The sequence below is a fragment of the Trichinella spiralis genome (assembly GCF_000181795.1).
Source record: "Trichinella spiralis strain ISS 195 chromosome Unknown Scfld5, whole genome shotgun sequence".
Classification (NCBI taxonomy): Eukaryota; Metazoa; Nematoda; class Enoplea; order Trichinellida; family Trichinellidae; genus Trichinella; species Trichinella spiralis.
Window position 1 is genome coordinate 4,968,873 of NW_003526944.1, and position 114,883 is coordinate 5,083,755.

The following is a 114,883-nucleotide window of genomic DNA, read 5'->3' on the forward strand; positions in this document are numbered from 1 at the left end:
TAATTTTCAACGGGCCCAACATGCCTAAAAGACCAGACACTGCGCACGTAGCGTTCTACACCGCACTACATAAGTTGGATATGCTACTCTAATATGAATTAGAACATAATGTCAGCAAAAAATAAACAATTAATGAGCACACTGGTTGCGCTCTATCCCACGCATAATTAACTGTATAAAAATTTTGATTTATCTAATGTCTTCATGGTGCAAAATTTAGAAAACAATATAAAGTGACAATAAAATTAAATTGAAAACGTTTTTTGTATGAAAACGGTATTTTTCTGTCTTGCATAATAGATATCACTGTACGCTTAATGATATTCGACCTGCTAAGTTGAGAATGAAATTGAATGCCATAAGCAAGTGTAAATTGAAAATTTTATCGTCTTCTCCAATTAAATCTAGACGATTACCTATAATAGCAAATTGAAATATGGATTTGTTCAAAACCTTCAGTGTTCAACTATATGTAATTGAGAATTCTGCTTTAAAAGTAGTATTTCAAGTTTTACGCATCTTCAAATTGAAAAGTGCTTAAATTCTTAAATATACATGCATTCATAGCAAAATATCAGGAAAATAAGTTTCAGTATTAAATGTTCACCTGAATGTGGCATCTTGTACTTGCACCTTGGTTACGCTGCGCCACCGTTTATAGAACAGCACAGTAATAAAATAATAACTATGCATGTGTATTACTTAGTAACCTTCTTATCGTTAATTTGGCAATTTAAATAATGTATCTTACTGTATCTTCAATTATTAATTATCTTTCCGTGATTTTATTTTTGAAGTGTAATTTAACTTCATATTATAAAAGATGTTTTTACTCTTTCTCTTTCCATCTTCTTTATTTCCCTTTTATGCTTTGTATTATGTGCTCATGTAAGATCGAACTGTCTGCTGGAAATACGACATTTATGTGAAATGAGACTTTCATTTACTTCTCTGACAACATTGAAGCCGTGGTGCATCCAAGCTGGCTATAATTAGTTGTATTAATACCTGCAGATTCACATATACTCTTAATTTATTGCTTTTTGACTCATGCCTGATTTTCAGATATACTGTAATGTCCTGTTGTGTGTTTTGTATTGTGTGCTTGTCTGTGCACAACGATACTTCCGATAATTTTCTGCAATGCTTCATATTCCCGCTTCATCCTAACAACAATGTGAACCTAATTTACGCAACACTTTTTCCAGTATCCGTCACAAATGCACTTTCCTTCCGCTGCTTTACTGTTTTGTACCTCTTTTCCCAAATTCTGACTACTTTATAATTAGCAAAATCAAATGTCCCTCGTCCGATCGATTGTCAGTGTGACGCAGTTTCATTTGCCGTCATCATTCACAAATTTTATTCTCCCGTGTTGCATTATCTGTACTAAGATGTGTTCCATTCGTGCAACTTGTCTGTACGATTCCAATATAAAACCTTTCCCACTCTTCAATGGCTTACGTCAACACCACACACCGTTTTTAATCTTCCTGTCGATGCTGCCAACGTGCTAGATTAATTTGGCATCAACAGGCAATTAAGCAGTCAAGAACATAAGAATATGTAAGTGAACAAATGCTTTAATGATTATTGTTATGATTCTCATGTGTGATTTGACAACTCTGAACGAGCAGTGAAACCAAACATAAAATGCACAGTGTGAAATAATGCGCTTCCAGATTGAAAAGCATTATAATATGAACACACATTTTTGGGGTTGCTTTAGAAAAAGTGTCATATATTGCAAAAAAATAACGAAACTTTACAAATTAAATTACAATGTTCACTGGCATAAATAAGTTAATGAATTTTATTTTTATACATGCTTTCTTGTTGTGGTTAGTTTCTCTGCTGCTGCCAAATACAATTACTTAGCCCGTTTCGCCACTGTAAGCCAGTAGCCACGCACTTGTTTTTTTCTTATTACTGCTCACTGTTAATATTGATTGTTTCAGCTTTATTATTATTATAAGAGAAACAAATCGTTGCAACTTGTCTGTCAGCAAAATAATAATAATGAAAATATTGTGACATTGATCAATTTGTGGCTGACAAATTATTGAAATGACAAATAATAAAGTGAAAATGAGAAATTAATAAAATGGGGAAAATTTTGAATGAAAATGAAACAAGATTGTAGTTGTGGAAAGTGAGTGAAAGAGTATAGAAAGTTGAATGCGAGTGAGTTTTTATTTATTATGTTAAACTGGCGCAATCTACTTAGTCAGCAGAGCCAAATAAATTTTAAATTTAACAGAGATATTTTTTAAAAGTGAAAACTGAAAGAAAGCAAACACATGTACGTGAGTGCATACGTTTGGTGAAAAACAATTGCTGCTTTCAGTTATTCCTATTATATCATTATTATTATTATTATTATTATTATCATTATTATTATTATTATTATTATTATTATTATTATTATTATTATTATTATTGTTATTATTATTATTATTGTTATTATTATTATAGAAGATTGATCCAAAGTTCTGATCTGAGAAAGGAAGGAAAGGAAATGAAATGAAAGGAAGACAAAATAGTAGAAGAATAAACAATGATCAAAATTTGTTAAAAAGAATATCGATTTATTTGAAAATTACTTTGAAAAAAGAACTAAAATATTCAAAAAAATTCCAAGAACTCACGTGAAATAATTTGAAATTTGGTAAAATGTTAATAAAACATACATGTGATCATGTAACATACAAACAACAAATATAGATGTAAATGAATAAATAAGTAAACAAATGTTTTAAAAGACTCGATCACCGATGTAAAGTATTTGAAAGGTAAATTTTTTAAATATTAAAAAATAGGTAAATTGATACTAAAAATGCGCATCTGAAGTAAATGCAAACAGTATTATGCAGGACGTTGATCATATCATAAGCATTATTATATTGCTTACTTTTTCTCCATGTGCAATTGAATGTGTTTGTAAGAAATGGTAGTTCGTTGAAGATTTCTGCGAATAGTTCCAGTGATACCTATATTAGTGTGATGCATAACTTTGATATCTGAAAACATGCAAATTTAACATGAAAACTAGCAATAGCAATGATTACAAGTTCTACTTCATTTTCATCTCCTGTATATGAAGTATTCAGTTTCACATTATGTGAATTGTGAAAGTGAAAATGGTGAACGCAAATATGTACTATACTTCTTTTGTTTGTTTTAAGCACCTTTAAAAATCAAAAGTAATGTACTACTAATAATATTTAAAAGTGAATAGTGATAGCAGAAAATCTAAAAAGTTTACATTTATTATGTTTGTCAAGTTATGCGAATAGCATATATCACAAAAGTATCAGCATACATTCTCAAACATCACTTACCTTTTAAAAATAGATGACTTTCAAAAGTGGAATTATATTTCCCACATGCCACTCTTTTGTTGCATTTGCTTCCAAATCATGACAATGCTGAAAGTGAATAATATTATTGTGGTCATCAAAACATGAAAACAAATATAGGTACACGTTTGTGTAAAGCATCTGATTTAATTATCTGAAAGGGAACAATAATAATGCTAATACAGATTCTGATTAGCGTTCTTTCACCATAATTGAAAGTCAACCAAATAGTATTCATAGAAAAGTAAAGGCAACATAATATAAAATATAATTCAAAGATGGTATTGAAGAGCGGAATTACAGTTGAACACGTACCTGTAGCCGTTGCACAGTATTAAATAACTGAATATAATAAAAATGCTCTAAAGTGGTGTTTGATAATAAGTAAATTATGCAAATAGAAAACTACTTTGCCTCCGGTAGAACAGCCTAATTTTACATCACTAATAGCGTAGTAGCGTGCATATGGTGAAGAATTTTATTAAATTATTAAATGACGAATGTCATTCACTTTTTATTTAAATGCATAATATAACGGAAAATTTCATTATGATGCGGATTTCTTTCACTGAAATAATATGAAAACCTGAAGCACTAAATATTTCTAACATAATCTGTAAACACTTCTAAATTAAATAAATTTAGCTGCGTGAAAGTGTGATGTGATGCAGTACATTGTATTAGATGTTTTCCTTACAATCAATGTGCGAAGTATAATGAGCAGTTTTTATCAAAAATCAACTAATAAAATATAATATCAGTTAAATGCATTTGTTGAATAAAACTAATAACATATTTCAGGAAAAGTTAACATAGAAATTATGTTCAGCTTCAAACCATTTATGGGTACGAAAATTACTAAAAATACCATAATAATAGATATAATTAGAAAAAATGACAAATAAACGATTGATACAAACAGCACAATTACAAAAAGAAATACGATTTGCTAAAATCATGAACAAGAAAGAATACAAGTAAATTTCAAATTCTATACATGCTAGTGATAAAGAAATGCAGCAGGTAAATGAAAGGTGAAATATCGCCTTTAACAAAACGAAATGTAACATACAGAAAAACCGCTAAATCGCTTCACTTTCATGTTATGATTACAGCATAACCATTTGAATACTTTTGAAAACATAAATAACATTATACATTTGTATTTGAAAAATGATTAATAGAGTTGTCAAAGAAAGACAGCTCAATTACTTCAAATATAATGGATTGAGCAATACGGAAAAAATATTGAAAGAATATGGAAATATTGAAAAATATGAATAATCATTTCCAAATCAAAATGTAAAATGCTTCATTTATTAAATTTCATTCACATTGGGTATGTATCAACAAAGTTACGGTTGCGTAAATACTCTATCAATCAAGATAGACAAACTGCCAACTTTGAAAGCAATTTATTCCACACTTATCGGATTGCGTTCAATCAGAATTTGCAGAAGTCTCTAATCTATCGATATAAAACCATGCCCAAAAAAAAGATTTCAAAATTGTGAAAAATCATTTTTCACTCAAAACGCGAAAACAGCAAAGTCTATAGCCCACAAAATTTCGAAATTTTCATAAAACCTATTTTTCTCCAAAAATAGTATTTAGAATGTAGGAAAAAATTAGAAAACAACAATGAGCTTGATCCCAGGTTCCCTGATTGCGTATTTCTCGAGAAATTGTAAACAAAATTGAAACTAAAATACAATTTTAATAGTGATGAAAGGAAAAGAAATAAAATATAAAAGTTGAAAACGTCATAGTAGAAAATGATTTTGTTAAAATTTATCAAGAAATTCACAATATTTTGAGCAAAAACAAGTTCTTGCTTAAATAACATTTGTTCCTGAATTTTGTTTTCATGTTACAGCATCCAAAAAGTTTCAAATTTTTGTAAAAGATCTTTCCTTGACTGAATACGCTACAGAAATAAGAATTAGTCGAAATAATCATATATATAAATACAAATTTAATCCAATGTGGGGTTTCTTTTATTTGTAAATATCATAATCGCTAACCAACTATTCCATAAAATTTCTGAAAAAATCATCGATTACATGTTATTGTAAATTTATATACCCATAGTTAACGCAGTATTGTGGTTTGTAATCAACCATGCAATAAATAAATCGTTCGAATTTCGTGGAACCATGCTTTTAGTATTTTCGAACTTATGAGTTAATATCTAGAAAATAGCATTGGAAATTATTTTTGACTATGAATTCCAATGGAATGCTGATGCAATATAAACAATAAAAATTCATGTGCAATGAACGGATAATCCGGCGTATGCATCGCATTATTGGAATAGAATAATTTCAAATGCTTTGAAAGAAGAATTGAGAAGCATTATTAAATTCACCCAATGAGGACAATTTAAAAGCGCTGTCTCGCTGAACGCCACAACAACAAAATGACCCAGACAAAACACGCCCTCGAATGTCTGAATTTCAGATTTGAAAATTCAAAAATGTCCCACATAAATGGAATTTTTATTGAAAAGCTTTTCACAAAAATCTAAAGACTCTGGCTTCTCCTTTTGACAAAGAAAATTTACCAGACCATAAAAATGTAATTTACATAATCTCCTTGTTGATGCAAAATTAAAAAAAATTTGATCAAGGTGATAAAATAGGAGTGAGGCATCTGCATGAAATGTGGCAGGAAATATCCCTCGATTTTCAAGCGAGAGACATTCAACTGCTTTCAAAAATTCGGAAGATATGCATCGATGGCAATTCATAAACATGCTCGCTGCAACGTTCAGTACACCTTGTAAGAGTGCACCAACCATCAAATCAACCACCAGTGGAATACGAGCAAGCGGACGTTTCCACTGCCAAGTGGAGTGAAATAATTTTCATATTCATAATTAAAGCAAAATTTTATTGCTCATGATATTTACTGTTGATAATTATTAGAAACATATGAGAGAAGAAATCACATATCAAAAAATTAATTTGATAATGAAAATTTAAATTTACTCGCAACATGAAAATAAAAATATTTCATTATTTATGTATATGATTTTCTTTTGCTTTTTTTTGGATGAATTCTATTTGAAAAGTTGTAAAAACGGGGAGTGATCGCATTTTGATCGAAAGACATTGTTACTGGATGATTGGGATCTTGGCATTGATTTCATATCATTAAAAGGTGTTGAATGAAGTAAATCATAACAGATTTATATTAAATGAATAAAGCGTGTATGTAAAAGTCAACAAGAAGTTACAACATTATCTTTTTTTTCCTTTGATATAAATGATGAGCATTGGAACAGAAGAGCAAACTTTATTAATAAAAAGCAGTTTTGGATAATGTTCTGCATGGGCTTTGCTTCGGCTGAAAAGGCTTTTCGCAGCTTTTCACAAAACAGAAAATCCCACAAAATTTCAATATTTTTAGAGAACATTTTTTCCTTACAAAAATCACTTGAATCTATCAGAAAGGATTATACAACTATTTCAAACATATCCGTACCGTGTTTTAGTGTTTAATGTTCGAGAAATTGCGGAAAAAGTAATGGAAACACCATTCCAATATCTTAGCACTCAAATTACCAAGTAAAATTTATCTAGAACCAACCCACTTAAATTGAATCACTTTAATTGCTTCTTAATTAAAAGATAATTATTTGTAAAATTAAAATGCAGCATTTTGAAAAAATGTAACAATTAGAAAAATGAGAATAGTTTTCAGCAATTAAAGCGGACTTTATTAGTTACTGAGGGCCGTAAATAAAGTCAGAGAATGCTTCATATGGCTACTACTTGCCACATAAATTAATAAAAAGAGAGTGCTCTTCCCATTATATTCTAATTCTGAGGTGCCAGCCAGTTTGTTCACTTTGTAAGAGTGCACAAACCACTATATCAACCATCAGTGGAATACGAACAAGCGGACGTTTCCACTGCCGAATATGATGAAATAATTTTCATATTTATAATTAGAACAAAATATTGTTATTCTTGCTTTTATAATTGATTTTTAATAAATTTGTTTGAATACAATATATTAAAAAAGAAATATCTATGAAAGAATTAATTTTTCTATGGATATTTAAGTTTATCTGCAGCATCAAAATAGATACATTCCATTTTATAATTAATATGTGATTTTTGCTTTTTAATATATGAATTCTGTTTGAAAAGTTGTAATGCGTAGGGAGGCCGCTTTTGAACACTACTTGCAGAAGTCAAGTAGTTGCATGAGTTATTTTGGTTTTGTTTTATCTACTTCGCTTGCGATGTAGCGGACGTCTCCACCGCCGATTCCAATAAATCAATTTTTATATTTATAATTAAGAGTAAAAATTATTATTTTCATTTAATTTTTCATTTTTCATCCATTTTTTACAATTTCACAATACTTTTATTTAAATATCTTACATATTTGAAGTGATTAATACCATAAAAGCACAGTTTCATTTCTGATAAACTTTTTTATAAAAAAGGTGTGAAATATAAAAACTACAATGTCAAATGTTTGAAAACAAGATTAGTATACGCGTTGCTGACTAATATATTGTTTTAAATTAAAAAAAATTATACGAGAAAAAATCTGCCTAACGTTAAAAGAGAAACACTGTTGTCTCCATATTTGGTCATATTTCGACTATATAATGAGATTTGTTTGATTTGCATTTGTTTAGCTCTTCTACAAAATTCTTCAAGGGCGTGTTAGCTAGTGCAAAGTTGATTTTCAAAAGACCATATTTTAATAATAGATAAGCAATGCGCAAAGGATTTATTTAATCAAACTGAATTGTACAAAAATTGGACATTCATTAAGTCACCTATCATCTCATGTTGAGAATTCTTCATAGAGAATATACTGAGAAATTATGCTCAATATTGATTCCCAACTGCACTGTTAAGTGATTACGACTTATAAATGCAAAAACTGCCTCTTATCACAAAGTGCGTCATCTTCTCATCGTTGATGTTCACTCTTTTTGGTTGCTGATTGAAAAATTATTTTTCAGAAATTATTCCAAAAAATAATAGTCCAAATAAAAGCAAATTTAGTATTTGGCATTTGATATTGCTTTACAGTGAATTTTCTAATCAAAACGCACTGCCCTGATACACGGACGGCCTCAAACTAAAATTATTTCCAATACGTCAATAAAACGAACGACCTCGCATGCAAATTTTTATTTTATTCATTTCTGATGAGAAATGAGACTAGTACCTATTTTTCATTCGTTTTATTTATTTAACTAATGCACTCTGTTTAGAATAAATTCAATTGCAGCCTTGCCAAACTAAAAGCAATTTCCATTGCGGAAAAATACCAATTTAAATTTTCAATTCATGTCCAAGCAAAATTTTGATGAAAAGTTTTTTCTCAAAAAAAGGAGTTGATTTATGTCATAAGAAATTGTTTGCAAACTACTACAAACTTATTCGCACCGTTCCTGACTGCGTATTTCATAAGATATACCAAAAAAAAGTGAAACTGAGAATAGAATTTTAACATTGTCGAAATAAATAGGAATGAAAATTAAAAGTTCAATAAATACGTATGCATATGAAATGGTTTCATTAAGTTTTACAACGGAACTATCCTTGTTTTCGGCAAAAAGGACTTAAGTTTAATAAGAATTGTACCTGATTTTCATTTATGCAACAAGAACTTTCAAAATTCAAAACTTTTCTTTGCTGAAGTTTTTGATTGATTACAATTCAGAGATAGAAACTATCCAAAATTATCAGATTGGAAAACTATTTTCATGCTATATGCGAGTTTTTCTCTTCAATAAATGTCAAATGCTTAAACTGACAACTCTATCAAATTTCTCAAAAAATCATCGATTTCGGGTTATTGAACATTCACATACCTTTATGTGGCACACAATTGCTTGCAATTGGCATCAAACTGTTTTAAAATACGCCGCAGTTTTTGACAAGCATGGAATAAGTTTCACTGTACTTACTGGTGGATACCTCTAAAAATTCGAACAAATACCATGCATCAGCCCAGTAATTTGACTTCAGTTGTAAATTTATTTATTTTCCTAGCATTTCTGCGATCAATTTTCACCCCAGGTTACTACATTATATACCTATTATGCAAATCGCAATTTTGTCATTGTTACTCAGCGAAAGTAAATTCAAATAGCCATGCATTTGGTATCAATGAGAAGCTTAATGAATGAAAAAAATGGTATTGCAAACTGCACTCTATGAAATGCTTGCTTTTTAAGAAATAAAACACTTGCAACGCATACGCTTTAATTCGCAGCAATTAATGATTATTGAACAGTAATAACTTCAGAAAAGCAATTCAATTGATCGTTAAGAAAATAAATTAGAAGAAACCTAATAGTTCGATATCAAAAATGTTTTATATGCAGAAACTGGCAGTCTCTGCTTCCGATGAAAGAGAGTTACTGATGGCGAACTTCCCTATGTAATTCCACTATGATATTCTAATATGTATTAAGATAAGCAATGCGCCAAATTTAGATGCTATTTATTCCACAACTGCTGAGCAGTTTCTAATGAATCTCTCCAAAACACCTTCATTTATCAGAGTGAAAGTCAAACAATTAAAAAAAGTCCAAATTTTGAATTCTATAGCGCACGAAATTTCGAAATTTTCGAACAAAAACGTTTTCTCTTGAAATGACTTGAGAATTGATGTTAACTGATCAGGAACGATCAGTGAAGTACTGCAAACTTATCCGCACCGTTGCTAATTGCGCATTTTCCTAGATATTCCGGAAAAAGTGAAAAACTTTCCTACGTATTAACCTTCCAAGTAGCAAGGGGGCAATTTTGATCGCTCTCTCACTTAAACTGAATCAATTTAATGTGTTCGATACGAAATCGCTTTTCCTTTTCAGTAGCTTCCCTTTGGACAATTTACTTTTATAAAAAAATATGCCAATTTTTTTCGTGTGACTCAGCAAGAAATATTTTAATCTAGGGTTAGCTGCACGCAGGCGATTTGTAAATTGCAGTACCTCACTCCTTGCTAATGCAGTCGTAATTTTTCCAGTTATATTGTACGTTACTCACAAAGCAAGTTTATCTCAATCTCCAAAGTCTGGATATATGTATTAAGTAATTGAATTTTGTTGGCTGAAGCTAATTATTAGACTCCTTCATCGCATTGGGAAGGCAGGTTATGTCACAGGGCGTGCTGTCTACGCAGCTGACAAAATTTTTCCATATTGGATGAGGCTATTGATCACAATTTGTTGCCATTTTTGACTATAATCAGTGCAATGGAGATTTGGACACGCTTGATAAAATGGTCAAAGAATACAGCACTGTGCGACGTTCCAGGCAGTGACCACTGGTTCTCTTAGTGAACGTCCCGGATACAGCTAACCTGAATGCGTTCATCGTGTATTCTACAAAAATTCCACCTTGCTGTGGCCAAGTCCCGCGTTGACGGAGGTTTTTCGTAGAACAATTAGAGCTAAACTTCGTTCTACCTCACATCCAATAGCGAGCAAACGTGAGTCTCAAGGCACTACTCAGAAACGTCAAAGGGCGATATGAGCGGTGATTCCAATCTGTGAAGCAAGCCCAGGATTTCATAAAGACAGCCGCAAAAGCGGGAGGTGCTGTACGTGCTCGTGAAAGCTGACAAGTGTAAAATATAATCTGTGCCATCAGGTTGTGTGTAACCAGCACTATTCTGTTCACACTAGACACATCTGTGACAGCTGCCGTGAAAGTGTGGGTTGAGAAACCGTCTCCACTGCTTGCGCTTTTTAGACGCAACTTAGACGTTTTCGTTCTCTTCTGTACATGATATAAACTTGCATTAAGTGACATAAATTTTTGCGGCATGCAGCAAACTTAGTTAAATTATTCGAAGTTATAATCGAGGCAGACACACAGGATGCACATTTACCCATACACATCATAAAATCTGCAATATGGAGGACAGAAAATCGAAATAAAACACATTTCTTGAAATCTGTACTCGACGGCTATGTTTCTAGATCATTTCTCACGAAAGTTATATCAAATTTAGACAAAAAAATCCGGGGCCAACCTAACCTCACATTTTCCAGAATTGATGCCAAAACATCTTGGTAATTGAAGGTTTAAATTGCCATTGAAACACTGCACTCACTACAAATAAGAATACATCAACATCAACCAATGACGCATCTATCTATTCATAACATGAAAAAGCACAACAACAAAATATACTTACACATATTTATCATATCATATCATATCATATCATATCATATCATATCATATCATATCATATCATATCATATCATATTGTGCAGTTATTTAATGAATATTTATATAATAATCAGAATCGTAAAGTATTATATTTATAAAAAAAATTGGCAAAAGCACGTAGAATATGTGTTTCACACGTTTTACCTTTCCAGCACAGTAACAAACACAGCAACATACAGTAATATTTCTGGCAATCTGGTATTAATGAATTCTTTCTTTGGACCAGCGGTGGCGGATCTTCTTCTGTCGTGCCTGATCTCTGGGTCATTCAGAGCGGCTCTTCAGGGCACAATATGATAAGCCTTGATGAGCTCAGCAGCGTAAGAGAGAAAACAACTGAACGCCACAAAGACGAATGGCAGAAAAAAGAATAAGAAGAGAAAGAAACCAAAAAAGGTTTCGCAGATTTGAAGACGGAGTTCAGAAATCAAAACTGGCCAATCAGATTGGCACATAAGGGCGGTGAGTTTGAATTAGCGATTAGCATTTGCCTAATCGCATTTTGCGTAGGAGAGAGATCTGCTGTCCGTAAGACCTTATCGCTGAACTGGATTTCACACTAATCATTCTGGATTAAAATTTATATAAATGATGAGCGGAAAATTTACATCGGCCGGCTTGCAATCACAACTGAAATCTAACCTCAGATATGAAATCAATTTCTTCTTCTCATTATTTATGTTCAAAATTTTCACAAAAATAAAATATTAAAACACTATTTATTAAACAATGAATTCAATTCCTTCGTATTTAACATGGCCAGGTATTTCAGTGTCATTCAGTATTATAACACCATTTGTATCAAATATGGTCAAAAAAGAAGTTACTTTGCCATCAATTTCTTCCGATTTAACAGCAACAATTAATTTATCCAATGTCTTTGGTATAAATTGAAAGGCAGAAAATCCCCGTGTTTCGCTTGGTTCGCCCAAATAAGTTGCACTGATGTGTTCAAAATTTTCCGAAGCTTGAAGCAGTACATTAGCAGCTAAATCGGAAAATAAATCAATTAAAAAATAAAAAAAAATTTGAAAAAATTATTTCACCCCGACGTTCGTCTTCTTTTTCCGAATAAGGAAGTGGAGAAGCTCTTCGAGGTAGGAAGAACCATCTCTTCCATTGCTGTGACCATTGAACTGATTCGTGAATCATGTAACCTGCAAAACTTGCTTAGTATAACCATACAGCTTGAAGTATCAATTTCTGACAAATAAATTCAAAACAACCTGGATATTCAATTCCAACAGCTGCACGCAATTTTATATATATATCCTTCCAAAAAATATGACGCACACGACTTTCACTGTCAATAATTTTAATCCACATAGGGTTGTCATTCATGTATTCACCACGTACTGATGTCCATTCTTTTCCTAAAAAAGCGAAATAATTGCTTTTTTAAAAAAAGCTTAATTCTGCCAATGCTCGACCAAAATTCTACCCACCAATCCCGCCTACATACAACATGCCATTTTTTACAGTCATCCATTCAGCTTTGAAACCTTTCGGCTGTTCACCATCACCATCTGCCAATAGCAACCACGGGATTGGCAAAGTGAAGTTGACAATTTTATACAAAATGCCAGTACGATCGTCGACAGTTATAAGCTGGCCTTGGAAACGAGCCAGATCAGATAATTCCATGGCGCGTCCCTCCTGAGCTATACCACCTTTCAGTTCCTTCCTGACAGGGTCCCATTCCACTTGCAGGCAATGACAATCACTGGCTAAAGAAAATCGTCCCAATTGTAAATAGCTTATCCAAACTTTATCTGATGCTTTGCTGTTGTGGTCCAAATCAGCTACAAGGACAATCGTATAATTTGTTATCGGTTCATCTGTTTTTGCATTTCCAACTTCGCAAACAGGCTTGTTGTCTCGGAAGAAAGAAAACACATCATTTAGCATACAGTACTGTAAAAAGTCTGTCAAAGGTACAGAAATAACCACTGCGAGAAAAACAACAAACGTATACCAACATGCAGAACGAAACCAGAAAAGAGTTGCTTTTAGAAAAGATACTTTACGTACCTTTTCTTTGTGTACTTTACGTATCGTACGATTTGACGATTCTGTTATCATTTTATTTAAAATTCTAGAAAGAAAATAATTTCATTATAGAACAATCTCAATGTGTACATATATCGTGAATATATATATATATATATGTATGCATATTCATGATGAATTAACTAACTGTTCAAGAAATCAAGCAACAAGCTAAATAAAGAATGCCATACAAGCATTGGCTAAATGTTATATTCATGAACGACAACCTTTTCAAATAATAATTTATGCAAATTCTGTAACCTTCATGAAATTTGTTTTAATTTTCACCTTCAATTTCTTTTACGTGTTTTCAAGTACATGTTAAACAAAATGAAAACCAAACGTGATCACTTTAATTTGAAAAACATTTTAACATTTTATAATGTTAAATTTAAAGGTATTGAAAAGTGGAAGAAAATTCCATGTAAAAGTCCATACTTACCAAAAATAAAATTCGCATCATGAAATACACTAAGTAGCAATACCGCCGACACTACTGGTCAGTGTTTAAAAACTAAAAAATACATTTTATACCATGTATGAATTTTGTTTGCTTGTTATACCTTATCATACGCAAAAAGTAAACAAACTGAAAACATTTTATAAATGCGATAAGCATCTTGTACCATGTTCTATATTTCTTACTTACGTATGTGCACAATGAAAATGTCCAATTGCTGTTTGGGAATTTACCCAAACAAACAATTCAAAAAGATTAATAATTAATGAATAATATTTATTCAAATATTATTTTCAGTTATTAGCACTGAAATCAATTAATTCCAATTTCAAAAAATCGTCATCTGTCAACATGCAAAACTAATAACACCAAAATGAAAAATAAACGAGAGGAAAAAAAAAATTAAAACTCTAAACTTGTTTATCTGAAAAAAAAGGTTTGCAAAGAATGCAGTAAGCTACGTGTCTTAAACATCAGGAAAATGTGACAGAAAAAACAATAAAACGTCAAAAGATAGAATTACGCTAATCTGTTTGGGAGAATTCAATCAAAAAACTAATAGACAATCGCAAACAGCTCTAATGTAATAAAAGCAACATCAAATTCAAAAGTTACATTTCTGCGTCATCAGCTTCGATAACTTTATAGCTTTGTTCTTCAACATCTAAAAATTGAACAAAATGCAAATCTGCTCCCTGTACAAAAAACCTGAAACTTCAAACAGCATCAACTTTAAATCAAAAATAGTGCACATACTGACTGACAATAAATGTGCATTTCCCAAATTGTAGCCCGAAAATAACTGAGTTCCAAAAAATTTTCCAGAAATTTCTACTGTATTCACTGACAAAAAGTACAATTAACAGTGGAACTGATAAAATGATGTTGACTAGCGAGAAACTAACTAATTAATTACTTTTTCGAGTCGATATGCTTATTTAATTAAACACTGGATAATTATCATCAATAAGTTAAAAACAGGAAGTGTACTCTTGTTAAACTCGCTATTGCTATTTATAAATTGAAGCAGTAATTGTCAACTACAACCACGTAATACGTTCAACCAAACAACCCTTGCAACAAATAGACTGCTTTTGTTTCAAAAGCAGCATCTTCACTCAAAATGTAAAGCATAAACTTGCGTAATTTATCGCAACTTGAAAAATATATCATTTTTCACAACAACCTGCTATTATCCGATACAGGAAAATAGAGCTTTCTCAACTGATTAATTAAATAATATACTTTTCCTTTTCTACAGCATTAAATAACAGCATAAGTTGAACTGAACTTCGTTTCAATTTGGCAAATAAATTTCGTTGTAAGTTGCAATAGCAAAAAAGGAAAAACAATCAATTCTTTAGCAAATAATTCACTGCACTTCATTTAGCCAATTTATAGAATTGGTTATTTTCAAAATCTGATTTAAAAATAAATAACACATAAACGAACACTTACTTTGCAAATTTAAGAGCGGCATATTCACAGCTAAAGCAATAAAGTATTATGATAATCAGGTATTATAAAATTACAGTAACACAATACAACAATTTTTAATTGCTTTTCAATTTTGATGACATTCAACATAATGAAACGCAATACACAAGTCAGACAATGTCTGACAATTCGTGTAAATTCAAAAACAACAATGCAAAATCAAAAAAGTTTCGTTCGGCTTTCACATATGTGAGAATTTTAGTGATGTTCAATAAAAAAAAGATCTGCAAAGCATGCAAAATTGATTAATGCATTAATATTAATGAAACATTAGAAAATTTTTAATTGTCTTTTTTAATGACCCGAGCGCCAGTTTTTGCTGGAAAATGCCTCTTCTTCAAAGCATCCATTTTGCTTTTGAGAACGTTAAATAATGCTAACTGGAATCTGTTAACGTCTTTCTGATTCACCTAAAATAAAATCACCTAAATGAATTATACAAAAATATTCGTGCTCAGCCAAATAGTCCGTTACAAATAATTACTAATGAAATAAAACTGAACAACTTATTGACAACTTTAAAAAATTTAAAAGGTAATTCCTGTTAGAACACACACACACACACAACTTTCTTGTCATAGTTTCAATAATAACATTTTTCAATAGTTTCAAAAATGGTGGAATTATTATTTCAAAGCTTTACGATAATGAAATAAATACAAACAGACAATTAAAAATGAACAATTTTTCGCATACCAGAGCATTTGAAAGCATCAAAATATGATCGTACTGATAACATTTAAAAAAAATAATCTTCACTAATGCACCCTACTAATTGAAAAACAATGTGCAAATTCATAATAGCCGAAAAGTTGCAAACATGAAACTGTGAACTGTAAAAATGCGCGCTGTATCATAGCTTTGGATACACCTTTAATCAGAGATTTTGCTACATTCAGAAGCAAGCATTTCATTGCTATTAATTACAACTTGAAAGAATTCAATGAAACAAGCGCTCATCAATGAATTAATCATGAAATTAAAACCATTACCGTTGTAGAAATTTTTTCATTTCGATATTTTGCACGAAAGAAACATTTGTAGTCAATATTTTCTTGACTTTTCGTAGCTGATGTACGTGGTTTCACTGCACCATCATCTCCAATTCAAAAATATCCTCATCAACACACTATACACGTTGGCTGGAAAAAATCTTGAATACTTACAGCGCTTCATCGTAATTACTACATTACCACCTGCTCTGCTTTTCACATATAGCTTAGCTAGCTCCGTCAGAAACTAAAAATCCAAAATAAAATAAATTTAAAATTGAAAACCGTCTCTATTTGAAACAGAATATAAAAATAGAATTATGCAAATGTTAAATGGTTGAAATTAAAATCAATATTGCATTTATAAAATATATTGTTAAAATTGCAGTATATTTGCTTACCGCGTCATTTTCCAGCAGCGTCATGATTAACAAAGGCTGCTGGTCACTACTTTCAAGTACAGTAAGTATTCTTTCACAAATTCAGGTTTGTTTTCTGCATAATATTAATAAAATTTTTTTGTTACAAAAAATTAATTTTTTGACAAATTTTATAATAAAAATTATAATAATTGCACAACTGCTCAACAGGTAATTTATTTTGGGGTGACAAATTAAAACAGTGGATTATCATCATTAATGACTTTCGTCGAATTTTTAGCTTTCGTTCCAATTTTATTTTATTAGTTTCTATAATTATACAAACTCTGATGATGCTCTGCAAATCACATTATTCACTGAGCTACTTTAATGGAAAACACGCAGCTCTGTTCATTGATGTTTCTCAAACATAAATAAATAAATAAATAAATGTTTTGTTTTGGACATCTGATCATATTTCAAATCAGTTTAAAAATAATAATTTATTCTTTCCGTCATGCACAAAGTTGAACACGCATCACAACCTACAATACACACGACGTTCAATTCATTTCAAATTTACGATTTTCAGCAACAAAGCAAGCAACCCACCACCTAACAAGCAGCAAATAATTTAAAAAAATAAACTGATTACATCACACGTCTGACATTAGCGTACGTAAACAAAAAATCTAAAAAATAAATAAATAAAAAGAAATTCTTTGCAAATGCCGTTCAGTATTTTATATATCATCAATATCAATATCGTCATTTTCATCGCCGGCATTGGAGTGCTGATTTAAATTTGCTTCAGTAGCTGCAGCAGCGGTTGATCTGTTCCTGTTATCATCGTAAACAACCTAAAAGAATAAAAACAGCTTGCAAATTTAATTTTTAATTCAAAATCCAATTTATTTGTTCATTACTTCCACATCTGAATCTTCAGCATCGGATTCTTCTTCCGCGTCACGTAGCCAACGCAAAAATGGTTCTGCTTTGGCTAAAATTTCTTTCTTTTCCTCTTTGCTCACATACTTTTTGCTCGACTAAAAAAATTGATTTTAAATATAAAAATTCCATTCTATTCATTCAAAAGAATGGTTGAAAAGTGAAAATCGCAACATATAATAATAATAATTAAACGTACTTTAGCACCCCATTCTAAAATAACTTCTTCTTCCAAAATATCTTCATCATAGAAAGCTTTGAGAATGTGTGGAATTTTAGGCATCAGTTGCTTTTGAGCAACAAATGTTTGCTCAATCCCTCCAAGCAGATACCGTTGGGCTTTTTTGTTTTGGTATACAAAACGTAACAGTAAATTTCGATTCGGTTTGATCTGAGACAGCATTTTTTCGTTGAACAAAACGCGACAAAGCAAAAGCACAGCTTTGTCTTTAACATCAAGTCGATCAGCTTCCGCCACCACTGCTTTGACATCGTCCAATTTGTTAGCTGTTTGTAAATGCTGCTCGGAAAAAAAAGATAAGTAAACGAAAAACAACAATATGCTAATTTTGAAAAGACAAATTCGCAATTACCAAAAGATAATTGTAAAACATGTCCAAGCGCTCTTCGATAGGCTTTTCTAAATCAGGATTAAAAGTCAGCAATGCCATTCCACCCTCGAGCTCTCTTTGTCGAGCTTCCATATCATCAGGATTGACTGCCCAGTCATCTTCGAAAGAGTCGTCTTCCTCGTTTTCATCCACAACGCCATTGGTTTCACCATTTTCAGCAGCAGTCCCATTCTCTGTCGAAGCACCGTCTTTTCCTTTTTTCAAGCGATTTCGCTTGCTACCTGGAACAACAGCACAAGAAAGAACAACGTCAGATTTCAGCATCATCATAACAATATAAACAACACTGGATACAAAAGCAGCTAATAGTAGCTGTTGATCAACGTTCACTGAGAGAAAACAAACAAATGAAAAAACGTTTGATGTAACACTTAAATAAATAAATAAATAGGCAACAATTAAAATTCACCTGCGGCGGCTGTAGTGCTCTGGCATCCGGAGCTTTCTGGCTCAGGTGGATTTTTCAATATGAACGCTGTCAATTTGTGACGTGGATCGACAAGTGTTACATGACCACAAGCGCTGCACTGTAAAGTAATCTTCGCTCCTTTGACAATCTTTAAAATTAAAATTTCAAATCAAAGAAAAACAAACAAAAAAGGTAAACAAACCAGTGTTGTTTCAGGGTTTTCGCATTGTTGACACAGAACGAATTTACGAATGAAGCCGTCCAGCAATTCTTGAAGTTTGTTCGCGTCGTGATCTCCGTTGACTATGTAACGTTCATTTTTCGTGTCAAATTGAGTCTGAGCTCCCAGTTCGCAACCAAAATATTTGGTCGTATCTGTTACAGTATGCAAAATAGAAGCGACTGCGTGTAACAAGTACAAAAACGGGCAAAAACATACACGTAGGCGGTCTGTGCAACGCTTTCGCAATTTCTGGCATGTTCGCAATCACTGTTTTGATACCGTTACCTTTTCCTTCGACCTGAAATAGCGGTATGCACAGTTGAAAACTGGAAAACGGATCGCTCGTTGGACAAAAAAGAGAAACCTTCGCCAACAGCCTTGGCATCTTGTAGCGATAAAACGCGTCATCGACGTTTCTGTTGACGTTGATGGACATTTTAAACTGCTGCGATAATTCAGTAAATTTCTGCTTTTCGATGAATTCAAGCTTTCAAAATACAATTCATCCAATATTGTAAAGATGTGTTTCAAACCACTGCTGGTGTTCGTAAAACGAAGAGAAAACCAATCCACATTCCCTATCAAACTACGTTCTAAAAATCGAGTGTGCCAGGTGCAGAGTGCTTTCCTGTTCTTTAACCGAGATTTTCCTGAAAAACAAAACCAATAAACTGCATTACAATTCTCAGAAGACAAATTTAAATCGTTTTTTACAAAACATACTCAGCTGCCTTTGACAACAAGTCATACAACAGGGTGGCCTGACAATTAAGGCTTGTATCATGCAATTATTCTCGACGACCGCCGACGGGCTAAGAGCAAGAAACGTTCGCCGAAAGCGGTTGAAAAACCAATATACAACGAGCTAAACTGAGCACAACTGATTTAAACAGAGTGTTCTAGCTCTACAACCAAGCACGACCTAGGACAACTCATGACATACAGTATTCTAGGTAAAATAATACCTGCGTTTATTAAAGTAATTTTTGTATTAAATAAAATTTTTTCCACAAATTTATAATAATCATAATAAACAAAAATTATTCATTATAACGTAATTTTAAAATTGTTTATGTATTTTTGAAAACAATATTAACTGATAATTAAGTTCAAAAACGAAAAGTAGACTAATTAATTGACTAGTACTGTAAAAGTAGAGAAAATGTTGAAACAGGTTTTCAAATACTTTTTTTCAATTGAAATTTTAAACTGACATTCATTTTATAAATTATAATTTATTTTTTTAATATACACATTTATATTTGTTGTTTTTATATGTTTAAAATTTTCACAAGCAGTGCGTGGAATATTAAAAAAACTGATCGCAACGTTGCAAATTATTCATTACCAGCAGCACTTGTTTATGAAAATTTAGAAGAAAGAAAATTAAAAAAGAAAAAACACGCAAATTCTGAACACCCATCGAATGTATTTTTATAGGTACGTCTTCACTTGATCTTCACTTGTTTGCTGTACAAAATGGACCTGCAAATCATTGCTAAATCAAAATAAATTCAGTGTTTATTTTTCTGACATGTTAAATGCAGGCAATGTTTTAGTGGTAAAATATTAACTCGGTAAATATTTTCTTTTCATTTGGTTTCCATAAATTATTTACAACACCACCAATCCGTTCGAAACTGTCGAATATTTCAATTCGCTTGTAGCTGTGGAAAAATTTTTCAAAAGAAAATACATCTCTTTTTACACCGAAACATCGAATCCATTTTCAACTAGATAACAAACGAAGGAATAAACAAATAAACAAACAAACAAACAAAAAGATAAGAAGACAGTTAATCAGGCAGAGTTAACTTGTGCAAAGCAATTGCGCTAAGGCGTGCAAAACGAAAATATGAAGAAGAGGTTCAGCATGGATTTCAAAAAAGGAAAGTTCTTTTTTTACACTAATGTTTTCAATCCTATTGTAGGTGTAGCACTGTTGCGCGACGACGGCGTACTTCCGTCGCCTGTTGAAGGAAAAAAATTCATCCCCTGCTGACGGTGCTGCACCGCATTGTTCACCGGTCGCAAGCTATTGACTTGTGTAGGTGGGGCGTAGTCCATCGGATGCCCCGGACCAGGTGGAAAAACGATTGTCCGTTCTGAAGGCAATTTTTTCGTCGAAAGTGGCCTGAAAACGTCTAATGCAGCTGAAGAAACTGATCAAACAATGCCAGCACATACTCTCCAGATCGATAGACATTGCGCACTCGTTTACGATCTCCAACTTTCACCAGCCAACAGCAGAAAAAAATTGCTCCAATAACAGCAATAATTAACAGTATTCCGAATATGATTGTCAAAATTTTCAACGTCGTTTCTAACTGCTTTGCTAAAAAAAAACGTCAATTTATAGTAAATAATATTTTCGCATTTGCAGTTGAATTTTTCAACTCTCTCACATCTGCACCACGGTTGCCATCCTTGATTCCATCGTCCATCTTTGCAAGTATACTCGCCGGTACCTTTCAACCAATGGGTCGGATAACACTCGAACTGCACTTGATCACCTTCCAAATACAACTTTCCCGTAGCTGGATTAATGATCAAATAATCCGGATATTCGACATTTATCGCACCACAGCTATTATCTTATAAAGTAAAATATGAAAATTTAAATGGAAAAGAAGGAACAATGGATTTTTCGTCAGCGTAACAAACTGTTTGTTAGTCAGTCGCTTACAGTATTGCATGCCTGCTTTACGAAGCTCAATTTGGTGAACGTATTCTTGTTTGGTCTGCAATCCGATGATCATCTGCTTCAACTCAAATGAATCGTAGTTGCACTGATACATCTGCAAGCAACCGGCTTTGATGTTTTGCATTGCTTCGAAAGAGGGACAGTCGGGTTTGAAAAAGTAAGCTGAATCGCAGGATTCAAATCTTTTGTTAAATTCCCACGTAAACTGAGGTGAATGAGCTTCACTGTCGTAATACTGCGAAGCTGGAAAGACAGGGCCAATAAGTTCAGCTTCTGGCCAATCTCTGTGGTCACTAGTGACCAACGTGAACAAGTCGGCAAATTGCTCATTATTCACTTTCCCTTAAAAAATTAAATAACTCTCATAACGCTAAATATGATTAATGAAATATTTTTTTTTGAAAAATGCACAGTAAAACGTACAAGAGTTCGCAAATTCATATGCTATTTCATCATCGCCAGGTGCTTGATATGTTCTTCTATCTGGACGCAAAAAGTCGTCCTTGTCTGTACCGGAGAACGTACCCGCCAAGCCGGCTACTGCATCGGCAAATTTCGCTTTATTATCCAGCGGATCTTGCATCTATTAATTCAATCCACAGCTCATCAATTTGATGCGACAATTGAATTTATTTTGGAAATAATTTCAAAAATATTTACCAGTCGAAATTCAGGTGGAATCGATAAGAAAACATCCAAAAGTCCCATGGATTCTTCAAAAGCCAGCTGTCGCGTGATTTCCATTGCATAACTTTCTCGAATGCGCACACCTATTCGAGAGTGTTCCAAAACAACGTACACTTCTGACTGGCCCTCTTTCCAATCGTTCACATAGACCGTAACTCCTGTTCATTCAAAGTATTAATGCGTTGCGTTGAATATGCATACATCAAATGTATATAATAATTCTTCCCCGCATCAAATGATGATCCACTTGATTACATGTTTTGCATGAAAAAGCTTGTCAATTGTTTACCTCTGAAACGTTGGGTTTTTATAGTGTCAAAGTAGCGTAATTCATCGTTGACGAGAATGTGAGTGCGATATTTATAGCGACGTGTATCTTTGCGCAACAGAATCAGTACACGATCCGATTCCATGGCACTTCCTTCTTGAAGAGCTACACCAGTAACTACAGCCACATCCAACGGTTTGACCAATCTTCCTTGATAAGTATCTCTGTGACCTGTGTGTTTTCAAAACTCGTCACCAAAATACGTTGCCAAAAATGGCGCTAATAAACATTTACCAAAGTCCACTGATCGATCTGGATAACGTTCCAAACGAATTTGAATTTGAACCTCCGGTGAAACTGCCCTATGATGATGGCCGCCGGCATGCTGTTTCGGTTTGTGCAAAAACATATAAATACCAGGCTGATTGAACGTGTAGTTGAATCGATCAAAAGTGACCACATGTCCAGCGCCCATGATGCTCGCTTAAAAATACATATATATAACTCGATGAATTATTGGTCAAATTCAGTTCAACACATTAAAAAAATCACATACCAATACCAGGAGGTTGATATTCTAGACAGCTGCTGCTCGGTCTACGCCAATAGAAGAATTGACAATGCTCCACTGACCATTTGCAACATGAAAAATATGGCAAAATATCGTGATAATAATGCGATAATGTCGGCAACTAAACAAACAAGCAATAAATTTAATGAAAAAAAACAAAATGAAAAAATAATAGCAACATCAGCAGCACTTACTTCAAATTGCTTTGTAAATGGATAAGTACCAAATTCATAGGCGCGTTGTGGAAATCCTGGATTATAGGGATAATCGGGAACTTGTACCACAGTTTGATAGCTTGTATGCATCAAATAGCCATCACGATCGTAACAGCAAACTTGACCATAGTGTGTTACATAGCTTCTGAAATAAACCATTTAGAAGATTTAGAAGCGTTTAAAGAAATTTCCAAAATTCTTCTCTACTCACCCTTCCACATTGTTCGTTGATAGGAAACATTCCTTGGCGCCGATGTAAACGTCGCAGTTCAAATTTCGAAAACGTTGAGAGCATCGTGGATGAGGCATAAATCGTCCAATATCAATCAAAGCCTGCTCATAACGACACGGACAAGAGGAATTGGTTTCCGTATCACGGATGAAGTTCCACTGTTGACCATCTTCGGCAAACCATTCCAAACAAAACTGAGAAGCGATACTTTCCAAATTTACTTCATCATCATAAAACCAAATTAGTGGAATTGGATGACTCCATACGCTAAAAAAATAATATACATAATACATGTATAAAAGTGCAAAAAAAATTTTTTTACAAAAGTTGAGTACTATAAACAATATCTTACGATGTTCCTTCAGAATAAGGTTGAGTATCATCACGAACGGAAAGTTTTAAAAACCCAAATCGATATGTCAACAATTCATAACGAATCGATTCCAACCATTTCATAGTTGACTTAGTTAAGGTATAACTAAATTAGAATTGAAAATTTAAATAAATAAATCACACACACACATATATATATAGACAAATAAGTATATGACCTTCCAATTTCTTCTCTCGGATCCAAATTATTGGAAACGGTGATAAATTCACTTAGTCGATTCAACGTTGGAATGAATTTCATTTCACGATCATCACGACGTTCCTTGTAACCCCAGACGGACAATTGCAAAGAAGCAATACGCTGCAACTGATTGTCGGTAAAATTGCTAGCATACCATCTGATGCGTCTTTGCAAAGGCGGATCTTTCATATACCAAAGATGAATTTGGCCGAGATCCAAAGCGTACGGATCCAATCCGCTCGGCACTAGAAAACCAAATAGAACATGTAATCAATGTATAATAAATATTTAAAAAATTCTTATTAAAATAATAATTTACCATAGTAGATGCTTCCAATGTAACTTTTAATATTTCGAACACTGAAATAAACATATTTCACACCCCACTGAAAGTAGCGGACCATTTTGCATTCAGCAATGGCAGCATTTTTCACCGTACAATGAGCCGGCTATAGAATATTGAATTTCAGTCACTATTTAATGGAAACAAATGATTCAGTCTAAAAGAATTACCTTATTCTCCGCCACGTACAGAATGGGAGAATCTGAGCTGGTCATGCATGGACCGTTGACAAGTACAGTTGAATCACCCATCGAATTCACAATATCCGGATAAATAGTGAGACGATCTGCAAAAAATATTGAAATTATTATCAACATTAGTTGATTAAAATTTTGTTATGCTGAAATAAAAAAAATGGTGTTCAATTGTAAAAAAAAAGAAATTCACATGTTCCAACAGTTAAATTTGAACAGCCCCCTTTGCGAACAATGTCATCCACTCGAAAAAGATAACGCCCTCTAGCTTGATGAGGCACTGATGACATCATGGCTAGTTGCATTGGCATTTTCGAGTAGACAGGATCGACCAAAACCGAGCCAGTCTTATTTCCACCATTGAATTCAGCCTAAAATGACAATTTCAGTCATTATTTTGGGAAAATTGTTCTCAGCCAACTGTTTAATCAGTTCAACACATGCCTTGCATCTTCCCCTTCTGGATGCGCCATTTATATCCGATCCGGCATAGCCGAGGGTGTGATAATTTAAAATTGCGTAACTCAATTGACCGGCTCGATCGGTCGCTAAAACGGCTTGATAAGTTGCTTTCTGAAATGAGAATATTGTAAAAAGCAAGAAACAAACAAAAAAAGCAAAACACTTGCCTTTCCTGCATCTTCGTCCTGAGAAGATGCTTGATAGAAGGTGACATTCTGCCACGTGACAACCAATGCCATGTCAGCGTGGAAACTGTTCGCTCCGACCATACCTTCTGAAGATAGAGGTAAAAATTATCATAATTCATTTCGTTAATTTGATTCGAAATTTCATGAACGAACTTTTCAAATCTTCCTGTATCATGTCCAAAAAGTCATCACCATCCCCGTCAACGTAGCGTGGCAAATTTCGGTTGTTCAAAAATGGATTCGAAACGTCCGCAAGCAGTGACATCATACTTTTGCGAAAAACCACTCGATAAAAGACGCCCGTAAAATTGCGCTGCAACTTCGACGACCGTTGTCTGCAAGTGTAGACGGCTATCAAAGCCGGATCGGCTTTTTCTGGCCAATTTTCAATGTCGGATCCGAACGAAAAGTCCATACCCTCTTCGACAAGATTGCCAAATGCAATGTAACCGTGAATAGAAAGCTGAAAATAATATGCAAATTGTACAACAATAACAAATTTCAATTATTGATGATGATGATGATGATGCTGTGATGAAATAGAACAACATTACCATTGTATAATTGTATCTGGCTCCGTAGTAGGGGAAAAAAGAGAACAGATCAATTTGACGACCAGTTTGTTCTTCTTTATCATAGAGACGTTCATCTTTTGTTCCAGTTCCATAAGGATAAAGATTTTCGAATCCTAAAGCAAACAAGCAATTAATTAATAAAAAATTGATGAATAAATGATTTTCTAGAAAAAAATAGTTCAAGTGTTGGCAGGTTAAACGTGAGTTAAAGAATAATAAGGATTTCTTTAAAAAAAACAAAACAAAGAAAGCTGAGAAAACATTTTAAAACTGAAGTTAATGATAATTTAAATTGTAAATTGTATTCAGTACTACCAACAAGCAGGCGAACGCTTACCTGAAGTGGTGAACGATTGTATTGTATGCTGTGAAAAGGGATTGGGAATGGGCAATTGGCAGTGGATGAAATTGAATAAGTAAAAAAACCAAAAGCAGATTAGCATAATTGACGGCAAATGTTGAGCGCACGTTTCTGTTGTCTTTGAAGCTGAAAAGCAGGCGAGCAAAGAAGACGCTGCTTCGGGTGACTGGTCAGCTTTGTTGTAAGTTTCCTTCTGCAACTTTCAATGGTAAACAAAGCCGACTGCCTGTAAATACAACTTTGACACGCGTTGTGCAATAAAAATGACGCCCATCTTGCTCACCACCTCTCCTCTTATCATTTTCTTGATCGACATACGCTTGCTTGGCTGGCAAACTGTGTTCAACAAAACGCTGATTCATTCACCTTCGACACCGACGACGCAATCCATATTCAACATCAAACTATGCATGATTCAAAGTCATTATAAAAAAATAAATAAATAAATAAACAAAAGGTTCATTCTACATATATCTGAACATGCATACCATCATCTGTGACAGCTTCTGAGAGGTACCAAAGGAAGAAAATTGTTTTTCTTTTTCCATTTTAAAATTTAACACCAATAACAAATTACAATAATATAATAATTCATTCATTATTTTCAAATATTTCCAATTCTAAAATGAAATAAAATTTTCCATTTTCAATTTAATAACAAACATTATTTATTGTTCAATTGAACTATTAAACTGAAATGCAATAAGTATTTTTTAAAAGAAATTTTCTGCCAACAAAACTCTGTTAGTCACTTTTGAAAAAAATAAAATACCCTCCCCCTTTCAAAAAAGGGAAAAAAATATTTCTCCGATTTATACTTATAATAATGAATAAATGGATAAGAATGCACAAACAATGCCAGTGGTTGTCTATTTGAATAATTTCCAAATGCAAAATTCGAATTCTTCAGATAAACTCGAACCGCTTACGCAATCTGCACATTCATGATGATGACCTTCTTCGAATGGAAAGTAAACAAGCAAGCTTATAAGACGTAACGCAACTTTGTTTGTATCGACAATTTTCCACCGAAAGAAAAAGCTGAAACGATCAATCTGATTTGAAAAATAAATTTTTTCAATTTCCTTCCTGAAATCATTTGTAGTCCTGTAAACAAAATTTTTTCTTCTAACAAAAATATTTCCTGACAAAAATACTGTTTATCAGATACTGGACAAATGCAAACAAAATTGAATGAAACATAAAATCAAGGTCAACTGAAATGATGAAAGTTTCAAAAAAGAAAAAGAAAAAATATCTTCTGCTTGAAGCGGCAAGCAACAGAAAATTCGTGGAAAAAAACGAATGTAATCCCTCGTAGCCGTAACAACAAAATGCACAATTTTCTCTTTTCCAAATGTTAAAAATAACAACTCACTTACTTTTTGAAGAAAAAACATTTTTCTTCTTTCTTTTTATTGTTTTTTTCACATGTATAATATTATATGCATTTGCATAGCATTTCAAGTATCAACAACTGAATAATATAACTTCGTTGCTGTAGAAATGAATACAAATTATATATATATATATATATATATATATATTTTAACTAAACTGCATTCATAAATTTCAAATTTAACCTTTGCAAATATAAACTTCAGAATTTAATGAATGACACTTAATTTTCATTTCACTACAGTATGCTTCGAATTTGTTCAACACATTCAGTTCATTCAAATCGATAAATATAATATAACAGAATATATCATAAATAAAGAAATAATTTATCAATTACCAGCTGGAGAAGTATTATTTATAAAATGCACGTACATATTAGCCAGAACTTTCACATCTTCGATCGGATGCATGCGCACATAGGCAAAAAATTGCCTTTTAACATCAGCTAAAAATTGCGCTGTAAAAAAGTGCTTCAGTTTTATCGCTTCGTCAACGCCTTCAACAGTGAACAACGCTTTTTCGTCTTGGTCACCTTCCCCAATTGGATTTTCGCTCAATCGTTCTTGTATAGCAGTATTAATGGCGCTTGTCAAAAGGTCAAGTTCGGACAGAAACTGGGCGCTGGCCAGTGGCTGCGCTTCGGTCGAACGGTTTGATGTCAACTTTTTGCCCTGCAAAATCAGTGGGCACACTTTATCTACGCACTCAGACACAAGCTCCTCCATCAAGCAGAAAGTGTATTGAATTTGATCCCATTTATTCCTGTCTTCTGGCAGCTCGTACCGATTGACCAGATCATGCACAGTGGTCAATTTGTACCTCATCTCCTGCGGTCGGATCATATTGAAGAACGATGAGCGCCAACCATTGTTGCCACAGCGGATCAAAAAATAGCTTACTTGAGCCGCTTTTGCTGCACAGTATAATTCGTAGCGGAAACTTTTTAAATAATTCAACGAATCTATGATGACAATCGTGTCAGCTTTCAAATTTTTCACAACTTCCGATTTCAAAAAACTCCTTAGCTGACCCTCTTCATAAGGCTTTTCGTAAATTGAACGATGGAAGCTTGGAAAATCGTCATCCGATATATGCAAAACTTGTTTATTGTTGCCTTCAGCCGCTGACAAAGCATTCTTCAACACCCTTGCTAACATTGTCTTGCCGCTGCAAGGATAGCCAGTAATCACTACCAAAGACATGCTGCTTTCTGTAAAACATGTTAATCTGAAAACAGATGCACAAAAGTAAATTTTCAAATGCAAATTTTCACAAAGAAAACGGTGGCTGACAATTTCCATCAACAGTGACAACAACATTAAAAATAAAATGTCGGGAAAGTTTATTTATTATGAAAATGTTTTTATTTATCTTGAACTAGAGCTAGCTGTAGTTTTCAGAATATCTTTGACAAAAGCTTCTTTGCTAATTTCATGACCGCGCGTGGTCATAAATAATTCCAACGCCTTTTGCGGATTCCAGCCTTTCCTTTCAATTAGATACTTACAGATGAAATAGCCAGTACGATTCACGCCGTGTGTGCAGTGAACGCAAATGACGGAATTTGGATCTCGATTGCGACGGGTAAAATTATCAACCGCTTCATAAAACTTTTCCATCACGTCGGCAGGTGGTAAACCTTCCTTGCCATTGTTACTGTTGTAAAAGTTAAATGGAATCCTGACCACGTCAATGCCGTTTTTCAGAAATTCACTAGGATCATAGTAGCGATCAGTGGCAGTCAAGCTGATGACCAAACGCAAACGCAAACCAAGACTTTGGATAGAGCATTTCAGATCGTTTGGTGTAAACCAATTAGCTGCACAATTTATCTTTTTACACAGAGTCTTTTTCAGAGGACATTTTGAGCATATAAATGGCGTTCCGAGCAGAGGCTCACCGTGTTTGCTATAAGCCAGCCATCCTTTGGGAATTTTCTCTTGAACATTTGACATATTGCAAAATTCCTAAAACAAATTAAACCGATAAAACCAACATCGTCAAGACTGTTCATAATAATATCAGGCCAAACAGCATACATTCAAAGTTTGTCATTTCTCTTATAGGACATGATAAAATACGGTTGGCATCTTTAAAAACCAAAATGTGCGTGTGCCAAACTACAAAAGCAGTGAGTAAATAATCTCATCATTACTGATGCATAAAGATGGGGAAAATCACAATAAACAAAAATAGAAGCATCAAACAAACATGCAACAACGAAAGTGCAAGAAATAAAAGCAGTGATTATTATTAACTTTGCAAAAAAGCAGCCATAAGAGCATTACAAAGACGAGTTTTCAAAAAGTATAATTCTTAGCAATTTATTAAAAATAAATACTGTATTCAAATGATCACTAAATGTTGTTTCCAAATGATCATCTGGTCAAGATTACAATTTTAATTTACTAAACATTGCAACAAACTAATATAAAGCATTTTATCAGGTAAAAAATATCAAAGAATGGATTATTGTTCTGTAAAAAATAACGTCTACAATATTTAATAATTACCGAACAAAATCTGGACACAAGTGATCAAAATAACTGAATGGAGAAATTTCTGAATGAAAGTAATTGATCAGTATCAAATTATAGACTGCCACTATTTTTAAAGAATAAATTCAATAGCAGAATTGTTTTCCAACAAAAATCTACTCAAAACATGACAATACAAAACACGTACGACAAAAATGTAAAAGTGCGCATGCTCATTGATAACAAACAAATACAGTATCCCATTGATACTCAGGTAATTTTAAGCTATCTTCATACAACCTTCAGCACAAATTTACAAACGATCATAAAAAATATTTAAAAAATCTTTCCATATATATTATTTGACTAGTCATTATAATTAATATTTTAAAAAAATGTGCGCAAATCACAGTTGTTTTCATTTTTCATAAAGAGTGTGACTGTAGTGTAGGAATATATTTTTATTTTTGTTGCAGTATTTACAGTAATAATTAATATGTAAGTAAAACAATAAAAATAAAATCCTATAATACTCCCCTCCTCAAAACAAACAGAAACAGAAACTTCATAACTGTTCATAACTTTAGTATGCAGGTTGCGCAAAAACTACTCTACAAGCATGGTTGGGTAGGAATATATCTTGTAAATTATTATCAAGAACAAACGCAGGTTTGGTGTGGTCAATGACTATCAATGTTCACCATGATGGTCTTCTTGGTTCGCCTAATTACGCTGTGGGGACCAAAGTATGCAGGTGAAAGGCCATGAAGTTCAGCGGCTAATCGAATAAAGACGTGACTGCAGTCACTGAAGGTCTTGCTCGTTAATGGCAAAGGAAAATTTGAACCGCAAACAACTGGTTTCAATCTTTGCAGAGCGGCTTGGAGACGGGTAGCATAGCCTGAGGTACTGAGATGGATGCCGTTCACCGTGATGTTGAAGAACTGGCAGGCAGACGCAATGAGGATCCATAAATAATCAGGCCCAAGTCAGCTTTAACTGCAGAACGCGGTCCAAGATGCACAAGAGGAAGCGCCTCTGCCCAGCGGATACCGTTTTGGTGCAGGTAAACTATTAGGGCTGATTTCAAATGGCGGTTCCTGTTCTACCAGGCCATTTGATTGAGGGTGGTAGGCAGATGTAGCGATTTGCTTACAACTAAAAAGTTTGGTGACTGTAAACCACAGATGGGAATTGAACTGCCTCCCTCGATCAGTCGCGATGTGTGATGAGACTTCAAATCTGGCTATCCAGTTCGACAGCAACGTCTGAGCCACTGAATTCCTCCACTCCACCGTGCTACTCGCTGTTTGGATCTGCTGAAGCAGAGCTGCCCGAAGACAGTAAAGGGTTCACGTTCCATTGGAGCGTTGAAGATGAGAGATTTCGTAGCTGTGAAAGGACCTCATCTGGGATGCCGCTCAAGGTGAGTTGGAGTTCGCTTGCTTTATCGGTAACATTTCGTTGTGCGAAGAACAAACAAAACGAGGCGTAACTGACAGATGATGTTGAGAAGAAAAAAACTCGGATCAGCGAATAAAAGGCTGCTCCTAGAGTCATCAACAAAGCTAGAGCAAATTGAAGTTAAGCAGATTACGTTGGGAAGCAAATCAAACCTGGGTTTATTGTTTGACCACAAATGTTATCAACCTCTAATTGTATACCGCAACTTGCCTTCAATTTTGAATTCTCCTGCTATCTTTTGCAAGCCCATATTGTATTGCATTGTGCTTAATCGAATAATTTATGCTATCAATAAAGAACGAACGTATAAAAATATTGTTCATAATTATTTTACAATTAAGCGTTATGATTATCATTTAAAAAGTGCAAAAAAGTTTTTAAATTTTGCTGAGTTGCAACAGATTCATTCATTGGAATAAGTACAGGCGTGATTGTCACGATGATGAATTTTCATTAATTTCAATTGTACATGTGCAAAACCCACTCAACATTAGAAGTGAGACTGTTGAAAATTCCGTCACTGCCGAAGAAAACTCCCGGAGCGTCAAACGCTTGGGCATACTGCGCACAGTTATACAGGTCGAGGACGCTGTCCAAGGTTAGATCTCGACGGTGGGTCAGGCGGCCAGCGCAACACAGCAAAGCCCGATCCTATTTTGAAAGTAATTCGTATTACTTGCACAAGATCCTCGTTTCTGTCCATCAAAACTGACACCAATGGAGCATAGCAGGCGTCGGGCATAGCACGAACAGGGCCCGTAGTACCGAAGCAGTCGTGTTTCAGACGATCGACAGGAGAACAATAGAAGCAGAGTTATGAGCAAGATCTACCAAGCGACTGACCACAGAAAGAATAACAACAGTTCAGTGAAACGCGCAAATTTATCGAACTGGTTGAATCTAGCGCAAAAACATACAGTCAGCTATGGAACTTGACTATCTGAATTAGAAGTACAGTAGTAGATGCCCACGCAGCTGCTGTTACAATTGTTCATGCATTTGTCGGAAAACTTGTCTAAAAGAAAAGAACTAAAAATTGAGCGTGTTCATGCTAAGGGTGTGGCTTTATTTTCTTCATCGAAAAGATGCCTCAAAAGGGCTGAAGTCAGTGAAGAACAAGTGCAGACAGCGTTTTGAATAATGAAATTTCCAGTTTTGAATTTTATTCGATGAAAAAAAGTTTTCCAAAGTGCTCGAAACGCAGTTCCAATGGTCATCAAGTTTGTCAGTCGGTGTAGGCCAACAGCAAGAACAATGTTCGAAACAATTGACGACAGTCGTGACGTGTGTGTGTGTGTGTGTGCTGTTTCCTCGGCATGAAACGAACCAATACAGGGAAACAGAAAACGTCGGCCAAGCCGGGCAGAATAAGAAACACGTTTACTTGCCGTTTCGCTAGTGGAGTGGGCGGTATTAAGCGACCAGTTGGGAACTTGTTTTCACAAAGACTGACGTCGTCGGCTGACCGTGTTGCTTGCTTGCGCAGATGCTGTTCTGATGCAGAGCAGCAGAAGCAGCAGCAGCAGCTTGTAGCTTAGAAGCTTGGAATGAAGGACCACTGGCCATCGCCAGTGTCCGAAGATTATCCAATACTGAAAGCGGACCAAAACGTACGCTGATATATATATATATATAGTCGACCAGTCGCAGTTGCAAATTATGCGCGGTAGCGTTCAGCGTTTGTTGGTTTTGGTCATTTTCACAATGTGCCCCTCTGTGGAGACCAATCCTACTGAGGAGAATGATTTTCTGATGAGCATGACTGAAAAAAGCATTTGTGCTTTTGCTCAATATTTCCAGTGCATTATTGCTAATAGCAGATTAAACAACGAAACTTCCACAATTGAAAAAAGTTGGACGTCAAACGACAACCACTGCTTTGAAATTATGAATGAAAAGCTCGAACAAAGCAATAACACCCAGTGCGGTCAACTTTTCAACCGTCTCGAAATGGCCAATCCACTATATGGTAAGCAATTATCTGTTTTTTGATTGTCTTTATTTTTGGTGGTTCTTATTCAAATTTCTACAATTATCATAAATTAAACGTGAAAATATTATTATGCGCAACGGAACAATTTTCCTTCCAGTCAAATCTAATTTCACTCACATGCACATCCTTGTCACGTTCCAATTAACTATTTATTCATTAGCAGACGTAAGTAAAACAACGTCCACGTGAATGACAAACTGCTTTTGCCTGCGACACATTTCAAAAGCATCTATACTGTGAAAAAAAAAACAACAACCAACCAATACATTTTTATCAATCAATGAATTGAAACAGGGTTAAGGTTGGAGAAATTCCATTACACTTTTATGAATTAAAAAAGGAAAGAAAGCGAAGCGGATGTAGAATAAGAACAAGTGGAGCGTGTGAATGAAAAATAACAGTGATAAATTAATGCCGTCAATTACAGACTGCAATTTGACAATTCAACAGTTATTAAAAGTGGAATAGTTTTCTCATTTCTTCTTCTGTTCATGAACTTGTTTCAACAAAAAAAGATGCAAATAAACGTTACAATTACATTAACAGCATTTCTTCATTGACACAAAACTTTTGAAGTTTCAGATAATTAAATGCAAATATTACTTTTTTGGAAAAAGAAATGCAAAAATTTGCAAAAGTTCAAACTTACTTAAAACGGAGAAGGAAAGTCAAAATCTTAAGGTTCCAAGTTCGACTGTATGTGACACCTGAAAATCAGAAATGCATTTGTTTTTGTGAAAGAAACTTTCAATTAACCATTTTTGAAAATTATTATTTGTTCGCTACTAACTGCTACTAAATAATTTGGTGAAAATTTAGACAACAAATTTTCAAACAATACAAATTTGATAATAACAATACAACTATAATTAATTGTTTTTGTTTGCACGTATGCATTGTAGATAATGTACAACTTTCGGTGAAGTTTTCTAATTCACGTACGCTGAAGATTTATTTCCCACGATACCGCAACAGTGTATTTTATATTCTTGAGATAAGAAATCTGAAATACGATGCACAGAGTTGGAAATACGCAGTAAGCTTTCTCTCTTTAGTGTCTTTTTCAACAACATACATGTTGACGCTTCACTGTTGTTCATATCGTTTTTTGGTAGGGCGTATTTCGATCTGATGCGATTGAATATCCACCGCCAGATTTGTGCAATTCTTATGAAATCCGTGCCTTCACCGTACTCGACAATGGCACGTTGATTTTTTCTGCTGGGCAACCCCACTACAACGTTCTGCCGCCTGAATTCTCGTTGAGCAGCTTCAATATGAAAAACTTGTACCTCGACAAAATGAAGAACGAAGTTATAGCTCATTATGCGTGGTCACACCCACGAGGTATAATTTTTTTGTGAAATTGCTCGAGTCATTTATCTGTGTGTGTGCTTCGTTCTTTCTTTCTTTCAATGTTCAACTTCAGGCTACAGAAAAGAAGACATCAAACAATACGAAGTGGACATTGTAACGGTCCAGTGTCCAATGATGCCATTGGCCAGCACGCCCCACTATCGTACAGTGTGTAAATCTTGCCACAAAATGCAATCAAATTGACAACAGAAGTACAATTTTCAGGAGATACACGACGAAGGTGCGGATTTATACATCACGCTCGCTCCGGAAACAGTGGCCCATCGCTGCTGGTACAAAGTTTCCATTCGAGGCGAAAGTATCTGCAGCCAAGTGTACACCAATACCATAGCCGTATATTTAAAATTGAAATGCTACGCAGTAGCCAACTATCGTTGCCCACCCCATGGTGAGTGAACTTTGAAAAATTTGTCATTTCCATTGCTGTTCGACAAACAACCACTGTTTTCCTGAATTTCAGAGCAAAAGCCACGTTGTCTGAATAGAATAGACTTTGAGCCGATTATTCACGATAACGATATGGATTATTCAATCAAACTCCACTGGAAGCAGCCCCAAAGGCGTCCCGTCTATTTACACTTGCGCTGGGGTCCGGTCAAATCGGTCAGAATGCTCTCTTCTGGCTTTTCACACAACTACCTTGGTCAGTTACCGCCCAAAAAGACATACTTTGACTCTGTATACAATTGGAAAATTGACAGTCAAAGAGAAGAGCATATCAAACTGGAACCGGTACACATGCTTAATTAATTAATTATTTATTTATTTACACCGTTATACTTATTTACTTGGGTTTTAATTCAACGAGATTATTAAATCGTTCATATTTGCACTGCTTGAGAAAATGTTCACACTGAACAGCAAGCAGAACACACACTTTTACATGTTCGGATAATATATAATGCTTGTTTTTTTTAGAATACAACATCCTTAGAGTTGTCACACATCCACTTCAACCAATCCTACGGTGTTCAGGTGAGCTGATTTTGAATTAGAAATTAAACAAATCATCAATGCATACCTGAAATAATGTGCCGTATTGTGATGAAATTGAACAGCTTTGCGCGGTTTACAATTTGGAATTCAAAAAACCAACGTGGCGCAAAGTGCCGCTGACCATTGTCCACTGCAACGAGTCGATGATCTGCGATGAGCCGAAAGCTGATTTCAATCAGACGGACGAAATAATCCAAGAAATAGCGAAAAGTGTCGTCCAAGCGACCCAACGTACCGGCCTCTTCAAATCGCCCAACCAACGGATAGACAAGTGGACACCAGAAGGCGACATGCAGCTTCGTGTTCGGTGGGAATTGAATGCCAATGTGCCGGCCGACATTGTACAAAGCTATCAAGTGAATCTGGTTGAAAAAACACCATGCCAAAGCATGAAAACCAAACATCCAGCCATACTGCAAGATAGCACCGCTTTCGAGGTGACCATGATCATTTACAAAGATATTTTGCAAGAACGATGCGAATTAAATGTGCAAGTATGGTGCTCTTTTATTTTCGTTATCACCATTCGGACAACAAATGGATCTTTTTCAACAGATCAAAGCTACAGTAAGTACAGGAATCGGAAGTGTGCAAGAATTCCCGTTGATGTTGACCACAACTGCGGACAATTTGAATAATAACAGAAGTATTTTTGGTAAATGTCCATTTCTAAAACTTCTTCCTGCGCATGTATGCAAATTTAATGTAAATTTTAATGAAAAAATGTCTCACTCACTCAATTCCAAAATTTAAACTTCGAATGAGTACAAAAAAAATGCAAACTGCTCCAATGCCCAGAGTGTTGAACTGTTTCAGATTTGCTGTGCTTCAACTGGACTGGAAGTTGCATAACGTCCGTGGAAAACAGTGTACAACGTGTCAACGTCCATTTGCCTGATCCGAGTGAAGAATTTGAACGCGAAGCGTTGAAGCGTCGGTCAATTCTCATCCGCTGGGGCGCGTTGGAACAACTACCACAACAAGGGCACGTTTTTGCCAAATTTCAGCCTCCAGTCCAAAGTCAGCTACTCAATTTGGTCAGTCATCATCACAGTTGGATTAGCTATTGAAATTTGAATTTGCATAAAATGCTAATTCTTCTGTTTGCAGAGTGCGACAGAGTTCACATTTGCATTGCCAATGAAACGAAACGAAACACGATCATTCGGCTATGAAATTGCACTCGTTTATACCGACACGCTCAGCAGCAGCAGTCGATCAAAAACGGAACCGTCCTGCTCAATCAGCTTACTCCATAAATGCACATCTCTTGATGCGGATCAACATTCCGCTTACACGAACTCTTACGCTTGCAGAGCGCATCTGTCATTCTTCTCTTCACTCATAATCACCACCCTGGCTGTATATATGATCTGCAAATGCTGCTGTTCGCCTTACTTTAACTGACAAATAAAAAAATCCCGTTCCAAATTGTTTACTTGGTTGTTCTTCTCTGCTTCATCAAAAAGAAAACAAAAACAACAAAAACAAATAAATAAACACTTCATTTTGCATCAACTATTTTCGGTAGCAGTAGTAGTGTGCCATTGTACCATCGACAAATCTGACGAACGCGCTGTTGCCAATCTTCTTGCCACATGTTGCGCAATAGCTGTCGTAGTTGACGACAACTTTGATACCTTGTACCGCTTGACGACGTTCCTCAATCTTGAACAGCAAACACCAGTTTCTTTTAATTTTTAATTTTCATAAAAGCAAAAACACATGCAACAAACAAACAAACAAACAAACCCTCGTGTGCTCGGCCGTGTTGAGTGCTTTGCTAATGCTCGCTTTGAATTTGTTGTCCAAAATGTTGACCAACACCGCTTGCAATGCTTCACCCAAATCTGCCATCGGTATGTCTGTCGGAAGCGCTTCCAAAGCCTAGACGTGAAAATTACAAATTCTACTTTGAACAGTGATTATTACTTTCCGTGGATCCATGAAACCACAATATTCAGTAAGAACGCGCAAAGCCAGAGGTACATTTGCTGGAGGTGCTGGCACTGATGCGTATCCAATTCCAAGTATACTGTTGTCCGGAGGGCAAGCGTAATATTGGAACAAAGTGAGAAAAAGCGTCGATCCCGGTTGATAATACTGATGACAGTATTGTTCAGCTTTTTCAAAATCTCCCAACATATTCGCGTAGATCGCCAAAACTTGCTCATGGCGACCAAGCTTTTCAAATATCAAAGCCCTTGCTTCATGCATTTCTGTGAGTATGGAAAATGTAGAAACAAAATACATAAAAAAGCAACGCATCTCATGCCATGATTTTGAACTTAAAAATATTAAAATTACCATTGAAAGGTAACTGAACAAGAAGCATTTCAGGATTATAAAAATTGGACCGCTTCAAGAAGGCAAGTAACGTGTTCTCATAATGAACAAGATTCGGTGGTCGGCAATCTCGAACTCTGCCTATTTTGTGAAAATTTGACACTGTGACAATAGCATCAACGTGGAATCAATTGACCAAAAATTGAAACAAACCTTCGGGAACTTCGCTGTTGTAAATTGCATACATCCCTTTCACCATTTTCACGTACAATTTGGCCAATGTACAGTGCAATTTTTCACTGTCATCATGCCAATTACCAATTACATGTTCCTGTAAAAATTTCAAATGCAACCAATTCGAAAACAAATTCGTCAAATGCCTTCTAATAATGCTTACCAAATAAGTAACAGCCTGCTCGGGACACTCTCGTTGAATAAATTCCAAAACTCTATGCCTATCCAATGATCTAACTGCTTCTGAATCTTCCGTAAAAATCTGCAACAATTACTTCAATGTACTCCATTAAGAAAGAAAAAAAAGACAAAAACAAAAAATATATTATTTCGTATGATCACTTTTATACATAAATCGGCATTTTTATCCGATATCCATTTGGCATATTCGAGAATCAAATCGAAATGCTGCATTCCCAAATCTTGAAGATAATTGACCGCACGATCAAGACAATCAGGCAGCGTGCCTTCGTCAGCTTGCTCTTTCAACAATTCCAGTGCTGCAATGAAAAAAACAAAAATTAAAAAAATCTTTCAATTTATAATATAATGTAAAACAACAAATCAGCCTACCCTGACGATGCATCGATTTTCTCTCATAAAGCAAAAACAGTTCGCTGTACTTGTGATGCTTTTTAAGCAAGTTTTCACTTTCAACAACATTACAACTATTGTCAGGCAAACGTAACAACGATGAGATGAGCATATCGTTATTCTGAAATTTACACGAAATTATAAATTAATCACATACATATTTTCAAATAATAAATTCATCAACCACTAAATAACATTGCAGTAATGTCGTATCGACAATTTCTAAAAGATTTTTCATCTGCTTAATTTCTTCATTAGTGGTCGGCTTGAACGCATCGTCGCCAACTTGCGTAGCCAATCCACGCTTTAATTTATTTTGCATATCCAAATTTCTTGCAATATTCGTTCGTATCTATAACAATTTATATATTGAAGAGAAAGCGATTTTTTCTGTTTCCATTCATTTTTCTCCACAAAATGTTTATACTTCAGACAAATAGGCAGTAAGCGCTGAAATACCAGCTTGCATGTCACTGTTCGGCAAATCGGTTGGCAAATTGCCCGGATAAGTTATTGTTTTGCGAATTTCTTCCGGCAACAGATCCGGAAACAATCCGATCACGTACAAAACTTCTTAAAAGTTTTACAATAAAATTTGATTATAACAAATTATGAAAAATTATAAAAACATATCAACTACCAGCTCGAGTTTCGCTGTAGATGTCGAACGCTTCTTGAAATCGACGCTGAGTGAATAAATGGAATGCGTACAGATTTTTCACATCACGAATTCGCTTTTCCCTTTCTATACCACGATCGTTTATCATCGATTCGGCCACTTGAACGGCAAGTTCATATTTTTTCTCCTTTATCAGATATTGCAAATTTATTTTCGCATTTTCACATCCATTAAGGCAGTATAAATCTGACTGATTTGAAGCAGGATTGGACAATACATACAAACAACCCCTGTTAAGAAATTACAATTTATTTCTCAACTTGAAATTTATTACTATTCCTATTCGTATTTGTAATTATATTTAAATTTTTGCATAAATACACTACTTAAATTACCTGAATGACCACGTGATCAATTTCAGTTTCGTCATATCAATTACTTGTATTAGCATGCTGGGCTTTACTGATCGTATTTCAATTGACTTTGATAACGAAGCTAACAAATAAACGCGATCGTATTCTGCAATACAAAGAAATATTTCTTTCACTAGTAAATAATTTAAAAAGAATAAAAAATAATTCCATTTACCAATAAAAGAAGGTATCTCTGACCAGTGAATATTTTCGTAACCGTCATTCAATGCCAATGAACCGTCATCATGTAAAAAGAACGTTTCATCCCCACGTTTGACGGCAAAAATACGCCTATTCCAAAGTACGCTAATCATTGGCTCACTGTTTTTGCTAGTGCTGCTAATTGTAAATAATGATCGCACTGTGCCAGAAGTTACACCCTGACAAACATTTAAAAAATTAATACATATGAAAATATTTTATTGCACTACATTGGATCATAATAATAAAACACACCGCTTTATCACCGTTTAAAGTTATGTGAAAATATTCATCTCTCACCACGGCGACCATATACGAATCTAACAATGCCACATGACGAATCGTATCAGCAAAAGCAACCTCAGGCTAAAACAAAATCACCTCTAATGGTACGTTTTGTTTTTCAAACTATCCTTTCAGTAGATCTTGCATATTTGTAAAATGTTAACATGATTATAATATTATTAACAGCAAAATAGATTCTTACCAAAACAGAAAATTCGACAAATTCGGTTCCTTTCAGCGTATACAGTTGACATCTCCGACGTACAACGACAACTAGCAGAACACTTCCCCCTTCATCAAAACAATGTTCAGTGCCGTTGCATTCCTGAAAATGAAAAAAAAACAATAACTTGAACAATTCAGCTTATCATTTTAAAATACAATTTACATACCGCTTGATAAAGGCAAGTCGTAAAAAAAGTGGCATTTTTACTTTTTGGCACAACACTTATAACCGGAAATGTAGCCTGAGTTAAATCATGCACTTGAACAAGATTATCTGAAAATTATGTAATTATTTTTAATTTCTGTTTAAAGAAATAAATATACCAGTAAGGGAAAGCAAAAGATTTTTCATAGGCAGACTTTTCAGTTGAACAACTGGTTTTTTCGAAAATGTTTTGCAAACTTGAAAATCATATTCTGCTAAATTAGCTGAATCTGAAATTTATGTGATTTCATGAAGACAGAAAATGCACAACATTATGAACACTTACCGTGGTGACTAGTAGTTAAGCTCTTGCGAGCTGAGTAACGAAGAAGGAAACCACTTTTGGTACCTGCTAATACGCAGTGTTCTGCAATTGTTAAAGGAAAGATTCGATTATTGAAAACTGTTGCAAAAATATAATTACTGTGACTAGTCAACGAATCCACAGTCAAAGGAAGTTTTTGGGCAACTGGAATTACAGAATAAGCTTCAAACATCTTTGATAAGTTTTAAACGTTTCAATAATGAAGAATGAAACCGAAAACCTCTCTTCATAAAGAAGAAGTTTCATAAAAATAAAAATCTACTAAAATTTGGAGTGAGTTTTTACATCGAATACTTTAAATGCATTTTGTATCGTGTGGTCAAACAACAGTACAGAACAGTGCAACTAGTTATCGGGAGCTGAAGAAAAAAATATTTACAGTAATCTCTTTATGCAGGTAAAAATACAAATGAACAATTGATTTATTCAATAACGAGAATAAAATGAGAACATTCAAATCACTCTCAAATAATTATATTGCAATTTTTATCATTTTATAGATTGCTACTTAGAAGTTGGTGATAAACTTTAACGTTAAGAAGTAAATATTTTAAAAATATATTTTGTGAATAAATTTGTTTGTAATATTTCTTTTCGTCAAAAAAACTTTTCGTACTGCAATGCAATTCTTATTTATACTATTCTTACAGTACACATACTCATTACTGTATAAACATTTTATACGTATAATGAACTTTTTTTCTCTAAAATCAAAATATGCTTTTAAGAGAATTCGCATTTCCGTCAATGTTACAGAAGTACGTTAGTGCAGTACAGTACGTAGGAAGAAAAATTTTAAATCACTTAAAATTATACATAATTATCGAATTTATAACAATTATATGTATGTATGACTGTATGATCAAAATAATAAATAGCAATAAAAGAATCAAAATCAGCATAACAATTTCAATCAAATATCAATGAAAACAAACAAAAAATAGCAATTTCCATAAATATACTGAACCGGGAACAAGTGAAAGAATAAATAATACTTTGTTTGCGCTATTCACATATCAGAAAATCTTCGACTTCACAGAAATATGCCATATATTAAATGTATAACAAAACCAAATGATGAATATGTCTCGTCCCATTTGAAAAGCAGCTAACAGTGGTCTTAGCTTGGAGCCTTCAATTTCTGTCCAGCAGACTGAAACTTCCTTTAAAGCAATATTAAGCTTTTCCGCTAAGAAAAGCAATTCAACATCGAATGCCCAACCTTCCATGTGCATCTGCGGAAACAGTGTCGCCGCTGCATCGCGTGTAAACAATTTGAAGCCACACTGTGTATCGCGTACAGTTCTAACGCAAAACAGCCAAACCCACAAGTGAAAACCATACATCAATAATGTACGTAAAACAGATCGTTTTACAACTGATTCTTCCTTAAGATGAGCTCGTGATCCAACGGCCAGAGCTTTCGACGTGCCCAAGCTTTGGCAAAGTTCTTCCATGGCCGTTTCGACTATAGTAAAATCGGAAAACCGTGTAGCGCCATCGGCGTCGGCGAACAAAATTTTCTCACCACGAGCACACAAAACTCCAAGCCTTACTGCGCCACCTTTTCCACGGTTGTGCCTCAATTTCAACAATCGAACAATCTGAACTGTATATTTTTGACTGTAGTTTAGTGTAACTTCCGCAGTGCGATCACTGCTTCCGTCATCGACAACAATAATTTCATACGTAAATTTGGGATCTTTCACGCTTCTTGTGTGCAAATAATCAATGCATTGATCCAACATTTTGGGTAGGCGCTTTTCTTCATCTTTGGCTGGAATAATAACTGACAAATATACAGACGGCTCATCATCTATGGATGGGCATTTCAATTTTTTCTTCACATCCGACGGGTCTATGAAGAAGTTTTCTTCTTCATATCGTACATACATCTTCGAACAACAACATACAGTTCAACAAAATTCACGACCACGTAGCTTTACTTGATTTTTTTTATCTTACAGTAATCAATGTAATTTGTTTGTTTTGCAAATGTAACAGATATGTTAAATTATCCGAAATAAGTGATCAGTGAGCGAATAAATTTCGAATAATAGAAATTCAATTATTTAAAATGTTTTTGAAACTAGAAATGAAAAATAAAAATCTGAAAAATTGGTACTTTTGATATTCAACCGATTTCTTTAAATAATATTTTTATAATGCCAAAAAGTTCTAAGCATTAAATAAATAAATGTGTATTTATATGTTGAAGTTGAAATTTTGAATCGCTTTATAAGCACCAAAATTTGTTTCTTCATGTTGACAATTATTAGCCAAAAGTTGTTTTTAGAACCACCCTCCACAACCGCAAGTTTTTCAATTAAATAATAGTATAAATTTTCATTTATTGTAAATTTAATTATCAGTTATTAATAAAACACGTAATGGTAAGTGAATTTAACAAAAAATTGTTCAAACGAATTAAAATTAATCTAAATTTGTAGAAGGAAATGTTAATAAAGTTAAATTATTTGGTACCGTCCAAAGAATTAAATAAATGTTTTTCGTTTTAATAGTGTGCATGTAAAGCATTGAAATTGAAAAACAGTTGACAAATGAAAAAAATTAACAATCGCTGAACAACTCGCGAGGCTGAAGTCGACCATGTAATAGTTGCTGATGTTTGATAGATATCCTTGCCCTAGGCGAGTCGACAGGTGGCCAGTGGGACATAACTTCCACTGTATATTTGGAAACTTTCTGATGCCAAGCCATTACAGCTGGGAATGATTCCAGTGAAATATCACATTCACTAATTGCCGTATAAACGTCAAAATCCGTTTTGGTCGGATTTTCACCGTGTATGAAACCAACCGCTGGCGTGTCGTCAGCAAAATAGAAAACTGAATCATCTTCATCTTCATCGCTATCGTCGCAAGTGAAATATTCTTCTTCTTCACTGTCCAAATTGAGCATTGATATGCTTTGAAAACGTTCACAAACAAAATTCACAAGCTGGGTTTCTTTCTCATCACGATATTCAATTGAGGCACTGGTTAAATCACTTTGAAAAGAAAAATCCTCCTCGACAGTCAATTTTCCGACAGTCGATGCCATCAGATAGTCGTTGAACAGTGTCAAACCTTTTTCCGACCTCAAATCACAGTATTCTTTCAAAAAATCCCAATATTCAACCCACTGAACGCCGACAGTATCGGCCAAATGGCGTCCAATGCGTTCCATACCCTTTTCGGAATCGATACAACGCAAGCGTACTTGCAAAAGAACTTCCAACGGACTTGAGAATCCCTTAGCCGAAGGTCTGTTCCTCCACTGCTGGTAAATATGCTCGGCCTCGGTATGCTTCATTGGACCGGCAGCGGCGGTGAGCTTCAACTCGGCTAATCCAACTGGATCCGTTTCGTCGACGATCCGCTGCAAAGGTACATTTGCCATCGGCGACTGAAGAATGGCAAGACCATGCTCCTGCCTGTACAAGGCAACGTAATAAAGCTTTTCCACAAGCATCTGACAAATTTCTTCACGTAGTTGCGGATTTTCATCCTTCAATCCGGTGCAAGCTATTTGCCAAGCAGTTTCACCATGCACAGTCAACGCGTCACGGTCGCATTGTTCATAGCTGATCAAAACACGCACCACTTCCAAATGGCCGTATTTTGAGGCAAAATGCAACGGCGTGGCATTCATCACTTTGTCAGGCATGTTCAAGAAAAGATCAAAAAGAAAACTACGTCGATTTTCTAGTGTCGATTCCAAATCGTCTGGAAAAAGACGCTTCAAATAATTAGCATCTTCAAACAGGGACAACACAAACCGACAAACACGGACACAGCCAACTCTGGCCGCAATGTGCATTGCGTTGTAACGACAACCGTGGTAAAGTATGGACGGCGTGTCGCCGCTGCAGTTGATCAAATAACGAGGATTGGACAAAACCTTTTTATGGAAAGCGTCGAACTCACCCTTCTCGATATGCCTCTTCAGGGCGTTCAGCTCTGTGGAAGAAATCCTAGAGAACGGTACTGAAGATTCCTCGCCAATTGGCATGCTGGAATTGGTTGGGGTAAGCAAGTTCGTGTCACCATCTTCGGCAAAACGACACGCTTCTTCGTAATGATTAAATCGTTTGAAGCGCGCTTTTTGAGCGCAGTGCGCTTTCACTGCTTTGGTAGCATCTTCCAAAGATACAAAAACACCACCTTGCCAGTCACCAGACAAATATAACACGTCTGAAAATGAATCAGACTGCACCGACTCGTCACGTCGATCAGTTGCAGGCACGTGAACAGCGTAGAAAACATTCATTTTTTCCTTTTTTCAATATATTAATTAAAAACAAATCACCAAATCAGCAGCGACCAAGTGAACAACCGATCAAAGAAACAGAATCAACGGCGAATCAAATAATACATGATCAAAAATACCGTAAAGGCGAATAATATCAAATAACATAAAAATCGATTACTTCCAGATCGGCTAATGATTCCAAGTCGGCGCATTGTAGATTCAAGTACATTCCGATTCGCTTCAAAATGATCATCAAGATTACTCAAATCTTTATTCTGACGACGCACTTCATCACCAATATCAATTGTCAACTAAAAATTAAACAACAGCAAAAAGTAATTCCCACCGATAACCACTGGTATTCAGAATATTTCAAAAAATTGAAAAAAAACAAACAATCCCTTCTGTAGGTATCAACTACAATAAACAAAAAGCGGCAAACATACTGTATCAATAACAAAAAAGTAGGTTAAATTTACAAAACATGTTACAGTGCAAAAATTTATTTCCAATATCATAATCATAATTAAATACATTTTTCTTAAATTATTAATTTCCCCATTAAAATTCTTGATTACCTTAACAACACAGAAATAAACACAATCTATAGACGCCTTGTATGAACACTAATGTGGATAACCTAACATACAGTGCTCACTTCTGCATTATGCCAATGACATAATGACATAATATACAATACGTAAACAAATGATATTACTGAGCTTCCAAAGCAATGTATTTGATGATTTTTTCATTGTTCCTGATTTGCTTTTAAATGAAAAAATATACTTATCCTATGATCGATGATTTCTAATTGAATAATAATGAACAACTACATACTATAATTTGTATTTAACTTACTATTTATAAAAATGAAATTTACGTTAATTTCGTGTCATAATCCAATATACAACATAACCGTTGCATTCAACTGCTCAAGTTACGTTAATATTTATAACTATAAAAATACTTCAATTATTCTGCAAGACAAAAACTGTTTAGCACTGAATAATCAATAATAAAATACTAAAAATCAAATTAAACAAATAATTCTCGCTCAATTAAAAGTACCTTCTTATCCTTTTCCCTAAGTTCTCAAACAAAAATCTTGTATGGAAATGCTATTCTACTATTTCACAGAAGATGTAAATATTATATGCAATACATAAAATTACATTAAGAATTAACATATATTTAAGACGTGTTCATACTTACAGTCTTCAACTTGGACACTTTGTTCTTTAATTGGTCTACCAGTTGATCATTATCGCTTTCTAAATAAGTTTTCGACATATTCACGTTAGTATGCTGGAAGCCTAAAAAAAGAATATTACGTCACTGCAAACAAAAATTATAATATTCACTTCTTCCACCTGGCCTTTGCATTTGAAAATTAGAACTGAAACAACCACTCAAATGATAATAATCAAAAATCTAAAAGAAAATTAATATTACCGGCAACCAGTATGATATGACGCAATTCAAACTGTTGTTTGCGAATACTGTATATAACTATATGCAAGACTTATTTTCTAAAAAGAATACAATTCTACATGAAGCAATAACAAAAGTTGCTTATTAAAGTCACAGATTAATTGATTGTGACAAAGCATTAAAGATATATTGTCTCAAAGTTCAAAAGCTGAAAATAAAGTTATTTATATTGGGTTGCGCGTCTGATTATGCATGTAACGACAAAAACTTAAAATACATTTTTGAAAAGATGTTTCATTACTCAGCGGAAATGTAGCAGCACTCGAATTTTTTATTCCACTGACATAAGACAACGCTTAAAATGGAAGATTTTAACGACAGCTTAAACAAGCAAACGTTTTAGCTTTTGCAGTGTTTCATGGATTTTACTCTGATTAATAAATAAATGGATTTTTTGCATGCTTCAACATTGAGTATTAAAGCTTACTACTAAATACTGAATACTTTCTTATATGTGATTGCGATGAAAAACGTTTGCAATTGTTTTGGCTTCAGCGAGAGTCGAACTCGCGACCTCCAGTTTACTAGACTGGCGCTCTAACCAACTGAGCTATGAAGCCTTGGTGCCATTTTTGGATTAAAAGTTTTTGAACGTGTAAATTTGATAATTGTACACTGCAATCATTTGCTAATAAACATATTATATAACATTTATTGAAAAAATTTTAGATAAATCTAAAAATAATTTTTATCCAATAAGAACGAGAGTTTAGCTCATCAAATTCGTCCATTAGCATTAGTATTATGCATAGGCTTTAATGCATTAAGCAACGTATACATATATGCTCGTTTTTCGTTTTTCAGAGCTATTACATAGTTTAAATTAAAAAATTTTCTTTCAGTTCACAAAATAACATTTTCCAAACAACGTAAATAGTTTCAAGCTTCATAATCTTCATCATCATCATCATCATCTGCTGTGTCGACAGGCTCATCTTCAGTTTCTTCTTCACCATGTCCTTCCACATTTACAGCCAAGACGCTTTTCTCAGACTTACGTCTTCCCTAAATTTCCAAATGAATAATGCATGCTTTGTTATATACATATATATATATATATATATATTCAATCTCACTCCTGGAAATCCAAACGTCACCCAGATCGCATCAGCAATAGGCAATTTTGGTTCATCCACTGATAATACAGGTGGAGGTGGAGGTGAAGGTGCAGGTGCTTCAGTCTAAACAAATCAAAAATTACTCAAATCCAATAAATAAAAGCTGTCATTTGTTTTTTATAAATCAATTTCTTCTTTTAAGTTCTACTCTTACAAATCGTCAACTTCTACATTGAATTGATATCTAATTCATTGCCATTAAATTATTTCTTGAAATAAAAAATAAATTCACCTTTTCTTCAGTTTTAATGTTCACCACAGTTTGATGCTTCAGTGCTTCAAACTCATATTTACAAGCTAATGCAGCGGATTTTAATTCAAACAAAAGTACTAGCTCTGCTCGAAGCTCATTAAATTCATCGCTGATGTTATCATCCAAAACTTGTGGAATACATTCTACAAAATTCAACACAATATTAACTTGATTTGATTGCATTATTTTAATAATAAATAAAAATTACCCATATTCAAAGCTGATAAACCTTGCTCAACGGCTTTGGTTTTCTTTGTTCCCAAAAGTGGAACAAGACGGGTGCGCTGACTTCTTAGGTATACACCATCCATTCGAATTTCTGGAAATTTTAACACTTGCATTGCTGGCTTCCGCTTCTAAAAGTTATTAAAAAATTAATAAATGGAAGAAATATAAAGTTTATAAAACAGTTGCTTTTTGTTTTCAATTCAATATTAACCTGCACTAATATTTTGTCAGCAAGTGAAGTTCGAGACGAAGCAGGAGCTTTAATTTTTGCAACTGGGAGAGCTGGAGGTGTTACGGCAGATTCGGGAGCTTTATTAATCGCAATCGCAGTACGTCGTCGAGGGACGGAGGGCCGTTCATCCGATAATTTGTGCAAATCTCTTGTTTTCTTTTCCCTGTCTCGTTTACGGCTTTTAATTTTTTCCAAAGCCATCAACAATTGCTTCTCTTCTTCAACCTGCTCTTTCGTACGGTTCCACAATTTCGTGGCTTGTTCGCGTCTTCTACGTTCGTGATCAGAATCAAACGGTGCCAACGTAGTACCTCTTGTCTTGAATGAAATTCCAACAATAATATAGTTCTACTTGCATAAAAACTAACCTTGCATTCATACCTCAGCTAAACGATTGATTACATAGTAATAACGCTCTCGAAGATCATCCAATGATTTGGCCATCGAACCTGAGTCAACTAGAAAATAAAACAGTTAAGTGTGACACTGCAAAATATCATCATATACTGTGAAATACTTAATGACTGGTCAAACATTGCTCTGCAGCACCACTGATCATGTATCACAGCCCATCTGAATATTTAAATTTGTCAATACAACAGAGATACACTACCCACAAATGTTTGTTACCTCAATGAAAACCTATCGCACATGTTCATCAACAGAATGGTTTCGTCTTCGGTCCAACCTTTTTCTCGTAAAAGCTCTCCGTATTCTTGAGAATTGAACCGAGGAATGGTCAACTTTGCATTAAATCGAGCAAAAGGATATACTGCTTTACAATCTTCCTTTGAACACCAATGCTTCAGTTTCAGATTGTCCTTTAGTTCAAACAAACTGATGCAAAAATGATATAAATACTCAACGTGAAAGTGGAATTACACTACGTGCAGGATTGGTAAACGATGTCCAAATCCATTTTTTAACTCCCTGTGTGCTAAATTTCGCTTTCGAAGTGGTCAGTCCCAAGTCCTTTTCGCGACTGATGGTCGGGATCAATGTAATAGACCTAAAAAAAATTTTTTATTTTTATCATACCCAAATTATTCAATTCAATAACTCTTCAGTTTGGAAAGTCGCTTTTAAAATCATTGACAATTCCCGCTTCATTCGCACTTTTTTTTCTCTACTGAAATGAAATTATTATTTCAAAAAAAGCTTAACATTAATAAATTAAATATTACTTAGAAGAACGAGATGAAGACTTTAAAGCTGGAAGTTGCTTTACAGTTTGATTGTTGTCTAAACTTGTCTTCTTTGGAATTTGCAAAATATCACGAATGTCAGACATCTTTTATTCACTTTACAGCTGAAACCGAAATTTTCATAAAATTATGCATAAATATTTTACATAAAAATTATTTATTCAACTTTACCTGCAATTCTGAAACACTTCTTATTTGAAAACACAACTCCTGTTAAATAGGGAATATGGCATTCAACTTTTTATTAAAGGCTGAACAATGAATGAATCACAAATAATATGAAAACCCGTGCATACATAAATTCCTAGTCTAAAGTAAATTGTAATTTCAACAGTAAACAAAAATTCTCGCTTACTGAAACAAGTCAAAACTATGAAGAAAAACAAAACAACGCTAAGCTAAATTTCAAAACAGAATCCAATATACAGTATAACAGTAATGAAGAGCAATTATAAATTTAATATGGTCGCAATTCTAATTGAATAATGCAATGTATATATATATATTGAAAATTATCAAATGTAGCATTAAATAAATGTTTAAAATGCTTATATGTTTAGTAATAGCAAAGCATGCGCTCAGTAATTTACTTCATTTCTAGTATACTGTATTTACAGTGGTATAATAAAGTGTCAAAGAGAAGTTGTGCTTTGTGAGATATTGTTATATAGCATTTATTTGTATTTCTTCAGATTACATATAATGCAAAAGAAATGAATAAAACGTCGGCCAGAAAAATAAGTCGAAGGAAGAAAAAATATTGGCGGAAAGGTGCAAATATATCAGATGTGGAGACCTTTTTGGATGATGTCCGTGAACAAGAAAGATTACATGGATGTCAGCTACACTTAAAAAAAGATGAAGATTTATTCGAAATTGATAAAACTCCCGGCTCGACGGCAGATTTTTCTATTAAAGCAAATGATTTTGATAGTCAAACAGCTTCACAGTCGGTTAAGTGAGTTATTTTTAACTTTTCAGGATTTGTGAATAATTTATTTATTGCTGTTTATTGGTTAAATAATTTCTCAACTGTATTCTGTTGGAAAATTTTTCTGTTAATAATTGTAAATTTCGTAAAACAATACTAGACACTGCATTTGTCATGTAGATCTTTTGAAGCTTAATTCGCCTTTGCACTTACTTTAAGCTTAAGTCATTTATGCAGATAATCATATAGTTCTCTTTTATCTTTTATTTGTAACTCTGTTACAAACTGAGGAAAATTGCATGAACTAATGTTTAAACTTGCGACATCTGAAAATTGCACTCACAAATGTATATGTATACATTATAGTTCGTACACATATAAATGGTTGATTTATATTAGGGCACGTAATCGTCTCAGTCGGAAACAGCTGAAGAAGCTGCAATCAGTTCCGGTGCGTAGAAAAAAATATCGCAGAAAGAAAAGTGAAATTTGTTTCTCAAAAAGAACTTTTTACGACATCTGGGCAACGCCCGTTTCAAGTAATGCTTTTGGTTTTTCAGAATATTTCGTTTTCATGTTAAATTTCATTGCAGAAAACGCTGAAACACCCGAATTGGACGATTCACTGGTGGAACACTATTTGCGCCAAACTAAGAAACTTCCAGTAAAAGTACCGAATACGAGAAATATCATCGTCTCTACATGTCCTCATGTAGAGTCACCTCACGAAGGAACTTCTTACAATCCAACAGAGGAAGCTCATCAGGTATATAAATATATATGCAGAATTTGTTTCAAATAATAAATGGTTATCAGATGAAATTATAATGCAGGATTTGTTAATAAAAGCATACGAAGAAGAAAAAACTAAGTTGGAAGCGAATGTTTGGGCACAGAATGCTATGAAAGTTCCAAAAAGTGAACCGATGGCTACAGAAGTAAATTGTTCAAAATGAAATTGAATTTAAAAAACTCAGATATGCTGATTTGAATTAAGGAGAGCCGATTGAAAGAGATGATGCAAGGATTAGTAGATGAGTCGGATGAAGATGGTGGCGGTGTATCATCGGATGATGAAGAAAGTGTTGAAGAAAAGGTGCAAAAACGCAAAGCAGTATGTGAAAAAAGAAAAACAGTAGCTCAACGTAAGCGAAAATTAAATCTTAAAAAAGCTGAACAAAGAAAATGCTTTGAAAAAAAGAAGCGAATGTATGAAAATGAGATTCACAGGTTAAGTTTCTGGTTTCTATTTTAAACTCATAAATTGAAACTTATAATGCGTGAACTGCAGAATAAAGTCTATCAATAAAGCAATAAATCAGATGGAATTGAATTGGAAACGTCGTGCTGAAATTAGAAAACAACGAATGGCAGAAAAGTTGAAAAAGCCGGCAAAGTTAAGTCGACATCCTTTTCTTGCCTCTGATCGTGAAGTTCTTCTGCCGGAAGAGTTACCTGACAGTTTGAGACTGCTTAAAGTATGCTTTGCAGTTCATTGCATATCACCAACTCAGTTAAGTGATTCATTTTGCACAGGTTGATTAATCTGTACATTTTTAGCCAGAAGGACATCTGTTGACGGATCGATTTAAAAGCTTGCAGCAGCGAAATATATTGGAACCAAGAGTGAGATGTAAAACAAAGAGAAAGTACAAAAGAAAGCGATTTAACAAAAAAGGTGTATCAGAAGTTGATGCATCTTATATTCCCAGATAAGATTCATCATTGTGACATTACATGTTAATGTTGATGGCAATTAGAATAACATTCGAAATAAAAACTCGTCGATAATTTAGTGACGTTTTGCGAATGGTCTGATCTTACATTTCACATAATACTCCCAAGTACAACCATCTAGAGTTATACATTGGTATGCGCCTACACCATTTCATTCTGATTTAAGCCAACCAATTGGAGAAACCTAATCACAGAACTGCCGAGTTGATGGACAGTCTGTGCATCACTTTCACAAATCCATTTTTCACCATAATAATCAATGCAACCATGGATCGCATTTAAATTCCTCTATTCCTAAAAGAATTTGTTCAAAATTTTTAATTTATATAAAAGTACAACTTTCATATTTCTTCTTACTTCTTCATTTATAAAATTTACTGACAAAGTTAAATTATCCTAAATGAGATAAATTTTACAAAAGAATTTTAAGTTTAAACAAGTATTCATCGCTGCTTTACAAAAATTATATTCTTAAATGCAAAATAATTGGTTCAGTGACAAATAATTACAATGGTTTCAATTTATCAGAAACGTTAAATTATTAATCACTGAAATACTGAAAAACAAAACAGATGAATAGTGATTCTCTTGTTACAGCAATAGCAATAGTATTTAAAATTTGTAATAAAAAAATTCTTAACTTATATTTATTTATGAAAGAAACCTTGTTAAATAAAATGTATGCAACATATTGTATGTACATAACAAACCTTTGTTACACTGGAAAATTACAGTAATGCAAAGCAGTTTTACTTTACTTAATAAAAATAAAATAATACATCAATAAACTTTACAATCGAATGGAAAATTAAACTCAAGATGTTTTCTTTAATCACTATTGTTCAAATTAAACAGTGAACAATATCTTACTTTAGTTTTAGATAAACGCTTTTAATCAATCTGCACCAACTTCAAAAAATAAGCAGCTCATTTTAACGTTAAAAAAATAATTTCACGAAAACATTTTTACATTTTCTTCAACGAAACAGAACAAACAAACTAGAAAGCAAACTAAAAATTCTTGATGTTAAACAAATCTTAGTCGGTGCTTTACAATAACAAGAAATAAAAAAGCAACATCAACGGCATACTGTGTTCAAATAAAAATAATCATACGTACATGATGTCAAATATTGTTGTCATTCATATTCAAAAAGTGACGTAATTTCAAACATAATCAAAATCAATAATGCAAATTCATCACAGGAGAAAAAAGTCACTACACATTTATGGAATAATTATGCATAAAAACAGAATCAAAACAGTTCTATCAAAATTTATTCCCAAAATTAAACTGAACTATAATATTAAAGATAACAAGTTCTTACGGTGTACTGTATTGCAGAAGTTAGGTATAATATGCCAAAGTAAAACAATACTAATTGTGAAATGCATTAATATAATATGAAAATTCAATATATTGAACTTTTTTTTTACTATTGTCAAAAAATAAAGTTTAAAATCAATGAAAAACATGGAGTCAAATGAAAATAATTTAATCTCACTTCTTGCAGTTCTTGAAAATAATTGAAATCTAACAATCAAACAACGACGACAATTATTTGTCAGTAAATATGTCAACAAAATTGTTATTACATGTAAAAAATTAAATAAGAACAACAAAATGGCAATATTTGATTTCCTGTCAAAAAGTAAACATTTTCAAATGTTTTTTAATTTTAATATTCATATATAAGGTTGGTTTTGAGCTTGTATTTCGTATCGAAAGCTGTTGCAAAACATGCATTGCCAATTCATTCTCTCTTTGCTCCTTTTCTCTTTGAACGTCGTATTCTTCGAAGCCGCGTAAGGGAACTTTTAAATATGAAAAATATATTTCATGAAATTATTATTATTGTTATTAATAATCATTGATATTATGTATAGATTGTAAAAATAATAACATGACATAAAATAATAATGTGAAGATAGTTATTATGACTTTGGTTAATTTTCAATATTTTTAGGAAATCACTGGATGCCGTAGACGTAATAGCCGGTTTCAAAAAATGTACTCTTTTGTTATAAAAAAAATTTTTTTTTCTCATAGGATGAATTAAAAAGATGTACTGAGAAGCAAACTGAAATTTGTGCTCAAACAGAATGCAAAGCAGAAGATGCAATTATGACAGATCTGCTTCTCGAGGGAGAAAGCGACATTACTGACCATCCTGACTTCCTTTTATACGCAACTTGCATGCAACGTTGCTGTGCAAGACTGAACGGCGTAATATATTTTTATTATTTGTTATTTATTTGTCTATTATTAAAAATATTTAAATGAATAATTTTCCAGGCTCAAGTAGCTCCATTGAAAGAAGAAGAAAAACGAAGAGGACCTTCAAAATTACCTGTAAATACACAAAATAATTATAATTTCTAAATAGAATAATAATATTATTAATTATAGTTCCAAAGCATTTTTGAAGTTGCTGATCAAAAAACAGTTGAAAGATGTGATGAAACAATGTGCAAGAGTTATAGAAAGAAATATGAAAATTTGGTAGCATTGACTTCAAGCTACAAAAAGCTACGATCAAGCCAAGAATTGAAAGACTACAAACAATGCATCGAAAGATGTGACGCAAAATTGAATGGATTACAGGTACAGTAATTGCTTGAAACGTTAATGTAAGATTGAAATGAATTTAAATAATTTTTTCGTAATTTCAAAAGCATTCATTTAATTAATTAACAATTTCAAACTGCTCTACATATTTCATAATATTATGCATTGAAGTGAAATATTTCGTTTGCATACTTCTATGCAGATTTTCATCTTTTTATTCTAATTCTGTTCTATTTTTAGTAAAGCCAGATATGAAGAATGAAGATATGCATTACAAAGAAAAATTTTAACTGAAATAATTTTTGTTATATAAAATCTATAAATATCATTTCTAACTGCATTAGAATTTTTTTGAAGAAAAATAAAATAAAAAAATTCTTAATATAATTGTTACATGCATGCGCATATTAGTGCAAAAGTTCCAGCTTATTTAATTTATGGTCACTCCTCAATCGTGAAATGGACAATTTAATAATTATTAATAATTAGTGAAATTAATCACATATTGATGTAGCGCTAACAAATCATACACCATTAAAATACTCTATAGTACCACTGCAACATTGCAGAATCACTAAATGCGTAAAAACACGAAAAACAAACATAAAATTACAATTATGCATTTGACGAATGAATATCTTAATCAAAGTAATGAAAAATGAAAACAAAACGTTAATTTTAAAATTGCATAAATTCTTTATCCAATATATGAATATTTACTCAAATGTGCAAATGCAAACAACTTTACCATTTGCTATCAAAAACGGTTCGACGATGAAGTTTTAATACACGGTTAAAAAGCACGAAACAGCAATGATGAACAACGATAAATGGAAAATAAATTGCAGGCATTTGATTGAAATATCCATCCATTAATAATGTTGTATTATTTTAATAGTTCCACTGGACAAAATATTTGTGTCGCATGTGGACAGTTATGCTAAAGTAAACAAAATTGAACACTTAATTTATGGATGCAAATTTAAAAACGTGCCCAAATAACAAAATGGAATTTGTCTTTCGAATGTGATTCGATGCTCAGGCAAGAGCACTAAGGTACTGTAAATTTACAAAGAATAAAATACTTATTTTGACCGTGAACATATTCTATTGCACACGCAATGTAAATATTAAATTTCTTCACGCGCTTTATGTATTACATGCAATTCGATATTAAAATTGTTACAAATGTATTGAATAAAATTTTTGAAGAAATTTGTCAAATTATTGTATCTCAAGTCAACGCGCAGAATAACTTTATTGAGTAACAAAAGGAATACAAAAGTAATTATCATAACACACACACACACACACACACACACACACACACACACACACACACACACACACACACACACACACACACACACACACGGAACTCTAACTAACTTCCCCCCTAATCTGTCATGTCTACTACATAATCCAGTCTAACTAGTTTTTTGTAACACGTTTTCTTACAAGATTTCCTTCAAGGTACATAACACAATTATTAATACAGTAAAATGCAAAAAATGCATTTTTTTAAAGTTTACATTTTAAAAATTATAAATCCTATTACAATGGCTAATAATAATTTTGGAAATGTTGGCTCTCAATTTAGTATTGCCATATATTCATCAATGTATTGCTTTGCAATAAATATATATACTAATTTTTTTTCTAAAAGCAATAAAATGTACGTAATTTAATATTTAGTTTGATGCAAATTTCAAATTTACATTATATTTACAAGTACTTTAACTTATATCGTTATAATATATAACAACGCTCTCCAAACCATGGCCAGCGGCTAGCATGCGATCTGCCTCTGTATCTGATTTCACACGTGAAAAAATAAAACAACAATTTGGATCCAATGCGTGTTAGATATTGTAATTTTTATTCTACCTAGCACCGATAACGTAGCATCAACGTAAGATCTGACTTTCAATCGGATCATTTTTATACATGCACAAATTAAAAAGATTTTTTAAATTACCTCCCAAAGAAAGATATTTGAAATTGAGGCACTTTGGATTCAAAATATGCTCAATGCTTGGAAGCACATAAGCACATGTCTTTGCAAAAGTACTTTTTAACTTTGAAATTCATTAAATCAAAATACGGGTGTTTATTGGCAGATAAATCTTTTTTAAATTTACAGCAGTTGTCAATTACAATCATCGACATTGATATATAGTTACTCTGGTAAATGAAATCTGAAGAAAAGTAATTTCCATTTTGAACTTATTACTAACAATAAAGGACAAAAAATTATGAATTTAAGATGAGGTAAATTTTTCATCATTTGCATTATATCAGTAATCATTTGTTCTCAATACGGTTACTATTAATTTGCGAATATTCGAAGAATTTGCATGCTTTTCTTGTCTGCGCTGTTGGGAAAAATATTTCCTTCCGTGTTGTATTACGTGCATTTTGTTGTTTTATAGTTATTACGCATCATACGAACAAGTTTATTTGCTTAAGTTCAAATTAATACATAAATCAAACATTCATTTCCTAAAATAAAGCCATAATAAATATTTTTCTATTGATACATATGCTTATATCAAAAATAAATTTTCCATAAAATAAAAATAAATTAAATTTTCTACTTGTAATTCTTGAAAATATTTGAAAACCGCATTGAAACAAAGTACAGTGAACAGTTTGTTCAGCATTATTATTTCAGCAAAAATATTATTTCCTCAATTAATAAGAACATCAAAAGCATAATATTTAATTTACAATCAAAAGTTTAAACACCTTTATGTGCTTGAAATTTTGATATGCATATATAAAACAGATCCTGAGATGGGATATCAGATCGAAATATGGTACAAAACATGCATTGCCAATTCATTCTCTCTTTAGTTTTCTTCTCTTTGAATACCGTATTCTTCACAGCCGGGTAATGATAAACATGAGACATTTTTTTAAATATTATTAAGATCATTTAAATTATGTATACATTTTTTAAATGTAAAGTAAAATGAAAATGTGAAGATAGTTATGATGACTGTTTGATTGATTTTTAATTTTTATAGGGATTCACTCGACGCCATAAACGTAATAACTGGTTTCAAAAGGTGTACTTTTTTTCTCATTAAAAATTTTTCTCACAGGATAAATTAAAAAGATGTACTGAGAAGCAAACTGAAATTTGTGCTCAAACAGAATGCAAAGCAGAAGATGCAGCTATGACGGACCTGCTTCTCGAGGGAGAAAGCGACATTTTTGATCATTCTGACTTTACATCATACGCAACTTGCATGCATCGTTGCTGTGCAAGACTGAATGGCGTACTGTGCATTTATTATATGTTGATAGGAATAATTTTTTAAATGCAAGTAATATTTTCCAGGCTGCAGTACCTCCACTGAAAGAAGGAGAAAAACGAAGAGGACCTTCAAAATTACCGGTAAATACAGAAAATAATTATAATTTCTAAATAGAATAATAATATTATTAATTATAGTTCCAAAGCATTTTTGAAGTTGCTGATCAAAAAACAGTTGAAAGATGTGATGAAACAATGTGCAAGAGTCATAGACAGAAATATGAAAATTTGGTAGCAAGGACTTCAAGTTATAAAAAGCTACGATCAAGCCAAGAATTGAAAGACTACAAAGAATGCATCGAAAGATGTGACGCAAAACTGAATGGATAACAGGTAAAACATTGTCAATCAGTGTCAGCATCAGATGGAGAGGTATTCATATAAATTTTTTTTACAAACTTGAAATACTTCATTTGATGAGTTAATCAGATTGCACAAAATTGCACTGAAGTAAAATAATCTTATGCTGAAGTTTCTCGTATTTTTTTTAGAAAATTTTATGCTAATTCTACTCTTTGTTTAGTCATTGCAGAAATGAAGAATGAAAAATAAATAATACGCAGAATCATCAGTATTTGAATGAAACACTTTTAATGAAAATTGTGAATATCATTCATTAACTGCATTAATTGAATTTCAGTAAAAAGTACAATTCTCCATGTATTCGTTTGTATAAAAGAAAGCGCACCATATATTTTATGAATTTGAATTTTGTTATATTTAAAGTACTTATGTATAAGAACAAGTTTATTTGCTCAAGCTCAAATGATTAACATAAAAAATGCCGCTTATTAGAAAAATTTCCATGCTATCCGAACTGTTTTTACTATTTCAAAATGATGTCTGATTCTTGTGCCTCTTTTATCAAGTGTCTTAAGAGAAGAGCTTTGTCGTTTTGTGAAAAGTTGAGAAATTCTTCATTAATACAAAGAGAACCCCAGGTATTTTTATCACAAGGTGTTGGCATGTCAGTACCTGATATATGGCAAATTTGTAAGCAAAGAATATAATTAGCATCATGTTCAGAACATTCGGCACATTCAGGTTTCTTTTCACAATCCTTTTCGCAATCGTCATTTCTTTTTATACACGCGTAGCAAGAGGCATACGGATCTGGAGGTGGTAATGTAGTGCTTTGGAAGCTGCAGCATTGCTTTGGAATGCAATTTTCAGGACATGCAATCAGCTTTAGATGGTAATTTTAGAATTAGTATAAACATGGATAATAAATCTTACTTTTTGATTACAAGAACAGTCTACTTGTTGTGGTGTGTTAGAATCTGCTGTCAGCTGCTTTCCACAGTTGGCTGTGCCAGGAGGATTGTTCTGTGAGCAATCTACACAGGATCTATGTGAATCAGTAGCAGGTGCAGGTGTAGTTACTATCTGCTGGACATTAGGAAAGCATTGACGCTTTGGACGATCTCTAGTCTCTTCAGGTGTACTGCACACGAAAACGACACTTAGCAGCACAATAAGCACTATCGCTTCGTGCATCTAAAAAGGATAATTTTTATTAAATAAATAACTGTGTGTGGTAATATTAAAATTAAGAAAAAATATATTCATGCATCCACATTCTTATCAAATAATACAATGTCTATTGTATTGGTAGAGTGAACTTTGTTGGTTTCATAAGGATTTCAAATATTTGCATTTATTTCGCTATGTTAATGATAATCAGCTTGAACTTTTATGCAGATTTGGTGATCCAAGAAATCAAATACATTTTTCCTCAGGTAATAATATGCAATATGTAATACAAACAAACATATTTACTTTTGTTTAGAAAAATATTTTGATTAAATACATTTGATCACAATGTAATGGCAGAATGGAAATTTGAAAAAAAAACTGATTAAAATAAAAATAAACATCGTTTGCAGCATGAAAAGAGCATTAATTGCAAGAAGATTTCAGCATACAGTTTCCATTGAAACTTGTTGAATGGTATGCTTTCTGTCGAGTGCAACATTTCGTTTTAGAACACTTTTCAAACAACAAAAAGCAAAATTTTTAGATCATGCAATAATAATATTCAGATAACAGTACGCTTCAGCTTTTTTCCTAATTTACATAATTGTAAATGTAAACGATGTGTTAAATCACTAAAGAGAAGCAATTTTATTAACAAAACTAAGTAATGCAAATACATAAGAATGAGCAAGTTTTAATTTAGACGATGCAAGAAAATCCAAATCACCAATAGCTATGCTTTGACTATTGACAATTTGAACTTTATACGGGAAATATGGGAAGAAAAAAAAAGATTTTCCAAATATGTTTACTTTAATGTTCGTGTTTTTAAATAATTATTATTGCAAAAGACAAGAACGACTTTTCGATGACCAGACAATTTCACTTGAAGAAGAATCAATGGGTCGGTCAATGGTAGGCACTTCAGCTTTAATTACTGACGTGTTGCTGTCTAATTCAGTGCGACTTAGCTGTACACCAACAATTTCGGCAGCCAATTTCAAAAAACACAGTGTTACTGAATCGCCCAATTTTGCTGATGTCTGGCAGCTTAACATGTGATAGCGTTTAACTAGCTCCTGCTGCTTTTCATATTTCACGTTGCGCTGATGTTCCAAATCAGTCTTGTTACCAACGACCATGAAGCGCACTTTGCGTTGCTCATCGTCCCCAACTGCACGTTGCACCAAACGATACCAATCCTTAATCTTATCAAAGCTGGCAGCATTCGTGACATCATAGACAAGCATGGCGCCGTCTGCGCCGAAAACATATTTATCCAACATTGCACTGTCCATTTGCTGACCACTCACGTCCCATATTTGCAGGGTGATCCGAAAACGATCACCAAGTGTTATATATTTTGTGTAAAAGTCTAACCCAAGAGTTTGATGATAAGCGCTGATAAACTGCTCCTGCACAAAACGAAAACATAATGACGTCTTACCAACGCGACAGTCGCCGACCACAACAATTTTTACACGTCTTTCGTTGACTGCATCTTCTTCAGAATCGCTCATCATTTTAAGTATTCTTCAAAAGAAAACAAACACTTCATCTCTCATTTCTCCCCAAATGTTTGCAGTAAACAGAAAAAAACTGGCGGTTAATTATGCGTGCGGTTTCCATGGCAACCAAACTTTGTTTACCTGAGCATTATTTTACGGTATACAGTTGGCTTACCAAATGTGTGATAAAAAAAATAAGGCCAACAGTCATTTAAATTTTCATTCGTTCTGAAAAACGATGAACCATGTCATTCAATTAGCCATCTCAGAAAAGTTGGCAGTATTACATCAACGTGACTAGTTAAATTACGAAAAAGTTAAACAGATATGAAAAATTTGTATTCACACATAATAGTTTGTTATTAACACGCGTTTGATGTTAATTGAATCTTGCTTGTAATATGCTACATTTATATTTATGAATAATTTAGAAATTTATAGACCTATTTTACATATTTAACATAAATGAATCTAAATGAAATGAAATTGAGATACGGAAACAAAAATGTAGTTGACTATTGGAAAGTTAACATTAAAAAAAATTTTTTTCAACTAAAAGAAATCACAAAAACAACATGTAATAAATATTTTTTACTTCTTGTGACAAATTTCACAGCTAACAATTTACAATGAAACAGAAAAAGGAACCATTAAAACAGCCTGAAACGCAGGTCGCGTAACAGATTTTAGTATGCTTTGTAAATTATGCTAGTAGAGATATCATCAAAAAAAGGTATCATCTGATAATCAAATCACAGTCACAATATTTGGATCGGTAATTGTCATAGAGTTCTTGCAATGCAGAAATGTACACTTTATGCAAATCATCGATCTGTTCTTGTGAAGGCTTGCAACATTGTTCTACGTGAATTGGTGATCCAACTGTGCAAAGTACAAGAAAAAACAAACAAGTAAAACACTGTAAAACAGTCAAGTAAAACAGAAAACTGCCTACCAACTGTATGTATTGGACGTCGATACGGAAGAAGACCAAACGTGTAGTTGAACAGACCTCGACCACAGATAAGCGGAGTAGACCAGCCTAGTATCTTTTTGGAAAACCTCTGAAATTTTTTAAATAATACATGACATGCTTCGTAGAATTTGAACATGAGTCTACCTGCCACTGTCTCACCCAAGAACCTTCTGGATTGGGCCATTGAAAGTAGAGATCATTTTCACCAAAAGAGAACACTGGCACCAATGATGCTCTAAACAATTTAGGTTCACATTATTCTTTTCATAATTAATCACGATTGCGATTCTAATAATCACCCTGATACAATAGCTTGGCGTATGAATCCTTTTCGATTTTTCAAAACTAATGTATTCGTTCCCGGATGAGCATTCAAGGCTTCAGTAGCGCCTCCAACCACAACAACAGCAGCGTATCCTTTTTCTTTCCGTCCTAAAAGCCATGCAAGCGACTGCTTGCTGACGTCAACAACGCCTAAAAATTCAAAAATTACAACAACTTTCAATAACAAAATTTAACAAACAAAAAACAATAAAATATCCTGCTTTTATTCTAAATATTAACAAAAATTATAATACAGCGTTGCTTTTTCGAATGCTTGACTGTGAAATCAGTAATATTGTCATACACAATGAATGGAAATTTTCAACAATTTTATAATGAAAATAAACAGAATGTTCATATTCTTCAACTTTTTTTCCATATCTTGCAAACTATTTTTAAATTAGATTTAAAATAGTAGAATAAATGATTTGAATTTGATTAAAACCACTAACTGCATACTGCTCGATATTCAACTGAATGATATAATAACATTCATAATAATAATAATATTTAAAATAATCAATAAATTGATTTAAATTTAAAAAAATAAATCAATAACTACATACAAATGATATTTCATCGGTAAAACAAAAATTAAATCATGCAAACAAGTAAGTAAGTGCATTGCGATGAAAGTAACAGTTCTGTAGATAATTTAAACAAGTATATTTGCGCAAATTCACAGATAATTTGAAAAATAACGAATAAAATAAAATAAAATTAAATTAAATTAATCGTTTACTTGCCTGAAAGCATAATATATTCACGACGTATGGGAAATAGGAATTGCCCAACTAAAGTGCAGAGGTGAGGCTTGATACCAGGGAATAGTTGGCTGAAATTGGTCGCCTCGGTGCAAAAGTTACAAAATGCTCCAAAACTCATGATGCCGTGCGGATGGTATCCGAATAAATAATTGCGATTCGGCGGCAAATCGGCCGTTTTGATCAATTCAATGGGAAAATAATCGCGCAAGTGGTCCCACATGCGCCAACGACGGAACCAATCCTTGGGTCTGGAGCCGCGTTTGGGCGCCTCTTGGTCAACATAAAGCCAAAGTGAATAGAGCAACACCAGCCACCAATACTGCGTGCAGACGAGTAGATAAATTCCCAAAGCGATAAGCGTGTAAGGTCCGAGAAAAATGACCACATAGTGAAGTACGGACAAAGTTTGAAGTCGACGTTCCCAAGGAAGACAGAGTGGAGCAAATTCAATGCCCAAAACGCGTGTCATCTTTCCCTTAAGCAACAAGTGAAAATGCCAAAATGATCAATGCATTAGCTTTCACAGAACACGTGCACAAGTTAGCCTGTAGCTGAATGTAAATAGCAACGTCACTACGGTAGTATTATTCATGCAATTGTATTTGGCGCTAAAGCAAACACACGAAGAGCTATATTCTGTACAGTAATTTGTCAACAAAAATGCAGCATATCATACGTGCGTTAGAATGATAATATCGTCAGCGGTTCATTGCATTGTTTCTCATTGGCAAATCTTACCTCGACTGCTTGCACAGCGTGTGAGCTTTAACCTCATTTCTTGCCCAGTCAAGCTATTCCGACCTTTGACCGTTACGTTATATGCTAATGCTGAGATTATTTTTTTTGACCTACTCTATTGCTTTCTTTCTTTTCTCCAGTTTTATCATTTCAATTTCACTTTCAAATAAGCCTTATTTATCATCATAAATGAATAAAATTTCCATTTTCAGTGCTTTTTCAATTTCAAATTTCCTGTCTCGTTTTACTTTTGTCAAGCTTTGTAGTAACTTCAACTATTATTTTGACAAAATTTATGTTTATCGGCTTTTTAACCTCATTCAATATTGTATTATATACCAAAAAAAATGTTGCACTTGAATTCGTCAAAAATTGTACTGTCATTTCAATTTCAATGCGAATTTCCATCCATTCATTTGATATTGTAAAATATTCCACATAATTAAACTAATTACCTTACAATATTTCAAAGTGAAACTTTATTTGAAGTGATTTGCAAGTTCAATTTTAATTTGTAAAATATGCAACGTTTGTCACGTACAGCATGCGATTTTTTGTTGCAAAATTGCTTTTATGCAAATGAATCACAGCATTTCAAATTGAGTGAAACTTGAAATTAAATTAAATTTTACGCATTTTCAATTGTTTCATTCCTTTTTTTGCTTGCATGCGCAAAAATGCAGAAACCCATTAATCTGAATTAGAATGATTTATCAAAGCAAATCGTTTAATATTTAAGAAAGATTAATTATGCAAATTAATATCAATTACAAAATAAAACACAAATAAATTGATTAATGTCAAAAGCAACGTGATTACTAATTATTAAGTTGCTGTAATTTTTATTCTGGTTTAACCACCAGAAAGTGGTGAAAGTTAATCAATCATACACAACTTTTGATGAGAATTGTTTACGACAACAAGTATGTTTGTAGAATAACATATTTAAAATAGGGTTTTCCAATTTTACCAACTGCAAATACTTTGGCACAAAATAACAGAACAACAAATCAGAAAGGCGTGACGAAATTTCAAAGATGAAAACATTTTGCATCACTTTATTAATTATTAAGACAACTGTAAAAGTTTATGCTTTTTCTTTGTAAGTATATACGATGCATTTGGAAATTTAAATGTACAAATTATAAATTGGATAATGAACATATTGCTCAGACTGAAAGGAGAGCAAGAAACTTATTATTTTCCAACCGAACCGTGGTATGTACCTGGTATTAACAGTCCTCCATTCTGGAGACTGTATGGCATGGTGAGTTAACAGAAATTATGATTCTTTATTCCAAGTAAGAAAAATACTTTAAGCCCCAACCAAATCAATGGCCCACTAGAGAGCACGAACGATTTCATAAGTATTACATTGATCGCGTTTTTCCACCGATGTTTTGGAATTATGCATGGATCAATTGGATGCCAAGGACCAAAGGCTGGTGGGTAAATAACAGGCGTTTACAATTACAGGCATTTCCTTGGATTGCAAATCGATGATGACATCTTTGTAAAGCACCAATGGACACCATCAATTGTATAACTTCACATTCCGGTATTTCTTGTGTTTCCAAGTGAAAATATTAAATTAACAAAACATTACACTCAAACTGTGGTAAACAAAAGAAATCTGGCCATTGAAAGTATGAAACATTCAATAATCAAATCGGCAGTTAAAATAAATAAATTATAATAGATTTTATTTGGTCATTTAAATTCATTCACATCTCAATTTATATTAAAATTAAAATCAAATGCAATATGCAAATTTTGAAACTGAAATTCTGTTATATCAGTTCCACTATCCGTTATTTGACTATTTTCAAAGCAATTCTGCTTGAATTTTCATTTCTTATTATACTAATTCGCATGATCAAAACAAATAATATTTCTAATGAATTATTTTATTTTAGTAACAAAATATGCATGCCTTTGCTTTAATGTTTAAACTTTCGCTTTGAAGTAGCAAAGCAATCATTAAAGATATGAAAAAAAAGTAATCAATATAATGAATGATAGATAAACAGATGTTAAAATAGAAAACAAAAATCAAACTCACTTAAATTTTGAAGCTTGCCAAAAAGCAGTATCCAATGATGAAAACTTCAACAGAAATGACACTGCAGATGCTCACACTTTCACAATATATGTTTTGCAATGATAATTTGAAGAATAATGTGATGCATGTCTAGATTCAGTTTAAAGCGAACGTTGGTTAATTGCAAGCAAAGTCAAGAAGTCTGAAAAACAATGGCGTCATATGCTTTGAATTTGACAAACAAAAACAAAGTAATATGGAAAAAGTAAAAGCAGCCAAAGCAGTGCATAACTTATTCAATCAAAGCTTAAGCACAAGTCTCTTAAATGACAATGAAGACAAATGTACGCTAATGTCGAATAGCATAGAAGCATTCTCAAATAGCTATATATTATTTTCGTTTTCATGTCAAATTTTTCAAAGCAAATAATGAAAAATATTAATAACATAAAATACAAATTACTTCTTTACAATTAATTCTAATTATGAACATTTAAAAAAATAATGAAGCATGAGAAATAATTTTGCATTTTTTGACTCTATAACGCATACAAGTATATTATAGTGACCAGCTGACGACGAAAATATTCTCTGACTTTGTACATATGTAAATTTGTTAAATTACTCAACGTGAAATTTAACAAAATCTTCATAAGAAATGCTCTCAAAATATACTTAAACAAGTAACACGAAAAGAATTTAAAATTATTTGCAACAAATAATAATTCATCTTTTCGTAAACTTCAAAATCTTTGTTCATAGTTTATTTCAATTCTGAAAATATTCAAATTATTTCAGTTCAGTTATCCATTTCAGTTGATTATTCGTACTCACCATTTCAAGTCAATTTATGAATGTCTTCTGACAAAAATAAACACATAAAGTGCATAAAGTCACGTAAAATAGCATATTCTAATTTTAAAATTTAAATTTTCAGTAACTTTCCATACATGACAAAGGTTTTTATAAATAAGATTTATACTTTAATAGCATTTCAGAGGCATTAAAATTTTACTAACTACAATGCATAATTACAAGCAACAGCTTCAGATAGCAGCTGAAAATCAAATGATCAAGTTCAAGTTCACTTCCAGCACCTAATAAAAAAGAATTAACTAAATGAACTGTCATCGTCAATAAGAAAAGACTAAACTTGGAAATTTTCTGTTCCTGCTTTAAGTAATTTTATGCATTACAGTACATTGCAAAGCAAGTTACACTTCAAGTCATTTACCCTAATTAAGGTTTAGAACCTGTTAAACTATTTGAAAGCGCAATAAAAGTAAAGTTGTACACAGCGTGCTATTATTGAATAATGATCAGTGATGTACAGCATAAAAAGTTGAAAATTTGAAATTTAATTTCACTGCAACTGCAACTTTTTCAAACTGGTTAATAATGAAAAAATCAATTAACTGCCGACTTTGTTTAAGTAGGAAAATTTTTTTGGAAAACACTTAAATATCAATTTAATTTTTTACAGTAAGTAAATACGGTAAAGATTAAATAAATATAGGATGTTGTTCACTTTGTTTCATCGAGAACAGTGCAGTGATTTCAAATTGTCACGTCAAGTTTATTAAACGTTTCACAGGCTGAATAATTTTCAAGCAACACAAAATAATGGTACGAAATGTTATTTAGTAGAAAGTAATATTACTTGCTTGTTTTGTGATGGAAATTTTAGGCTCCCATTATTGAAAGGAAAAAAATTGATTTGACACCGTTGAAAAATGCAAAATTGCCTATCATTTTCGTTGTTGGTAAAATTATATTTTTTTACTGCTATTTCTTTTTAAAACATGTGGAGAATAATTTCGATTTCAAATGGAAGCGATGCTTTCAGTAGTGAAAGTTGCAAAATAAATTTTGTTCACATTCACTGCATGATTTGCATAGAATTAAAGAACTTTAATCATTTTTTCAGGAGGACCAGGTTCAGGAAAAGGTACTCAGTGTGCGAAAATTGTCGACAAGTACAATTTGACTCATCTCAGTTCTGGTGATTTGTTACGGGCTGAGGTGAATTCTGGAAGTGAACGTGGTGGTCAATTGAAAGATATCATGGCTTCCGGCGAGCTTGTTGCTTTGGTTCGTCAATTCGACTAGAATCCATTGATTTGAATAATAAATAAATAAATAATCATGCGTGAAATTTCAATTCAGGAAATAGTGCTCGATTTAGTGAAAGAAGCGATGCTTGAAGCGATCAAGAAAGGCAGCAGAGGTTTCCTAATTGACGGCTACCCTCGAGATGTGCGTCAAGGAGAAATATTCGAAGCAGAAGTATGAATGATAAGAAAATAATTGCTGAAATGCCATTTTCTTCTATTCAGCTTGTATTCTCAGATAATGCCGTGCGAGTTGGTGATTTTTTTCGACGTATCCGATGAAACAATGATACAACGATTGTTGGGGCGTGGCCAGACGAGCGGTCGCGTTGACGATAATAGGGAAACAATTACCAAAAGATTGGACACTTTTCACAAACAAACACAACCAGTTATCGATTATTATAAAGCTAAAAATAAATTAGTGCAGGTGAAAAAAAAATTTTTTTCCTTATCATAAAATTATGTGCATTTTTTTAAAGTAGATGTTGTTATTTTGTAGATTCACGCAGAGGGAAAAGTTGATGATATTTTTGCAGAAGTGGACAAAGCTTTACAAAAACTCTTCGTCTGAAATAGCAAATATTTCTCTTTTCATAGTCATCTGTTTGTTGTAGCGAGTTGTAACTTTTGTAAGACGGAAAGAAAATTTTTCTTCATAATAATTACTAATTAGCATTATTATTATTCTTATTACTAAGTAGTGTTGAAACATTTTCCGCATTATGGCAATCATGAGAAAAGTTGTTTGAATAAAAACATTTATAACCTAATCTTTATATATCAGGTATGCTAAAACCAACACAAAACTGATCACCAGAACTAACCTGAGGATAAGCATGAAAAAAAGAAAAAGGAATATTCATCTCAGCTGACAAACTCCACAGTCCAGGGAATTAATTATGAATGGAATTGCAGTTTAGAAGCCATGGCAAACTCTGTCGAACTGTACATAACGAAATGACAACGGTAAAACGTTACTACAGTATAATAGTGCAATGTGTGTCGACACCGGTTATCGGTAAAAATTATAATAAAAAAGATGCTAATCTCTTTCCTAACTGTCAAGTAAATTTTTCGACTTTTCCAAATTCTCATCTTGCAAAGCTGGATAAAGTGGTACACTTGAATCACCAGTGTTAACAATTCTGCAATGAAATTGCACATTAAACAAAAGCAACAACATCAACAACAGACATTAATTATTTTTTGAAATACATACCCAGACAAGGCATGTTGCAGATCGGCCGCATATTGATGACATTGCGCATAAAATGCCAACTGTTCTTCGACAAAATCTCGCAGGCATTTCAAGTGATTCGTCTACGAAAAATTTTTATTTATTAATTGAAATAATGAAATATTATATTCATTACATGGGCAGCTTGCACTCCTTCGAGCAGAAGTTTCAAAATTTCACACTGTTTGTCAAATTCAGACTGAGCAACTCTCATGTCTGCTTCAGCCTGAAGAAGCAAAAAAAAAATTAATTTTTTTAAAAATTATTATTCAATATTTACAAACAAATGAACATTTGACAAAACGAATAAACAAAACAAAACAAAACAAACAACACTAACACTTACTTGTTCCACAAGCTCATAGCCTGCTCCCTTTTTCATCTGCACAAAAGATATTTAAATTTTCAAAAAAGACAATGTAAAACTTAATAATGTTTTCAAATAAAAAAAATTTCCTTCTCAAAATAATACTTTACCTAGCTTTTTACAGATCATGCAGAGAAAAAAAAGAATCGTTTTAAAATTTAAATATTTTCCATTTGAATAATTTACAACAATAAATATGAAACACGTACCGCTGTCTGACTTTGGACCGATTTTGCCTTCTTTAAACGAGACTTGCAAGCGTCAAGATCTAATCGTTTATTTGTCAATACTTTTCTTTCTTTCTAAGAAAATCAAAAATAAAATAATAAAATCTATAAAATGGAAAACAAAAACTCATTTGCATACACTAATAGTTTTCATGTCACCTTCGATGAAACGTTTCAAAGGTGTGAGAACGTTCACGGCAGCGGCGGAAATGAAATCCCGTTCCGCAACGCCAATATTTTTCTGCACCGTTCCAACTTTCAACAGCGCGCTTCCTGTTTTTTAGGCAAAACAAACAAACAAACAAACAAACAACAACAACAATAATAATAAACAAAACTCTACAGCACAGTACACTACATTGCAGTGCATATACCGTATGGAGTTCCAGGACCGAATTCGTTTCCTGCATTTGTCAACGCAACGCCGAGCAATTCTGCATTGTTCATTCGTTGTTCTTTTTTCAAATCTAATTTTTCATAAAAAAATTCTTCCATCCTAACAGCTAAACAAAAAAATATATACTGAATATTAATATTGAAGAAAAAATATGCATATTTCAACAAACTTGGATTTGGTTGCAAATAATTTTCAATACAATTGAGAATATTTTTCGTTTGATCTTCGGTGACATCGGCTCGTTGTAGAAGACTTTCGAAATAAGCGTCCAATTCAGTCTTTTCCGCTTTGCCCAACTTTTCTCCAGTAAACTATCAATTTAAAATATATATTTTTTTTGAAAGAAAATTCCTTATACATAAAACAATAATTCATTCAACTTTAAACATTCATCATCATCATCATTATTATATGCAATAATATTTGCAACATAGAACATTTTTTTGATAAACTATTTCAAAAATAAACCAACTTTTGTTTGCATTATAAAAAAATTCTTTTTACGATAACTCTGCGATAAATTTAACATGTCATTATCTGAAAGGAGTAAATTTTAATTAAAAAAATAGCTTCACTTTAACAATTCATTGTATTATGATTTGATTACAGAATGATGCTTTTCACATTGCCAATTGCAACGCTTTCGATAACAAATTCACTTTAAACTTTTATAAATTAAACTGCATGTACAATGTACAAAACCTGCATACATCACTTCATCTGCAAATAATGCACACCAAAAAAACCAACTAAAATCGACGGACATAAATATTCACAGCCAGTAATTTGCAATTATTGAAATTCTGTATTAAAAATATAAAACCAGTAATGCATAGAAATAAAAGGAAATTGTACTTTTACTGAAAATTCAATGAAAATAATTTATAATACTTAAAGCAGATTGCAAAACATAAAAGCACAATTTTCACTTGTTTAATATCAATGGTGTTGTCAACAAAATACAATAAAAACTTCATTTCAGGCTCTTTATTTGAACAAACATGAACATGTTTTATATTTAAAAAAATTCATCAAATACAATTATTGCAAAGTATTTATGCTGAAAAACAGAAATGAAATAAATCTATTTTAAAATTATACGGCTTAATAAATTTTTTATTCGTAGAATTGATGGCTTTATTTAGAAAAGCGGTCAAGTATAGCCGTCAGAACGTTCAATATCAATGACAAACATACATCATTTCATATTTAATCAATATTTGTAAAATTATTCAATTAAAAAAATTACTGAGAAAACAACCTCAAGTTGAAGAAAGAAAACCCATATTTATATCTGAAATCATCAAATCAATCAAAAATAATTAAAACGACAAATGACAAAATAGCTGCATTAAATGTAGCAAATGTTCGCAATGCGTTTGCAATTATTCAATACTGAAATTCACTTGCACTGCAAAATGATCAACAACAGAAAATCAATTCAACCTTACGGATTTAAGTAAATACACTCATATGAAACTTGTTTCCACAAGAAACGCAAATGCATAAAATATTTAAATTAGCATCTACTGTTTCAAAATTAATCAGTTCCACATGAAAGATAAGTGCATTACTTCTGCATCATTTATAATTTACATGCTGCGTAACACTCAATTTAATTAAAATAAAACATTAAGAGGCATTGGATGAAAAAATAACGCATTCAAAGATAGGAACCATTGCGCGTTTTGTAATAAAAACGGAAAAACTGCGCACTGAAAATTAGATTCACCTTTTGCCTTAAAGTACGTAAAATCATTCACCATGAACAGAAAAATTTAATAAACGAAAACTGCAAACAAATATTTATATTTATGTGAAACATTATATCAATTATATCATTAAATTACAAATGCAAATTGTAAACGATAAATCAGAACATAAAACAAGCGGTACCTGCACAGCACGAGAAAATGCAGCAGCAGCATCTGAGGTAAATTTGCGTATATTGAAATCCATATCAATTTAGCACAAATCAAATAACATAAGTTTAGGACAATATTACAACCTTCTGTATAACCACAGTGAGTGTTCTCTTTCGAGTATAGTATAGACTTGAACTTTATTTTCATTTAAATACAGTATAAAATAGATTGAATGTCTTAATATTTAAGAAAAAAGTACTACTAATAAAATATGATAAAAATTTTCATTTTGTCAGATCAACAATTATGTGATAAACAAACTATAACTATAAAAACTGATAAATTTAAAAAAAATTTAAATTTTTAATACACTGAAAGCTTTTTTTAATCATTTAATATAAATGAAAGTTTTCTTTTAAGAAAAAAAAATAGAATTTGAGGCTTTATTGTATAAATTTCAGTCAGTTATATAGCAATCGATGATCAGAAGATATGCTCGTGATAAAATATGAGCATGTCAAAGAGACAAGTTTGTAAATTTTTAGTTATTTTTTATTGAATGTTTTTGAATTCGATGTATTTTTTTGTACGAAATTTATCAGAAAAGCAAGCTGAATGCATGAACTGATGGATAAATTCAAAAGAAATCCAGTATGCATTCGAACACGCAGGCGAACGAATGATTTTGTTATATGTTGCTATTTTTTTCAAATTTACATGCAAAATTGCAATTGTGTAACAATACAAGTGAAGCATTCAGCAAATCAAATATATCAAATGACAAATTGTTTGGAGACGAAAGGTGAATTTCAAATTTGAGAAAATTGAAATGTCGCTTCAATGGAATGTTGTTGAGAGTATTGCCGTTGAAAGAAAGCAGTGCTGTGAGAAAAGATGAACAAATGAAAACTGAACAACAAACAGGAAGAAGAAGAAGAAGAAGAAGAAGCTTCAGCTGCGCATAGTGCAAAAAGAAAATGGTCACCACAGCTAGATAAGTTGCTACGCGTTGCTGTCGGCTTGCATGTTCGTCAGAGTTGTTTGCATTGTTAACAAACAAGAAATAAACGAATGCGTTTATGGGGTTTTGATAATACTCTTCTGATAACAACAGTTTTCGGTCGATCAATTCATCTTGACAACATATTCATCCAAAATGTATTCATATATTCCTCGTAAGATGAACTTTTATTTATCATTATTAGTCGATCAGCGGATGAAATGGAACGTGAAAAAAAGCTTCTTCGACACAAGTGTATATTTCATTTGCTTTTTGCAACATGTTTGATCGGTGATCAACTGGTGATAATTTTCCGTTCACCTATTTCACCACATTTTTCAGCAACTGATTTCGATCATATATATATATATATATATATTTCAATACAAAAATAACTTCAAAGTAATAAGAACAAGTTTTTCATGCTGAAGTAGATCTGGAAATTTTCGCATGCAACTAAATTATAAAATGGTTCTATTTTCAGACTAGTTTTTTCCCATTCTGCCGCATGTTGACATGCGTTTGGTGAATCGTAAATTGTTCTCCAACTGATGATGATGATGCCAAAAATGGCCAACCAAACCACACCCTGTTCTGAACATTGTCACCAGCTGAACAAGTGTACCACCGTGTGTAGTATTGTGTTGTGAATTAACTGCTCGTTCACAGTTGGCCTGTTTCTCTTTTCAACAGACCACATTTCAATGATCAATGACTAATGATTACAGTAACTTTTGATGGTCAGGTTCATTCGTAACGTACGTTGTGGTAAGTGACGTACGTCTGAACGGTTGAAAAAGTGGGAAAAGATTTTCTTTTCTACAGTTCGTGTTGTTCGGTTTAATTGTGCTGGGATCAGCACATATTTGCGAAAATTGAACATGCCGTTCAAAATAGTATGGAGAAAAATTTTTACAGACTCCACGCGCGTGACCTGTTTGTTTACTGATCAATTAATAAGCTTCAACTAGTCAACAACACTGGTTGGCAACTGGATTCACTCGGGCATCCGGTGCTTCCGTTCGGCGACCTTATTTGCTACTGTATATTACCGTTGTAGCGTGTTGAATTTTTGTCGTGATTAGTCATTATTGTTTACACTGTTACAAAATGTTGTGCGTATGTTTGTAGAAAAAGGCACAACAGAGACAGATATAGAAGTAAAATTGAAGTGATTCGGTGGTTCGAATTTGGCGAATCGAAAAGAAAACATGGCGCCAGAACCTTTTCAAAATCAGCGTTACAAAAAGTTGAAAAAGCAACTGGTGAAAGAGGGAAAATTGTTCACCGACCTCGAATTTCCGCCAACCAATTCTTCATTGTACTACGATCCGAAACGAAACGAAGGAATCGAATGGAAACGGCCCGGGGTAGAGTAGTTGTTTTGTTTATTTATTTGTTTGTTTGTTTATTTCATTTCAAATCTAAAAGCAATCATTTATGACAATTAGGACATTGTGAACAATCCGAAATTGTTCGTCGACGGCGTCAGCGTGAACGATGTGACGCAAGGCGTGCTGGGCAATTGTTGGTTCGTCGCTGCTTGTTCCGCGTTGACCAGACACAAACGTTTCTGGACAAAGGTGAATTCATATTTTAATTTCTTTATTTATTAATAATTGATTAATTGTTAATAAAAATAACATTAAAATGTTTTTTTATTCTTTCTATTCTCCTCCTTAAATTCAGGTAATTCCGGATGCGAATGAACAAGAATGGAGCTCAAGCAGAGCGGACAAATACTGCGGCATATTTCACTTTTGCTTTTGGCGTTTCGGACGTTGGGTTGACGTTGTTGTGGACGATTTGTTGCCAACCAGAGGTGGGAAGCTTGTTTATGCCCAGTCGAAAACTCGAAATGAATTTTGGTGCGCTTTGCTTGAAAAAGCATTTGCCAAGTAAGCAAAAAAACAAATTATGAATAATAATAATAATAATAAATTGAAGCTCTTCTATATTTATAAATATAATAGATTAAATGGTTGCTATGAATCGCTCAGCGGTGGTACGTTGGCAGAAGCTTTCGTCGCTATTACAGGAGGTGTGCCAATAACGATCAAATTGGACAGTGGAATTTATTACGATCACGCTACGGCCAGAATGGAATTGTTCAGCATGTTGAAAAAAGCGTTCAACGAAAAAGCCCTAATGGCGGTTTCGATTCGAGTAAGCTGAGGGCACTGTGTGTGTGTCTGTGTGTGTTTGTAGGAATTGTAAAAATTCCAATTTTCATATTCAATATACCAAAACCCATTAATTCATTAATCGAAGGCGAATACGTTGGAAGAAGTGGAAGAACCGTTGGAATGCGGTCTGCTCAAGGGTCATTCGTATGCAATAACTGAAGTGAAAAAGTTGAGCTTGGACAGTCGATATCAGAGCCTTTTTTCGTCGTTGTTCAACACACCGGAAAAGGTGATGATGGTTCGTTTACAAAATCCATGGGGTGAGAAAGAATGGAACGGTGCTTGGTCAGACGGGTAAGAACGAACTTGATTATCAATAATTTTCAAAAAAAATTACTGTCACCTTCAGCGCTTCCGAGTGGGATCAGATTAGCAAAGAACAACAACGTGAGCTCGGCTTGAAAATTGAAGAAAATGGAGAATTTTGGATGTGCTGGGAAGACATTTGCACCAATTTCACCACAATCGACCTGTGCTATCAGTTCGATACAAGCGTGTTTTCACTGTCGTCTCGCTATCACGAGACAATTTTGCACGGTGTCTGGCATTGTGCCAACGACAAAGGTGATGTGCTGTCGGATCGAGCTGGCGGTTGTGCAAATTTCAAAGATTCTTGCCTGCAAAATCCTCAGGTATGTGTATTTTCAGTTGCAAATTTTTTTGTCAATTCTCTTTCTTTCAGTATCGTCTGGATGTGCTCGAAGACGGTGGCGAATTTGTCGCTTCTCTAATGCAACGAGGTTCAGGAATAAGACGTCGACAAAGAACATCCTACCTGACCATCGGCATGATACTGATCAAAGTAGGCGCAATTGAAACGGCAATAGATTTTTGCCATTTGGAAATTAACCAATCACTTTTGCAGGTCGAAGAAAATCGCATATACAGATTGCACAAATTGACCGGTCAAATTGTCGCCAAATCGGACTATGCCGGATGTGAAAGTGTGTTGATGTTCGCGAAAAATTTACGCCGGGGACGTTATGTGATCATACCGAGCACTTTCGCACCGCACGAAGAAGGCGAATTCATGCTACGCCTCTACGCGACTTGGAACATGCAAGCCACGTAATTATTGTTGATGATACAACAAACAAGTGCAACAAATAATAGTCAATGAATAAAAAATTCCAGAGAACTGACATTGGATGGACCAGCGCCGAATCCTTGTTCATGTTTTTCAAAACCGTTCAAATGTGTCACCCAGCTGACCGTAGTCGGTGCCAACAATTTGCACGTCAGCAACAAAGGACCAAGTAATATATATATAAATATAAATGATGTCCGTTTCGGTTTTTGATGTTGAAAAATTATTCTTTCATCATAATAACAATTCACAACAACAGTAAATCCATACTGTGTGGTCAAGTGCGACGGTCGTGAGGTCCGTTCGATGATTTGCAAAGAGACGCGAGATCCTAACTGGGATTTGCAGTGCATTTTCGTCCGGAAAAGTGTCGACAAGCCAATACAAATCGACGTGCGTGTTCCACACATACAGATATAGATGTAGATATAGAGATATTATACGTATGCGGGAGATGTTTCAGGTGTGGAGTTCGAACATGGTTCGTCGAGATGCATGGCTTGGTCGGGTTTTGCTGAACTGTCCAATCAACAATCGATGCAGCAGTGGCGAACAGGCACTGGAAGAAAAAGCCAAGAAAGCAGCCGCCGCCGATGTTAATACTAGTACGGGGGCGCCAGCGTCTGCTGTGGACGACAAGCAGGGGAAAATTTTATATTCCGTCGCCACGTACGATGATCCAATTCGACTGTGATTTTTTCTTTTCTTGTGGTTTAAATATTCTCACCAAAATAATATATTTATAATATATATATGTGGCTCATAAATCGCACGATCAACAATAATAATAATAACAACAAAATATGAATGAATAAAAAAAGAAAAGAAAACCAAGCAATTGTTGTATATTCTTCAATTAGATGAACTGTTTTAATTTTTCCTTCTATTCTTATTAGGTATGATTCGCATCTTTTGTAAAACTTCTGTTACACATTGCGTTAATAGGCAAAAATACATTTCAAAAGCTACAGCAACGAGAGAAAGAATAAATAAATAAATAAATAAATAAACAACAATCAAAAGAAAAACAAACAAACAAACAAGCAAGGAAGGAAGAAAAAAAATTAAGAAATTCGAGAAGATGAAGAAACATTGTTGTTGCACAGCTTACTACTACGCGCTGTTTTGCTCGCCTGTCGGCCAATCGCTTGCAAAGCTCGATGGACAGCGTGCAAGTTCTTTTTCTCCATCAGTTCAAGAACAGAAAACAAGTGAACCTAGAAAAACAGTGGCCATTTCAGAAATTGCAAACAAGCAACGGAACACCCAACGAAAGAAAAAAGCAAAGGATTGAGAAAGGTAAAGTGAGAAAAAAAACAACAACAGCAACAACATCAACAACAATACCCATAATTATTATAATAATAATAATATTATTACAATAACTATTGTTCTGTTGTTGGTGAACAACTCGTACTCTGAACATCACCAGCTTCTCTCTACCACATACATACAACAATATCTAATGACGATATGTACAGTGTGAACAACAGCCCGAAAGTAGCAGTATTTTTTTGTTGTGCATTTTAGCTTATGAAATTACGAACCAGGGAAAATAATAATAATAACAGAAAAAAAATTAATCTAAAACGCGAAAAAAAATGTATTTTCTTCGAAGATAAACCCAAATAGAGGAGGAATAAATAATAAATAATGGCTATATGGAGGAGATGAGATAAAAAAATATGAACAATAAATTGGACTAGATATTTTGGGGCGGCTGCTGGTTCAGAGGAATATGTTGAACGCTCGCAAGGCGGTGGCGAGGATAATTGCGCAACAGCCAAGCAAGAACAAATGACGGCCAAACGATAGCGCATGCTCGGTGCGATTTAGTCGGCAAAGCTGAACCAGCGTGCCAAGAAGCTCATGTAGGGTCTTCAAATCTGGAGGATGACGAAGAACCAAGTCCTCATAACGCGGCATCCAATCCTACAAAGGAACGATTGTGACTAACACTCGTTCCGATCGGTTTCTTTTTTTATAATTTTATTTCATAACCTTCTGGCGGAACTACAATTTTTTTTCTGTATTGTATGAATTGCAATACTTTTTTCCACCTCCCCGCCCCTCTACCCCAAACTTGTATCAATTTCAATAAAAGATAAGCAAAATAATAAAAACAATGAAACATATATACACATCTATCTATCTATCTATCTATCTATCTAGATATATTATATCATATTGTTGGAAAGAAGCCATACGCACACACATACACACGCATACACATACCAACAACTACTACACTTCGATAAAGATACACACAACACATACACCATGCACGCACTCAAAAATAAATAAACATACATATATACATATATAAATGAAAAGCTCATGTTAAAGCAAATGAATAAATAAATAAATAAAACACATCAAGCGAAGGTAATATAATATCAAATAATAAATAGTATTCATACTTCTTGAACTCCTAAGCGTCGGCAGCCGGTTAGAAAATTTTCCACATTACGTCGAGCTTTAGCCAATGGAAGTTTAGCCTGAAAAAAGAAAACAACATTCCTTCCAATGTTCCAATTCACGTTATAAATATATTTTCTTTTGTGAAATAGTGTTCACAAAAGATCACATATTATAATAAATTTCTTATTACTCCATTATCAGCAGAAGTGTGGACTATGGCTACAGTGCGAGGTCGAATAGCGTTGATAAAATTGCAAAGTAGTACGCCGTCGCTGAGCACGTTCCCCAATGCTTCGGCTGAATGTGGCAAATCAACAACGTCCAACTTTTGTTCCACTATCTTCAACATGAACACATTTCAACCTTTACAGTAAACTAAATTTATTCTCACTAACCTTTCGTATAGATTCGACTACAGTAACCGGAGATTCGACTGGACTTGCAACCGTATTGTTATTATTACGATTATGGGTCGATCTGACTGCCGGATCTGAAAATTTAACAAAAAAAATAATGCAAAATCATGTTCAATATTTTTAAATGACAAGAAAATAAAATTACGATTTATCGTCGTTCTGTTAGATTGTTGATTTTTAGTATAACTAAGACGACGGACAACATTGCTGTTGGTGTTGTTCTGATTAACAGCAGTAGAAATTTCAGTCGCTTCAAGGCGTCCATTGCAAGAGATGCTATTTGTTGTTTGTTGTTTTTTCTTGAAATGAAATGAAACATTAATAATAATAATTATTATTACTATTATTGAAAAAAAAATATACCTGCTGAGGAGATGTAAGTTGATTTGAATTGTCGACTGCAGCAACAGTAGCAATCAGTGGCGGCGACAAACAATGTTGTTGTTGTTGTTCAATTGTGGCAAGAATTGTCGACTTTGACGGACTTTGTCCAAGTTGTGGAGATCCATCGTTGTACACGGATTGAATGAATTCAGTCTTTTTTGCCACGCCCGCTTTCAATGGTCCACCAGCGCCACCACCACCAGTAGCAGTTGTATACAAAGCCTGAATGATTTCACTTTTGACGTGCTTGGGCGGCGTCGCCCTGGACATCACCTCTTCTCCAACAGGAGAAGAGCGGCACGCTTCTTCCATTGCAGGCATTTTTTTGAAGCACTGCTGCTGCTGCTGCTGTACTGAAGAAACTGCATTTCTGCGCGGTGGCGGAGGGGGCGGTGGCGGTGGCCTCTTCTTCTCCGGCGTGGAGCGACCGTTGACCACCAGATCCGGGCTAGCGGCCTCGTCCACCACGGACGACGAACCCAAATTCATCCTCTCCAAACAGGCCGACATCACCTCTTCGACCAAGCCGCCGCGTTCACTCTTCTTCACACTCTGCAACAGCGTGCAACTGGTGAATGAAGCCGGCGCCGCAAGGGGTGGCGGCGGCGGCACGAAATTCGGTCTACATCCAGAATCCCGCTTGCCGGCACCGGCGCACAACGGCGCCGACTCCTGGCCGACGGGCGGGGACCTCTTCCTCGCCGCCAACGGCATTGTCGATTCGCCGGCACCAACTTTCGCTCCAAACGGAAGACACTAAAAACAGACATTTTTTGCATACAGAGCGAGTGGAATTTTTACTCGAACCTACTTCGACCAGCATTTTGGCGTGCTCTTCACTCAACGTTGAATAGCCCGAATCGGTCGCAATTGTCCGATTGCGACTTTGACGACGACCACTTTTGTCCCGTGACAAATATTTATAATCGCTGGGATTGCTGAAATAGAAGAACAAAAAATACCATTCAACATATGCACAACCAAAAATTAGAATCAAATGAACACTGCTTCTGTACGTCGGCAATAGAGATATTTGACGAGTGTCGACGTCGGCGCCGGCTTGTTTCGCCTTGCCACGTTTCACGGCTTCGAGTTCGAGCATTCTGAATACATGATCTCGACCCCGGTCACAAAACTGCCAAATGGAAAATGATAAATTATTTTTTCATCAAAAATGCAAATTACGACAACAAAACACTGATCGCAGCTTACCATAGCCATGGGAAAGACCAAAGGATTTCCGTCGAGCGACAAGTGAACAACGGAACGCATGAAACGCAAATCCACATCCAAATGACTCAACTTGTTGTAGGAGACGTCAAAAATTTTCAGCTCAAGATTGCAAAATTCTAAAAACAATTGTGATGGAAAATTTTCATCGATTTCAATCAAATTACCATAAGGCAGCCAAGTGAGCAAATTTTGACGCAAGTTCAACACCCGCAACTTTTTCAAGGCGCCAATTTCATTTGGCAAAACAGCAATCTGATTACAACTCAAATCCTAAATAAATAAAAGGGAAAAATGAAATTTGATCAATTAATTAATCAATTAATTACGACTAATTAATCCATTCATTGTACCAATTCGGCTAACGAGTTGGACAATTTTTCAATTTCCACAGGCAACGATTCGATACGATTGTTGTTCAGCAGAAGCACTTCGAGCGGAAGCAAGCACAATTCCACTGGAAACGTTTGAATCTGATTGACGCCCAAATCCAGGTAGGTCAGAAGGCCCAAATACCGTACACAATTTGGCACGGACCGAATACAATTTTGCTGCAGATGAAGCGTCTCCAAAAACCCGCATTCCGCCAATTCCACCGGGAATTCGGCAAGACGATTTTTTGACAAATCTCAAACAAACATTTAATAAATTGCAATTTTAATTATTTTTTTATTGTTAATAATTTGCATAATTGAATGAAGAAACAATACGCGCATTCGTAAAAAAATTTATTCGTTCGACTGCAATTTTATTCGACATTTGATCAATCAATTCACACAACATTGAATATTGTTCAAAAACAATAATGAAATCTTTTTTAAAGAAAAAAATAATTTCAAAAAATATATGTGATTGATGAAATCAAATTCCTTTTTTATTTTTTTCTGCATAATTATGGAAAAGCATTTTTGCGAAAAAATTTTCACTGAGCTATATAATTATTGAGTTGGCTTCGGGGGAGAAATCGATCGCTAAACACACAACAACAAAGCAAATGGCAGCAAGCAACTATTTTCACAATTTTCACTGGAATGTCCAAGCAAGAGAAGAGAAAAAATAAAAAGAAGAAAAAAATAATCTTGAAAATCAAATTTGATTTAAAATTAGCAATTAGCATCGTGAACAGATTTAAAAGAACAAAGCAAAAAAAATTTTAATTGAAAAAAACTGAAAATATTTTACTTATAAAAAACAACAGGAAAATCACATCTGCACACAATGAGCATTATTTCATTAATGATGGACAGAGGTGATAAATTTAAATTTCTGCTTCCTCTACCCTTCTCTTCTTTTAAATTAGTCAATTCAATTCAATGCTGACGATATTGTTGAAAAAAAATCAACACGATCAAATTATCTAGCAGGAGGCGGGTTGTGAAATGTGAAGTAAAAGCTCATTAGTGACGCCAAAAGCAAGCTATATATATATTTTTATTTAATATGATAAAATTTAATCTCTTCAGCAACAAATGACGAATCATTCATTCAGTAATTTCGATTCAAAAGCAAAAACAAACAAATGCTAAAAGAGAAGAAAACCGAATAGCGAAAAAAAATAAAAGCACTTTGACGTCAATTTTGAAAGCAAGAAGCAGCATTTCAAGTGATTTCAAATTTTATGAATTCAAATTTGTCAATTCTCAAAATTCACAACAACAACAACAACAATAAAGAGCAAAACAACTGGTGCTTTTAGTTGAAAAATAGCAAACGTTGAATTTGAAGAATTCGAGTGAAATTGAAATGAAATTTCTCATTTCTGCTTGTCAATCAAAATGAAAACAAGGAAAAGAGAATTTACTACCCTTTTAAAATTAACATATACATTTTATTTTAAAAAATTGTTATAAATCAAGTTTACACTTAACAACAGAGTTGTATTTAAAATATTTATTTATTTTACAAATGAACAAAAATTAATAATAAAGTGAAAAAATGCACAACGTTGCAAATATGCAATTTCTTTTTCACTTGAGCGTGACTTTTCCGGTTAGTAGTAGTGAACGAACATCAATGGCAGTTAACAAAAGCCGGCTAGGCTAGCAAAAGCTGCTCATGCAGAAATGAAATAAAAACTTGTTCATTTGAAATCCCAATGATTGATTGATGCTATTTTGTGAAATGAAAAATTCCACTCATTCACAAAAGGTAATTTTAAACTATTGTTTCGAATAAGGGCGTGGTTTGGAACAAAAAAATAATTGAATAAAAGAGAAAAAAAAAAGGTTTCCAACGGTAAACGCAACGGGTAGGAAAGGGAGGCTGGTGAAGAAAGAGCCCGTCCTCTCGTTGTAGACTCTCACGCCGCCCTTACGGGTCAGGGTCAGCGCGGTCAAAACACGCTCACAGACATTACAATGCATGTGAAATTGACCCAGTTTGATTGACTGCTTTTCCAGGCATGCAGCCGGCCATTTGCCATACCTTTAAAGTGCAATTTGACAAATGCAAAGACTGGCCAGTTAGTTATAAGTCGAAAATGCAAACAGAAATGCCACCTATTCGGACAACGTTCCTAAGCAAATGCTAATTGCATATAAAAATTTCCCACCTACACACACACTGTGTGTTGACATGAAACTGCGCTGACACGGCAAAATTTACTCAAACAATGCTTAAAGTAAATATAAATAAATAAACAAAATTTTCACTCCTATGTCAACTGAAGAACAATTAACAAGTGTCTATGCAAAAGCTTGTTACAATAAAAAAAAACAAACTCCATGAGCAAACAATCGACATGATGAATGAATGATTAAACAGCGGTCGCTTTGAAACGAGTCAATAGAACAACATTTACCTTTGCTCAATATAAGTATCTGTTGTTTGAAGTATTTAAAGCGCGAAAAAATTATTTCAAAAATTAAAAAAAAAATTTAAACAACATGAATATAATAACAATATGCAAGTATGAGTGTAAACTTACCGGCGTAAACGGTATCGCTGAGATCGTATCGTCCGGCTGAGCATGGAAAAGTTTTCAAATTTCGACCGCTGAGGGACAGCACACCGGCCAGTTGGGCGTCTTCGAACACTTTGTCCAAGCAACGGGACATTGCGCCAGTCGACGACCCTCCTCCGCAAGGGCCGAACGCAGCCATTGTATCCCAAACCGCATCCACAAACAAGCTGACCAAAGACGAATCAAAATGGCAAAAATAAATAAAAAAAATTCACGGCATACTGCGATCTTTTGCAGTTGGATTCGAAATGTCGCACAATGCCGCAGATCGATCCCCTCACGCACAACTGCCTTGCTCAAAACGACATACAGTATTCCAAGTATACAGTATGTAATACTGAAATGCAAGTTTAATGCTAGATTTGAAAACTACCGTTTACCGCGCGGCAAGTTGCCGTGGCAACGCACAGCAGTGGCGACACGAGTGAAGCTGAGCGGATGCGTTTCGAAATTGTCCGCAAAAAAGAATTTCACACGACAAATGGAATAAGCGCAATCGACTGGTCAGTGACAAAGTTCGCGGACGAACTTTACCACTGCAACGACGACTGCCAACTGCGCTTGTGGCGAGTGGTTGAAAATCAGTCGAGCACAATTGCAAACCTTTCCGAAAGCTGGCATCCAATCGCGTTGCGCTCTTGTCCGGCAACGAAGCATGCTAACAAATCGACAACTGTTTCAGAAGCTTTCCTGCTAGCAACGGCCGAAGGTAGTAGCGAAGAAGTGTTTTACTTTTTTTCCCCATTTTTCATAATTGTTATAAAATGCACAAATTATCATCTTATTTGAAAAAAAAATTTTCGTCATTTATAATTGGTAATCATGAGGGGTTTATCTTTTTCAAATTTAAATATCATTAAATTCATATTAAGAATGACATGAAAAAAAACGAGAACACTTTACCCAACGGATTGTTCAAAATTTGAAAAAAAATTTCATTTCATTTAGCAATTTCATTCACACTTTAAATATTCGAAACGGCCCGAAAGTTTTCAATTTAAACAAATCACTGCATGACTGATCATACATTTCAAATAAAGATTATTTCATGATTCATATAATCTTAGTCATTTACAAAAATAGATTATTGATTAATCTTTTAAGTTACTTTTCTCTGCTTTCTATGGAAAAGCTAACAACTTTTAAATTCATGACTGTTCACGTTTTTGATTCAATAATTTCTCGCTTTTACTCTACATCTTAAATTCATAATTTAAAGGCATAGGTTTTAAAAAAAGAGAAAAAAAGTTATCCTCGCTTACAAACAACCTTCACCTTCATAGTGCAAATTGTTGCATACGTAATTTTAGGTAAAATAGCCGTAATTTCCAAAAGTGGTCGCGTTGAAAAAATAGTAAATGCACACAACGGTGCAGTACTTTCGGCCGAATGGAGTTCAGATGGAATAAGCATTGTTACATGTAAAATCTGCTACTGCTGAATTTCTACTATCACGGTAAAAAGAAAGAAAATTTCAAATATTTAGGTGGAGAAGATGGAAATGTAAAACTGTGGTCTAGAAATGGTGTGCTGAGACTTCATCTGGCGAAAGTTGACCAAGCGGTACGTTGTGTCCGTTGGTCACCGGATAATAGCCGAGTTGTATTTTCTTTCGGTGACAAATTGCAAATCAATTGGGTAAAAGCAACTGACAAACTGCCGTTCAAATGGCATGCAAATCAAGGTCCAATTCTCGCTGTCGACTGGAGTCCTGCTAACAATTGGATCGTGTCCGGTGGAGAAAATGGAAAAATCAAAGCAACTAATCAATTAATATCTTTCAACCCATTCATTTTGTCACCTCGGCATCCCAATTGCAGGTGTGGAATGAATTCGGCAAAGCTTTATATGTCACTGTGGGTTTCGAGGCGCCAATCTGTTCCATTGTTTGGTCCCCCGACGGTCGCTGGATAGCGGCAGGTTCTAATGAAGTGATTCTTCTTTATCACCAATCTGGGGTAGATATTAGCAATCCTTTTTTATCATATATTGAACAGCAGATGATTTATCAACTTTTGCACTTTTCCAAATAGACATGCGTTTAGGATTTGAATCAATCATCTTCTACATTTACGCACGCACATATGGCATAATCAATTTCAGATGAGATAAATTTGATAAGTGGTTTTTTGCTTCGTTGCATCTACCAAAAGGGTTATAATAGGATAAATTTGTTTCATAATTTATTTTTATACAATCTGCTATTCGAAAACCGTCTTAATAACATGTATTATTAAAGTGAAAAAACACATTTACTTTAGTGGCTTGCAACATTGGAAATCATTCCTGATGCAGAAGTTTCTACACTTTGTTGGTCTTCAGATGGAACATTGCTAGCAGCAGGTTGCAGTGATGGACAAATCATTTGTGCTTCTTTACTTGGAACGTAAATAACATTATCATTACTGCAATCTTATAATTAAGACAAATCAACAGCGAATGGAGTTATATCAAATTATCAAATTTAACGTTTAGCATACGCACGTGGGAACATTTAGAAGCAAAACACTTGGACAAATGCACCATTGAAGTAAAAAATTTTCAAGATGGTTCCGTAGAACGTCTTGATATAACAGATTTTATTGGACATTTTGATCTTGGATGGGAACATCTCATTGTTGTAGATCCGAAAAAATGCTACATCTATCGGTAAAGATTCATTCTTGTTTTTCAAATCGGGTTTTAAATCAATCGATTCACCAAAACTTTTAGCTCTAAGAACTGGAACACTCCCATCATTACGGATCTGAAACACGGCGTATTGGCCATAGCAATGACTTACAAGTATATATTCTAAAATTATTACATTCAGTTTTGAAATTATCTGCATTTTTAGATTATTTTTATTGACTGATGGTCACGCTTTTTACATATATACCTACGAAGGCCGCCATCAAAATACAATTTATCCCGATATAAGTCAATCAATATTTTTCTGCCACAGTACCGATAGACTAGCTCTAAGTTGTGATACACTTGCAGTCTGTAATTCATTTAATCGTCGACGAATTTATTTATTTGACATCGAATCTGAAAAGCTAATGGAAAATGGACTAATTGAACACAACGTAAGCGAAACCAAAAATCAATAAACTGATGCAAATGAAACTTAACAATGAAAATATTTTCAGTCAGAAATAAGTGAAATAACACTTGACCAGGTAAATATTAAAAATGATCGAATACTGGCATTCCTTGACGTAAATGGAGATGCTTTTATTATAAAAGTAGACAGTTTACGAAACAAACAATGCGCGAAGAAGATTGGTATGAGAATATTGAAAAAAAAGAAGAAATAAAAATATTCATCATTAAAATTAAACTTTTAAGGTCAACTTTTGCAAAGTATCCAATTCAGTGACGCGTTTAATACACTTTTGGGTGTTCAAAATGAAAACTTACTCCTCTGGTGTCATCCAAGTGCGGCGTTCTTCGATACAAATCTGTGCGAAAAATGCATAATTCCAATAGAACGACGGTGTGGGACGTTTGTAAGGAATAAAATTAAAATTAATTAATTTTTTTTCTTTTTTATTCAGAGATATTGGTAAAAATGCAAAAATTATCAAATTTTTCAATTCTCACGCAATTCTACAAAGAACGGATGGATGTAAAATTTTCTGTGCACTTCCAATTTTCCCGTTCGCTCTCCTTAAATTTTGTCAAGCGTGTCAATGGGATAGAGCATTACGATTATGCAATCAACTGGAAGTAATTAAATATAGAAATCTAATTTAGAAGGGAAAAAATGAAAAATTGCATCTGCTAATAGACTGATAAATTATGGGCAACATTGGCAGTGGAATCAACGCTGAAGAAGAAATTGGACGTGGCCGTTATCGCTTATGCAAAGCTAAATGAAGTGACAAATCAATTTGATATTTCAAAAGGATAATTTATTCGTAATGTTTAAGGTAGAAAAGGTTTCATTTATAAACGAGATTTTATCAAACCCCTCTCGAGATTGGCTGAATGAAGCTCATACCACACTGCTGCTTGGAGATGTAACAAAAGCAGAGCAGATGTTATTACAAAAAAGAAGCTTTCTCAATGCAATAATGTTAAATGTGCATCTCAATCGTTGGCCCAGGTAAAGTGTTTCGAATAAAAAAACTTTAAATAAACCAAAATAATCCTTACATTTAGAGCGTTGGATATTGCTTTAAAAAATAAAGTTTACGTTGATGTAGTTGCCGGTCTGAGGCAAAAATATTTGGAAGAAGAGAATAAGCCTGAAACGATAAATTCTTTTCTGCAGTTAGAAGACACAGTACATCTGGAACACTGTAAAAACGATAATTCAAATGCTTAAAAATTGAAATTATTTTCAGGTACACGTCGACTTGGCCGATATACAAAAGAAGATCAGCATGGCAGAAATTTGAAAAAAAGGAACAACTGTCTAATGTTAATGCAAAATAAAATTATATTAACCGGATGTTAGCCAAAAGTGTCAAAAAATATTTCAATATTCGAATCACAATCTGCTGCACACGAAAATATAAAAAAATAAAAATGTTTTGATTTAAAGTTAAATATCAAAACGATATTATTAACATTTATATAGTAAAAGACTACTATATTAAATTAATGTTTTACTTACTATATCGAAATTGACGTTTCATTTACAGTATTAAACGTATGTACTTGATTAATGAAAATAAGTTACTCATTTTACAGTATACGGATAATTGTAATTAAAAATTCTTAACTGCGGCAGCTTGTGTTCGATTTTTTCGTTAAAAATGCCAGATTATTTGGGTGATGATATGCGAAAAGTGAAAAAGACTGATAATGAAGAGCCCATTAAAGGTATTTTTCATTTCGTATTGTTTATTTTGTTTCACCGAATCAAACTACCTTCAATTTTTCAATAGTAAACTTTAATAAAAGTATAGCTTCGTTTTATTTTACATGTACTGTTAAATTATGCAAAATACCACTATAAATATTTAAATTTTTATGTTTTTTAAAATATGATTATTTTCAAATGTGCTTTACATGTTACAGTGCATTTAAATTGCTTTAATTTTTCATTCTTTACTCACCTTCAGTTTATTTAATTATTTTGATGTTCTGCTTCAATATTAGTTTAACGATGTTTAATTGTCTTTCGTACATGCCGCTTATTTGTTGCTAATTGAACATCTTTTAGCACTGGATGAAGGCGATATAGCTATATTGAAAACTTATGTGAGTAAAAAGTAACTGTCCACTTTTCTATTTGCATTGTAAACACTTTAAGGGACAAGGTTACTATCATGAAGCTATAAAAAAGACAGAGGATGATATTCGTGATACTTTGAAGCGCGTGAATGAGCTCGCTGGTATGGAATAATGGAAAATATATTACTCTGTATATAATTATTGTTCATGTTATTATTTTTATAGGAATTAAGGAATCCGATACTGGGCTGGCACCGGCTGCTCTTTGGGATCTTGCAGCCGACAAATTGACACTCCAACAAGAGCAGCCTTTACAGGTTGCTCGTTGCACGAAAATTATTGCTGGTGAAACTGAAGATTCGAATCGTTACATTATTAATGTGAAACAGTTTGCAAAATTTGTTGTCGATTTGGCAGATCAAGTGGCGCCGACTGATATAGAAGAAGGCATGCGCGTAGGGTTAGTGAATGAGAAGGTGAATGTTATCGCACATTTTTAATATTATAAAATTTTTACAGTGTGGACAGAAATAAATATCAAATACATTTACCCCTTCCGCCGAAAATTGATCCTACTGTCACTGTGATGCAGGTAAAGTTGTTTTGAAGAAAACAATTTTCAATAATTTAGTGTTGTATGATAATATCTATAGGTTGAAGAAAAGCCTGACGTAACTTATAATGACGTGGGCGGATGCAAGGAACAAATTGAGAAACTCCGAGAAGTGGTGGAAACCCCACTTTTATATGTATTCAATAATTCGATATTTTTAGTCCTTTTTTTTAAATTTGATTTTTAAGCCGGACAAATTTGTCAACCTTGGCATTGAACCACCTAAAGGAGTATTGCTTTACGGTCCTCCTGGCACAGGAAAGACATTATGCGCGAGAGCTGTGGCGAACAGGACTGATGCCTGTTTTATTCGTGTAATTGGTTCAGAATTGGTTCAAAAATATGTTGGTGAAGTATGTTTTGTTATTTGTATTTTTTATGTCTCGGATTCAATACCAATTTTAATACATTTTTATTTTTATCATAGGGGGCTCGCATGGTGCGAGAATTATTTGAAATGGCTCGATCGAAAAAAGCTTGTCTTATTTTTTTTGATGAAATTGACGCTATTGGAGGTATCATAATTGCAATTGAAGTAAATATTAATATGTATGTGTATTATTCATAAAAGGTGCTCGATTTGACGATGGAATGGGCGGTGACAACGAAGTGCAGAGAACTATGTTGGAATTGATCAACCAACTGGATGGCTTTGATCCAAGAGGTAATATAAAAGTGTTAATGGCAACGAATCGACCCGATACCTTGGATCCTGCTTTGGTAAGACCAGGTCGGCTAGACAGGAAGGTGGAATTTGGTTTGCCCGACATGGAGGTGTGTATATGCAATTAGTCTTAATTCTGTATTCTGTAAAAAACTACAAATTTGGGAATAGAATTGTTGAAGTTGTAAATAATTTTTTTAGGGTCGTCAACATATATTTAAAATTCACGCAAGGCAAATGAGTGTTGAGCGGGACATTCGTTATGATTTGTTGGCTCGACTTTGTCCAAATTGCACAGGTTTTTGACGAACGTTGTATTTATTTATGCCCATTGCATCATTTATTTTCAGGAGCTGAAATACGCAGCGTTTGCACAGAAGCTGGGATGTTTGCTATAAGAGCTCGAAGGAAAGTCGCCAGCGAGAAAGACTTTCTTGAAGCAATTCAAAAAGTGATAAAAGGCTACGCAAAATTTAGTGCTACGCCACGCTACCTGACGCACAACTAAAACTGATTTTATTCATTTAATTTGTATGCATATTTTTGTTTAGTGGCAATAAAATTTTTTTGTGCGAATTGCTTGATATTAAAATTAATGATGCTACATAATTTACATTTACTGGAATTTCAGCACAAGAAGAACAAGCATTTTGATTCGACTTTTATTTCATCTCAAGTCGATATCAAAATATATTTAAAAGGAAGAATAGAACACACAGTTGTATGACAGTAATGATCAGGAAGAGATAACGCCGGATCACTTTTGACGCCCATTTTGGAGTAACCGAGTAGAACCAACGACATGCGACCGTCTCGAATTTATTCAGCTGAACCGACAACACTTTCTGGCAGCTGAAAATCGTCTGTTCAATCAGGTTATAATTTCTCCGCTGGCGACAACGGCGATTCCTCCGATACTTGACCATAACGTAACGACAAACGCAACGACAGAATTTAAACCGATAAAATGAGCTAAAATTGTTTACGCATCATTTGCCCCAACTTAAAATTCTTACCTGCACATCATTTGCTAATTTCAAGAATGAATATGAATTTATTCTATTTTAAAATAATTGGATGAAAATAATTTCATTATTGTTTTTACATAATTATTATTTCAATATTCTACTGTATTGTTACTGAGTAACCCAAAAAATTAACAAAAATCTATTCATGTATTATTTATTTCAACATTTTTCACATAATAAAATATTATTTTATATAATATTTTAATAAAAATGCCATTTGAAATAATTTTCGATTAAATTAAATTCATTACGAACTTGTAAAAATTGCTCTTTCCTTTTACTATGATACAGTATGCCACATTTATAGTTTCCGTCGTCAAGTTGATTAGTTTGCCAACTCTCGACAGGAAGTTTTTTCTTCAGCAACTATTTAAAACTTGTTTTTGAATTTATTTATTTTATTTTTACGTTTTACACTGATATTAAGTCATTTTTTTATTTTTCCGTCTTTCAGGTCATCGTTGAAGAAATATTCATCACATTATTTTTGAGCTGCCAAATTCGTTAGTCATAGGAAGTGAATTTGCGAAAAAGAAATGGATCTTGATTTTGGTTCTGATTCAGAATTGTATTCCTTGTTTCATCGAATTCCAAGAGACGAAACTGAACTGAGTGAATTTCAAAAAAGCCATGCTGAATATGACGGTCGCGGTATTGTTATTGCTGTTTTGGATACTGGAATTGATCCATCTGCTCCTGGACTTCAGGTAAATTTGAATTTAATTAATCTTCTGCTGAACAAGGTATTCGATGCGCGAGATTTATAATTGAACAAAATTTTATTTGTTAATTCCATTATTGATATACTAATTGTAAGTAAGCTGTAATTTGATTTTGCGCATAATTTGAATCGGATTGAAAGTTGAATGAACAATCTTAATGAAATATGTTCAGTTAAATAATTTCACATAAAAATAAACAAATACATTTTTCACTGATTTGAATTATTCATATTTTTGATTTAATTTGTACACTTTGTTTAGGTTACTTCACAAGGATCTCCAAAAATAATTGACATCGTTGATTTAACTGGCTCAGGTGATGTGGATACGTCGACTAAGAAACGTGCACAAGATTCGGTTTTGATTGGTTTGACTGGTAGAAAATTACTGGTGTGTAAATTTGTTTCGGTTTTTTTCACTGAATTATTAAGTTGTTCATTTTTTAGATACCTTCGTCATGGCACAATCCCAGCGGCGAATATCATCTGGGTTTGAAAAATATTTACGAATTATACCCGAAAAGTTTGAAAACGGAAATTAAAGCAAGCATTCTGATTTTTCTGTTTTGTTTTTGTTTGCTGGAAATCAAGTTAACGTTAGCTTTTTCTTTTTTTTCTCTTATTTTAGTCGGAAAAGAAGAAAAAAGAATGGACACCACTGCATCTTTTAGCAACGGCAGATATCGCTCGTTTGGTAGAAAATTTTGAAAATAAAAATGGCATGGATCAAACAAAATATTCATTGGTCTGTTATACTGTGCTTTGGATGCAACGTTCGTATGATTGTTGCTTTTTCATTACTTTTTTTTCTACAGAAAACTCGTTTGGATAAGCAAGATTTAGATTCAGCTGAAAGTTTGTTGAAAGCTGTGGATGAAATGGAAGAATATGGGCCTGTGGCCGATTGCATCGTTTTTCACAACGGAACGACTTGGGTGTATGTTTTAAGATTAATAATACTTATAATTATTGGATATAATTGGATTAATGAATGTTTTCAGAGCGTGTCTAGATACAACTTTTAAAGGTAATTTGTCCGAGTGTCGGTTGATGAGTAGTTACCGTGAAAAGCAAGAGTACGACACATTGACAAAACAAGGTTAATAAATAGAAAAAAAAGTTGAGACTTTCAAAGAAATTACATAAATGTATTTTTAAAAAAATTAGATTTAATGGCATACAGCTTTAATATTTACAACAATGGTGATCTGTTGGAAATTTGCTGCAGTTTTGGTGAGTGAACAATTGTATTGTATATTGTCGAATTGTATAATTTTTTCGTAATTATTTTTAGCTGATCATGGCACTCACGTGGCCGGAATAGCAGCCGCTTATCATCCGGATGAACCTCATCGAAATGGTGCTGCGCCGGGGGCACAGCTAATCTCATTGCAAATTGGGGATCATCGTTTGAAGGGTATCGAAACTGGCACGGCACTTTTAAGAGCTGTAAGCTGTTTGTTCGTTTGTGCTTTCACTTGTACAAATGGTCATTTTCATTTGCGTGCTTATGCATATTTTGTGTAATTGTAGATCAACTATTGTATCGAGCACAAAGTGCACATCATCAATTACAGTTTTGCCGAATCGACTCACTGGGAAGATAATGGGTAATTTTTTTTAATTTTTGTTTTGAAATTGTGTGAAATTTATTGAATTGACTTCTGTTAAAAAAACAACATATAATAATAAATAACATAAAATAAAACAGGAAAATTTTGGAAGCGATTCGTGATGCCGCATTTAATCATGATGTGATTTACGTAGCGGCCGCTGGTAATGAAGGACCGGCGTTGACCACTGTCGGATGTCCAGGAGGTTCTGTCGACGCATGCGTGGGTATGTTGGAACTTTTCAGCAAAAAATATATTCAAATTTGAAATTTGAAAAATTCCAGGTATCACCGCTTATGTTAGTCCTGCAATGCGAGCGAAACTTTATTCTCTACGTGACAGACTTTCACCGATGGTTTATTCGTGGTCATCAAGGGGACCTTGGTGAGTTTAATTTTTGTTGTATTTAATGTTAAAATGGTGTGTAATTTTATTCTTCAGTTCGGACGGCTTTTGTGGAGTGTCAGTTTGTGCTCCTGGTGCCGCGATAACGTGCGTGCCGAGATGGTCTCGCTCCAGCTATCAGTTGTTCAATGGAACATCGATGAGTTCACCAAACGCTGCTGGCTCTATAGGTGATTTTTAATTTTGAAAAAACTATTTTTTTTCTAAATCTGAATTATATTTATCATCTTGGCAATATTCAAAAAAAATTTTTTCAGCTTGTATTTTGTCTGGCTTGTCTGACAGAACGGCCGTTTCACCGACCATGGTCAAGCTTGCAATTGAAAACACTGCCAAACCGTTGGAAGACATCGACGACGGGTGTAAATTAGCTTCTGGTCGGGGTCTACTTCGCGTAAGTTATGGTTGTTGTTGATTTTCATTTTTTTTCTTATTAATAATTAATTGATCTGAAAATTTGCCTATGCTGAATGGAAAAAATGATGTTCAGGTAACAGAGGCGTTCAATTATTTGGAACGTTTTGCGTCGAAATTGGAACGCCATGTCCACTACACGGTCAAAGTTGGTGACAATGATCGTGGAATTTATTTTCGTGAATTAGCCGAAGTGGAGCAAGTCCATTTGATCACCGTCAACGTGAAGCCGGTATTTAGCGAAAAAGCTGGTAATTTTTTTTTAATTTCTATTTGATTTGCTGAACATATTTGTTTAAATTATTATTATTATTATTACTGGCGTTTTTTTTATTTTGCAGAAGCAACAGCGATGGCGTCGTTTAATAAAGTATTTTTGATTCGTTGCTCGAGCGGGGATTGGATCACTGCTCCCGCTTCGATTGATGTTGCTTACTCTGGGAAAAGTTTCAAAATTCGCGTTGATCCTCGTGGTTTACAAGCAGGCCATGTCCATAATACTGAAGTATGATTATGCATTTTTGAATTTCAATGAATCTGCATATTTATTTATTTTTATTTTAAGCTTCTGGGGTTTGATTTGAGCATGTACGAAGCAGGGCCGATGTTTTCGGTTCCAGTTACTGTAGCCGTACCTCTGCAATGCCAGGAGGCAACTTTGCCGACGATTAATTTTCAACGAATACTGCTCAGCCCAACTTTGTGTCGGAGGAGATTTTTGCACGTACCAAAGGATTGCAATTGGGCAGGTTAATAATTAATAACATTGAACATTTTCTTTTCTTTTATTCTATTCTTTTTATTCATGTATTTTTTAGTGTTGTCATTTCGAGTGGAAAAATGTGATCCACTTGCTCAAATGGTCTTTCACTCTGTGCAGAGGGTTCCACATCAAAGTTTTCATTTGAATGAAGATCACAAAGTATTCTAATTTCTTGCTTCTTTTTAAAAACATTATTATTCACATTGTAATTTAATTTTTTTCTTTTTTTTCTACAACTAAAGCAATTCAGTCTTTCGCCTGGAATTCAATATACACACGAATTTCCAGTAGTGCAGGATAGAACTGTAGAAATATGTTTGGCAAAATATTGGGCATCCAGTGGTGAAGTAGTGCTCGAAAATTGTAGCATCAGTTTTCATGGTATTGTGCCTATTCCAAGTGTTATTTCATGGGTAATAAATTAGTGTTGCTCTTTTTTTGTTCATTCTAACAAGTGATATATATATATATATATATATATATATATATATATATATATATATATATACATAATATTCTCATCAGCATCGCATACAATTATGTGTTATTTGTTTTTCAGGAAAAGTGTTCTCCAGTATACAAGTTAATGGTGAAATGTGGACCGCGTGCAGAAAAATTTCAGCCCATAATGAATTTGAAAAGCATCACCGTACCGTTGAAGTAGCTTTAATTGGCTTAGTTGATAGAAGCAACTTTTGGAAATTGTGATGCGATTGAAAATTATGTAAAATGCAATTTTTTTTTCAGACCCATAAAACAAGAACTTCGACCCATGGGTCCCCGGGATTTGTTTTACGATGGCAAGCAAACTTATCAATTGTTGATGACGTACAAATTTCAAATTGAAAAATCTTGCATTGTGACACCGAACGTGCCACTCCTATCAGAGCATTTGTACGAAAGCGATTATTGCGGTTACATGTGGAGTATATACGACATCAACAACGCGTACATGTTCTCCGGTGGTAGTTATCCGGATCGGGTGAGGCGAGATTTTAGTTGTTGTTGTCTCGAGTTCAGTATATTAAATTGATTTCAGTTTTCAACGAAATTAGAAGAAGGCGAGTACAGTATGATTTTGCAAGTTCGCCATTACTGCAAGGATGCTCTTGAACAAGCGAAAGGCACTCTAGCAAGTGTCAATTGTAAATTGGCTTCACCAATTGCGGTCGACAGCTATGAAAGCTGGCCGTCGTGCAAGAATGCGGAAAAGTTCACTTCTTGTTTGCTGCAACGTGGCCAGATGAAAGCAGTCTATTTTTCCTTTCCCACTATTGAAAAGTAACTACTACTATTACTACTGTTCGTGATGATTAATTAATTAATTATTTTCAGTTTGCCAATTCACGCCAGTGCTGGCAGTTTTCTGTGCGGTCATTTGGTGTTGTCGAGATGCGAATTGACCAAAACTACTTTGCCAGTGACGTTCGACGTGAAACTTTATACGCAAATGGATATGCCGAAGAAGAAGAAGAAAAGCTTGACTCTGGTTCCAGATGTGGAAAGGAAGATTAGCAGTTTTTCAGTCGACGGTACGATGTCGTCGTTGTTTGCTTTTTTTTGTCTCTTTATTATTTATTGTACTTCACTGTGGATTTTTCAAAATTTGTTTTCTACAGAACTCATGTATCGTTACAAAGTTTGGCTGATGGCTAGACGAGGATTGGCTGCGTCAAATTTGCTTTATGCAGAATTGGTAGAACAAGAAGGTGGTGATGTTGTCTACTGTACGTTGACGCGTCTGATATACTTAATGAAATATGTATGTTGTTGTTTCTTTTATCTTTTGACTTTATACAATTTTCTCTCATGTTATGATAAATATTGACGAGTAATTTTTGTCTCTCTATCAGCAAATGGCTGGTTATCAACAAGAAGTTTACAATCTGTCGGTAAAATTGTTGAATCTGATTGATCGAAATCAGCTTATTGTATTTTTCGGTGGTAACCGAGATTTAGACCCAGACTGGACGAAGAAAAAAAAGTGAGTATGCAAAAAATATATATATATGTTTCATATTGTATATTATTAACATGTTTCAGCAAAATGGAATATTTGAAAACCGCCACGTTGGTGGCATTGTTTGCAAAAGGTACTGTAATATTGTCGATGATAAGGAAAAATTTGGACCAGAAACTGGCCGACGTATTCGTTGCATACGGTGCGTTGGAATTTCCAAAAGTGCTGCACGACGCTTCAGGAATGTACTTTGGTGACTCGACATTCAGCACTGATGAGTCGTCCACGTCGAACGGTTCTTCGGAGAAGGAGGACAATGAAATGTCGTCTGTTGAAGCCCAAACGCAAGAGGGAACAAGTGAAAAGAAGAATTCCGAAAATGCCGAAGAACCAAAACCTGACAATTGGTATGCATCTTTCAAAATATGCGACGTCGAAGCGATTCTTTTGGAGATGCTTCAACTGGTCGACATGGATCATCCACTTGTACGTATTTCAAATGTGTACAATGATGCAAATGGACTTCAATTAGCTTGTTGTCTTTTTTATGGTAATTTGAATTTTATTTAGCTCGTACCATTCTGTTGCAATTACGCCATCTATACTGGTCGCTATTTTTGGGCTGTCGCCTTATTGGAAAAGCTGTTGAAAGAGGATCCAAAACGCAAGGAATTGAAAGCTTTGAAAGTTTCGGTATTTTCAATTCATTTTTTTGCTTCAAATTATTTTCTGCTATTCACAAATTTTATGATACAAATCAATAACCTAAAAGTTATTTATTATCACAGTTGACAATTCGAATGATTTTTGACGTTTTCTTAGCATTAGAAAGTGGACTTTTCAACGAGATATTGTTTAATTGATTGATTGATTAATTTATTGTTTGTTTTTTAGCTGATTCAAAAAATTGGATGGTTCCACGTTGCGGATAACTTGATCAATGGTATTTTGGTCAAGCATCCGCCTTCGCAGAGACTGTTGTAATCGATATTGTGAAAATGGTCAATGGTTGTTTTCCATACTGATTTTCCTTTCGTTTGTTTGTTTTTTATATTTATAATTTTTTCGTGCTGATACAAATTTTTAGTATGATTCGATTCTTGAAAAATTTTCTTCCATCTTCTCCATAACTACTGAATTTTTTGCTTTGTTGGAAACAAAGTTATGGATAATTTTGTCACTGAGAGTAGGAAAATGATTTCATAATTGAATTTCATTTATGATATAGGAATGATGTTTCTTTGTCATTTTGGATTATTCATTATTATTATTATTGTTGTTGTTGTTGTTTATTTATTTTAGGTTAATCAGTCGATATCAGTTTGATGTTGGCATGGAATGCCATTTTGCAAACAACAATTTAAAAAAAGTATATTTTTTTCTTCAGTTCAGTCAGAAATTGCTGAGCTTGAAAAGTCATTTGTAATTTGCCCAACACTTTATTGTGTAATTCAAGGCTGTTCAATTTGTGAATGAAAACCACAGAGCGATGTTTGTTCTTTTATTAATGATCAATTTTTTTAGGGAAATGATAAAAATAAAATTAATATTCTCTTAATAAAATGTAACGAAATGAATCGTAAAAATTGGTCAGTTGTTCATTCAGTTGCTATATACTTTTAAGCAAATTTCAGAACAGTGTTTGGAAGAATTATTTTTCATTTTACGATTGAACAACAACATTCAAAACAGTTGTTAATTGATAAATTGTTTTTCAGCATTTTATACATGCACATATAGATTATTTTATTTTGCAGTTAGCATGCAAGTTTACTGCAGTGTCGAGGATTAATTTTCGTACAGTGAGAAAAAGAAGCACAAAAACTAAGACTGCTTATCATCACATGTCACCGAATATTCCAGCAAATGTTTTTTTCAAATTGCTCATGGTATCGTCGACACCGGTCGATTCGTCTCGCACTATGCTGTTCTGTTGAGAAAGTTGGCGTTGTATGGCTTGTGCATTGGCTGGCCTCGCCGGTACTGGGGGAGGGGCGTGGCCGGTTGGTTGCACCGGATTTTTGGCAACGGCAGCGTCGATCGATGCGTTGTTAATCGAATCACCTCTTGCACTGCTCACCTTAGCCGGAGTTTCGTGTTTGATGAAATTCTGCGGCGATGCAGAGCCCATGCTTTCCTTTCTTCTGAAAGTTAACCACATCATATATTATCCGTGAGTGAACATTATTCATATTCATTATTTACTGTTGCGCTTGCTTCAAGTTCAGGATGTGATTGATTTTGTGAACAACCAACTCTGCAATTTGTTTCCTGTCCTCTTCTTGGGTGTCACCTAACAGTGGAAAAGTGCAATCGTTCATCTGAAATCGAAATTGCATTTTGAATTGGCAATTTCAGAAGAAAAAAAGAAGAACCCTCGTCTCGCAACCTCGTATATGTATTCTTTTCCATCTTTGCCGACCACCGCAGCAATGGAACACATGTCCAATCCGCCGAACATTTTCGACGCTTCGGATATCCATTCTCTGTGCCTTCAAATGCAGCAAATTGCAAGCGTTTTGAATTGAAATAATTTTCACCAATCACCGGCATAACTCACCGATCTGTCAAAGCTACTTGCTCTAACATTGAAGCACTCGTGTTCGTTTTCCAAGCACTTCCTATACCTTTCCTTCTGCAAAATTATACATTATTATTATTATTGCTGATGGCAGTTTAAGATCGCAAACTCACACGAAAGCTTTGCAATGTGGACCGATTTTTTGTATCACAATGTCATATTTTGCGTCAACGAAAGGCTCAGTAGTGTAATAAGTGCTCAAAATGGAAATCATGCTGGACAATTCTTCCAATTGATCAGCCATGTTCACTTTGACCTTTCAATTTAATTATCAACTGAATTGAAATAAAATTGCAATACGAATTGCTCATTTGCATACTTTTCCAGCACCTTTGTACGTTTGACCAACTTTAATCACACTCGGAAGTCGAATAACTGCTTTGCAAAGATCTGGCTGATTGAAAGCGTAGAGCTGTTCAATAAGAGGGAACCGATCGGGACCTAGTCGTCGTTGCAGCATCAGCATGTGAGAAAACTGAACAAATAAGCAGCAACAACAATAACAGCAGTAGTGGAAATTTGTGTACAAAATTAAAATTAAGCATACGTACAACCCACGGTTTGTCGGCAAAGTTGTAAATACTGTGCAAGGTGTTCAAACTGGGAATTGCTCCATAAAGCATGCCCATGATAATTGGCCTCCAGTCGGTATTCAACTCTTTGACAGGTTGTCGAATTAGTACAAAATCTGGTCTGAACGGTCGACCACCAGCTTCCACTAAGCAACCACTTGGATCACTTTGCGAAAGGATGGATATTTTGCTGAACTCTGTCTACCAAAGTGAAATGATAATTATTAATTAATTAATTAATTGATCAATTAATTGGTAGGCATTGAAATGAACTGAACAACAAGCGCTACCTGCTCAACACGAAGATTGCAATCGCCGAGTACTTTACGTCCACGAAAATACTTTGACCTGCACAATGGAAAATGTGAATAGAAAAATGATTCAACATAAACTTAAAAGGTTATTAAGACGTGCTGAATGGAGAATAAAATTTTAACACAATGCATCTGCAGATTTGTAATACAGATGAGAGAGGCAAATCAATAGCGGCAATTATTTTAATGAATCAAACAAGACAATTCTGAACAGCTCACCAGTCAACACATTGGTTGTCAATGATTAGCAAACATTTCGAGTTCTCTTTGGACATTGACATTTGACGAGGGCTGGCGGCATGTAAGATGCTTTTCGTGATGCCCTGCATCAACGATGTGGCATGCGGTTGTCGAGCAGGCGACGTCGGCGCGCTACAAAATAAAAGGAAGATTTAAATTTTTCAAATAATTTAAATCACCATTATTCTTTTGATATTACACTTTTCCAATTGCATATCTTATATGTATTATGCAAAAGTTAAATTAACACGAACAACAAGACACACATCTTTACCAAACATATCATATATCCCTGATTGATCTTCATAGCAACCAAATTCAATTTTTCTCATTTTTTGGCAATAAATATATAATATGTGTGCATTATATGGAATGGTTTTGTTTCAAATTTAATGTAATGAAAAGTTATTAAAATTAATAATAAACCTTGTTGCAAAATTTGACCGTCTGACATTCAACTGTTCATTGGTAAGATGCAATCCTTGTTGTTGTTGTTGTTGGGCTGCAACGGCTGCCGACTGATCGCCTGGTCTGTGCAAAAAGTCGTCATCCACGTCATCAGTAAGATCGCTTGATGAAAAGCGACGCTTCAAAAAACTGACACCTTGGGTAAAGCTGTCCTTGAAGGCGTTGAAATTCATCGACGGTGTTTGATTCTACAAATATGTTCAAATTTACAAAATTGTTTTCAAAATCAGACGCTATAAATAAATTAATATCATTATTATCATTTTATAAACAAGTGAAAGTTCCAATGATGAAAGGTTAATTGTGGAACGAGCAAACTTTGCGATATCACGTTAAAAAAAGAAAATCAACTAAACAATGCAAAAATAATATATGCACAGCAAGCAGCATTCATTAAAGCGAATGCGAAGAAAATTTCCAAATTGCGTAAAATATTTGAAATGATCAATAATATACTGAAGAAAAAAAATGTATAAGTATAGTATGAAATTAATTCCCTTGAAAGTAACTAAACTTTTATTTTTCTCATATTGTTAATTGCATAATTAAAACATGAAAGAAAAAGCGAACTTAATCGACCAAAAAGACAAATTAGATGAAAAAATATAACTGAAATCAATATACGACTAATAAAAATTGACTTATTCGTGCAATTAAATTATATATACTGTTTGCCCAGTCAGTGCAAATTTTTCAATGGTAAATGAGCAAATGAAAAATTCGAACACAACTTTGTCGGTATAAGTAAATTTCAAATGAAAGCAATTGATTTAATTTAATTTTTTTCTAAATAATATGCTATATAATGTAAAATTAATAAGTGAAAAGTATTTTTTATTTATTCATCAGTTGTGATTGCTTTTCTGCTCAATTGCATAACATTTTCATTTCTTAATTATATTTGTCAATCTTCAATAAAATGAACTTATTGTAATATATATATATGCACAGTTTGACGATGGAAAAATATTTTATTTTTTTGAACAATTTCCAAAGCAGTTGAATAATTGTTTGATGATGGATGTTTGGAACAAGAAAAATTTCATGTGATCATTTGAACAAATGGTATTAATTTGCAATTTTAAATGATTCAACATGCCAAAAAACAAATTGCATTCACTATTTACGTGAAAACTTTTCCTCTCATTGTTTGTGCTTTCAAATCGATTGGTGGTGCATTTGAGTAAAATCAGAAGATGAAAATTCTATCCAACTACATTTAATATTTCAAAACACACATGGACAAATAAAAAAAAATGAAATTCTCTTTATGCAAATGCGAATGTGGAAAATGCAGGCCAGGTAGAATTGATGCTTGATTGCGCTTGTTCCATTGAACAAAAGCATATCCCAAGGGCAAGTAGGCAAGTGCTTTTGTTGAAATGGAGAAGATCAATATCCGCACGAAAGCGATGCACTAGCCGACGAGCTGGGCTGGCTACGAATGATCATTATCAAAGAGAGAGAAGAAATCTGTCCGCAATTATCGCCTCTGAGCTGAACCGTTTGTGCAGGTCACTTTTGCAAATGTGCAACTTATATAAAAGGGCAACCCTAATTTATCAATTTTTCTTAATCAAGCCAGTCCAACAAGCCGCTTAACAGCACCGCTTCAAAATTAACACGCCCATTCAAGCTATTATTTGAAAATAAATTTAAATGAACATTTACACTGCGTTATGTAATTTACTTGAAATCTTCTATTATTATTATTATTATTGAAATATCAAAGCAGTCAGCAGTCAATCTGATCATCTACCTCATATAGTTGAGAAAAGAATATTATCACAATATGAATACTCAAATGGGTATTTTGCCATTTGCTGCCAAAAAAATAAATAAAAATCACCTATTAAAAAATGCTTTAGAGTTTATGTGCAAAAAGTTATCGAAATTCAATAAAATAGCTTCTCCTATCTATCTAAATGCACACTCAAAACCGAGTGGTTGGTTATTTGATCAACATTGAAAAGCAATAAAGGTGACACCAATCTATCATTGCAAAGCAAACATGGTTGGCATTATATACATATAAAAGAAAAAAATTGTTCGATATGTTTTTTTAAATCAATTTTTCATTTCTGTGTTTTAAAAATGCATATATTTATTCATATTAATAAGCTTGTTTTGCATTATAGATCGATCTGCAAATTATCTTTCACATTTCAGATGACATCGAATGGATCATCAAACGTTTTAGAAGTACACCACCAATATTGATTAAAAGAATAAACAAAACTGGCAAAATAAGAATGGTAAAGTTTGCATAATTTCGAATAAAGATTTTCTATTCTGAGCAAAGCAATAGCAGTGATGAGCAGTGATGAAGTTGTTGAATACTTCATGCTATTTAAAAGTCCACTGAGCAATTTTAATTATCTTCTAATAGAAAATTACTAAAAGTTTCTATTTTTATTTAACAATTAAAGAATAAAAAATTAATAATTCATAATTTGAACAGAAAATGCTATCACTGTATTAATCACAGAACAGTGATCAACAATTTAGAACTCTTCAAAGTTTAAACATATGAAATGAAGTAAGTGTCAATGGCATACAATAATATGAAGAAAGCTATCAATCTAATATTAAAAAATTGAATTGTCATTTTAAGAAAAGCTTAATAAAGTATGGTGAGATACGTATTATGCAAGTTTATTATTTATCATACTGAATGAGAAGAACATGAAATTGAATTTTCCATGTGAAAAAGAAGTACTCGCAAATTGTCTTGTAATTAATCAATTGCAAAAATTAATTAATAGAACACAATTCGTAATATTCAGTCATTTTCTGTTTTTAATATTATTAAGAAAAAAGATTTTTTAATTTTATTGTTTTATTGGTTTTTTCTTTTTTATCTTAAGTAAATTCCCTCATTCAGTTTGAAGCGATCAATGCGTGCGCTTGTGTCTTTTTTTTCCTTGTCACATGTTTAAAGCTTGCCGCTTTCAGTCAGTCAGTCAGCTAATAGTTGAAGCATTGTTTGTTGAAGCTTTGGGTTCGCTTGTTGTTGTTCGACAAGTGTCAACGTATCTATGACCAAAATTCCACTCAATACTGAAAAACTGTCCGGGAAGAGGAACAATTCAAATATGCAGCTCAACTCACCACCCACTAATCGATCTGATCAAAACTTTGGCTTCAAGTTAAGCTTCAAGATAACCACAACCACAACAACAACAACAGCAACATTCTATCAGAGCTTTCTTTATGATAATATTAACGAATGAGTTGGGATTCGATTTATTGCCAGATCACTGCAGGCCAGTTCACAGATCATTCGTGCATTGGATATCGATTACCAAAGCAAGGGAAAAGAGTTGTAAGCAAAACAGCCTAAACAATAATACTTTCTGACTCCCCGCTGCCCTGCGAATCTGTTTACTTCAAATGATGAACAATATTCAATTTCTATTTTAAAAATTTTCAATAATTTGTACTTGAAAAATGCAAAAAAGAAGAAATGATACTTTTACAAAATTAACAATTCCCTGACCACTTTTTGCATCAGTCATTTAGCGCATTTCAAAAGTAGTCAAATAGACGAGCACAGTATCAATATGTATGTATACATATGTTAAAAATATTAACAGTTTAATGTTATTAATTTGGAAACAAACAAAAAACATGAGAAATTGATCAAAATTTCATACTTGCATGATGCTGGCTTGAGCAGACTGCAGTACAAATCAAAGAAGAAGAAGAAGAAAAAAAACTGTAAGCAGATGATATAATATTAAATAATAAAATCGTTTATTATATCGTTTTGAAAATTTTCATATAAACTTGTTTGCAAGCGAGTATTCAGCGCTGTAGAATGGTAAAGTCTGGTGTCGACGGCGTAGTTTTAAAGCGACAGCAGATGCTTTATTCTGAATGGTCGACTTGCCAGTTGTTTGCCACATCAGCGATTGACTATTGATTGTCCATCATCTGCAGCCAACTCTTGAAACGCTTATCCAACCATAACCAAAAACATTCGATTCCTAGTCATCCGTTACTATCTCCCGGTTGACCCAGTCATCAAAAATTTACATTCTTGAATAGTATATTTTATTTAAATAATTTAATATAAAAACGGTATAACAGATCCGTTCTGTCATCTATAAATTCCACCAATGTGAAAACTTTATAATTTTATACAGCAGTTACACCACCATAATATGAGTTAGCCTTTTTACTGACGTCAAATATTAAGCGTCTCATTTATAAATTTATACTGACGCGTTGATTTCTCAGTATCTGCATTGTCTTGTGATCAGTCAAGTTGATATAAAACTATAATGCCACATTTCCTTTATCAGTATTAAAAAAATTAAAAATCAAAATAAAACTATACATTTTCTTGCAACTATTAAAAATATTAAATCTTAAATTAAAAAGACAAAGAAATAAAACACTGTGCAACATAGTAAAAATTCTAATTAAATTAAGAGATATTATTTATCTGTAAACTTTTATTTGAATTGAAAATTAATAAATATGCCCAATTCCAAGAGATATACATTTTGAAATAAAAATATTCAGGTTGTCTTACAGTACAACAAGTTATTAATATACATGGAGCGATTAGACAATGGATAACGGCTGAGAGAATTCACTAGCCTAATGATCATTTCTAATTTTTAGTTCCGGCATTAAATCTTTTACGAAGCCCTTTTTCTGTCATTCTTCTGTTTGGGTTTTGTCTGTACGCGTGTTGGTTATTTTTTCTCAAAGTAATTTATGCTCCTGGTGATTCAGTAATTCCTCACATATAATTTGAGCACAACTTCAGCTGTGATATAGCCGAGGCCGTTCATATTTCCAATGAGCTGTCACCGGCAATTCAAAAATCATGTAAGAAGCCATTACTTTCACAACGACAGTAATACTTTGAGCCCCTCTCTGTTAGGCAAATAGTGCTTAATCTGTAGTGTAGGGAATTATGTGTTCAACAGTTGATTGCCACTTTGACGGTTCAGTTTTCAGAAACACTGGCGAATATGATCTAGGAGTGGACGGACGTTACAGAACTGATCGAAGTGAGGATGCTTTTGATTTCTAAGTATTCCATTATCATCATAAAAATGAATGCAACTGGTCGAACCGGTTGCGACTTATTAAATCCGCCACAAAATCCAAACATGTATTTGCTGTCCAATACATGCGAAATTTTGGCAGGGATGTGATACCCGTTGTCAGCAGTATGCCAGTCACTGTCTCAATGTCAATCGCACTCACTGAGAAATTACGATAACCACACTGACCAACGTATATCTTTGTTCGACCAGCTATTATTTCATAGAAAATTCATAATTGTCGAAAATATTCCACTGATTCCAAGACTGATGTACAGTCAGAACGCCTACAATGAAACGGTGTTGGCGTTGGAGTAAAAACCTTTCGAGTCCATTGGTATTTGGATCTTTGAGAAACCTGAACTTTTTCGATTTCATCATCATCACTGGCATCAAGCAGCTCTTCCACTAACTCTCCATCAGTGTCAATATCTGGCTCAGATATGTCAGCATCTGAGCAGACAACCATCTGTCTCACGGACCTTCAACTACATGCTTGACGTATTACAATGTCAAAATCTAGCGCCAGAAACACGTTGTAGATCGTAAAAACAACTACTATTTTCCAGCACTTTTTATCCTCTCTTACTACAGTATGATTTCTCACTTAATTTTTCCATTTTATGTAACCTTCTGACTCATATACATTAACTGTTACTTCTAACTGCATAAAATATAAATGAAACCACAAATACATGCAAACACATGGGAAAGTTTACAAACAACCAACATCTATGCTTATCTCATAACACTGACCGCTGTGAAGGCCACTTTAGTGGATTCAAATTAGTCATCTTCCATACCAATTATAGCGGACACAAAACAACCGTTTTAGATTAATCACAACAGTAAGATCCGTGGTAAAGAACATTTGTACAAAAATAATAAATCCTACGATTTCTGATGTATGAGACAGTTGCATAAAAAACTCAAAAGCAACGGTAGATATAAATGTGTTAAATTCGTAATTTCCTTCGTGTTGAAAGCGATTTTACTTTTTATTTGTTCCATTCTTCATACCTGTAAAAGGGATATTAAATCAAAAATGTTGCCACTTTTAACATACAAAAAATGATACAACAAATTTATAACTGAATTTTAAAAAGGTATCAATTAATTGCCTTCAACTGAAAAGTAATTATTTATCAAATAAGTATGCAGAGCTTTGAAAAAAACGTAACAACAAGAAAAATGGAATGACTTTCAACAATTGAAAACATACTTCAGTAGGCAAAAGTCACCAATTAAAAATTCAGGTTAAAATGCAAACTACCGGGATGTAAGCCAACACAAAAAATTAGCTCAGACAAAACGCGCCTACACATGTCAAAATTTGAAAATTAAAAATTAAAAAATAACGCACATAAATGGAACTCAAGCAAAAAGCTTTTCACATAAATGTAAACACTTTTGCTTATTGCTTTCACAAACAAAAGTAAACAACCAAAAAATGTAATATATCAAATATTTCAGATGATGTAAAATTTCAAAAATAATAACACGAAGTAATAAAATAAAGTTGAAGAACTTGCTGTATAGAATATTTTGGTTGAAATCCAATGCGATTCAGGGATGAAAAGATCTTTCCTTGATTTTGCACCGCTGCGTTGCGACGAATGCAGGGATGCGTATTCGGGTGTCAGTTGGTTCACTTTGTAAGAGTGTACCAACTACCATATCAACCATCAGTGGAATACGAACATGCGGACGTTTCCACTGCCAATTGAAAAAAAATAATTTTAATATTTATAATTCAAAATTTTAACAAATTTGTTTTGAATTGTATAATATTTTCATTTAAATAATTACCGTTTACATATATTGAAATTTATTTCTTTCATATTTGAAATGATTATTATCATTTAAAGCAAAATTTTGTTTTTCATAAAACATTTTTATGAAAAAAAGAGTAAAAATAATAAAAATTAAAGGAAGAGATGTTTGAAAACAATATTAAGGTTTCCACATGTGACGTACAGCGATTATGTTACAGTATTGCCTGTGTACTTAGTATGAGCGCGCAAATCACCAAATCAAATACCAGTGGAACACGAACAACCGGACATTTCCACTGTCAGTTGGAATGAAATAATTTTCATATTTCTATAATTATGCCAAAAAATTATTATTACTGACATTTACTATTAATAATTATTCAAATCATATTTATAAAAATAACATCAAAAATTAATTTTATAGTGAAAATTTAAATTCACTCGCAACATGAAAATAAAAATATTTCATTATTTATGTATATGATTTTCTTTGCTATTTTTTGGATGAATTCTATTTGAAAAGTTGTAAAAACGGGGAGTGATCGCATTTTGATCGAAAGACATTGTTACTGGATGATTGGGATCTTGGCATTGATTTCATATCATTAAAAGGTGTTGAATGATGTAAATCATAACAGATTTATATTAAATGAATAAAGCGTGTATGTAAAAGTCAACAAGAAGTTACAACATTATCTTTTTTTCCTTTGATATAACTGATGAGCATTGGAACAGAAGAGCAAACTTCATTAATAAAAAGCAGTTTTGGATAATGTTCTGCATGGGCTTTGCTTCGGCTGAAAAGGCTTTTCGCAGCTTTTCACAAAACAGAAAATCCCACAAAATTTCAATATTTTTAGAGAACATTTTTTCCTTACAAAAATCACTTGAATCTATCAGAAAGGATTATACAACTATTGCAAACATATCCGTACCGTGTTTTAGTGTTTAACGTTCGAGAAATTGCGGAAAAAATAATGGAAACACCATTCCAATATCTTAGCACTCAAATTACCAAGTAAAATTTATCTAGAACCATCCCGCTTAAATTGAATCACTTTAATTGCTTCTTAATTAAAAGATTATTATTTGCAAAATTAAAATACAGCATTTTGAAAAAATGTAACAATTAGAAAAATGAGAATAGTTTTCAGCAATTAAAACGGACTTTATTAGTTACTGAGGGCCGTAAATAAAGTCAGAGAATGCTTCACATGGCTACTACTTGCCACGTAAATCGATAAAAGACTTCGTGTTTTGCGTTCTTCTTTGCATTTTACAGCAGATTTCGGGGTAGATGTCGATATATGGTTATATACCATTTGTCTGTTCACTTTGTAAGAGTGTACAAACCACCATATCAACCATCAGTGGAATACGAACAAGCGGACGTCTCCACTGCCAATCGAAAAAAAATAATTTTAATATTTATAATTAATGCAAAGTTTTGATTTTCAAAAAAATTTTCATGGAAAAATAGTAGAAATAATAAAACTAAAGGGTAGAAGTGTTCATAAACAAAATTACTATACGCGTTTCTGACTAATGTATTGCTTTAAATTAAAAGCAAATTGTGTGAAAAAATATTTGCAAAAAAAGAAAATACTGTTTTCTCCATATCAGATGCTACTTCGACTATATTATAAGATTTGCAACATGAAAATGAATAAATACATTTTATTCAAATACTATTCAGTAGTTTCTTAGCTCAGCTTAACTCTCTTATTTTCGCTCATTACTCTACATGTAATGAATAATATTAATTTACGACAATTAAATTTCACTTAATTTATTCAATTTTTGAATATAAAAAATTGTAAATGGTGCAGAAATATTAATTGATTTCAGTAATTCGCTTTTAATAATAATTTGTTTATAATATATTTGTCTTCTTTTAAAAAATATCAATACATGAACAAACTGCTGTTGATTTTAAACATAAAATTTTACACAGAACAGATCTATTCTTAATAATGCTTAATATAATCATGCTCAATGATTATAAATTAGTGGACATAATTGAAATAATAGCAGTTCATGTAAAGTAACCGGATGATCTAGCGAGTGCATTGCATTAAAAAAGAATAATGATGCGTAAAACATTGAGATACCCTGCCAAATTTAACCAATGAAAACATTTTAAAAATTCAAAAATGACCTTGATATTTAAAATTCAGTCAAAATATAAATTACCGGGCAGAAAACGCCATAACGAAAAATTCACTTAGACAAAACACGCCCCCGCATGCCTGAATCTGAGATTTGAAAATTCAAAAATGACCCACATAAATGGAACTCATGACGAAAAGCTTTTCAGAAAAATGTAAAGACTGATTTTTCGCTTTGACAAACAAAATTAGCCAAATCAAAAATGTAATTTACAAATTACTTTTAATTATGTAAATTTGAAAAAAAATAGTAACTGAAAGTGTAAAATGGAAGAAATGTAATAAAATGTAAAATGTAAGAAGCAAAGCAGTCATTGCTTTTTCTTGCAGTAGTTTCAACCATCTGCATTGACCTGCTGCTTTATCTGCGCACATTGTAAGAGTGCACAAATGGTCACAACAACCACCAGTGGAATACGAACAAGCGGACGTTACCACTGTCAGTTGGAATGAAATAATTTTCATATTTATAATTAGTGAAACACATTAGGGTCTGAAAATAGGATTTATCTGTTTAGCGGTTTTGAAATTTGCGAATGTTAAGGGCCGACTACATATATGTTTCTTTTTGTTTACTTTATTTTAATTTCTTGGAAATAAATGACTCATCATAATTTTCAATAACAGAAAATAAGTTGACCTAAACGATAAGAACGCACCTATTTTGGTATGTTGCATTTTACCTGAGTTCGTTGTAATTTGCACTATGCATTATCTTATTTGGGGAAAACGCAGAATTTGAAGCAGGAATGGGAAAGCAAGCAGCTAAAGTATAGAAAAGAGAAAAATTATTTTAAAATTAAGTTAAAATATATTGTTGTAAAAATAGGATTATGGAAATCTAGCTTATAATTAAAAATTCTGTAACATACAGTAAATTGATTGCCAAATCACCGATAAGAGGTTGCAGAGTAATTGACCAATCAGAGAAAAGGTTGCATGCATAATTGAAATTTCATTTGAGTGATTTTCTTTGAACTGTTTTGGTGCGTAACAAAAGTTCATGTGTAAGAATCTGGATCAAGGTAGACATATTTTCTTGATATTTATGCATGAATGCATGCTTATTCAAATATTTAGCCCTGTTTTAATTTTTATATGCACAAAACTTGAAAAACACCTAGGACAAAATTCTCAATTGTAAATTGTTCAACGTTGAAGATTTTCAAAAAATTAATATTTCAGTTTGTTATTTTACGTAGGCGTCTAGATTTAATTGTAAAATACGTTGAATTTTTCAATTTTTTACTGCTTATGGCATTGAATTTTATTGTGAACAGAGCAGGTCGAATATTACTAAGCGCTTAGTATTTTCTATTATACAAGACAGCTAAATACTGTTTTTCGTACAGATAAGTATTTAACCCTATTATAAATTTATATTATATTTTCAAAATTTAGATCATCAGAGGCATTAAGTAAATTAAATTTTTTTTGTCTGGTTGATATTGTTTGTTATCTCGCGCGGTTTAGTGTTCTTATATTTTTGTGAAAAGCTTTTTTGCGATGAGTTCCATTTATGTAGGTCATTTTTGAATTTTCAAATCTCAAATTCAGAAATGCGATGGCGTGTTTTGTTTTAAGTCAAGTTTTTTGTTATGGCGTTTTCTGCCAGATAGTTTATATTTTGACTGAATTTATTAATGTCAAGGTCATTTTTGAATTTTCAAATAAATGCCATTGATTGTTTAATTTGTCACTCAGTCTGAATTGCTTCTTCAAATTATTACTTTTTCTCTCTTCTTACAACAAGCCAGCATTTAATATAAAATTATTATGCATTTTATTTCTTGTATTTATATTATTTTTTAATATTTAAAATATATTTCGTAATAAAGATGAAATTAGTGTTTCCGCAATGAGAATTGCTTTTACGTTTGGCAGTGCCACAATCAAATTTTCTTCTAAACAGAGTGCATCAATGAAAAATATGCACTAGTGATATTTATCAGCAGAAATAAATCAAATAAAAATTTGCATGCTAAGTCGTTCGCTTTACTGACTTATTGGAAGTAATTTTAGTTTGAGACTGTCCGTGGTGGGAAGCACAGCGTTTCGATTGGCAAATTGACTGAAGAACAACATTGAACGCCAAACGCTAGATTTACTTTCTATTCATTCTTATTTTTTGGAATAATTTCTGAAAAATGATTTTTCAGTCAAAACCAAACAGCATGAACATCAACGATGAGAAGATGATGCATTTTGCGGTAAGTGGCAGTTTTTTCACTTTTATGTCATAATCACTTAACAATGCAATTGAGAATCGATATTGAGCATAATTTTTCAATATATTCTCCATGAATTCTCTATATGAAATGATAGCTGATTTAATAAACGTCAAATTTCCTAATAATTAAGTTCGATTAAATTCACCCCGTACGCACTGTTTATCTATTATTAGAATGTGGTCTTTTGAAAATGATCACTTCACTAGCTAACAAACATGCACGTTCAATTTTCCGTAAGATGTTGCAGTTTTATTATTTTCACACTTTTATTTATAAAAAAGGTTTTATCAAAAACAAAACGGTGCTTATATGATATTAATCATTTCAATATATATAAACGGTAAGTATTTAAATAAAAATATAATAAAATTCTAAACAAACATAATGTTTAAAATAAAAAAATGAATGGCAATAATAATTTGTATACTTCATTATAAATATTAAAAAAAGTTTTATTCCACTTGGCGATGGAGACGTCCGCTTGTTCGTAGTCCACTGTGGTTGATGCGGTGATTCTTGTACCTTCATCAGTAATTGAAGAATCAAACAGCTCGAGCTTCTCCGCCTATCTATCCGTCTATCCGTAGTCAAAAATTAACCTAAAGAATACAAAGTAATGGAGGAAGGCAAGCAGCCCCTCACCGTTTTACAACTTTTTAAATAAACTACATACAGAAAATAGCTAACGTCCTATGCTAATAATAGAATGCAATTTTTTATTTTCATGCTGCACGAAAATTTAAATTTTGGTATTAAAAAAATATATATTTCCTTTTACAAGATGTCGTATTCACATAAATAAAATTAAAAATAAAACGTAAATAACAATAATAATAATAATGTTTAAGTGCTATTATAAATATAATAATTACTTTATAATACTTGGCAGTGGAAACGTCCACTTGTTCGTATTCCACTGGAGGTTGATTTGGTGGTTTGTGCACTCTTACAAAGTGAACAATACGCGATGCCATGCGATATCACTTTTGATTCCATCTCATACGGATGACTTCTCCATTGATGGTCCAGTGCTTTTGCAACAAGTCGGATGAAACAACGTATGACCATCTGTAATATGCAAGGATGGTAACATAATTGCTGTGAACGTCCAACACCAATGGCATTGAAATTTTTCAGAAAAGGTAATTATTTTTGCACTTAGATTTTAATATGCATTATTATATTTTTGTAATAGTTTTTTTCTGTTAAACAATTTTTTCTCTCGAAAAGTATGAAATTTTGATTTATTTACTTTTTCGTCGATTGATAGACTAGTGTTATGGTCGATGAGAATTTTACTGATGCACAGTTATGGGTCTACTGGGTTTGGTCCCACTTGGGCTCAATTTTATTCCCATTCGGTCCCACTTTTCATTTATTGGTCGTTGTCCTCGCTATTTTAATATTGGTCGTTGACGACGCTATCTTATTAAACC

General features: G+C 33.5%; 29 protein-coding genes and 1 non-coding gene across 30 annotated transcripts; 13 read left to right on the plus strand and 17 right to left on the minus strand.

The window, feature by feature from the left end:
- Positions 1–2,907: 2,907 nt before the first annotated feature.
- Positions 2,908–6,358, minus strand: Tsp_09213 (hypothetical protein). The gene is made up of 9 exons (XM_003375588.1): positions 6,350–6,358; positions 5,923–6,201; positions 5,728–5,808; positions 5,445–5,550; positions 4,197–4,217; positions 3,675–3,721; positions 3,387–3,428; positions 3,050–3,188; positions 2,908–3,020 (listed from the first exon to the last, which is right to left on the minus strand). Exons 1-9 carry the CDS (start codon positions 6,356–6,358, stop codon positions 2,908–2,910), a joined length of 837 nt encoding a protein of 278 aa, XP_003375636.1.
- A 4,233-nt stretch (positions 6,359–10,591) lies between these two features.
- Tsp_09214 (hypothetical protein) lies at positions 10,592–11,158 on the minus strand. The gene is made up of 2 exons (XM_003375589.1): positions 10,836–11,158; positions 10,592–10,796 (listed from the first exon to the last, which is right to left on the minus strand). The coding sequence occupies exons 1-2, from the start codon at positions 11,156–11,158 to the stop codon at positions 10,592–10,594; spliced, it is 528 nt and encodes a 175-aa protein (XP_003375637.1).
- Positions 11,159–12,143: 985 nt separating this feature from the next.
- Positions 12,144–17,007, minus strand: Tsp_09215 (soluble calcium-activated nucleotidase 1). The gene is made up of 14 exons (XM_003375590.1): positions 16,984–17,007; positions 16,721–16,829; positions 16,577–16,689; positions 16,287–16,319; positions 15,893–16,000; positions 15,280–15,317; positions 15,166–15,249; positions 14,709–14,801; positions 13,616–13,679; positions 13,030–13,498; positions 12,811–12,957; positions 12,631–12,741; positions 12,340–12,572; positions 12,144–12,152 (listed from the first exon to the last, which is right to left on the minus strand). The coding sequence occupies exons 1-14, from the start codon at positions 17,005–17,007 to the stop codon at positions 12,144–12,146; spliced, it is 1,635 nt and encodes a 544-aa protein (XP_003375638.1).
- A 677-nt stretch (positions 17,008–17,684) lies between these two features.
- Positions 17,685–20,373, minus strand: Tsp_09216 (eukaryotic translation initiation factor 5). The gene is made up of 10 exons (XM_003375591.1): positions 20,368–20,373; positions 19,877–20,018; positions 19,481–19,803; positions 19,334–19,451; positions 19,133–19,305; positions 18,931–19,078; positions 18,483–18,850; positions 18,089–18,412; positions 17,868–17,987; positions 17,685–17,801 (listed from the first exon to the last, which is right to left on the minus strand). Exons 1-10 carry the CDS (start codon positions 20,371–20,373, stop codon positions 17,685–17,687), a joined length of 1,839 nt encoding a protein of 612 aa, XP_003375639.1.
- A 682-nt stretch (positions 20,374–21,055) lies between these two features.
- Positions 21,056–29,883, minus strand: Tsp_09217 (AMOP domain protein). The gene is made up of 23 exons (XM_003375592.1): positions 29,432–29,883; positions 28,301–29,155; positions 27,457–27,634; positions 27,016–27,147; positions 26,504–26,720; positions 26,146–26,279; positions 25,745–26,054; positions 25,567–25,677; positions 24,918–25,033; positions 24,787–24,853; positions 24,382–24,649; positions 24,183–24,308; positions 23,810–24,097; positions 23,578–23,743; positions 23,369–23,504; positions 23,107–23,295; positions 22,834–23,043; positions 22,518–22,702; positions 22,281–22,440; positions 21,840–22,199; positions 21,559–21,690; positions 21,341–21,488; positions 21,056–21,287 (listed from the first exon to the last, which is right to left on the minus strand). The coding sequence occupies exons 1-23, from the start codon at positions 29,881–29,883 to the stop codon at positions 21,056–21,058; spliced, it is 5,172 nt and encodes a 1,723-aa protein (XP_003375640.1).
- Positions 29,884–30,592: 709 nt separating this feature from the next.
- Tsp_09218 (conserved hypothetical protein) lies at positions 30,593–31,530 on the plus strand. Its single transcript, XM_003375593.1, has 4 exons — positions 30,593–30,679; positions 30,993–31,151; positions 31,219–31,296; positions 31,411–31,530. The coding sequence occupies exons 1-4, from the start codon at positions 30,593–30,595 to the stop codon at positions 31,528–31,530; spliced, it is 444 nt and encodes a 147-aa protein (XP_003375641.1).
- Positions 31,531–31,633: 103 nt separating this feature from the next.
- Positions 31,634–37,642, plus strand: Tsp_09219 (conserved hypothetical protein). The gene is made up of 12 exons (XM_003375594.1): positions 31,634–31,831; positions 33,670–33,838; positions 33,960–34,027; positions 34,445–34,558; positions 34,978–35,209; positions 35,292–35,386; positions 35,444–35,627; positions 35,700–35,971; positions 36,158–36,214; positions 36,298–36,802; positions 37,052–37,272; positions 37,346–37,642. The coding sequence occupies exons 1-12, from the start codon at positions 31,634–31,636 to the stop codon at positions 37,640–37,642; spliced, it is 2,412 nt and encodes an 803-aa protein (XP_003375642.1).
- A 480-nt stretch (positions 37,643–38,122) lies between these two features.
- Positions 38,123–41,794, minus strand: Tsp_09220 (hypothetical protein). The gene is made up of 15 exons (XM_003375595.1): positions 41,584–41,794; positions 41,417–41,527; positions 41,260–41,366; positions 41,070–41,192; positions 40,838–40,948; positions 40,557–40,761; positions 40,364–40,487; positions 39,990–40,258; positions 39,777–39,922; positions 39,329–39,470; positions 39,098–39,255; positions 38,919–39,017; positions 38,735–38,852; positions 38,543–38,662; positions 38,123–38,454 (listed from the first exon to the last, which is right to left on the minus strand). The coding sequence occupies exons 1-15, from the start codon at positions 41,792–41,794 to the stop codon at positions 38,123–38,125; spliced, it is 2,376 nt and encodes a 791-aa protein (XP_003375643.1).
- An 844-nt stretch (positions 41,795–42,638) lies between these two features.
- On the minus strand, positions 42,639–43,517 carry Tsp_09221 (dolichyl-phosphate beta-glucosyltransferase). Its single transcript, XM_003375596.1, has one exon. The coding sequence runs from the start codon at positions 43,515–43,517 to the stop codon at positions 42,639–42,641; it is 879 nt and encodes a 292-aa protein (XP_003375644.1).
- Positions 43,518–44,193: 676 nt separating this feature from the next.
- On the minus strand, positions 44,194–50,492 carry Tsp_09223 (ANK repeat and LEM domain-containing protein). The gene is made up of 10 exons (XM_003375597.1): positions 50,386–50,492; positions 49,890–50,038; positions 49,583–49,659; positions 49,181–49,519; positions 48,971–49,097; positions 48,721–48,884; positions 48,447–48,551; positions 47,092–47,184; positions 46,014–46,187; positions 44,194–45,900 (listed from the first exon to the last, which is right to left on the minus strand). Exons 1-10 carry the CDS (start codon positions 50,490–50,492, stop codon positions 44,194–44,196), a joined length of 3,042 nt encoding a protein of 1,013 aa, XP_003375645.1.
- Tsp_09222 lies at positions 47,857–47,930 on the minus strand. The gene has a single exon. It is a non-coding gene; the product is annotated as a tRNA-Thr (tRNA).
- Positions 50,493–50,950: 458 nt separating the features above from the next.
- Positions 50,951–53,053, plus strand: Tsp_09224 (glioma tumor suppressor candidate region protein 2 protein). Its single transcript, XM_003375598.1, has 8 exons — positions 50,951–50,965; positions 51,099–51,364; positions 51,737–51,888; positions 51,931–52,103; positions 52,171–52,275; positions 52,335–52,567; positions 52,629–52,815; positions 52,898–53,053. The coding sequence occupies exons 1-8, from the start codon at positions 50,951–50,953 to the stop codon at positions 53,051–53,053; spliced, it is 1,287 nt and encodes a 428-aa protein (XP_003375646.1).
- A 1,645-nt stretch (positions 53,054–54,698) lies between these two features.
- Positions 54,699–55,905, plus strand: Tsp_09225 (hypothetical protein). The gene is made up of 6 exons (XM_003375599.1): positions 54,699–54,742; positions 54,772–54,880; positions 55,125–55,301; positions 55,371–55,427; positions 55,485–55,684; positions 55,884–55,905. Exons 1-6 carry the CDS (start codon positions 54,699–54,701, stop codon positions 55,903–55,905), a joined length of 609 nt encoding a protein of 202 aa, XP_003375647.1.
- A 2,004-nt stretch (positions 55,906–57,909) lies between these two features.
- Positions 57,910–59,295, plus strand: Tsp_09226 (hypothetical protein). The gene is made up of 7 exons (XM_003375600.1): positions 57,910–57,914; positions 58,076–58,097; positions 58,432–58,536; positions 58,673–58,714; positions 58,751–58,927; positions 58,990–59,046; positions 59,104–59,295. The coding sequence occupies exons 1-7, from the start codon at positions 57,910–57,912 to the stop codon at positions 59,293–59,295; spliced, it is 600 nt and encodes a 199-aa protein (XP_003375648.1).
- A 496-nt stretch (positions 59,296–59,791) lies between these two features.
- Tsp_09227 (hypothetical protein) lies at positions 59,792–60,738 on the minus strand. Its single transcript, XM_003375601.1, has 3 exons — positions 60,733–60,738; positions 60,202–60,462; positions 59,792–60,151 (listed from the first exon to the last, which is right to left on the minus strand). Exons 1-3 carry the CDS (start codon positions 60,736–60,738, stop codon positions 59,792–59,794), a joined length of 627 nt encoding a protein of 208 aa, XP_003375649.1.
- Positions 60,739–61,280: 542 nt separating this feature from the next.
- On the minus strand, positions 61,281–61,964 carry Tsp_09228 (GTP-binding protein Ryh1). Its single transcript, XM_003375602.1, has one exon. The coding sequence runs from the start codon at positions 61,962–61,964 to the stop codon at positions 61,281–61,283; it is 684 nt and encodes a 227-aa protein (XP_003375650.1).
- A 721-nt stretch (positions 61,965–62,685) lies between these two features.
- On the minus strand, positions 62,686–64,485 carry Tsp_09229 (2-acylglycerol O-acyltransferase 1). The gene is made up of 7 exons (XM_003375603.1): positions 63,992–64,485; positions 63,809–63,893; positions 63,695–63,722; positions 63,225–63,399; positions 63,070–63,160; positions 62,909–63,013; positions 62,686–62,868 (listed from the first exon to the last, which is right to left on the minus strand). The coding sequence occupies exons 1-7, from the start codon at positions 64,483–64,485 to the stop codon at positions 62,686–62,688; spliced, it is 1,161 nt and encodes a 386-aa protein (XP_003375651.1).
- A 1,425-nt stretch (positions 64,486–65,910) lies between these two features.
- Tsp_09230 (spore coat protein T) lies at positions 65,911–66,949 on the plus strand. The gene is made up of 4 exons (XM_003375604.1): positions 65,911–66,021; positions 66,075–66,199; positions 66,231–66,294; positions 66,830–66,949. Exons 1-4 carry the CDS (start codon positions 65,911–65,913, stop codon positions 66,947–66,949), a joined length of 420 nt encoding a protein of 139 aa, XP_003375652.1.
- Positions 66,950–68,597: 1,648 nt separating this feature from the next.
- Tsp_09231 (adenylate kinase isoenzyme 1) lies at positions 68,598–69,480 on the plus strand. The gene is made up of 5 exons (XM_003375605.1): positions 68,598–68,649; positions 68,723–68,886; positions 68,962–69,081; positions 69,145–69,336; positions 69,409–69,480. Exons 1-5 carry the CDS (start codon positions 68,598–68,600, stop codon positions 69,478–69,480), a joined length of 600 nt encoding a protein of 199 aa, XP_003375653.1.
- Positions 69,481–69,963: 483 nt separating this feature from the next.
- Positions 69,964–73,096, minus strand: Tsp_09232 (putative BAR domain protein). The gene is made up of 10 exons (XM_003375606.1): positions 73,005–73,096; positions 71,961–71,997; positions 71,307–71,448; positions 71,115–71,243; positions 70,880–71,013; positions 70,723–70,815; positions 70,493–70,528; positions 70,283–70,372; positions 70,129–70,229; positions 69,964–70,054 (listed from the first exon to the last, which is right to left on the minus strand). The coding sequence occupies exons 1-10, from the start codon at positions 73,094–73,096 to the stop codon at positions 69,964–69,966; spliced, it is 945 nt and encodes a 314-aa protein (XP_003375654.1).
- A 2,117-nt stretch (positions 73,097–75,213) lies between these two features.
- Positions 75,214–77,695, plus strand: Tsp_09233 (putative calpain-3). Its single transcript, XM_003375607.1, has 9 exons — positions 75,214–75,372; positions 75,454–75,585; positions 75,692–75,900; positions 75,976–76,168; positions 76,274–76,482; positions 76,538–76,820; positions 76,871–77,256; positions 77,323–77,444; positions 77,535–77,695. The coding sequence occupies exons 1-9, from the start codon at positions 75,214–75,216 to the stop codon at positions 77,693–77,695; spliced, it is 1,854 nt and encodes a 617-aa protein (XP_003375655.1).
- Positions 77,696–77,734: 39 nt separating this feature from the next.
- On the minus strand, positions 77,735–78,626 carry Tsp_09234 (hypothetical protein). Its single transcript, XM_003375608.1, has 3 exons — positions 78,594–78,626; positions 78,387–78,492; positions 77,735–77,997 (listed from the first exon to the last, which is right to left on the minus strand). Exons 1-3 carry the CDS (start codon positions 78,624–78,626, stop codon positions 77,735–77,737), a joined length of 402 nt encoding a protein of 133 aa, XP_003375656.1.
- An 893-nt stretch (positions 78,627–79,519) lies between these two features.
- Tsp_09235 (putative leucine Rich repeat-containing domain protein) lies at positions 79,520–82,442 on the minus strand. The gene is made up of 12 exons (XM_003375609.1): positions 82,432–82,442; positions 82,126–82,354; positions 81,894–81,999; positions 81,709–81,845; positions 81,513–81,631; positions 81,308–81,434; positions 80,476–81,252; positions 80,258–80,411; positions 80,092–80,186; positions 79,887–80,036; positions 79,696–79,773; positions 79,520–79,564 (listed from the first exon to the last, which is right to left on the minus strand). Exons 1-12 carry the CDS (start codon positions 82,440–82,442, stop codon positions 79,520–79,522), a joined length of 2,028 nt encoding a protein of 675 aa, XP_003375657.1.
- Positions 82,443–85,126: 2,684 nt separating this feature from the next.
- On the plus strand, positions 85,127–89,389 carry Tsp_09236 (intraflagellar transport protein 80-like protein). The gene is made up of 15 exons (XM_003375610.1): positions 85,127–85,397; positions 85,999–86,082; positions 86,175–86,590; positions 86,950–87,074; positions 87,164–87,337; positions 87,401–87,472; positions 87,525–87,756; positions 87,820–87,955; positions 88,019–88,175; positions 88,228–88,399; positions 88,461–88,550; positions 88,603–88,778; positions 88,835–88,945; positions 89,020–89,095; positions 89,369–89,389. The coding sequence occupies exons 1-15, from the start codon at positions 85,127–85,129 to the stop codon at positions 89,387–89,389; spliced, it is 2,313 nt and encodes a 770-aa protein (XP_003375658.1).
- A 44-nt stretch (positions 89,390–89,433) lies between these two features.
- Positions 89,434–91,639, plus strand: Tsp_09237 (26S protease regulatory subunit 7). The gene is made up of 11 exons (XM_003375611.1): positions 89,434–89,500; positions 89,844–89,881; positions 89,934–90,015; positions 90,080–90,314; positions 90,374–90,446; positions 90,508–90,603; positions 90,656–90,820; positions 90,895–90,982; positions 91,039–91,241; positions 91,333–91,429; positions 91,482–91,639. Exons 1-11 carry the CDS (start codon positions 89,434–89,436, stop codon positions 91,637–91,639), a joined length of 1,302 nt encoding a protein of 433 aa, XP_003375659.1.
- A 1,056-nt stretch (positions 91,640–92,695) lies between these two features.
- Tsp_09238 (peptidase families S8 and S53 family protein) lies at positions 92,696–99,511 on the plus strand. Its single transcript, XM_003375612.1, has 22 exons — positions 92,696–92,866; positions 93,143–93,271; positions 93,509–93,625; positions 93,696–93,817; positions 93,882–93,979; positions 94,175–94,329; positions 94,414–94,490; positions 94,592–94,719; positions 94,778–94,877; positions 94,935–95,068; positions 95,156–95,292; positions 95,389–95,563; positions 96,131–96,234; positions 96,635–96,735; positions 96,823–97,057; positions 97,115–97,356; positions 97,411–97,607; positions 97,695–97,837; positions 97,929–98,059; positions 98,119–98,525; positions 98,606–98,728; positions 99,423–99,511. The coding sequence occupies exons 1-22, from the start codon at positions 92,696–92,698 to the stop codon at positions 99,509–99,511; spliced, it is 3,315 nt and encodes a 1,104-aa protein (XP_003375660.1).
- A 364-nt stretch (positions 99,512–99,875) lies between these two features.
- On the minus strand, positions 99,876–102,383 carry Tsp_09239 (synapsin). Its single transcript, XM_003375613.1, has 10 exons — positions 102,169–102,383; positions 101,722–101,874; positions 101,479–101,536; positions 101,168–101,389; positions 100,936–101,091; positions 100,730–100,872; positions 100,596–100,670; positions 100,425–100,527; positions 100,241–100,356; positions 99,876–100,179 (listed from the first exon to the last, which is right to left on the minus strand). Exons 1-10 carry the CDS (start codon positions 102,381–102,383, stop codon positions 99,876–99,878), a joined length of 1,545 nt encoding a protein of 514 aa, XP_003375661.1.
- Positions 102,384–106,030: 3,647 nt separating this feature from the next.
- On the plus strand, positions 106,031–107,260 carry Tsp_09240 (conserved hypothetical protein). Its single transcript, XM_003375614.1, has 5 exons — positions 106,031–106,104; positions 106,153–106,223; positions 106,741–106,760; positions 106,980–107,080; positions 107,185–107,260. Exons 1-5 carry the CDS (start codon positions 106,031–106,033, stop codon positions 107,258–107,260), a joined length of 342 nt encoding a protein of 113 aa, XP_003375662.1.
- A 245-nt stretch (positions 107,261–107,505) lies between these two features.
- On the minus strand, positions 107,506–108,291 carry Tsp_09241 (conserved hypothetical protein). Its single transcript, XM_003375615.1, has 2 exons — positions 108,269–108,291; positions 107,506–107,755 (listed from the first exon to the last, which is right to left on the minus strand). The coding sequence occupies exons 1-2, from the start codon at positions 108,289–108,291 to the stop codon at positions 107,506–107,508; spliced, it is 273 nt and encodes a 90-aa protein (XP_003375663.1).
- A 5,099-nt stretch (positions 108,292–113,390) lies between these two features.
- Tsp_09242 (hypothetical protein) lies at positions 113,391–114,034 on the plus strand. The gene is made up of 2 exons (XM_003375616.1): positions 113,391–113,426; positions 113,939–114,034. The coding sequence occupies exons 1-2, from the start codon at positions 113,391–113,393 to the stop codon at positions 114,032–114,034; spliced, it is 132 nt and encodes a 43-aa protein (XP_003375664.1).
- The last annotated feature ends 849 nt before the right edge of the window (positions 114,035–114,883 follow it).

What these genes read in the sequence shown, in the direction of transcription:
- Tsp_09213 (XM_003375588.1), bottom strand. An exon ending in TTTTAAATTGTCCTCATTGG is followed by an intron (nt 5,551 to 5,727) that starts GTGAATTTAATA and finishes GCTATTTTCTAG; the next exon opens with ATATTAACTCATAAGTTCGA. An exon ending in AATTTTCGTACCCATAAATG is followed by an intron (nt 3,722 to 4,196) that starts GTTTGAAGCTGA and finishes ACACCACTTTAG; the next exon opens with AGCATTTTTATTATATTCAG.
- Tsp_09214 (XM_003375589.1), bottom strand. Translation starts at nt 11,158, where the DNA reads ATGTCACTTAATGCAAGTTTATATCATGTACAGAAGAGAACGAAAACG. An exon ending in AGTAGTGCCTTGAGACTCAC is followed by an intron (nt 10,797 to 10,835) that starts GTTTGCTCGCTA and finishes AACGAAGTTTAG; the next exon opens with CTCTAATTGTTCTACGAAAA.
- Tsp_09215 (XM_003375590.1), bottom strand. Translation starts at nt 17,007, where the DNA reads ATGACGCTGCTGGAAAATGACGCG. An exon ending in TTTTCCAGCCAACGTGTATA is followed by an intron (nt 16,690 to 16,720) that starts GTGTGTTGATGA and finishes TTTGAATTGGAG; the next exon opens with ATGATGGTGCAGTGAAACCA. An exon ending in AAATTTCTACAACGGTAATG is followed by an intron (nt 16,320 to 16,576) that starts GTTTTAATTTCA and finishes AAATGTTATCAG; the next exon opens with TACGATCATATTTTGATGCT.
- Tsp_09216 (XM_003375591.1), bottom strand. An exon ending in TTTTGTACTTGTTACACGCA is followed by an intron (nt 19,306 to 19,333) that starts GTCGCTTCTATT and finishes ATACTGTAACAG; the next exon opens with ATACGACCAAATATTTTGGT. An exon ending in TTTTAGAATGGGGTGCTAAA is followed by an intron (nt 17,988 to 18,088) that starts GTACGTTTAATT and finishes CAATTTTTTTAG; the next exon opens with TCGAGCAAAAAGTATGTGAG.
- Tsp_09217 (XM_003375592.1), bottom strand. Translation starts at nt 29,883, where the DNA reads ATGTCAAATGTTCAAGAGAAAATTCCCAAAGGATGGCTGGCTTATAGC. An exon ending in GTGAAAGTTCTGGCTAATAT is followed by an intron (nt 27,635 to 28,300) that starts GTACGTGCATTT and finishes TTTTGTTTACAG; the next exon opens with GACTACAAATGATTTCAGGA. An exon ending in ATATCAACCTCCTGGTATTG is followed by an intron (nt 23,296 to 23,368) that starts GTATGTGATTTT and finishes TGTATTTTTAAG; the next exon opens with CGAGCATCATGGGCGCTGGA.
- Tsp_09218 (XM_003375593.1), top strand. Translation starts at nt 30,593, where the DNA reads ATGACAATACAAAACACGTACGACAAAAATGTAAAAGTGCGCATGCTC. An exon ending in ATTACGCTGTGGGGACCAAA is followed by an intron (nt 31,152 to 31,218) that starts GTATGCAGGTGA and finishes CAGTCACTGAAG; the next exon opens with GTCTTGCTCGTTAATGGCAA. An exon ending in GCAGAGCGGCTTGGAGACGG is followed by an intron (nt 31,297 to 31,410) that starts GTAGCATAGCCT and finishes CTTTAACTGCAG; the next exon opens with AACGCGGTCCAAGATGCACA.
- Tsp_09219 (XM_003375594.1), top strand. Translation starts at nt 31,634, where the DNA reads ATGAGACTTCAAATCTGGCTATCCAGTTCGACAGCAACGTCTGAGCCA. An exon ending in TTAAGGTTCCAAGTTCGACT is followed by an intron (nt 34,559 to 34,977) that starts GTATGTGACACC and finishes GTTTTTTGGTAG; the next exon opens with GGCGTATTTCGATCTGATGC. An exon ending in ACCAATCCTACGGTGTTCAG is followed by an intron (nt 36,215 to 36,297) that starts GTGAGCTGATTT and finishes GAAATTGAACAG; the next exon opens with CTTTGCGCGGTTTACAATTT.
- Tsp_09220 (XM_003375595.1), bottom strand. Translation starts at nt 41,794, where the DNA reads ATGTTTGAAGCTTATTCTGTAATTCCAGTTGCCCAAAAACTTCCTTTG. An exon ending in TCTTTTGCTTTCCCTTACTG is followed by an intron (nt 41,367 to 41,416) that starts GTATATTTATTT and finishes CATAATTTTCAG; the next exon opens with ATAATCTTGTTCAAGTGCAT. An exon ending in AGAGATACCTTCTTTTATTG is followed by an intron (nt 40,488 to 40,556) that starts GTAAATGGAATT and finishes TTTGTATTGCAG; the next exon opens with AATACGATCGCGTTTATTTG.
- Tsp_09221 (XM_003375596.1), bottom strand. Translation starts at nt 43,517, where the DNA reads ATGTATGTACGATATGAAGAAGAAAACTTCTTCATAGACCCGTCGGAT.
- Tsp_09223 (XM_003375597.1), bottom strand. Translation starts at nt 50,492, where the DNA reads ATGTCTGACATTCGTGATATTTTGCAAATTCCAAAGAAGACAAGTTTA. An exon ending in AACCAAAGCCGTTGAGCAAG is followed by an intron (nt 48,885 to 48,970) that starts GTTTATCAGCTT and finishes TGAATTTTGTAG; the next exon opens with AATGTATTCCACAAGTTTTG. An exon ending in TGATATTATTCGCCTTTACG is followed by an intron (nt 45,901 to 46,013) that starts GTATTTTTGATC and finishes TATTGAAAAAAG; the next exon opens with GAAAAAATGAATGTTTTCTA.
- Tsp_09224 (XM_003375598.1), top strand. An exon ending in CGTTTCAAGTAATGCTTTTG is followed by an intron (nt 51,889 to 51,930) that starts GTTTTTCAGAAT and finishes ATTTCATTGCAG; the next exon opens with AAAACGCTGAAACACCCGAA. An exon ending in CAACAGAGGAAGCTCATCAG is followed by an intron (nt 52,104 to 52,170) that starts GTATATAAATAT and finishes ATTATAATGCAG; the next exon opens with GATTTGTTAATAAAAGCATA.
- Tsp_09225 (XM_003375599.1), top strand. Translation starts at nt 54,699, where the DNA reads ATGGCAATATTTGATTTCCTGTCAAAAAGTAAACATTTTCAAAT. An exon ending in GTCGTATTCTTCGAAGCCGC is followed by an intron (nt 54,881 to 55,124) that starts GTAAGGGAACTT and finishes TTTTTCTCATAG; the next exon opens with GATGAATTAAAAAGATGTAC. An exon ending in TTGAATGGATTACAGGTACA is followed by an intron (nt 55,685 to 55,883) that starts GTAATTGCTTGA and finishes TTCTATTTTTAG; the next exon opens with TAAAGCCAGATATGAAGAAT.
- Tsp_09226 (XM_003375600.1), top strand. An exon ending in ATTACGCATCATACGAACAA is followed by an intron (nt 58,098 to 58,431) that starts GTTTATTTGCTT and finishes TATATAAAACAG; the next exon opens with ATCCTGAGATGGGATATCAG. An exon ending in ACCGTATTCTTCACAGCCGG is followed by an intron (nt 58,537 to 58,672) that starts GTAATGATAAAC and finishes TAATTTTTATAG; the next exon opens with GGATTCACTCGACGCCATAA.
- Tsp_09227 (XM_003375601.1), bottom strand. An exon ending in ACTGTTCTTGTAATCAAAAA is followed by an intron (nt 60,152 to 60,201) that starts GTAAGATTTATT and finishes TACCATCTAAAG; the next exon opens with CTGATTGCATGTCCTGAAAA.
- Tsp_09228 (XM_003375602.1), bottom strand. Translation starts at nt 61,964, where the DNA reads ATGATGAGCGATTCTGAAGAAGATGCAGTCAACGAAAGACGTGTAAAA.
- Tsp_09229 (XM_003375603.1), bottom strand. Translation starts at nt 64,485, where the DNA reads ATGACACGCGTTTTGGGCATTGAATTTGCTCCACTCTGTCTTCCTTGG. An exon ending in TGAAATATCATTTGTATGTA is followed by an intron (nt 63,723 to 63,808) that starts GTTATTGATTTA and finishes TATATCATTCAG; the next exon opens with TTGAATATCGAGCAGTATGC. An exon ending in ATCGACGTCCAATACATACA is followed by an intron (nt 62,869 to 62,908) that starts GTTGGTAGGCAG and finishes ACTGTTTTACAG; the next exon opens with TGTTTTACTTGTTTGTTTTT.
- Tsp_09230 (XM_003375604.1), top strand. Translation starts at nt 65,911, where the DNA reads ATGAACATATTGCTCAGACTGAAAGGAGAGCAAGAAACTTATTATTTT. An exon ending in TCTGGAGACTGTATGGCATG is followed by an intron (nt 66,022 to 66,074) that starts GTGAGTTAACAG and finishes AAATACTTTAAG; the next exon opens with CCCCAACCAAATCAATGGCC. An exon ending in ATGCCAAGGACCAAAGGCTG is followed by an intron (nt 66,200 to 66,230) that starts GTGGGTAAATAA and finishes TTACAATTACAG; the next exon opens with GCATTTCCTTGGATTGCAAA.
- Tsp_09231 (XM_003375605.1), top strand. Translation starts at nt 68,598, where the DNA reads ATGTGGAGAATAATTTCGATTTCAAATGGAAGCGATGCTTTCAGTAGT. An exon ending in CGATGCTTTCAGTAGTGAAA is followed by an intron (nt 68,650 to 68,722) that starts GTTGCAAAATAA and finishes TCATTTTTTCAG; the next exon opens with GAGGACCAGGTTCAGGAAAA. An exon ending in CTAAAAATAAATTAGTGCAG is followed by an intron (nt 69,337 to 69,408) that starts GTGAAAAAAAAA and finishes GTTATTTTGTAG; the next exon opens with ATTCACGCAGAGGGAAAAGT.
- Tsp_09232 (XM_003375606.1), bottom strand. Translation starts at nt 73,096, where the DNA reads ATGGATTTCAATATACGCAAATTTACCTCAGATGCTGCTGCTGCATTT. An exon ending in GCTATGAGCTTGTGGAACAA is followed by an intron (nt 70,373 to 70,492) that starts GTAAGTGTTAGT and finishes TTGCTTCTTCAG; the next exon opens with GCTGAAGCAGACATGAGAGT. An exon ending in AAGGAGTGCAAGCTGCCCAT is followed by an intron (nt 70,230 to 70,282) that starts GTAATGAATATA and finishes AATTTTTCGTAG; the next exon opens with ACGAATCACTTGAAATGCCT.
- Tsp_09233 (XM_003375607.1), top strand. Translation starts at nt 75,214, where the DNA reads ATGGCGCCAGAACCTTTTCAAAATCAGCGTTACAAAAAGTTGAAAAAG. An exon ending in TCGAATGGAAACGGCCCGGG is followed by an intron (nt 75,373 to 75,453) that starts GTAGAGTAGTTG and finishes TATGACAATTAG; the next exon opens with GACATTGTGAACAATCCGAA. An exon ending in CGTCAGCAACAAAGGACCAA is followed by an intron (nt 77,445 to 77,534) that starts GTAATATATATA and finishes TCACAACAACAG; the next exon opens with TAAATCCATACTGTGTGGTC.
- Tsp_09234 (XM_003375608.1), bottom strand. Translation starts at nt 78,626, where the DNA reads ATGGGTATTGTTGTTGATGTTGTTGCTGTTGTT. An exon ending in TTGATGTTGTTGCTGTTGTT is followed by an intron (nt 78,493 to 78,593) that starts GTTTTTTTTCTC and finishes CTGTTTTTCTAG; the next exon opens with GTTCACTTGTTTTCTGTTCT. An exon ending in GAGCAAAACAGCGCGTAGTA is followed by an intron (nt 77,998 to 78,386) that starts GTAAGCTGTGCA and finishes TATTTTGGTGAG; the next exon opens with AATATTTAAACCACAAGAAA.
- Tsp_09235 (XM_003375609.1), bottom strand. An exon ending in AACAACAATCGTATCGAATC is followed by an intron (nt 82,000 to 82,125) that starts GTTGCCTGTGGA and finishes TTATTTATTTAG; the next exon opens with GATTTGAGTTGTAATCAGAT. An exon ending in GCTCACTTGGCTGCCTTATG is followed by an intron (nt 81,846 to 81,893) that starts GTAATTTGATTG and finishes AATTGTTTTTAG; the next exon opens with AATTTTGCAATCTTGAGCTG.
- Tsp_09236 (XM_003375610.1), top strand. Translation starts at nt 85,127, where the DNA reads ATGCGTTTCGAAATTGTCCGCAAAAAAGAATTTCACACGACAAATGGA. An exon ending in CCTGCTAGCAACGGCCGAAG is followed by an intron (nt 85,398 to 85,998) that starts GTAGTAGCGAAG and finishes ACGTAATTTTAG; the next exon opens with GTAAAATAGCCGTAATTTCC. An exon ending in ATAGAACGACGGTGTGGGAC is followed by an intron (nt 88,176 to 88,227) that starts GTTTGTAAGGAA and finishes TTTTTTATTCAG; the next exon opens with AGATATTGGTAAAAATGCAA.
- Tsp_09237 (XM_003375611.1), top strand. Translation starts at nt 89,434, where the DNA reads ATGCCAGATTATTTGGGTGATGATATGCGAAAAGTGAAAAAGACTGAT. An exon ending in TAGCTATATTGAAAACTTAT is followed by an intron (nt 89,882 to 89,933) that starts GTGAGTAAAAAG and finishes AAACACTTTAAG; the next exon opens with GGACAAGGTTACTATCATGA. An exon ending in GCGCGTGAATGAGCTCGCTG is followed by an intron (nt 90,016 to 90,079) that starts GTATGGAATAAT and finishes TTATTTTTATAG; the next exon opens with GAATTAAGGAATCCGATACT.
- Tsp_09238 (XM_003375612.1), top strand. Translation starts at nt 92,696, where the DNA reads ATGGATCTTGATTTTGGTTCTGATTCAGAATTGTATTCCTTGTTTCAT. An exon ending in TTCTGTCGACGCATGCGTGG is followed by an intron (nt 94,720 to 94,777) that starts GTATGTTGGAAC and finishes GAAAAATTCCAG; the next exon opens with GTATCACCGCTTATGTTAGT. An exon ending in GACTGGACGAAGAAAAAAAA is followed by an intron (nt 98,060 to 98,118) that starts GTGAGTATGCAA and finishes AACATGTTTCAG; the next exon opens with CAAAATGGAATATTTGAAAA.
- Tsp_09239 (XM_003375613.1), bottom strand. Translation starts at nt 102,383, where the DNA reads ATGAATTTCAACGCCTTCAAGGACAGCTTTACCCAAGGTGTCAGTTTT. An exon ending in GCAATCTTCGTGTTGAGCAG is followed by an intron (nt 101,390 to 101,478) that starts GTAGCGCTTGTT and finishes TCACTTTGGTAG; the next exon opens with ACAGAGTTCAGCAAAATATC. An exon ending in GAAAAGAATACATATACGAG is followed by an intron (nt 100,357 to 100,424) that starts GTTGCGAGACGA and finishes TTTCGATTTCAG; the next exon opens with ATGAACGATTGCACTTTTCC.
- Tsp_09240 (XM_003375614.1), top strand. Translation starts at nt 106,031, where the DNA reads ATGGTAAAGTCTGGTGTCGACGGCGTAGTTTTAAAGCGACAGCAGATG. An exon ending in GTTGTCTTACAGTACAACAA is followed by an intron (nt 106,761 to 106,979) that starts GTTATTAATATA and finishes ATATAATTTGAG; the next exon opens with CACAACTTCAGCTGTGATAT. An exon ending in CCATTACTTTCACAACGACA is followed by an intron (nt 107,081 to 107,184) that starts GTAATACTTTGA and finishes TTCAGTTTTCAG; the next exon opens with AAACACTGGCGAATATGATC.
- Tsp_09241 (XM_003375615.1), bottom strand. Translation starts at nt 108,291, where the DNA reads ATGAAGAATGGAACAAATAAAAA. An exon ending in AAGAATGGAACAAATAAAAA is followed by an intron (nt 107,756 to 108,268) that starts GTAAAATCGCTT and finishes ATGTAGTTGAAG; the next exon opens with GTCCGTGAGACAGATGGTTG.
- Tsp_09242 (XM_003375616.1), top strand. Translation starts at nt 113,391, where the DNA reads ATGAACATCAACGATGAGAAGATGATGCATTTTGCG. An exon ending in AGAAGATGATGCATTTTGCG is followed by an intron (nt 113,427 to 113,938) that starts GTAAGTGGCAGT and finishes GCTTGTTCGTAG; the next exon opens with TCCACTGTGGTTGATGCGGT.